Source organism: Mytilus edulis, chromosome 6, assembly GCF_963676685.1.
Source record: "Mytilus edulis chromosome 6, xbMytEdul2.2, whole genome shotgun sequence".
NCBI classification, from domain to species: Eukaryota; Metazoa; Mollusca; class Bivalvia; order Mytilida; family Mytilidae; genus Mytilus; species Mytilus edulis.
In genome coordinates this window covers 42,848,778-42,992,956 of record NC_092349.1, presented here as the reverse complement: position 1 = coordinate 42,992,956, position 144,179 = coordinate 42,848,778, and the positions used below count along the sequence as shown (strand labels likewise).

Here is a 144,179-nt window from a genome sequence, read left to right as displayed (position 1 = left end):
AAACAGACTGACGCACAGACCAGAAAACATAATGCCCATAAATGGGGCCTAAAAATCTGTACAAATTAAAACATGAAGACAACATTTAATATATAACATAAATAACGAATGTCTAATAGATCTATTTCTTTCTGAACATGCATGAACAATTTGCAATTGGATGTTCTGTAGCTAATTATCCAATCAGATGGAGATAATTTGAAGATGTTTTTACCTATGCTTTAATTTTCAAATTTTATTTCATGTTCATGGGAGACAGTTTGATCTTTGGACAGAGATTGTGTTAAAACCAATTAATCTGTGTCAAAATCTATCTGTACTTACCTTAAAAGTCTAAATAAAGACATTTCTCCAATCACTTTACAACATCTAACAAAAATATTTCTTGTCTTTTTATCTGTAATTTCTTTCACTGAAAGTTCAACTATTTCATGTCCATTACAACAGTTCTTTGGAGATGATTGGATGCTATTTTTAGAACTAAAATGGGCAGAACCATTTAAAGATCGAGTGGGATCAGAATGGCATGAACCATTCAAAGAATTTGTCCGCTTCACAAAAGAAGAACCTGAATGTCCATTGGTTATCCTACTTTTAAGACCACTGTCTTGTAGCAGTGTGCTGTGTTCTTGGTCTTCAGTAAGTGAATCTGTTTCATTTAAATGTTTTTTGTCTCTGTTCAGAGACTCTTTGGAAAGAGCACTATACTGAGCATGAAAATAAGCAGCTTCATTCTCTAAATGAAGATTTTCAACAGACATAGATATTTTGGGAATTTTCTGACTAGAAAAACTTTGTATTGATTTTTTATCCTCTTCATCATCAACTAAGATTGTAATATCTTCATCTGGATTAATATCAATACTATTCAACTTTCTTTCTTCTATAGTGAGTTCTATTTCTCCTCTTCTGAAAAAATAAGCATACTTGTGGTCAAGTTTGGAGTAAAATCAGCCAATGCTGATAAAGAGGAGAAGATTTCCTCAACAATTTAACAATGCCAATACATGCAAAAGGACAGTAAAAGTTAACATGGCCCACATGGGACAAGTAAGTTAATCTTAACTGTGAGCTATCCACACTACTGGAACAGCTTTTCTGGGGTTTAAATCAGTTCAGGTCTGAAGGCTGTGATCTTTAAATTTGAATAGTGGACTTTTTATTTTAAATTTAAAAGTTTTGGACCTTCCCATTCCCGTCAATAACTTTTAACAACAGACCTTTCTTTTTAGAAGATTGTCTTTTGATTTATAATTACTAACAATCCTGGACTATCCACCTCTGCTATTTCTCTGAAATTTATTTTGAACTGATTATAAGCACTTAAATGCAAAAATAATAGAGCAGTCTCTGAAAGTTTTCAATCCAAACTTTACATAGAAAGTGCATTAAAAGTTTGATGTTATATACAGTATACATACTTGCTATGTAAAGTTTCTTCCAATAAAAAGAATTCCACAATAGTCACTAATGTGCATACTGTAAATACAAGTAACCCTGGCAACAGGTATGGAAATTCCTCCAGGAACTCTGAATCACCAAACACTGATGGATAACTCTTAACTGGATCTGCCAGTAAACCTGAAAACAAATCAAGTGCTTTATTCAATCACATACAGTGATACTAAAGACTTCATAATCAGCTTTATAGCCTTAGGCTTTGTTCATTGTTGAAGGCCGTACAGTGACCAAATAGTTGACAAATAAATGCATTTCATCCCAATGTTCTATCTATAGTGAAATCAACTTATGCTGAGAATGCAGTATGGGCTTTGCTCAATGTTTAAGTCTGTACGGTTACCTATAGTTGTTAATTTCTGTGTTATTTGGTCTCTTGTGAACAGTTGTCTCTTGGCATCATACCAAATCTTTTTTATGTTGGTACCGGGTAGTTTAGTGGTAGCACTCGAGACTCAAATGCAAGATGTTGTTGGTTTCATCACTGACTAGGTCGAAACAAGAGGGTTCACTATGAAATGTCTCGCTATACTGACCATGATTGATTCTATATTGCAAGTATTAAAGATAAAGTTTGATACTACAAGTATCACATCAACCTTTTAAACATTTTTAAAGATCCATGACAATGAGGATACGTTCAGATGATACCTGCCAGACCGACAGGTGTGAGCCAAGGCTCTGTGTTGAAGGCAGTACTTTGACCAATAATCGTTTACTTTAAATACATTATGACTTGGATGGAGAGTTGTCTCATTGGCACTCAAACCATATCTTATTTATTTGTAGTTTATGTACACATTACAAATATTCCATACCAAGGATATGGAAATTTTTCACCTAATTTTCAAAAAAAGATTGTCAAAATCTCATTACTGCATGAGTATGCTCATACTCGTAGCATCAACAAACTTGTTTCACACATGCATCGCATTTACTTCTTGATTTATCTTACAATTTTCCTGTAATCGATCAAGAGCAATTAAGGGATAGCAACAGTTTAAAAATAAAATGATTTTAATGACTCAATTTTCGCAGTCATCGCTTATGTTTCTTCCGTACACCAAATGATTGTTGAAATATTGCTCATAGTACTGTAAATTCAGAAATTATTGTGATGTTTTGGATATCTTCTATTCTTTAAATATAATTTTTGCCAAAAGGCTTTCATTGTGCGTTTTGGAGTAAATACTTACAATTTGTGCAAATTGTTTTACAGAAAATGCTATAAATTAGAAGTGAATGATGCAGCTGGATCACATATTATTGCAAAAGAACATTTTTTTATGCAATACAATTACTGCAAACCAACTTATTTTCGCGAGCGATTTATTTTCGCGAGTAGAAAAATAACGCGAATATAAATCGTCGCGAATATGTCAATCTTTGATCTTTCCTTAATAAACTTCATCAAGTAAATCAGATAATCGCGAAATTAAATAGCCACGAAGTGTTCAAGAAAGGGTAAAACCCGATATAAAGTATCCGCGAAAATAAGTTGGTTTACAGTATAGTGTTCTGTCATTCGCATTTTCATACTAAGCATGGTTCTTGATAAAATAATGACAGAAACGAATACTTACAATAAAAGTATTTGAACATGTGAATAGATTTTAGTAAAAACCTCTAACCATTAAGGATGTTCGCTACTTTGTTAAAAAATAACAAGCTTTTTAAAAGACTATTATGAATTGATAGTATATCAATAAAGAAACTAAAAAAGTAGAAAAAAATGGACCGTGTGCTCGTTTATGAGATATAAGCCATTGAAAATTTGGCGGGAAATAATTCTCTCTAGACTTTTCATATATTTAACATTGGTACCTTATTTGTTTCAAAAACTATGAAAAAATAACAAGAAATTCATAAAATTTTGAAATATGGCTTTTTAAACTTTATGTTATAAAATTATGAAAAAAAAGTAGGAGTTGGTGGGCAAAATTTTTTTAATGACAATACATGGATAAAACCAGAGGAGTCTGAAAATCTGGCAAAATATCAAAAAATAGAGAAGCAAACATCCTTAAACAGACTAACATTAAAATCATGTTTTGATGGCTGCTGTTTATTAGACTCAAATATCTTATATACCGTACTAACCTCCAAAAGTTGGACCTAAAATAAGCCCTGCTCCCCATGCCATGGATAATATTGACATGCCAACAGCTTGGTTAGTGTTGTCAGAAATCTCATATATCACTGTCTTAGCTGTACCCACAGTTCCTGAAAAAGAATTATATGGTGATTAGATGAAGAATTGATTTCTTAATTTTTCTAGATATTTACTTCAGTAGTTTGATTTATGACACTTCAGCACAAAATTTTTATACTGCTGAAATAACAGATACCATATTTTTTTTAAACATTTGTACAACAGAAGAAAGTTTCTTTTACAAAAGAAACACCACTGATGCTAGAATTAAAAAAAATATAAGGCTAAAAATGCATGAAGTTAAAGAGCATTGAGAACCCCTCAATAAAAGTTTTGGCCAAATACAGCTCAGGTAATCTATTCCTGGAGTAGAAAATCCAAAGTATATGTATTACAAAAAATTCTATAGTTTTATAAACAGTTTATTTAAAGATATGACCATATAAAAGATAATTCATGTCAACACAGAGGTTCTGACTACTGGGCGAGTAGTCCTTAGTCAGGAACCTGATTGTTTAAGTGGTTCATACTTGTTTCTCATTTCTTGTTTTTATATAGATTAAACTGTTGGTTTTCCTGTTTAAATGGTTTTACACTAGACATTTTTGGGGCCCTTTATTGCTTGCTATTCTGTGAGAGCCAAGGCTCTGTCCTGAAAGCTGTACATGGACCTAGGTATAATGGCTTACTTTCATAAATTGTGACTTGGATGGAGAGTTGCGTCAATGGCACTCATACCACATATTCTTATATCAAGATATACCTCAGAGAGTAAAGGAGGCAATTGCAATATTTTTTTACCATTAGCTAATCCTGTGAGAAATCTGGTAATCATGGCCATAGGGAAGTTAAATGTAAATCCAAACGCTAACGAAAAGAATCCATTCAGAAAAACTGTAATCAGAATTATTGGTCTTCTTCCAAACTTGTCTGACAGCCATCCCCAAAAATAGCTGAAACAAAATTTTCCATATTTCAATTTTTAGTTTTCAAGAAATATTTATTTACATGTATCTTACATGTTAGGGCTGTTTGAAGATGGTATGTATTTTTCTAATTGTTGATGGCTGTATGGTTGCCTTTTATTGCTATAATTGCTTACATCCACTTCATTTGAACTTTGATGGATATCTGTTTCATTGGTAGAACGGAAAGTCCATACTCATGAATTCACATGGTACATCATGAGCAGTCATAGTCATACAAATTTTAAATCAAGAATCTTAATTTAAATTTTTAACATGACACCGTTCACTGTAACAACAACAAGGAACTTTTTTTTTTTATCATAATTTTACAGTAAAATTAATGATTCTTGAGATGAGCGTGGAATATGGTCATATGTCCTGAAAACAATATTTCCTTATAGATTAAATTAGTTTTACCTTCCAACTGCCCTTCCAAGAAACACAGCTGAGGCTATCAATCCAGCATAATACCCCTTCTCTTCTTCTTCATAACCAAACCACTACAAAAAATTAACTCATTTCTAATGGGAAACTTCTGTAAATGAAAGATTCAATAAAATTTCCACTGATTCTAGTATTCTATCCTTTTTTTCTTCTTATTACTCTTCAATTTTCAATATTAAGTTAACAAAAGAATCAAATTTCTGTAATAAATTGCCAATTTCAGAAAAGTTCTAGAGTAATGAATCTGTTAAAATAAAGTAATCCTACTGCTTAAATTGTCTCCCCTTGATATCTTCGTTCAGAGAAAACTTCACATTTTTTTGAAAAGTATAAAATGTTCAGATTCAAACTGTACTTGACATGAATTCAAAAAGACATGACTTTTTATATGATTACCTGTAAAAAGTATATATCTTACCAAAACCATTTCAGGTAAAAATGGGAACAGGAATGTCAGACTAAATGCACTGCCAAACTGAAATAAAATAAAATCTTATCTTAGATTTATTTTATCTCTTATGCATAAACCAATTTCTTAAATTCTTTTGTATATAATAATGAAAATGCAAAAAGAATTTGAAGCATTTTAACATCTGAACTCTTTACTGTATAAAATTCAGTTGTAATATATATGTCCTTATGATGATAGACATGTCAAAATCAGTAAATAGACTTAAAATTTAATAAAATAAGATTTGGGGTATGTCTCGATGGCCATTTTACACACACATCAAGCACATTAAATTCATTTTGATAACATTTCAACTTGTGAAACAACCATTCTATAATATTCTTTTTTCATGAAAGGGGTAGATGAGTTAGTAATATATATATGTATTTAAAATTTTCTATGAATTTTTATTTCAACAAAAGTCACATATTTTTTATGAAAATATATTTACCGTAATTCCAACTTAAACTTACCAGTGAAACAAATACTAAAATGACCATTTTCCACTGAATGGGCGTTGCCCCTTTCTCTGTCACACTCATCTTTTTCTTCACTAGAACCCATACTGATGACTTTCTTCTTGGAAGTTTCACCTCAGAGGAGTTGTCATGGTTACTAGTTGCTGTTATGACCTCTGTCTTCTTATCAAGGTCACAATCAAAATCATCTGTTTCTTGAGTCTTATTCATGTTTAAGTTTTATTTGAAGCGCATTTAAAAGTGAACCTGCAAAACAAATAAATCAGTTGATTTTATATGTTCTGTGTTATTAACATGCATTATCTAACTTGACAAATGACAAATACAGGTATAAACAAAATAGTTTAAATATTTTTAAACAGTATAAATCAACTACCGGTACATGTATCATTTAATTTAAATAAAAAACATAGAAGATATGATAGGCGCAAAACATTATACATAATGATAAACATGTATAACTTTGTAAATAGTAAGTATGCATTATTACAACACCAACCAATTAACTTATTTGGAAGGACATGGGCTTTTCTTGGTACAAACAATGTTTTTTAAATGACAGTTCAAGAATCTGTCATTTGAGCAAAATTTTAAAAATATCAAAATGCTGAGTATGTGGACACATGATGACATGGAGATATACTAGTAATTAAGACCCTACCATGCCCTACACAACATGAAAGTTTCAGCTACAAAACTGTAAAAAAAAATACAGGGCACCCATGAACCATTATAACCTACATGTAAAATGTATGTGGGATGGACACTTTTTTGGACAGACTGAACTTAATCAAAATATGTCCTACCCCACATATCATTGCTGGACACATTATCATGCTTTTGAATTTTCTACCCTCTCTGCACCCCCACTTACACAAAAGATGAAAACTTCTTTGATACTGGTGATTTTAGCTCTGATCAAGTTTCTGAACTATATTATAAATTTTAATATTGTACATGTTGTAGATATAATTAGATTTATTTTCAAAAATTTAAATTTAAATTCAAAATAAACTAAGTAACATTCATATGTTTAATGTTAATATGACTGATCTATTAATCTTTGTTTTTTGCTTGCTGATAATTCACTCTCTTTATCAAAATATATGGATAGACTTTAATAATCAGATACTTAATCTCTCTATCTAAAAAATATAAATTTTACCATCATTTGAAAACTTTGCTCATCTTAAATTGATCAGACAAGTTTATTTCTTCTCTTTTGTATTTTTTTACTGTTTATTTTAGAATTCAGACACTTTAGATTAACTTATGCAAAGGATTGCTTATATGTTAATCAAGATTAGAGGCATATTGCTATCTCAGTCATGATAAGCACATCATGTACCGTACCTTTTTACTTTCTTGAAAATGATTAAATTTTATGATTTTTTTTCATTTAATACCGCTGTTTCTGTACATATGTATTAAATCTCACACAGACAAAGATGTAGGCATATAAAACTTCTCTCATTTTTTTTAATTAACTATTAAATACTTTGAATTTAAATGTAAATTCAAGGCACTTTACTCATAGTAAGTGAAATATTCACATTACAAAAAAACAGTTAAACACTCATAATTTTGTTTTCAATTAGTTGCTGAACCACAAAAATGAATTAAAGGACAATGGACATATGCCAGACAGAAACTGCATTACTAAACATATGGCATCTGCATACAAGGCAAATAGTTATCCCAATGTCTAGCATTTTGTGAACTTCTTTGCAGGTGAGGCAATACAAGGTCTGAAAGAGATGTGGAGTATATGCCAAACATAACCAAAAGTCATGCCAAACAATAAATGTCAAATTCTAAATTTTGACTGTTAAAAAGTTGTGATTAAATTAAACGGAAAAAAACTATCAACTCAAAATACTTGAGATAAACATGATAAATAACAAAATTTTATATATGACACAGATTTATCAGTCGGAAACCAGGTTGAAATAGAACAAAAGAATCGAAGCTCTTTGTTAGAGAAGGCGATAAATGCTTACTGTATTGTTTACTATAGTGACAAAATTTTTAAAAGTTAATAGAAACAAACAAAATTGCAATTTTCTTCTCAATTATGAGGTGTTTTATTTTAAAAACACCATTTGCATAAGTTTTCAATTTATCTAGTACATAGTTAAGCAGAACAATTAGATATCAAGTCGACGAAATGGGTATCTTTCAAGTTGGATGAAGAAAATGCATAACCTCCGATTTTTATGAAAAAATTACCACGGACGGAAAACATATCAATCTATTAGTTCAGTAATTTTCGTGTCTGCCCTTCCATTATGTGACTGAATTCCAAAAAATGGGTAACAATTGTATCAAAAAGAGAAAATCGAGTGCACCTTTTTATGTCAGGGCGTGTTTGAGTTGAGTATTTTGTCTTGATATCGTACAAAGTAAGAATATTTCATGCATCGTCTCGCTTCAGATTCTATCATTTTTATATATGAAAGCGACAGGTTGACTTTATAACACAAAAAAATCACAGTACTAAAAGATGAAATATATGGGTCAAGTGAAATACCTATCTAATGAGTCACAAAAACAGAGAAGGTGTGTTCGAATAGCTATTTTTTTACTGAAAGTACTTGACGACAGTCTTTCAAGTTGGATGATGAAAATGCATATCTTCGAAAAATTCTATTTTTTTGTGTGTGATTACTACGGTTTATAGTCTTCATACACTAAAAAAATCTAGTCTGCCCTTCCACGAAATATTTAATAAGATTTTTTTTAAATGTTTATGAATTTTCGAAAATTCCACCTGACAACCGATCAGACAATAGTTTTAAGTTGAATCAATGCAGACAAGATTATTAACTGATGCTCATTAGCTAGTTGATACATTTGTCTTTTAAAATACAACTGACATATAAGGATCGTAATGGTGCAATGTGGATAAATTTATCGGTTCCCAAGAGCAATATTGGTAGCGCGTCATCCCTACAATGGCTTCCATTTCTACGAATGTGAAAATGAACTGGCGTAATGGGGAGATAATTTTGACGAAGTAGACTCCTGACTGTTATGACTTGAGATAGACACATCATTAATGTGCAGGCTTAAACTACATGTAGTTCTTTAAGATGTCAACCCTCAACCTTTTGAATCATGATTAGCATGATCAGTGAATTAACACAACCTTGAAAAAAAACATGCATTAGAACTCATTCATAGAAAAGAGATTTATTCTAGTATAGTTGATATTCTTCTGAAAGAAAGACAGCTTTATGTTACTGAAAGCTACAAATGTAGCTACAAATGCTTCACCTGGCAACTACATTAGAAAAATCATAGTAGACAAGACCTTGTACAAATTCAATGCCATAAGATACATGACATACAGATTTAAGGTCAAGGATCAGTAAATAAACTAGTCCATAGATTTTTTTAAAACTTAGAACTCGATTAGATATTGAAAATATACATCAGAAAATGTGAAAAAAAGTATATGTCACCGACTTCGTTTTCAAGAAAAATCTATTTTTAAAATGGTCCGAGAGGGTACTAAATTACATTGAATATATCTATATAGGGTAAATCTATATTTTTCTTCTACAATTTTCGGTTTCTGGTATAAATCACAAGAACCGCTCCATAGAATTTTTTTTTAACTTAATATGTTTTTCCTCTTTGTCTTACGAATTAGATAATATTAAAAAAAAGTATGGTCACCGACTTCGTTTTCCCTGTAGAAGCGACGCAAACCCAACATTTTGACAAAAAAAACCATCAAAATTCGTGACGTCGTAATTTTTATCATATAACGTCAAGTTATCATGCTAATAATTTCCAACGTTCTTCGTGTTGATTAAGCACGATGATTATGTGTTTCGTATTGATAGATTCTTTTTATCATAAGAGTCTGGATATTTATCATAAATTTTTATTTAGTATAACCAATATTCTTTATTCTTTATATTTTAGCACCTCATTATACACTTTTTCTTTTTTTTTCTTTTTTGCATTTTATTCTGCAATTTTTGCCCATTATTCTGTATTCCGTAAACTTCAATCAGACCCTCTTTTATGGAACATTTTAAAAAGAAATTATACGTTGTAAAAAATGTGATGCATGTATGTTCATTATCAATATACATATCAAAAACAATTACTAATTCAGACAAAAATACGTTGTAAGTACATGAACGCAAAAATGGTAAAATCTTAAAAATAGAAATCATCAGGGTTACTGTCTACAAGTTGACGCAATAAAAGATGTAATTGAAGCTATATTTTTTATGCCCCCTCAAATACCCCTGTGCGTCTGTCCGTCCGTCATTCCGTCTGGCCACCCGTCCTTCTGTCCGACTGCCTCCCTTTATAGTTTATAGTTATTCCGCAAAACATCTACAGTTTGAATCCTAGAACGTACTTTGCTGTCTGTTTGCATGTGGTCAGGGTTTTGATCTTTATTAATATTTGCTCTAATGAGAGATAGTTGAACTTTGTCATTTGTGGGTAACAAATTCATAAATCTCTTAGACTATCTTGTAAGTCATCTGTTTACACTTTTTCTCCATTCCGATATATGATTTGGCCACTTTTAAAAAAACCCCGATTTTTTAGCAGTGGAACATGTAAAAGCTTGTGTTTTGGTACTATATTACGACAGAACGTGTTCTATCCATATACTGCTGCTTAACATCGCATATATAAACAAACATTATATCAATGATTCTAAAAATTCTTGAAAGAGTGTCGTGTGGTTATTTATACATCTTCAAGTTAACAAGTAAAACACACAGACAAACTGATATCTTTGTTAATATCTTTTTTGTTCTGTATAAAATTTATTGTATACAAGTCTACAAAAACGTTTTAAAAAGTTTACTAAATGGTTATTGTTCCATAAGTGTACATATGTATGCTCGAAGTATATATAGAATCAGTTCATGATACACAACATGTGACAAATAAAGGGGGGGGGGGGGGGGTAGTAATGACATGAAACTAAATTAAACTTAGGCTTTGATGGATGTAAAATTTAATAAAACTGGAAGTTACATAAGGGGAACAGGAAAATAAGAATATATTGCATCACTTACAACAACCTTTAAATTGACCAGTGATTTTTTATTCATTACTGACCAGCAACACCGAGATAATCCAACGATTTTTACTTGTCCAAGGGTTCATATGAAGTGTGGACCTAAATGTTCTTTATCTTTAGATACAACGCTTATTCTGTAAAATCTTCAATTAACGATTTTGTAAAATTCTGTACATGGTCTACACTATTATATATTAAGTAATTATTTTATTTTCCGTTGTTATTCTTTATAATTTTGCAAACTTTTTTGTTCAATTTTGACATTCGCCAGTATTCCTTATTCTGAAACTCCCTTTGAGATATAATCATGTGTGACAATAAATTATTGTGCTTCTCTCTCTGAATTTCTCTTTCTCTCAAGACATTTGTAGTCTTTGTAGTCCAGTGTATTTCCATCGTTTAAAAACATTTCCGAGGAAACAAAATTAACGGAGGTTGAGACATATGACATAATAACAGATGTACATATTTATGTTTGATATATTTACACCCCCCTCCCCCCAACCGAAAAAAACAAGAAAAAAAACAATCGCACACAGGCTGAGACATGACTGGTAATATTGTGTTTTGTTATTTAGTCAATCTACACAAATGAGGGGGGACCTTAAACAGGACGCCGGGATCGGGTGTTTTTCAGCACGGGATTTCGGGGTATTCGAATTTCGGTATGGCGGGATTGAAATTTCTATAAATTCGTGACCTCGGGATTTCGGGATCAGGACCCCTCGTTCTCAACCTTCAAGTTTTATGAGTGAAATAGAATTCAAAACAGTTCAGAACGAGGGGTCCTGATCCCGAAATCCCGAGGCTATTGCATATTTGAGATGCTACTTTCAGCTAGGGTACATTTTTTTTATTCGGTTAATTTTTACCCATATATATATAACAATTTCCTTTGAGAAGACAACCATACGAATCAATACTATTAGGATATTAAGCCCTGTATAAATCTTCAAACATATACTATTTATACATGTATCTATTTAAAGATTTGTGTTCTATTTTTAACATCAAAATTGCGGACGTGAAAGAAAGCACCATTACAAAGACAAAAAACAACGTTAGATTACAAAATGTAGCGATGGATTAATGATCGTGAAACATCATTTTTGCTTATTTTTAATTTGTTATAGTCTAAAAACTGTGTATGAATATAAAACTATTGTTCCAACCGTGAACAAGATTAATTAATTTAAGTGTATTATAGTTTAATAGTGCCATCTATAATTATATGACTGACTGACAGCAGCGGCGAATTTATGACCAGTATTAGTTTATGTGGTTCATTTCCGTTTTCTCTAATTTGAAAATATTTTTACTTGTTCCGACTGGTGTGATAATTTTAAAAATATGGGAGATATTATAGTCTTACCGACACCGTACAATACTAAGTTTTAACTTTAGTATTAATGTCCCAAACTTACTCTGCTTATTTTCTGCTAGACGATGTCTTTTCCCAGTGAATATCGGGTTTATGAAAGGACAGTTTTGACATACTACATATAGAATACTTCCGATACCACACTGTTTTTTCTCATCACAATTATGTAGAAATAGCAGTGAGCAACAGTTTTCACACTTGTTTTAACTGGTCGGCAGATATACAAACTCTACCACCCTATGTCCTGATTTTCATTTTGAAGATCGTCTTCAGGACTGTTTTCATATTCATTTTCAATTTTTAATTTTAGAAAAACAAGTTCATTCTCCTAGAATTAACATACTTTCCGTCAAATTTACCATTGACGTTGTCCCATCGAAAAGTCGCCGGGTGCAATTTTAACATTGCAACATCTGGTCAAAGGGATGTAATTCGTACAAAACGTCGCAATATTTGCGGAATCCGCTAGAAGGCGTTCATTTACTGTTACTTGACCTTAAGTAAGAGAAACATTTGAATATTGCTTCTGAGTTCAAATCCTCACTTCTCAACCTTATGTGCCCTAAGAAACTGTTGTCGGTTTCTGAGCCACAGAATCAATTTACCTCTCTACAGGTGTAAAATTGAAAGTCCCCATATGTTCAATTCCTAAAAGATGTCTATTATATAACATTTAAATTTACTGGAGGATCAGCTCAAATTCCGAAAGTCCTAGAATCATTGGATACATGGACAACAGACTGGGGAATAAATTTAACCCTTACAAGAGCTATCATGTATATGGTGTGTCAATATATCACAGAAGGTCCCTGCTGACACACAGTAATACAAGGAACTCTGCATGATCATGTTTTATAAAAATTCCAGGAAAATCTGTATTTAGACTTTTAAAAAAAGTACCCTGGTACCTTAGTTTTCTCTAACATGGTGAAAAAAATTAGGCTCAATTATTAGGTGTTTTTTTTTCAATATTTTTTTTTTTAATTTGAACAGGAGAACTAGTCAGACCTTTTAAAATAGTCCTTGTTCAAATGTGACCAAATAATATAGGGGTAGACACTGCAAATAAGAGAAAGTAGACTTTAGATGGTCATCTGTAATAAATAAAATCTGCAGTTCAAAAAACTCTACATTGAAGTTTATTAGAAGGAACCTTAAACACAGCCTTTCTTATACAGAAACTGCCTGCATGTTTACATTGTATCTCTCTTGTTCGTTCAGTACATGTATTGTATTATTCCTGGGTAGAAACAGACCCATATCTACATTTTGTACATGTACCAAGTCAGGAATATGACAGTAGCTTTTCATTGCTCAGTTGGTTGATATAGTCATGATCATGATCATGATGATGAAGAGTTTGATTTTGTCATTGTATATGGACTCTCAACTTTTTAATTAATGTTGGAGTTCAGTATTTTTGTGAATACATGTACTACAACTATAATGGACTGAAATTAATTGTAAAGAAGGACAATAGAAGAGTTTAGAGAAAGTAATTAGAGTAAATATAAAAACCAGCAAAAACTCCATACAATTTGAAAGACCTGATTTCCAAAACATTGGATTTATATCATTTGCTAATTATGGATACTTAAATTGTGTGGCGTTTGGTTTGAAGATTAATTTTATATTCCCCAATCTTCGAAAATAATTTAAAAAAATTAGGCCTTCTTCATCTTTGCTGGCCAAAGAATTGTCCCTTACTTTATCATTACTTTTGCATATTTTTGGAAAAATGTTGTTAACAATTGAATAAGCTCAATAAATATAGAAATTTTTAAACTCATGCAAAAAATTCTGGTCCTCAGTAAAGAATTCCCTGAAAAATTTTTCCTTTCTGTAAAGGTCACGTGCCAGATTTGGCATAAATTGTAAAGATCTAAGAGAAAAAAATAGATCAAAAGGAAAATGCAACCAAATATGCATGAGACTTGACAGCACTGCTAATAGTCTGAGATTACTTCGAGATTACTCTGACGTTCAATGGCTGTTTTGCAACAAGCTGTGGCCGTGGAACGTAAGAGCTCGTCCCATATCATAAAGTGGATATTTGCCTGTCCAAAATGGATGCGCTGCTTCTTTGCTTCTGGGAACAACTGATGACCTTGGATCAATAAAAATCAGGCTTCAATTTGTTCATTTTTTAATTTATCTCTTAATTTGTGTAGGTCATCAGTCAGTCCTGGAAACAACGAAGCAGCCCATCCATTTCGGAAGGGCAAACATCAACTTTTCGATATGGGATGAGCTCTGACGTCCCACGGCCACAGCTTATCTGGCAAAACAGCCGTTGGACGTCAGAGTAATCTCGAACTACACTTCTATAAGGTATTTTGAAATGACTATAAGGTATTTTGAAATGACTATAAGGTATTTTGAAATGTCAAACAATGAATCCGGGTTCGTTCGCGCCCATTCACGTTCGCACCCACTCATGTTCGCCCCCTTTCACTTTCGCACCCTACATGTTCGCACTCAAAGTCCATTCGCACCCTACATGTTCGCGCCCAATTTTAATTGGTTTTGTGTCTAATGATCTTTAATAACTTTGTTATCAAGTTTTGGCAAGTAGAATTCTTATAAGTATAATTGTTTTCATTGTCTCAAAATAAAGTGAGACAGCATTTTTTTTGTGTTGAATAAATCTTAATCATGTTTTGGATAGTGTATTGTTAAAAAAAATAATATTCCTTTCTAAATAAAGTGGGATTCTGTCAACGTTTTATTTTGTGTTGAATAACTCTTAATCATGTTTTGGTTAGTGTATTGCATAACTTTGTTTCATTGACTTGTTTCAAAATGAAGTGAGATTCTGACTACGTTTTTTTTTATTGGTGTGCATACCTGCCAACTTTTGAAAGTGCCCATGGGGGGTTTTAGTGCGCGAAAACAATTTCAAAGGTTACAACACTTAGCGACGACTATTTTGCGCGTGCTGTTTTGTGGTCTAGAAAAAGTGTCATATTTGTAAGATGAGCTTACATGCCTTTTTCTGAAATTTATTTGCATGATTCTAGTTATTATATATCAGTAGAAAAGATGAACATTTGGCTGCAAGACCATGAATTAATTTCATGTGTACATGTAAGGATATTAAATAATTGTTGACTTTTCCAATTTCAAATTATGCACAAAAAAGGTCCTTTATCAGGTTGGGAACAACACCTAGGGGTAATCCCTCAATGTAAGGACATTAAAAAAACACTTTTTAAGTAAAAATGAGCACACATTCATATTATTTGAAGAAACTTTTTTCAAAGAACTATACATCTTATGATCTATCTGGTATTATGTGGTCAACACATGTCCAAGAATTTTGATATGTTCTTGGCCTTATATCTTCTTTATTTTTCAAATTAATTGGACACTTCATTTAGAAAAGTTGTTCTAAATATAATGTTAGAATTTCCCATTTTTAAATTAAAAAATCTACATTTAATGATTTTTCTATTTTATTTTTTACAAGAGTTAAATGACCCCTTGACTAAGGGAAGTCCCTAATTTAAGAGATTCCTCATGTGGGGTTTTTTGTTTTGTCCATGTGAAAAATAAAGAATAGTTCATTGTACTTTAAATAATTTGGTAATTTAATTGAATACATAAATTTATAACATTTTTACAGCAAGTGTAATATCAATAAATTAGTGAATAAACTACTATTTATTATCTTTATGGTAGTACTGCATCATTAAATTTTATCAATCAGTCATGCTTTTATTATTATTCTGTGTAAGAACCCCCTTGCAGGTGAAAAACCATTTGCCATGTTCACGATTTTAACAAACAGAGGAATACAACACAAGTTCAAAATCTAGGATGTTAGAATACTCTTAAGAGAAAACTTTTTTGATTGGCTGATTTATTTGATCATGAGAAACATAGAATTTGATTGGCTGAACACAATTGTACTCCATTGGACACAGTTCAAAATCGGGAACAATCATATTTTTCGTGTAGATTTTCAGAAAATCGTGTTTTAGAGGGTTTTTCACGATCACGATCGTGCAATCGTGACAAAGGGTCAAAATCGTGGAGTACACGCCTAAATCGTGAAAGTTAGCAGGTATGGGTGTGTTGAATAAATTTTATCATTTTTTGGTTATAATAGTGTATTGCTATATTTTATTGTTTCATTGTTTCAGATCAAAGGGACCAAGCTGTTAAAAACAATTATCTTTTGTGTTTTTCATTTAAAATCTTCAATCTTTTACTCATACCAAGCTATAAATACATTCAGTATTTACACGAAAGCAATTAAAACAACAATAATGATTTTCTAATTATTAAACTGAAATTTGAATTAAAATTGGGCGCAAACGTGTAGAGTGCGAACGGACCTTGGGTGCGAACATGCGAGGTGCGAACGTGTAGGGTGCGAAAGTATATTGGGCGCAAACGGACATGATACCTCAAACAATGGAAATGTTCAGAGTAGTTTTCTTGTACAAATATGTGACAGTGGCGCATACATATATGCTGATAAATATTGACTTCAATCCAAGTACCATACAGATACAGATCATAATCCTAAACCATTTTTAAATATTAAACAAATATCATGAAAAGGACACCAGGCAACAGGTACACAAAGTATCATAAAAACTAAACTGTTCAGTAAAAGTCTGCGTCTGAAAAACAAAATAGATATGTCAGCATGTTAGTTTAACATCCTAGTAAAATGTACCATTTCACCGTATCTTCTAAATCTTTGTTCTAATTTTTGTACCGAGATAAACTGAAACCATGTAGACATTTCATCAGCTGATAACCGGTTCCGCTTCCGGTTATTTAATTTGCTGCACTGTCCAAAAACCGAAAAATAAACCAGAAATTAATAGACAGGAACTCTCTTTATAATTCTTGAAAAATCCCAAATAAGCTCAATCAAGTTCTTCTAAACACTGTCACATGTTAATTCAAAGTACAAAGACACATAGTTAGCATGTTTGAAGCGAGCAGCCAGTTCTCCGTTTCTTAATCTTATCAAGGATTTGTATAGTAAGACAACTTCCTTGATCTTAGTTAAAGACAATGGATAATTTCATTGTTCGTACCCGACCAACTTGAAACAACGACACGTTATTGATCGAATTTTCATTGCTTTTGGACGTTTTTAACCAATCTCAACATATTAGTGTTCGCTTTCAAAAGCATCTGCCAGAAAGATTTTGATTCTGGATCGTTGAATTGTCTTGTTTAGTCTTGTATGTATTGTTTTGGATAAACTCATCAAAATATCCCGATGACTTAAAATTGTATACGCTAGACACGCGTAGGGCCTATACTAAAATTATTAGTAACACTTGAAAAAAAGTCAAATAAAGTATGAAGTTGAAGAGCGGACCAAAAATTCCGAAAATGTTGACAAATACTGATATGGTAATCTACGTCACGGTCTGGTTAGATTTCGAAAAATTGTAAGTATTGACTACTCAGTGGGCTGTTGATACACTCGGGAGGACATTTCATCAGCAGTGTGCCATGTCTAAGTGATTCGTAAAGGCTTTCAGTGTCTTAATGAGGATTTATAGAACCAAAATGTAGACGATTTTGTCATAATCTTTATTCTGAAAGCTAAACTGTTGCAAAATGAGTGATCCAGGAAGAAGAAATGGCTATTATGCAGTCATTGATTGTATATATCTTTAAGTGATTGGTCTACTAAGAAACAGTGATATTTTAGTTTAGCTAGATATTTTCAGATTTTATAGCAAAAAGTGTTGGTACTTACCTTACCTTACCTCTGTATCTTTAACCCACTTTGTAGAGGAAACATACGCTAGTATGTATAACTTGTGGTCTTTCTTATATACAGTGATGCCTCCATCAAATATGTTGCAGTGCTGAGACTATTTACACAGTGAAGTCCTACCCACACACAATTATACTAAAAATCCATTATCATATATTTACAATGTTTCTGTGCTGATTAAAAGTCAAGTCATATACTTTAAAATTCCTCTCTTTCTTTATATATACACAGGTATCACATTTGTACCCCTAACCGATAGATGTATTCTTTAAAAGTTAGTATCACTCTTTAAAAATATCAACAGCATTGTTTGCGGTAAAAAGGGTAAAAAGATAAAAGAATGATGAGTGCCTCTTCCTCATGAATTAAAAGTTGTATTATAAAGTATTATCTAAAAGTTATATGTACTGCTTAAACTTAAATTAAACATGATTTTATCGACAAGAATACACAAAAGAGGTGTCATAAAAAAGAAGATTTGACATGATTGTCAATGAGACAACTGTCCACAAGAGACCAAAATGACACAGACATTAACAACTATAGGTCACCGTACGGCCTTCAACAATGAGCAAAGCCCATACCGCATAGTCACTTATAAAAGGCCCCGATATGACAATGTAAAACAATTCAAACGAGAAAAGTTACGGCCTTATTTATATAAAAAAAAAAATGAACGAAAAACAAATATGTAACACATGAACAAACAACAACACTGAATTACAGGCTTCTGACTTGGGACAGGCACATACATAAATAATGTGGCGGGGTTAAACATGTTAGCGGGATCCCAACCCTCCCCTAACATGGGACAGTGTTATAACAGTACAACATAAGAACGAACTATAAAAATCAGTCGAAAAAGGCTTAACTCATCAGATGGACAAAAATACAAGTAGACGTGGCTGGGTACTTGTACATCCCGACAACAAAAAGACACTAGGAACAGATCTGAGAGTACTCGCAGTTATCTAACAGCTAGTTCAAAGCCAAACACAACTAATAAATACAATCATGCATCTTAGACTAAATTATCAATCCGTACACATCCAACTTCCAGTGGATTTAGTGTAAAGACGTCATAAACAGCCAGAGAAAAACATGACCTTGTGCAATGCCAAGTTACAGGTTTCGACAGATTGTAGATACATGAATGTGTATATGTTAATAACATACTAGTAATATTTAGTTTGCTTTTAATTTACTGATAAAAAAAATCAATATTTATACCAATAAAAACAACATTCAATGATCTTATTACAGTGTTGAATTGGTAACATTTTAAAATAAGTTTATTTAAAGGAGCGACAAGTTTACATGGATCATTTCTAAATTTCAGGGCAGGGTTAACAACATTTCCGTAAAAATGAGGATGTGCTATCCCGTTTGAAATAAATTTTCTACAGGTACAACCAAACTTTAAAACCAAATCTTTATATCTATGGTTTTATGTAATTTATGGTAACGATATCCCTAGTTTAATAATTTACCAGTAATACATAGATTGCGTCCATTAAAATAAAAAAAACGTCACAACAAACACGGGCATAGCGAACGAGCTGTGGAATATAACACCGTAAGATGGTGCCTACATTGGCATAATTTACATTACAGATTCAGATACAGTCAGTTGTTATAATACGTATTGAAATGGTGTTTTATCAACTTTTTATTTACATGGTACATGCTTTGTTTTGTTAGATATTGTGCAAGTTTTTATATTCGACGAAAAGCTAATGAGAGCTAATGTTTCAACTTTATGTCAATATCAAGAATTAAAATAAACTTTAACACTTACTTACTTTGTGTCCTAGCTATGTATTCTTTTTTCTTTCATTTTTGGTGTTTTAACGCCACAAATCAATGAATGTGTTTGTAGTCTAGACAGATGTTTTTGTGTTCTGTTAAATGTTCCATTTTTGAGTATTTTATTTATTGTGTCTGTTAAGTTATAAAACCTGGTTTAAACCACCATTTTCTACATTTGAAAATGCCTGTACCAAGTCAGGAATATGACTGTTCTTGTCCATTCGTTTTTGATGCGTTTTGTTATATGATTTTGCTTGTGATTATGGACTTTCCGAATTGACTTTCCTCTAAGTTCAGTATTTTTGTGATTTTACTTTTTAAGCACCGCATTTAGCCTATTTCGTGGCGGTCAGTTTTTATAGGTGGAGGAAGCCGGAGTGCCCGGAGAAAAACACCGACCTTCGATAGGAAAACTGACAATCCTAGTCAATTAAGTTTGGAGTCGAGTGCACCCACACAAGAGGGGTTCGAACTCACAACCTCAGTATTGACTAGTGAATACAGTAGAACTACTTATACCATTCGGCCACCGAGGCCCTCATAGCTATGTATCAAAAACACGTAATTTGTAGGGGGAAACACCCAAAGATTTGTTTACACTAAAAAATCGTTCCACTATTTTTATTTGGTTTATTACTGTGTAGTTCATGTAAACAATTCATAGTGAGCACCTTTAATGGTAAGATGAGCTCTAATAATGAGCTGTGGTAGTGACATGATTTGTTGTATGCCCTACCTACGATAGTAGAGGGGCATTGTGTTTTCTGATCTGTGCGTTCGTTCGTTCGTCCGTCCGTTGCAATACTCTTCCCCTGAAAACAATTAGATATGAAGACAAGCTTTTGTTTTAATTTTTTTTATTTCCAACATTAGGCATTTTCCTCATTTGCCTCCATGTAGTTCCGGCCCTGGATGTAAGCAAAAGAGAACAGTCGGTTCATGCAGGTGGTAATGCACCGATTTTACAAATTGAAGAAAAAGTTCTATCAAGAATTAAAAGAAACTGTGACCTACATGCATACATGAAATACAAATATTACAGATAGCAACCAACTTCAACCCCTGAATAACAGACTTGTAGTTACAGATACACATTGAAATCGGCGGGGCTAAACATGCATGTTTGCATACCACCTAAACATTGGGGGGGGGGGGGGGGGTGTAATAGCCCAACATACCACTTATCAGATCGGCATAAATCAAAAAATAACAAAAAACACAAATTATCGATCTTAGAGTACGCATAGTTATTGAAAAATAGTTCAAAGCCAATACTAACTATAAATCAGGTTTGCCGAGGCTAAAATGCAGATGTACAGAATGTTAATGTGACACCAATCATTCGCGAAAGTTGGAAGAGGACAAGTATAGCATGTAGAAATTAAGTATGAGGCACATGCTGTTTGCTTCAAAATTGAACATGATAATTTTGTCATGCAATATTGATCTTGTATTACGTTGACAGCGTTTCAAACATAAGAGTCCATACTGTTCGTCCGAGTCAGAGAGAGAGAAAAAATGTATCTATTGTGCTTCGCCTTGACGACACTTATAATTGCTTAAGCACGAAAAAAGGCCAAAAAGGGACAGTAACTTTTGCATTGAGTGCGTTTGGAACATGTAATCCCTAGATAAGGTCAAACAGTTCATTTAACACGCATTCGCTAGAATAAATAAGCAGTAAAAAGGGGGGACTACAATAGAAGTAAACCATCTTTGAAGCTTTTTTTTATGCATGGGCATCAAAAACACATCTGTTTCTGTTCCTCGGTAAAAGTTCTAAAAATCTTCCAATGATTTCCATCACAACTTTAACGATGTCGAATATTTTATCGTGACGTAGTTTTTCCTATTTTCCCATGCAATTGATTTCACTATGATTTTAAGTGGTCCAGTGAATAATTCAGATGTCAATACACACACGTACTGGGCATTCCATTTTTTTCGCAATTTTCGATTTTGAAGTTTTATTTACTAAAAAGGGCCAGATGAGACTGGACGATATATATCTATAATACTAAAATTACGAGGTCCAATTTGTCAGCCGTCATCACGTAAAAACGACGAATCACAGAATTCAACTTTATATATAACTAATATAGTACAAAGGTGTAGATTAAAAATTACACCACTCAAGGCCCTTTTGTTTTCCATGTAATTAATATTGCCAATAATTAAGAAGTTCCGGGTCGAGTCCGCTACCGATACCAATAGTATATTCACCTGTTACCTATTACCTTATCTGTACGTTCCGCATCTGACAGGCGCACCACCAAATGGTGTATTTGATTTTACTATATACACGGGTCATAATCACAAAGTCGACACAACTAAATTCAATCATTGTCAAATTGTTCCCTATTGTAGTTTTTTAATTAGTAAAACTTTCTAAGATAACAATACGAATACTAAAAATTTGGACTAAGGCGTATAGGTACAGTTTTCAATTTGTTAGCGGGCATGACGCAAAACAGCGAATCAAAGATTTGAACTTTATTGGACAATGCTGTTGATTAAAAAATACTCAATTCCAGGACCTGAATATTACCAATAATTGAAAAGTTCCAGGTCGACGGGTTCAAACAGAAAGATTTGAAAGCAGAGAAAACTGTGTATCTTATAATCGGCACGACTTTATCAGATGACAATACCAATACTAAAATAAGGCTTACGCATAGTTATATACTTTAATTCAGTCACGGACCCGCGATATCACGGGTGTGTTCTAGTATATAGTTATAACTACGAAATGAAGGAACGGTGCAGTACTTGTTTTCGGTATACTGGCATGAAAATACGGCCATGATTATTTTATGTATAAAATTTTGCAAATTATTTTAAATAAAGGAATTCATCTCCCGCTTGCAAACTCCAATTCCTTGCCCGACTTTGGTTCTTCATTTTTTTAATAAGCTTTGGATTTTCAAATATTTTGACCTCGAACATCACTGAAGAGACATTTATTGTAGAAATGCGAATCGGTGCAGAAATATTGGTATCCGGTTAATGTTCCCAATGTTAATGTAAATGGGTCGATACCTATATATGTGTTTGTGGCCTGTTAGTCTCCGTAGGTGTCACCAGCCCTGGAGCCAGTACCTCTATACTGTCATGAATATATACGAATTTTCTGATATTAAAATTTGCTGTTAAAAATTTGCAAATAACTTTAAATTCTGATTCCTTTCTCAATTTTTGACTTTTTTGTTGGTCCATTGTGGTTTATAATCACATTCTTTGATTTTCGATTTTTGAATAGTTTTGCCTCGAGCACCACTGAAGTAACATTGTCAAAATGTGCCGCATCAGGTGCAAAAAAAACCAACCCGTACCGTTAATGCTGTTTACGGAGTCAATTATACAATGTCTATATATAATGTTGTCATTCATAAGATCTAAAAAAAAAAACCTAAAAAAACGTGCGTTCAACTTTCCTAAATTACACAGAATAGTAATATAAAGTAAGAATGCAGTGCAGCCAACAACATTATGTTCATTTACCTGTTTTCATTCTATTTAGCTGCGTTTTGATCAAGGTTATGGTTGTCTTTCTGAAACTCCCTTTATTTTATTGATTTTGTATTTAGTGTGTTCAAATGTATTCGTTCGATGTATGTTCACTTGTGTTAATATGGCTTTTGATTGAGTTAAGACATTTCAATTGATATTTTATAGCGTGTCATTCTATGTTGTGAAGTTACACTATTGTTTCGCGGGGTAAGGGTGGAGGTTGGTTCCTTTTAAAACGTTTAAACACACGGCATGTGTTTGCTCCTATCCTAAAATAGGAACCTGATGTTCAATGGTTGTGGTTTGTTGGTGTGGTTTATAAGTGTTTCTCGTTTCTCGATTTTTATCAAAACTAGACCGTTGGGTTTCCCGTTTGAATGTGTTTTTTTGTTTACACTATAGTAATTTTGGTGGCCCTTTATAGCTTGTTGTTCGGTGCGAGACAAGGCTCCGTGTTGAAGACCGTACTTTATACCTATAATGGTTTATTTTTACAAATTGTGACTTGGATGGAGAGTTGTCTCGTTGGCTATCACTTCATATCTAGTTTAGTTTAAACATATTTATTTATAGTGGATTGGGAAACAAGTTTTGCAACTTATATTAATCCCTTTCCACTTCGCGGGTGCGAGTGCTGCCTTGTAGCGGCATAAGCATACTCTTTTTCGAAATCTACAAGGGTGTCTTTAACGTGCAAGAGATATGACTCTCTCTTAACACGGGCAAGCCATTTATCGTCCCCTTCCGACGGACTATCATCGTTTCCTTAAGACCATACTCGCAAATGGTGGATACTTCATATCTGCTTATATCTATACAAAAAATCTTTATCATATCTGTATGTATCTTATTTTCAGATGATTTCCGATATCGGATAAACAAGTAAAAGTTCTTGAAAAGAGAGATAATCCCTGTTTTCCTATTATAAGTTTCCTATTCTTGAGAAGTGACATACAGTGGCGTAGCTATGTCATTTTAACGTGTACGCCCGAAACTTGGTAAGGGATCCGAGGACCCCAAACAGGTCCATGTCAAACAATTGCTAGTAGTGGGTTAGAGATAGGGAGCTAAATCGCAGGAAGCCAACGAGTTATCGAGAATGGATACCATTCCTGTTATTAAAAACTCATCACTAGCAACCGTTCGCACTTAGATTCTAAATGGTTTATTAGTTATGTTAGATTATTCATTTTGTTTACTTTATTAGAAATATAATTGTAATTGGATTTCAACAAAATGTCAAAACCAATAACTTTAAAATATGTTTAAAAAGAGCCGTGCGGAAAAGCACGCGACCAAAAAAAAAGTTGTGACCAAATTTCGTAAATGAACATGTAATAAAAAATCTTCAGATATGTTCAGGTGCAATACTAGATATCGTAAAGGCTTCTGTGGAACCCTGTCTCCCGTGTGGGATTTTCCCCGCAAAAAGTGAATCCAATAATCAGGATTAAAAAAAAAAAATAGAACATTTTCCTTAGATAATTTTTCTTGATCTGGAATATTAGTTTCGGCCCAAGTTTCATGACAAACTTAGAAGGTTTATGCATTTTTTTTTTTAAAAAGCCATAAAGTCTGTCAGTATCATATTGAAAAATGAATAAATAAATTCACTTTCAAAACTTTGCTTCAACCAAACTGAATATTAAAAAATGCTTGAATTCTGCTAAATTTTCATTTAATCGATTTGACAAAAAATGTGTTGTGTGAAAAATGTTAACCCTATACTATAACTATTAGGACCTGTTAATTTTGTCCGTAAAACACGGAAAATCTAACTGCATAAACAATATTATGCTCTCAGTCAGTTTACTCATTTTACCACAAACAGTTTTTGTTCAACTTCCGTAAAATTTCACAAAGGTTTGGCAAAGTTATTGTTATTTAAAGAAAAGTTTAACATACTGAACCTAAATATTGACACTGCCGACGGAATTAAGGATTGCATATGTCTTGCTTTGGCGTCATAAATATTTTACAGGCTCGACAAAACTGTAAACCACAAAACGAATCTCCAAAGATGATATAGTGCTTTAAACAAAAGGGGAAAGAGTATATAACTCACAGTATAGATTCAGACTTGACAGAAAATAAACGAATATATAATATCATTGTTTGTTTGTTTCGTATTGCTCAATATGTATTTTTAATGTTTGTCTACCACATAAGTTAGTTATTTTCATTTGGTCCAATTTGTTTCTTTGTATGCCCCACCTACGATAGAAGAGGGGCATTATGTTTTCTGGTCTGTACGGCGTTTGTCACGTAGTTCGTCCGTCCGTTCGTAAAAGGTATACATTCTAACTCTTAATCCGAACTAATATGAATAATTTATGTAAATGTAATAAAAATCGTGAAACATTTTTTTTTAATTAAAACTCCTTAGTTTGGAACTTGTTACTGCATCGATTCCTAAGACAAATTGAAACAAATCTGATTTGCCGGGATGGAAAACAAAAAAGAATAATTGTGTAACAATCTTCGTTTAGAAGACTATACGTGAATACATGTATTTAAAAGTGTATGACCGTCTCAGTCAAGGCATAGCCGATTTTTGACCTCTAAAAGAAAGAAAAAAACAAACCCCCAAATAAAACAAACAAAAGAACAACAAAAAGAACAACAAACAAAAATACAGACAGACAAGGTTTTCATTTACATATAATAGGACTACAAAAAAAATCCATACACACACAAAAAAAACCCAGCTCACTAAGCTCAAACTGGTACAGAAATTTTGTATTGTTTCAAAGATATGAAAATAATAATATTGTGTTCATTTTCAAAGCCACAATAAACTCGATACTAACAGTTACGGATAACATATTGTGTTTGAAAAAATTGTTTCCTGGTATTTCAAAATTATATACTGAAATATTGAATAATTAATAATCCTAAGTGAAAATTTAACCCCCAAAGGTGCAGAAATTACGTAGTATATCAAAGTATAACAAAATTTCCTCACTCGGATCACAAAGGCAACTTGAACCAGTTCTAGAAAATTATTTTCTCATCATATTGTAGTTTTTATTGACAAATCGTTATTATTGACGTAAATCTCAAGATTTAATCATTAACGAAAGTGTTGTATTTGTTTAGATTTTCTAAAGTTTTTAATAATCGATCAACAAAGGAAAATCGAATAGGTCGGTTCCGCATCTGGCCAATAGCACGCCCCGACCTCTTTTCCCAGTCGCCTTTGCAAGCTCCTCATTTACTGATTAATACATTTACATATGTACATATTTGAATTATCTTAAGCAAAGCAATATAGATGAAGGATTATATGGTTAAAATATTATTTAATATTCGAGGGAATATATGTGTTAATAAAATGTAGGCCAAAAAGAATGGAGTACCAGTAAGGAAGGATAAAAATTCATTACACACTTGGTGTAAAATCGATCTTCGGGATAGATCGCACAGTTTTGTGATCTATATTTTTGTAAAAATGGCCGACTTGGAGGCTGTGCTGGCTGATGTCAGCTATCTCATGGCGATGGAGAAGTCTAAATCAACTCCAGCCGCCAGAGCAAGCAAGAAAATCATCCTTCCTGATCCAAGGTACGTAGCGGAGCAAACGGGCACCTGCTCGGGTTCTGTTAAAACCCAGTTTGACACCATGTAATTTATCGTCTGCTTTGTTGATGTTAAAATGATATGATAATATTTATTGTCTTAATATTTTTCAGTGTGAAGAGTGTTATGAATAAACATTTGACGAAAATGGGTGAAATAAAGTTTGACAAAATATTTGGACAAAAATTAGGTGAGTTACAAGTGTGTTTGCGGAAGTGATGCGGCGGCTGCGCGCAACATCAGATACATCTACATAACATAATCTTTCTTCTGATTATCCATCAATACACTGATAATGTGTACACAAGTCCAGATAATTATAATTGTCAGTGTAATAGGATTATAACTGAATGCATCAGTAATTACAACTCAATTATGAATCAACAAATTAATAGTGCAATAAACAATATTCTGATATAACTGTTTCAACAAATATTTATATATATATTTAAATTGTAATTTAGAAATTAAGATTAATATTGATCTGACTAAATATTTCCATCTGAGAGTTATAAACACTTGTTAAAATACAAAATGAAAGTAATATATTTACTTTGAAATAATGGATGTTTTATGCAATTAACAGATATCATCAGAAGATATTTATTCAATTATCATAAGATATTCTTATATTATTTTTATGATCTCATGATATAAATGTAGGCGGCTAAGGCCTATACATGTATTCATGATTTACATGTACAAATATAAACAATAACATTAATGAAATCATAATGAGGAATTAATCGCACAATATTTAAAAAAAAAATCAACTGGATTTAGTTTTCCCAGAATAGACTTTCCTAGACAGATGTGAAAAACTTCTATAGGATGTCAGAACTTGTCCTTTTATATGCTGGAATTCAGGATTTACACTTATCAGGACTTGGGGGGGGGGGGGGGGGGGGGAAGTTTTCCTAGAATAGACTTTTCTAGACAGGTGTGAAAAACTTCTATAGGATGTCAGAACTTGTCCTTTTATATGCTGGAATTCAGGATTTACACTTATCAGGACTTGGGGGAAAGTTTTCCTAGAATAGAATGCTTTATTTCATTTGTATTTTGGGGGTATTCGGTATATCAGTGTTAATTTTTCTGGGAATACGGGTTGTCGCCCCCTTTGACACCCGCCCCATCTTCCTACATATTTTAGGAATATTTTCTGTAAAATTATAAAATATAATTAATACATTGTAATATGGAAGAGTGACTAATACATACAATGTACAGTTGTACCACATGTACATGTACGTACAATCACTTCTTGAAAGGCTTGTAGTCACTACATGTACATGTATACACATAGGTTCTTTCATCTCCCTCTTTTTTTTTTTTATACTGAACAAATGTAAATAGGCATAAAGACTGGAACTTCATGACCAATGCTTTTATCTACATGTAAATATTTTTTTCTAATTAGGAATTTGATAAACTTGTAGTGTTGGCTCAGCTGTACACATATCTTCTATTAGGTCGCACACATATAAAGGAGAGTATTTGTTTCCATGGCTTCATATGATTAAACCAAAATTGCTAATCTTAAGTTTTTACCATAACACTTTTCTTCAACATATATATACATGTAGAATGACCAATAATCTTGATAATATTGAAATCAATATATTCTAGGTTGTGACACATATTTTTTATCCTATGAACTAAGTGTCTGACCATTTATTTCTGTTGCAAAAAAGTTTAAATGCAATTATTTTGTTTTGCCTCATTGATTTATTTTCTTTCTTTAATTTTGGTATTCTAAGAAATAAAAAGAACTAAATTGAGGTTTTAGGTCACACAATAAATTTGAGAGTACTTATAGGACAGCTTAAGTCTTAACATAGTAGCAACTTTTATTTAAACTAAAACACTAGTCACTTAAGTTGCATGTACATGTACAAATGTACTTTTGTCTTTTATCACTTTTGACATACCTTGTACATTTTAAAAGCCAAATTAAATTGAAAATAGATTTTGCCATTTAAAAGAATAAATGGAAGCATCCTAAAAATCTTGTTAATTATTTAAGAAATCAGTTTGAAATTTTTCTCTTTAACAATCAGGGAAAATACTGAAAAAGTTATTGTTTTGATATTTCTTAACAAACTATTTCAATGATTCATAAATATTTGCCATAAGTAGGCTTGCATTGTTGTTTTTTTCTTTTTTTGTCATGTCACTGTCAGTTTGTTTTCAATGGGGTCTCATTGGGGGGTTCAGTTCCCAGATCCTGCTTACTGTTTTGTCAGATTCCCGTATCCCGCTTACACTATGAACGTAAGCAATTCTCATTTTCTTGTCATTTCCCGGGTCCCGCTAGACCTCATTTCCCGGGTGCCGGGACAATAATTTGATTTTCACGTGTCACGCTTACAAAATCAAATAAAAGAAGAACGGAAATGGGGAATATATCATAGAGACAATTACCCTACCATAGAGCAAATGTGTGTATATATATACAACTCATCTAAACATCAACCCAACAATGTTAGATCTGTAAATTTGCTTTCGCAAATTTTTTGTTCTTCCCTCGTCGGGATTCAAACTCATGCTTCTGAGATATCATGACACCAAATCGCTTGCACTGTATCCAACACGCTAGACCACTCAACCACATTGGCTTCACTATATGTGCTTGATATAAAAAAAGAAGATGTAGTATGATTGCCAATGAGACAACTCTCCACAAGAGACTCTAGTTTACTATTAGGCATTTAAAACTCCAACGTAAAATTGATGCATGATGGAATTTAATTATCCAATAATTTCTATATATACGACTTAAGAAAACTATTTATGGACAATATTAAAAGCTGTTCACAGAATTTTATTGTTAGTTGTCATGGAGATAGTTATGTCAAAGATTTATTGGAAATATTTTCAGAACTTTATGGAACTTTTATGTATAGTTAGTTTCCTCATACATTGTATACATAGTAAAATAGTACTAAAATTAAGTGAACCACCATTGCCATTAGCAAACTAAAATAATGTCTGACTGTATATACAATATAAGTAAATACCTGACTATATGTACAATATAAGTAAATACCTGACTATATGTACAATATAAGTAAATACCTGACTGTATATACAATATAAGTAAATACCTGACTGTATATACAATATAAGTAAATACCTGACTGTATGTACAATATAAGTAAATACCTGACTGTATGTACAATATAAGTAAATACCTGACTGTATGTACAATATAAGTAAATACCTATAACTGTATGTACAATATAAGTAAATACCTGGCTGTATGTACAATATAAGTAAATACCTGACTGTGTATACAATATAAGTAAATACCTGACTATATGTACAATATAAGTAAATACCTGACTGTGTATACAATATAAGTAAATACCTGACTATAGGTACAATATAAGTAAATGCCTGACTATAGGTACAATATAAGTAAATGCCTGACTGTATGTACAATATAAGTAAATCCCTGACTATATGTACAATATAAGTAAATCCCTGACTATATGTACAATATAAGTAAATACCTGACTATATGTACAATATAAGTAAATACCTGACTATATGTACAATATAAGTAAATACCTGACAAAATGTACAATAGAAGTAAATACCTGACTGTATATACAATATAAGTAAATACCTGACTGTATATACAATATAAGTAAATACCTGACTGTATGTACAATATAAGTAAATACCTGACTATATGTACAATTTAAGTAAATACCTGACTGTATGTACAATATAAGTAAATACCTGACTGTATGTACAATATAAGTAAATACCTGACTATATGTACAATTTAAGTAAATACCTGACTGTATGTACAATATAAGTAAATACCTGACTGTATGTACAATATAAGTAAATACCTGACTATATACAATATAAGTAAATCCCTGACTATATGTACAATATAAGTAAATACCTGACTATATGTACAATATAAGTAAATACCTGACTATATACAATATAAGTAAATACCTGACTATATGTACAATATAAGTAAATACCTGACTATATGTACAATATAAGTAAATACCTGACTATATGTACAAGTAAATGCCTGACTATAGGTACAATATAAGTAAATGCCTGACTGTATGTACAATATAAGTAAATCCCTGACTATATGTACAATATAAGTAAATCCCTGACTATATGTACAATATAAGTAAATACCTGACTATATGTACAATATAAGTAAATACCTGACTATATGTACAATATAAGTAAATACCTGACAAAATGTACAATAGAAGTAAATACCTGACTATATGTACAATATAAGTAAATGCCTGACTATATGTACAATATAAGTAAGTACCTGACTATGAGGTATCCTTTCATACACACAGTATTTGGTAGAAAAAAGAATAATTTTATTATTTGTACCCAGCTCAGACAAAGAAGCATGACAGTAATAAACTTAAAACAAATAAGGTAACATATTCAATGCAATAAAAAAGTAACATGCTCAGTGCGGACACAACACAAACAAAGTAACATGATCTGTGCACAAAATATAGGTAATATGCTCAATGCACTCATCAGACAATGTAACATGCTCAATGCACATGTCAAAGTAATATGATCAATGTACAACATATCAAAATTAGAATAACATGCACAATGCAAACCAAAACACATACTGTTAACATGGTAAATGCACTAGTCAAACAAAGTAACATGTTCAATGCACACATCAAACAAAGTAACATGCTCAATGCACACATCAAACAAAGTTACATGCTCAATGCACACATCAAACAAAGTAACATGCTCAATACACACATCAAACAAAGTAACATGCTCAATGCACACATCAAACAAAGTAACATGCTCAATACACACATCAAACAAAGTAACATGTTCAATGCACACATCAAACAAAGTAACATGCTCAATGCACACATCAAACAAAGTAACATGCTCAATGCACACATCAAACAAAGTAACATGCTCAATACACACATCAAACAAAGTAACATGTTCAATGCACACATCAAACAAAGTAACATGCTCAATGCACACATCAAACAAAGTAACATGTTCAATGCACACATCAAACAAAGTAACATGCTCAATACACACATCAAACAAAGTAACATGCTCAATACACACATCAAACAAAGTAACATGTTCAATGCACACATCAAACAAAGTAACATGCTCAATGCACACATCAAACAAAGTAACATGCTCAATGCACACATCAAACAAAGTAACATGCTCAATGCACACATCAAACAAAGTTACATGCCCAGTTCACACCACAAACAAAGTACATGTAACATGCTCAATGCACACATCAAACAAAGTAATATGCTCAATGCACACATCAAACAAAGTTACATGCTGCTTGCTCACATCAAACAAAGTTACATGCTTAATGCACACATCAAACAAAGTTACATGTTCAATGCACACATCTAACAAAGTTACAAGCTCAATGCACACATCAAACAAAGTTACATGTTCAATGCACACATCAAAGTTACATGCTCAATGCACACATCAAACAAAGTTACATGTTCAATGCACACATCAAACAAAGTTACATGTTCAATGCACACATCTAACAAAGTTACATGTTCAATGCACACATCAAACAAAGTAACATGTTCAATGCACACATCAAACAAAGTAACATGTTCAATGCACACATCAAACAAAGTTACATGTTCAATGCACACATCTAACAAAGTTACATGTTCAATGCACACATCAAACAAAGTTACATGTTCAATGCACACATCAAACAAAGTTACATGTTCAATGCACACATCTAACAAAGTTACAAGCTCAATGCACACATCAAACAAAGTAACATGCTCAATGCACACATAAAATAAAGTAACATGCTCAATGCACACTTCAAACAAAGTTACATGCTGCTTGCACACATAAAGCAAAGCTACATGCTCAATGCACACATCAAGCAAAGTTACATGCTCAATGCACACATCTAACAAAGTTACATGTTCAATGCACACATCAAATAAAGTTACATGCTCAATGCACATATCAAACAAAGTTACATGTTCAATGCACACATCAAACAAAGTTACATGCTCAATGCACACATCAAACAAAGTAACATGCTCAATGCATACCACAAACAAAGTTACATGCTCAATGCACACATCAAACAAAGTTACATGCCCAGTTCACACCACAAACAAAGTAACATGCTCAATGCACACCTCAAACAAAGTTACATGCTGCTTGCTCACATCAAACAAAGTTACATTCTCAATGCACACATCAAACAAAGTTACATGATTAATGCACACATCTAACAAAGTTACATGTTCAATGCACACATCAAAGTTACATGTTCAATGCACACATCAAAGTTACATCCTCAATGCACACATCAAACAAAGTTACATGCTCAATGCACACATCAAACAAAGTTACATGTTCAATGCACACATCTAACAAAGTTACATGCTCAATGCACACAATAAACAAAGTAACATGCTCAATACACACATCAAACAAAGTAACATGCTCAATACACACATCAAACAAAGTAACATGCTCAATACACACATCTAACAAAGTTACATGTTCAATGCACACATCTAACAAAGTTACATGTTCAATGCACACATCTAACAAAGTTACATGTTCAATACACACATCTAACAAAGTTACATGTTCAATACACACATCTAACAAAGTAACATGCTCAATGCACACATCAAACAAAGTAACATGCTCAATGCACACATCAAACAAAGTAACATGCTCAATACATACCACAAACAAAGTAACCTACTCAATACACACCTCAAACAAAGAAACATGCCCAATGCACACCTCAAACAAAGTACCATATGCATGCTCAATGCACACCTCAAACAAAGTACCATATGCTCAAAATGCTTAATACACAACATAACATAAATACAATAAAATGTGCAATGCTCACCTAAGGCTACACTCAAGACAGAGTAACATACACAGAACGCAACACACCACAAACAAATTTGCTCAATACACGCAAGAAATAACATGCTCAGTGCACAATGAGACAAACAAAGTAATGTGCACAATGGACAATTATAACACAAAGTTACTTGATCAGTGCAGAACACAGCCATAGTAACTTGTGCTATACACACCCTAGACAAACAAAGTTGTGCAATCCACAACATAACAAAGAAAATGACATGATCAATGCACAACACATACAAAGTAATCTGTTCAATGCACACCACAAATAAAGTAATCTGTTCAATGCACACCACAAATAAAGCAGCATGTTCAGAGCACAACAAAGTAACTTGCTGAATGGACAACATACAGAGTAATTTGACCAGTGCACAACATAGCCAAAGTAACACATGCAAAAAACACCATAGTCTTAGCTATAGTAACATGTGCAAGACACACCACAGACAAAGTACAAATGTAACATGTGCAATACACAACACAGGCAAAGTAAAATACAACACAGAGTTGCTTGTTCAGTAATTAACACAGACAAAATAACATGTTTCTTGCACAAAAAAGAAAACATATGCATGCTCAACAAATAACACTGTCAAAGAAACATCAAATGCACACCACAGATGAAGAGCATGTTATTAATGAGTTTTCTCCTAATAAATTTAAAAACCCATTAATTGAATGTATGGATAAAATATATTCTTTCAATGTAGAGTAAAGGAGAAATTCTTAAAAACAGAAACAATTTTTTTTGGTGAAAAACCTTTTACATATATGTCACATCACCAAAATCTGTTAGAATGCATTTTCATTGAAGTTTAAATTTGAACTTTCAAAGTATATTTGTTGAAGTCATAAAATAGTATATCATATAATATTTGTATTTTTTCAGGATTTTTATTATTTAAGGAATATTGTGAACAAATCTGTGATGAATCTGTCCCTCAGTTAAAGTTTTATGAAGAGGTAAGTACTTCTTTGAAGACTATATACATAACTTTGGACAGTTAGTTATGAAGTCTTTATCACTCTGTGTGTCTAAGAATTTGCTTGCACTAGTTTTGAAAATACAAAGTTTTGTTTCAGATAAACTAGAAACATGGTTACTGATTATGAGGATAGTCTTTAAACCATGCTGTTGTAAAATTAGTCTCTAATCTATGGTGTTGAAGAAATAGTTTATAACACATGCTGATGCATATATAGTCTCTTAACCATGATGTTAACCTTCATTCGACCAAACAGTTGTATCTTATTTATGTTATAAAAGATAATTAGGGCCCCGCCGTCGCCCTATAGTGATCAGTCTGTCCGTCCGTCCGTAACACTTTGTGTTCGCTCCATATCTAGAGAATCATTATGATTTCATACTTTATACTTTACATGTTTATTAACCACCACCAGAGGGCGTGTCATAATGTATGTACAACTTCCTAGATCAAAGGTCAAGGTAAAAAAACTTTGGTTTCAGTTGACAACCCTGTGTCCTGTGGTGAAGATCGTGTCCGCTCTATATCTTGAGAACCGTTATGATTTCAAAGTTTATACTTGACATGTATATGAAACAACACTAGAGGGTGTGTCATAATTTATGAACAACTGCCTAGGGCAAAGTTAAAGGTCAAAAACTTTGGTTTCAGTTGACAACCCCATGTCCTATGGTAAAGATTGTGTCCGTTCTATATCTTGAGAACCGTTATCATTTTAAAGTTTATACCTGAAATGTATATAAACCAATATCAGAGGGTATGTCATAATTTATGTACAACTTCCTAGGTCAAAGGTCAAGGTCAAAAACTTTGGTTTCAGTTGACAACCCCATGTCCTATGGTAAAGATCGTGTCCGCTCTATATCTTGAGAACCGTTATCATTTCAAAGTTTATACTTGACATGTATATAAACCAACACCAAAGGGTGTGTCATAATTTATGTGCAACTTCCTAGGTCAAAGGTCAAGGTAAAAAAACTTTGATTTCAGTTGACAAACCCATGTCCTATGGTAAAGATACAATTTTTTAATGCACATTATTCACAGCGGGGCCAACCTCAATGATATCTAGTTGAAACCTAGTTGATATATGAAATAAGAGACAATCTGAATGAAAATATAGAAATAAAACATTTGTTGGTCATAAAAAAAATTTGGTAAAATCAGTAAATCCAAATTTATTTCCATCTCATCAAGTTCTTATCCTATCAGTAAATGTCATCTCAAAAACTTGTTACTTTATATAAGGTACCTATATGTATTTTATTTTGACTTTTGTGATCCATTTCTGTTTTCAATTGTACATTAACTTTTAAAATCGGAGCTGTAATCCAGTTTAGCATTTCTTAGTGCTGATGTCCCACTCAGATGGAACAGAGATAGGGTGATTGAGATGGTTAGATAATACACCCACAACCATTTTAAATACCATGGTAAATGTCATATAACTCTGGGGGAAAGGTAGAAATGGATTTCATATATTTTTTAACCCAGTATATGATATAAATCTCCATTTGCTCTATACTTGTCTCTGTAATACGCTGGAGACCGAATCTTTGGAAAGCTAGATATATAAGATGTTAAAAGACTACAGAGGGATGGGGTGATATTTAACAACCTAAATACTCTCATGGGTAGTTTAGGTTGGTAAACATCGGAGTAGTAAATTTTAGAAAGCTCAATAGTGAAATGACTAAAACAGAACAGTCAAAACATTTTCAGTTCATGTACAAATTTGCCTAAGGGAGTCTAGCATGATTACATAATTTATCAGACTAGAAACTTATAGATGTTGTGTATAGTTCTTTGGGTGCAAAAGAGTGTTGGTACCTTTTTTATGCCCCACCTACGATAGTAGAGGGGCATTATGTTTTCTGGTCTGTGCGTCCGTTCATCCGTCTGTCTGTCTGTTCGTTTGTCTGTCTGTCCGTTCGTTCGTCCGTCTGTTCGTCCGTCTGTCCCACTTCAGGTTAAAGTTTTTGGTCAAGGTAGTTTTTGATGAAGTTGAAGTCCAATCAACTTGAAACTTAGTACACATGTTCCTTATGATATGATCTTTCTAATTTTAAAGCCAAATTAAACTTTTGACCCCAATTTCACGGTCCACTGAACATAGAAAATGATAGTGCATGTTTCAGGTTAAAGTTTTTGGTCAAGGTAGTTTTTGATGAAGTTGAAGTCCAATCAACTTGAAACTTAGTACACATGTTCCCTATGATATTATCTTTTTAATTTTAATGCCTAATTATATTTTTTATCCAATTTCACGGTCCATTGAACATGGAAAATGATAGTGCGAGTGGGGCATTCATGTACTTTGGACACATTCTTGTTTTCCAATATTTTTTTTCTTTTACATTTGATGTGTCTAAATAAAATTCAAGTATTTTTTAGTCAGATTGTATGATTTGTATTCAAGATTAAGGATATTAACCTTGAGACAAGCTTTGGTTATTGGGTTGTTTTCTGCTTTTTATCCCACATCTCATTTGATATACATTTGAGTATGCTGAAGATTTCTTTTAAAATGCCTTTAAAACTTTAAATTTTCTATAGTAAATTTAAATATCCGAATTATTTGTTCATTTTTGTCTTAATGGCACTTTTCTTCATTTGCATGATAACATTTTAATCTGATATTTTAAAGGGAAAAGATAACCGTTTAAATGAATACAATTGACTGCATTCTTTTGGTCAAACTTAAAGAAGGACACAATACAAAAACACATTTTTTTGTCAATTTAAGAATCTTCTTTTTCAAAATAACCACAAACAAAACATATGTGATAAAGGGCTGCTAAGAGTACAAAAACCTATATTGTATTAAAGCCACAATCTGAGGCCGTTATTTGGTTGTTATTGAGCTATTTGCCTAACAATTTGGTTAAAAATTACAAAAAGGAAAGCGTCTGATTTTACTATTTGTTATTTTTGTGAAAACCTCTAGTATAAAACAAGAAAGTAGCTAGAAATTATTTTTGTTTTATCTAAAAAAAAATTCTTTTAAGTTTTTCTAAGACGTTGATTCTTATTTATTGGCATGTAAATCTGAAGTTGACAGGATGTAGCCTTTATTTTACTGGTCACTTTCAGAACATGTTTATGGCACTTATAATTAAGAAATAATTCATGGGGGCTTGAATATATCGTGATTTTACCACGGGTTGGCCCTTTATGACAAATATTTTACCCCTGAGCGATAGCGAGGGGTAAAATATCGTCATAAAGGGACAACCCGTGGTAAAATCTAGATATATTCAAGCCCCCATGAATTATTTCGATTCTGATAGGACACATACGGCAATTCTTTTGGATCGAAGCGCTCTAGGTGTAGGCAAATATTTGCCGTTCCCATAAATAAACGCACTAATAAACTAGCGTAAAAGAACGGAGCAAACTGCATTAGTGACATGCTTAAACTATTTAAAATAATGTATTTAGACAGTTTTGGATGAATTTGAATGATAATTTATTTATATGTCTTATATGATGTACAATAAAGGGCTTTTGCCACATTTTAGCATCATTTGTGTATGTTTCCTTGTGATGATTTTCGGATTCACAAGCGTGTATTTTCCCGTAAAATGCTTACATTCTAACGTCATTGTTCTATGACGTCGGGTATCTCATTCATAAAAAAGCATATGACGTGGAAGTACAATCGGAACAGCACTGGCAATATATTCATATTTTACCACGGGTGTGTACTCAAATAGTTTGAAGGACGTCATGTTAGAATAAAAGTTTTAAATTGCAAGCTTTAGAAAATCTAGTTTAAAGCTTGTATATGCTTGATAATGACTAACACTTTGTAACTTTAGGCTTCATAAATGTACATGTATATAAAGTTGGGTTCAATTTATCTCCTGTTCTCAAAAAAGTATCCCCACCCTCTTTTTGTCTGGATAAAAATAGTATTCAAGTGGCATACAACTTTGAACATATGAAAGCATTGATGGAACTTTGTTATAATGACCCAGGAGCCTGCAACTTATTAATCATCAAATGGCTCATGAAATAGTAGGTTTGATACCACTCAACCTGAACAATCTCTTCTTATTGTGATGTTGGGCAGGTGAAAATAATTCTACTTTCATCTTGATAATCCCTCTAATCACTGGAATTCTGTTACATTCTTTGTGTTGTTTTGTAGGAGTATTGAATTTTATATTGTTAGTAGAGCAAATTAACATGATTAAGCATGTTAAATAGGAAAACAGGAAAAAATCATAAAAAGTGCATGGAGGTTTAAATGCAGAATTTTGTAATTGAGCATTAATAATTGGGTTTGTCCATTGATAGAGTAAAACAAAAACAATAGGTTCTGTCTTGTTTATGTATTCTTGTACTTTTCTTGTAAAATTTCAGTGGGTCTTTAAGGTCTGTTTTGATTACATCTACTTCTTTTCCCATATTCTTCTACAAATGTATTAAAAGGGGTCAAAATTGCATTATGTACAAGTTTCATTCAGTTTCAATTTGTACTGCTAACTGCTCACCCAAAACCCCTTTCAGAAATTTCTTGGAGGGATATACATATAACATGTATAAGCTGTTCAATAATTATATATAGATCCACTATTTAGGACTTTGTAGGTACTGACTTGATTATATCAACTTCCCTTTGAAACTGAAAGATAAGTAACAATGAAATAATTAACATATGATTGAGATGAAGAATGTTATCAGCAGGTTAAAGATTATAATAAGGTACATATATATATATATATATATTTAAATCCTTTACTGAGGCCTCAGAGCTCTACCTCAGAATTATGTGTAGGAGGAATACTAATAATACATTATCACATTTTTAAATGTCAAATTGATAATAGGTTTCAACAGATGGTGTATTATATGTATTACATTGTAACCCTTGTTGATATGTTAAATCACAAAGTCTATACAATTTTATTAAGTTTCATTTAAAGAAATTTACATTATGAGCTACTTAATGATTTATTTTTACATTGTGTTTGATATTATTTTATATTTACAAGATGTTTTTGCAAATTCATAACAAATACGTTTTTGTACATTTCCTGTTTTTGTTTTTGTGACGTTTTTTTTCTTCGAATTGTTACTTGTACATATGTATACATACATGTACATTGTGTTTGTTTTTAAAATGTACATGTACTAAGAGTGGTAATCGACTACCTCTTGTATGCTGCCTCAAAATTCTCCAATCTTTTTTCCATGGTTGTCTTTGAAAAAAATCTGCTGGTCCTCACTGTTATTTTTATTGCAAAATTTCAAAATTATATCAGGCCTTTGCAATTTATTGGAAGTCAAAATTAAACCATACGTAGTCTTGAAGTTTTGAGATTTTTTTTTTATAGAAATGGCTAACATATTTTGCTGCTTAAAAAAAGCTCATTGACTGAAATTGGAATGGACATGTTTTAGGTCCATTTTACCAAATTTTAGCTCATAAAGGTTTTTACGTATTTAGATATCCCCTGCTGTCATTCATTTTGTGTGCATGTCAAGCAGCTTTTAAAAAATGTAATAGGAGTTGGTAAATATCTCTGTGTTCATTCAAGGACAACTGTAACCAAAGAGCAAGTTCATGACGAGATCTCAGTAAAATAATACAGACCAATTACCATCGTCCTTAATACTAATAGCTGTTGTAGGCGTTATATTGTTTTCTCATTTAGTTTCTGTATAACAGGTACATGTATTTGCATATTGTCAAAGTGGCATACTGTTTAGAAACCATTCTGAGTCAGTAGTCTATATCCGTGATATTCAGTTCTATTCATTAATAGTAGATTTTGTGTGGGATTGATAAAATTGTAGTTTGCTCTACTAAATGGATAGATTGGTTGCTGTTTGCTTCCAACATATGATAGATTATGTACATTGGTCTTCATTGACCGAATTTAAATGTATATACACAGTTATTTAAAGGAAAAGAACAATTTAAGAAAAAAAGAGTTTGTTAGTCAAAAAAGGATGGATCATAACTATTTTAATTTAGTACAGTCAGATATGTTTGCCTGATATTGGACCTTGTTGAAGGAGTTGAACGTTACGATTTCTGCACATGCCAAGTGTCAAAAGAGCTTATAATGGCGTTTAACACCAAACACCAATACATGTAGTAGACAGCAACCTTTGAACCTGTATCTGTTGAGATATTGGGTATTAGTCAATAAAACAGCAACCCCATGACTAAAAGACTTCAGATTGAAACAAATAGTCTTCAACGTTAGACAACTGCATATTATCCATGTAATATGCCAATCTCAATATAGTCCTGTGCTGTAAAAGTGGAAAAATAAATCCATCAGTATCTATCAACGATCTCTGATGAGTAAGTTGCTGCAAAGGTTGAGCTGTCTGCCGTCTGATCAGATAATTTAAAATAAAAACATCTAGCCATCTACATTGTATAGATACAGATGGCAGTGATTTTGCTAGCGCTCGTCACTTTCGTAATTTACAAAATGGTTTTTCGAAATGACGAAAGTATTTCAAATCAATTTTGTCACTTATAAATTTTAAAAGTGTAAAAATATTTTCAGATGCTCTCTATAGAAGGTTCTACTTCAGGACAGAAAAAATCCATGAAGCTTAATAATTATTTACATTTTTGTAAAAGCAACTTTAAATCTTCATACATCAGCTAAATTAAGGTTTCTAAGCAACACAAATCAAAGACCTAAGCCATACACGATACTGACTACAACATGTGTTGTATTTCTACCAATACTTAGATGCCCATCTATTTTACATCACCACGAACACATCTGAACTTTTACCAAGATAAATATTTATTCATAGCCAAGTCCGATAAGGAAATGGCTGTATAATTGACACACGAGTACAAACTAAAGCTCTCTTTTTATGCAAATAGAAACTAATCTCAAAATGATGCTGTATTTGGTCATTAAATAGACATTCTATAGGCAGGCACTTGCTTTTCTTTTCCCCACAGAAGATCCATATTTACATAAAAGATATGGCAGTAACGCAATCACTGGCAGCCTCTCTGAATCACTGCACTCTGCTGCAACGGAAAAATCAATTCCCGATGCATAAAATTGTCAGAGAATAATTCTGTTTTTATCCAAATTTGTACAGACAGTGAAGAAAATGGATTTTACAAACAATGCTAGTGATTGCTATCTTAATAATCGATTCAATACGTATCTTATTACCGTAATAAAACACTAGATTTTTTTGTCTGGTTTTGCAGTTAGTGGATTTGACTTTTATGACTATTTTGTGTTTTCAGAACATCCATTCCTTGCCAAAACCTCACTTACACCTGTAATGTTGCAGTTTAATGCAGTGTTATTTTTCACATATTTGAAATATTTGTTACAGAAAGAATGAAACAATTAATATCAATCAAACACAATTATTTGTATCTGCTAGTTTAAAATGTTTGTTCGATTGTAATTTGAATAGAGGCATGTGTTTAGATCTGGGTACATGTATTTGCAGTATTTTCTACTTGTACAATGTACATATCTTTCATAACTACAAGCCTTGTGCAGTCTGTTAAAAAAATATTTACTACCTACTTTAAAACTAAGACTGGGCTATTTAGAGCTTGCCTTCTGGATAGATACTCAGCTTCTATTGAAGATCATATGTTAGATGTTTTTCTTGGGGGCCTTTAATAATGCTATTTTCTTTATAAGATTGTTTTACAATTTTCTTTGGTATCTTACAATTCAATGCAAAAAAAAAAAAAAAAAAAAAAAAAAAAAGCACATGGTCACGAGTTTTTCAGGCTACTTATGAGGCTTTCTGTGGATGTGTTACTGATTGATACTTTAGTTTGGGAGAATATGATTTATTTGATAACAATCAGGGGCGGATCCAGCCATTTTAAAAAGGGGGGGTTCCTAACCCAGGACAAAGGGGGGTTCCAATTACATGTCCCCATTCAAATGCATTGATCGTCCAAAAAAAAGGGGGTGTTCCAACCCCCGGAACCCCCCTTCTGGATCCGCGCCTGACAAGTATTAGTTTTAATTTGCTTTAAAAACTTCTCCCTGTAAATTGATGCTACAATGTATGTGTCTTAATTGTTTTAATTTTGGATTTTTGTGTGTGCTAATGGCCCCATGTTGAAATTGTTGTACACATTCTTGACAGCAAAAATGCCATTTATTGACTAGGTTGATGAAAATATTTATACAAAGTTGTAAATGTGTTAATTGAAATTATCAAAAATAAATAATATTTGTGTTTACAAATATTTAGGCAAAGCTCCAAGAAAAAGTGCTTGACTGTTTGTATGTAGCATGTAGACTCTTGAAGGCCACATGGTTGGTTACCTGTAGTTGTTTACATCTTGTCCTTTAGAATTTGATTGATAGTCTATCTCATTAGCTTGATACCACATCTCTTGCCTTTTAAAGTCCTGAAAGAGAACATTTTAAATTGAGCACTGGAGTTAAATCTAATATGTACAGTACATGTACAAGATAGGATTTGCCTTTGTTATAAAAGAGTAAAAGAGGATTTGGGGGACAGCATTCTGACAACCCGAAATATTAAAAAAAACAGAGACATATAAATACATCTCTTTAGTATACATGTCTCTGAAAAAACCCACCTTAAATATAAAAAAAGATATAAAACTGACACTCATAGTGATACCATGACAAAAAATAAAAGACCGTTTTATTAAAACAATAGAATTAAGAAAAATATAGACTGATTCCGTCAGTTCTCATGTGGTCTGACAAAGATAACGCAAGTTAAAGAACATTTTGAGTTGAGATTTCCAAGATTTGACATCATATATGCTAGATTAATTGACAAAAATAGCGCTGTAAGCAACCACTGATGAAGTTCATAAATTGTAATTTTGTGAAGGCTCATTGATGTTTGACTGGATTATGCAGCAATTTTGTGAAACTTATCAGTCAACCTTTGATCAGACTACTACTTATATAAAAAAACAAATTTTCCTAAACTTGAGATTAACTTTAAGTGCAGTGTATTACCCGCAGTATCTAAATGCACATATTTTGGTATTATGCTACTTAAATAGATTTTCAGCCTTGTTTTTATAAACTCTAGTATCAAAATCTGTCTTTTTGGTGTTCATGAGTGGGATTTTCCTCCTTTGATGATAAATTATGGTTTGTCTAACAAAATTTATAATTGAAATTTTTATCAGGTTTTACTGGGCCAAATTAAAAAATGATACTTTTTTTACTACATGTAGGTTGATGTGTTTTCTTCCTTCATGCCAGTATTTATCATAGCCTTGATGTACATGTATATGTGTTAACTCTCATTATTGAAGAAACATGCATTTAACACAAGTTAATTGCTTTTGGAACTTTGGCTTCTTAGTGACCTTATACCTTTTATTGTTAGCCAACCAATATTCATGACTTTTGCGAGTAGATGCTTAATATATGTTTGTATATAGTCAGAAATAAGTTAAACTTTGATCTTTTATACATCAGGAAATAAGAAAGTCAGGGAAAATAAAAGTGGCCAAGTTGGTAAGAAAGGGATAAATGTTAAATAAAATATCTGCGTAAATAATTTGTTTTATAGTATTTTATATTTTATGTTTATATCAGAGCTTACATAATACTGTAACACTTCCACTTCTTGGACAGCTAGTCTGTAATTACTCTTACTTGTCTGGACTTGGGTGAAATTACATTAACGAAGACAATTGTATATTTTGTTATCTTCCGATTATTGATTTTAGTCTGCAATTGTTTAAAGTTAAAAGAAATTGTGCACTTGGTTAAAAGCACTTTTATTCATTTACTGTTATTAATGAAAGAAAATAGTAAAACATTGTTAATGCTAGAATCTGGTACCTTAATTCCAATTGGCTGCATTTGGCTATACTATATATATGAAAAGATCCTTTTTGGTTTGTCTGCTTTCAAAATTATATAAGATTTTTGTTTTTACATATATATATATATATTTTACCTTTGAGCTTGACTGCAGAGAAGACGTTAATTATCAAACTGTGTTTCTGGTGCAGTAAAATGGTACTGTTAATGTTATATTTGAAACATTATGAAAAATTGATCACAACTGTACAGTCCACCTGTTTGTTATAATTTTGGTCTACATGGTTAAAAGTTGGTCAATTTACATGAAGTGTACTTAAAAAAAATTGCCGCTCTCAAGGATTCTGACACCTAACATGACGAAAAATTTGTAAAATTTCAGCCTCAAACGTTTCCATTAGATGAAATTGTCTTATTCAGCATGTCCTTTAGGAATATTGCAGGCATTGGGTCTATAACCTGATATCTCAATTTTGCTGATGTTTCAATTTTCCCAGTCTTCATCATCGTTTTAGATTTGTTTTTGTCTGTCATGACTATAATTATACATTGTACCTTATCGTGTTCCTACATGTATAGAAATAATGAGGGGATAATCATTAAAGAAAATCATTTTGTAATAAGATCATTCTTTTATTTGACCTTCCAACTCCGATAAAACCTTGGATAGATACAGTTTCTAGATGTTGAGATCTTTGTAAGTGATAGCTAATCGATCTTCTTATATACATCAAGTGATGGGAAGACTGGAGAAATATTACAAAAGCATAGGAAAAAAATCCATTATGGATCGTAGTCTTATGTAGACTGTTGTCGTAACGAGTGAGTAAATGTCAAAGTTGACGAATTCTGTCAAGTTGATAATCTAGGGCTATTTGGATATTATATTTTCCCAAGAGCACCAGTTGATGAATTCTGTCAAGTTGGTAATCTGGGTCTATTTGGGTATTATATTTCCCCAGGAGTACCAGTAATATTGGTAAAAACAAAATGATGAAAATGTAGTTGGCTTTCAAATAGCATTAAGTTTAAAGTGTGGTTGAACTAATGGCTTTATTGTAAATGTTCAGAGAATAATTTACATTTTTACCATTCTGTAAGAAATTCATATTATTAAAGACGATAATTACTTTAAAAACTCATTACTCTTTCTCAAACTCATACAAGTGTTCATTATTTTTTGTAAACATTGAAAAACAAATCTTTATAAATTTCATGCATCCTTTATAAGGATGTTTTAGATTAACCTCCATTTGGAACTATTTGAAAGCCAAAGATGAATATATAAGAACAGAAACAGTTGAAGAACTAAATGACCAAAAATAACCTTAAATTCACTGGTCCGTTTAATTTGAAAATTATGGAAATTTTTTGTAAAGTACAATTGAATTGAAATCAATAATGCTTTACATGAAACAATGACTTTTTCTTAGTTCCACCTAGGCAATATTGGCTTCAACACTTGTATGTTTTAAATCAGTTATTCATGACATCAAAGTCTGTTTGATCGCCAGTAAGGAAATTGGTTAAATCTTATATGATTTCAATTGGAAAATTAATTTCAAAATGGATTTTTAGTGTGTCTGAACTAAAGATTTGGTGCTCAAAGGTAAAAAAAAAATGGGGGGGGGGGGGATTTATGAAAAAGAATTTTTTTCCTTGGGCCTCTTGGGTTTTAACCTGAATTTGCTTATCTTACTCAAAGTAAGCTTTTGGTGTCGTGCAACAGTCACTTTTTGAGTCGGACCTCAACTGATGGCATAAATATGTATAAGAAATTTCAAATGAGAGTTTTTAGTGTGTCTAAACTAAAAGGTTTGGTGCTAGAAGGTGAAAAAGGGATTCAATTTGATATTGATATATATTGTACATACATGTATAAGTGATCAATTTCTGTGAGTACTATTTACTCATATTAGCAATGCATAGTCCTATGTGGTGGTAATGGTCAAAGATGTTAGAAAAAAAGGGACCTAAATGCCAAAAAAAATAATGCAGGTAGTTATAATCAAACCTCAAAAGTATGTTAGTTTAGAATAGATGAGAGCAAATCATCAATCTGATTGAAGGGTAGGAAATTTGAAAAAACCTTTATAGGATTATCCCATAAAGGGACATAAACACCATCAATGTTATAGCTATAAATTCCATCACTGCATTTAGTATGATCAAGGATTTGTATAGTAAGATTTACTATACAAATCCTTGGTATGATGCAATTGTTTCTCCCCTTTAGATGGTCAATTGTTAATTAGATTTTATTGCTGGCTGTGTACTCTTAGTGAAATATTTTCTCTCATCTGACCATTAAACAAGTTGTGGTAATTGTGTAACAATTGAAATAAGGTTCAGAAAGACAGATGGATCAGAAAAAGGGAGCAAGTAAATTGAAATAATTGGACTACTCCAGGAAAAATATGCCTGTCATACGCTTCTGCTGGCTACTTAGAGAACTTAGCTTGATGCTCTGGACTTCATCATCCAAAAAGGTCATTTCAAAAACCCACATTTTAATAACTCACATTTTAATAACTCACATTTTTATAACTCACATTTTTATAACTCACATTTCTATAACTCACATTTTGATAACTTGCAATTTAAATAACTCACAATTCAATATCTCACATTTCAATAACTCACATGATTCAAAAACTTAATTCAACCTATATTAAACTACAGATGGTTAATTCTAAGCAGAGTATATTTAAAGAGGAGTACGTGCCACAACACTCAGATTTATTGAATTTTGAGTTGAGAACAATCATCTAAGATTTATAGTCACTTCTGTTCCATAAATATTCTTATAGGCTTATTATACAGATGATTTTGTAAGACATAACATTTAGTTGATTGCTGTGGAGAACTTGTATACAGTTTTACAAGTGTTATAATGAACAAATAATTACTCCACCTGTTTTTGTTTTGAAAGGATCAAAGGTGCAGAACTCATACATACAGATAATTTAAATCTTATATATAATTTATTATTTTTCCATAATTTTTTTTTTAACAGTGATGAAATTTGATGTATTTTCTACAATTTTCAAGTAAAGTTTTAAATGAAAATTGAAGGTTATGTAGCTTCTTACATCCTCATCTTTTGATCTATGGTGGTGTTTTGTTTAGCTTCCTTATAAAACCTCCTTAATTTATATATAGACACTAATTTGTTTCTCTCTTGACTTTGATAGATAAGGTTATTTGATGTTCCCAATGGTCCTTTTGCTGAAGATAGAGTATATAATTTCAAACCCAAGCACTCCAAAATTAATATTAAATATGATATGTTCACAAATTTTCTCAATTACATTTGTTAAGGTATAAAATATCAAACAAATTGTATCTATTTAATAAATGTATAAATCTAATAAGATAAACTGGCTTGCTTTCTTGGTTATGTGCATCTGAATAAGAGTTAATTGTGTCAAAATCTCTTAAAATCTTGATCAGTAAAAGTGATGAAAATTCTTTAAGAATTTAGGCACTTCATATCAGCAGGTGAAGGGAGGGCGCTACTTAGTTTCAAAATAATTAACTTTTCAAAAGACTAGTTTATATTGATAGGGGATTAAAGAGCAAAAAAAAATATATAGGTCAATGCGCTTGTTTTCAAGATATTAGCCATTGAAATTTTGGCGGGAAAATATTCTCTCTTGACTTTTCACAGCTTTATCATTGACAAGTTTAATTAGTTCTCAAAAACTATTAAAAAATAATTAAAATTTTATAAGACTTTTACAGATGGCTTATCATTATATATGTAAAAGATTTATAAAAAGAAAAATGGGGGTCAATGGGCAAATTTTTTTAAGGCATTCAAATGGATAAAATCAGAGGATTCCGAAAATCTGACAAAAATCCCAAAACATCACAAGCGAACTTCCTTAAGTGCTTTGAGCTTAATTGTTTCAGTAACTGAGAGTTCTTTGATATAGTATTGTTTAGTTATGTTTTGTTGAACTTATATTTTTGTTATCAATTATTTACCCTTTTATTATAAAGTTAAGAGTTTGGCATTTTGTATAGATTGATTGACCTTTGGCAGAAAACTGGCAATACAGCCACAACTGAAACTACTATAACAGTTATAGTAAGAAAGGTTTTGTAGTACTTTGTGCCCTCACAACCTCAGAGTCTACCAGGTAGTGTCAGATCACTGTACTGTAAATGAGCTTTGCTCATTGTTGAAGGCCATACTTTGACCTACAGCTGTTAATTTCTGTGTTATTTGGTCTTTTGTGGAGAGTTGTCTCATTGGCATCCATACTACATCTTCTTATACCTATATGCTCATTGTTGAAGGCCATACTGTGACCTATAGCTGTTCATTTCTGTGTCTCTTGTGGAGTGTTGTCTCATTGATACCTCATCTTTGTTTTTATGTAACATATTGTATAGGCATCTTTCTTGTGTTGTTTTGACTATGTGTAATGATGTATGATGACCTTCTCTGAAACCAATGAAAACAAAGTTCAGACTTAATAATAACAATGATGTAGGAAATAATAGCCTCTTTATTTGTTTTCAAGGATTTGTATATGATGTTTCAAAGTTTGTAGAGTTCAACCTATATGTATCCTGAATCCCAGAGTAAATATTGTTTTTTGTGATTTCAAGATGATCATGAGCCTGCAGGGAATCTGAAAATGCACCCTTCAGTATTGTTTATTTGATGAGGCATTGAGGGTCACCACCAATATCTACTCATAATCATTCATTAAATTGGGATTGAATGAAATATTTAATAAAATTATCCAGTGAGAAAACTGTTGAAAGCATGTCTTAATGGGATCTGACAGTACTAGATGCATGTCTCTATCTACTTAAAGGTATAAGTGCTTGTCAGAAATAGAACATATGAGACACAGTGGTATACTTTCACATGGCGTAAGAATGTAGGAAGGGGGTCAATGGTTTCTCAAGTAGTCAACATAAACATCTTCATCTCTCATATTGATTACATCAAACACCATTCTGCTTCATCTTACATTTAGAGAGGCTCACAAAAGGAGTTTTTTTCACCTACATCTACTGCTCTACTTTTGAGAGGTTTAATGTGTAAGAATATGGGACACATAAGAAAATAGGAGAATTCCAATTTCCCTTCATTCCCTTAATTTCTCGTAATGGGTTTCATTCCTCTAACTTGATATAAATATTCTAAAATTTTAAGTCCCTAGTCCCTTGAGGAATCATCCCAAATACATAAGGAGAGTTCATTTAAATTTTATTCTCTAGAAATCATATTATAATACTTTGTACAATAAGAATTTTGTGGACCAAAATGATGTTTTTCAATCAATGATTACAAATACCTGGCAGGCCCTTTGAAGCAAAGCCCTTGCGGAAATTTTGGCCAATTATGAAGTCTAAAATAATCTGGAACATAATGAAAGCCAAAAACGTTTTCTTTTCTTTCTTTGTTATTGACATCAAACATTGCATTTTGTTACTACAAGCCCCTTTGTGAAACCTTCACCATGATGTAGTATGATGGCACCTGTAAAGAAGAGAATCAAATGGTATAGTAATCACATTCCAATTTACCCTAATAGATTGTTAATATGTCCAGATTACTTAATGTTGAAATATATATCAGCTTTAATAATCATATACAATATATAACTTCTCATTGCTTGACATTTATATACAACCAAGTTTAAAACACCTGAATGGTAATGGAATATATTGATATTTAAACATAATTTGCTGGAAGGTAAAAGGGGAAAAAACGTTTTGATATTTTTATGGGAGTTAGAGGTGAACTGATAATTAGTTTGAAAGAATTTCCTACTTAAAAACCTGTTAAACTGATGAGGGACAAAAAAATAATGATAAGACAAGAAATTATCTGCTGACTTTTTACTTTAAGTTATTTTATGGTTGTTCAGAGAAAATAAATCAGTGTCTGATTTTTGCTTTTACTTATAAATTAGTCTTGACATTTTATCAAGCTTGATATAGGAACCTGAGGTTGATGTTCTTTTTCTGTGTTTTTGCCACAGGCACTTGTCTCTGAAAAAATTTCATCTCTACCTTAATGTGAAGGTACTTGTATTTTTTGCTAGTCTTATCAAGGCATAAGACAATAAGCTAGAACTAAGAAGTGTAACAAATTGATAAGTATAAAGATTACTTTACATTGGCGGATGATCCGATCCAGGGGGGGGCGTCCGGGGGTTGGAACCCCCCCTATTTTTTGGACGATCATACATTTGAATTGGAGCATATAGTTGGAACCCCCCCCCCCCTTTACTCTGGGTTGGGAACCCCCCTTTTTAAAATGGCTGGATCCACCCCTACTTTACAACCCTCTGGTTATTGACAGAGTTCCATACTTGACGACTTACCTGATTTACTTATAAAAAGTTAAAAATAAGTAAATATAGGGCAATATTGAACAAAATTATTTGCTTTAACATAAAAAAAACTAAAACCATTATTGAAACTATCTACTTTATTTCATGAAAGAAAATGTAACAGGTTTCATGTAGATTTAACCTTGAAAAAAATGTTAACCCCTGATATTATTAAATTTGTAAAGTGCGTAAAACTGAGTTTTCTCATTTCATCCTGTAAGATGATTGAACTGAGTTGGTACTTAAAAGAAATAGAAATTTGATAGACAGATAAATTGATCTTTGGATGATTTGGGCAGCTGTAGAAACAGTGTTATAGTTTGATGCTTTAAGACAGATTGGTGTTGTTAGATTCAAACAGAGTAAATAGTATATTTTTATTGAAGTCAGTTGATAAGAAAAGACAGGAGGCCTTTGACAGAATTGATTTCATGAATGGGTGATTGAACATAGGAAAAGTGAAAACCTCCAACTTATCTTTTTCTTTGAGATTTTTGTGTTTATGAAAGATCTTTGATGGTCTGTTTAATTGACACACAAAGCTCTTAGACCAAGGGATCTATGGGAAGTGCTATACATGTATGCTGATACAGTGAAACCTGATTAAACCGAACCCTGAATAAACCGGAAACCTGTCTTATTCAAACTTGTTCTGAAGACCAATCATATCACATTTTATGCATTGTGAACCTGATGAAACCGAATACCTGCCAAAACCGAACAAGTCCAGAAAGGGTTCGGTTTATTCAGTTTTCACTGTATATTGTTTATATATAGACACCTTTCTAAGTTGCAATTTTTGAGTACATTTTGACCTGGAGATGTCTCTTGGAGTTTTGTGTCGTTGGGTTGCTTTCACATTTAGATATGCCTACACTTCCTTTAATTAAGTACTGACTGTTCAACTAGGTATTGTTTCTACCACAACAATCATTTTTTCATAAAAACGCAATTTATTCTCAATCCATGAAAAAAAGGTATTCACAAAACAAACAAATCTGCAGTTATAAATGTCAATTATTTTTTATACGACCACAAAAATTTTAATTATATTGCTATCACGTTGGCGTCTTCGTCTGCGTCGTCGTCCGAATACTTTTAGTTTTCGCACTCTAACTTTAGTAAAAGTGAATAGAAATCAATGAAATTTTAACACAAGGTTTATGACCACAAAAGGAAGGTTGGGATTGATTTTGGGAGTTTTGGTCCCAACATTTTAGGAATAAGGGGCCAAAAAGGGCCCAAATAAGCATTTTCTTGGTTTTCGCACTATAACTTTAAGTGAATAGAAATCTATGAAATTTTGACACAAGGTTTATGACCACAAAAGGAAGGTTGGGATTGATTTTGGGAGTTTTGGTTCTAACAGTTTAGGAATTAAGGGCCAAAAAAGGGCCCAATTAAGCATTATTCTTGGTTTTCGCACAATAACTTTAGTATAAGTAAATAGAAATCAATGAAATTTCAACACAAGGTTTATGACCACAAAAGGAAGGTTGGGATTGATTTTTGGAGTTGAGGTCACAACAGTTTATGAATTAGGGGCCAAAAAGGGGCCAAAATAAGCATTATTTTTGGTTTTTGCACCATAACTTTAGTATAAGTAAATAGAAATCTATGAAATTTAAACACAAGGTTTATGACCATAAAAGGAAGGTTGGGTTTGATTTTAGGAGTTTTGGTCCTAACAGTTTAGGAATAAGGGGCCCAAAGGGTCCAAAATTGAACTTTGTGTGATTTCATCAAAAATTGAATAATTGCATGGGGTTCTTTGATATGCCGAATCTAACTATGTATGTAGATTCTTAATTTTTGGTCCCGATTTCAAATTGGTCTACATTAAGGTCTTTGGGTCCAAAATTAAACTTAGTTTGATTTTAACAAAAATTGAATCCTTGGGGTTCTTTGATATGCTGAATTAAAAAATGTACTTCAATTTTTAATTATTGGCCTAGTTTTCAAGTTGGTCCAAATCAGGATTCCATATCAAGTATTGTGCAATAGCAAGAAATTTTCAATTGCACAGTATTGCACAATAGCAAGAAATATCTAATTGCACAATATTGTGCAATAGCAATTAATTTTCAATTGGAGTTATCTTTCTTTGTATAGAATAGTAGTTGATAGTATATGTTGGAAATTTGCCAGACATGACTATGATGTCATTTTCTATTTTTATTTGCCAATAATTTTATGTAAATAACTTCATTGGAAATTTGCCAATATAAAATGTTGCTGATGAAGCTTTTTTTCCTTATCTTATCTAAAATGTTTTTAGATAATGTATGTTGGACATTTGCCAGACATGACTATGATGTCATTTTCTATTTTTATTTGCCAATAACTTTATGTAAATAACTTCATTGGAAATTTGCCAATATAAAATGTTGCTGATGAAGTTTTTTTTATTGTTTTATACAATAAACAATGTATATTCACTTTTACTACCAACCAATCTTTACCATTCAGTGATAACAAGCACTTTATTTTACATTTTAATATTTTATGATGTATTTAAAAGAGTAGTTATTGTTGCAAACTCCATTAGAAATTTGAATTGATATCAGTTTTGGAAAAAGGGAAACGGGGATGTGAAAAAAGGGGGGGGGTTAAATTTTTCTCATTTCAGATTTCATAAATAAAAAGAAAATTTTTTCAAACATATTTTTGAGAGGATAAATATTCAACAGCATAGTGAATTGCTCAAAGGCAAAAAAAACTTTTTAAGTACATTAGACCACATTCATTCTGTGTCAGAAACCTATGCTGTGTCAACTATTTAATTTTAGATTTTAAAAGTTTGAAGAAGAAATCTTTAATTGATTTGTAAAATCTTGACATTTGTTTTGTGTAAAAAAAAACCATGTAATGTCAAAAATTTGATCACAATCCAAATTCAGAGCTGTATCACGCTTGAATGTTTTGTCCATACTTGCCCCAACTGTTCAGGGTTCAACCTCTGCGGTCGTATAAAGCTGCGCCCTGCGGAGCACCTGGTTTCTCTTGGTTTTGCCATTTTGACATATAGGATTGAAAGATAACATGTCTGCATGATAAGTCATCTCACAGAAAAACTCGTATATTATTGAGAATGTTTGTCATATAATATATTCTGAAATTATTTAAAATCATATTCCATTTGTCAATCTCTTGGGATACGATATCTCTGCTCTGTTGATTGTTAAATTTTAGATATTTAAAATATTTAGCAAGCGTTGCGTTCATAATAAAAATAAAAATTGAACTATTATTTTACAGTCCATGCAAAGATAGAATCTATATAAGATTGAATGACTTTCATTCACGTCATTTGGTCTCTGGTGGGATGTTGTAGATTGGCAATCGTATCACACCTTATTTTTATAAAGTACAGGTTTGAGGCCTGTACTTGGAACATGAAAGTCAGCTAGTGGAATTTTACTCTATGAAGGTCCTGGTTTACCCAAGATCCAAAACCATGTCATAACTACAGTATGCTGTTTTCATTCATCAATTGAATCGTGAAATTGTATGAATGAACGAAATATAACTTTAAATAAGCAAAAAAGAAAAAAAAATATAGATTTCCACAATTGTAAAAAAAGCAAAAAATTACAATGATTTTTTTGAAGTATGAAAAAACTCTCACTAAAACATTGCAGTGTTTGTCTATTGTTTATTGTTTTTTCCAGGATAAGAATTTCAACTCTTTTACAAGTTAAAATTTTTCTTTCATTCTAACTGTTATGATTTTTAATGCAGAAAACTACATACAAATTAACTGTTTAAAAAAATTGTAGCACTATTTTGACAAGTGTACTTCATGCAAAAGGTTATATATATATTTAAAAAAAAAATGCAAATTTTATTTATTTGAAAAATGAATTAGCTATTACATACATTGTAAATATGAATAATTGACAGAAATATGTTACAGTTAATTATTATCCAATGATTTACATGTATAATAATTATCGTTTGATGAATATTTAACGACTTACATAATTTGAAATCGACATATTCATTATGCAATTTTCAACAATGTGATATACAAATTGTATAATTGATTTGACTTGGAATGATACAGGGACAATTTCTGCTAAAATTTTGTCTTCAAAATTTTACTCTCAGTAATTTAATGCCCCTTATTATTTCAATGATTTGTTAAAATCAATGTTTTTTGAAAATTTATGTGAAATAAAAGTCTGTGACAATTGCATTTTTTTAAAGCATTCATCTGTCATGTAATGGTTTTTTTACGCCCCTGCTGGTGGTTATACTTAAGGACCTGCAGCTGCCCTCTAAAAGATATTCCCAATTACAATTATCAAGCAACTAGTTCTGAATTTTGATGTTGAGAAATGTAAAAACTTTAAAAGTTGTTACTGTTATACAAATATCAAATAGTCCAATTTAAGTTACATCCAGCTGTTTGAAAATTTTCCTGTCTTGTGTTAGTTCAAATGATTGTGTTATAGAATAGAATGATTTTGTTGTTAAGGGTTATCGGTACAGTTTGTATTTGAAAGGAAGGAGTCAATGGTTGACAGATGTGACACAATAAATCAATATTGACATGATGACTGTGTTAACTAAATAATCTCAATTATCATTTTGATATGTAAGGCAAGTCGTCTTTCATATGTAGGTCAATATATGCTGCTCCATATAAGTGCGTCTTTCCTTGAGTGATTGGTGAAACCTACTGGACTATCTGCTAGTGTCGGCTGGGTTTTCTTATATTGTTTTTGTACTATGTAGGAGGTGATCAAAACAAGTAAATGCCATGGCGGTCGAGTTACATCAAACTTTCTGGTCAGGCCGGGTATTATGAAATCACAGAAAATTCAAGAACAAAATAATCCAATAATCTGTAGTATTTTTGTCAAGAAATACACAAGTAAATTCACTAATCTATTTATTAAAATTCCATTCCGGACACTATTTACATAACATACAGTTTACAAAAATGTATAATTCAAATATCTATTGGCACATTACTTTCACACATCACAAATGGATTTCATTACAACTCCGCATCAAAATCGGCAACAGTGTCCAATACTGTGCACCCCAAAGAAAAACGCCACAGGCATAGTGTTCTAAACCACGCAACAGTCTGAGCGGACAAAATATCAAAAATGCATACAGTTGAATAGTAATGACACAACTTTCTAAGAATCTATAAATTCTCCCAAAAATCGGCTAAAAACTGACCACAATAATAAAATCTTTTTAACGTTTCATAATGTATAGTTCCTTTCTCAACTTCAATTTCCTAAACACTAAAACTTCTAAGGGCTCTTATATACCTATGATCTCCAAATATTCTCCAAATATTCTCCAACTGACCTAAATATTCTCCAAATATTCTCCAACTGACCTAAATAATCTCCAAATATTCTCCAACACTTTGTTTACAAAAATAAAACATATAAATCAAATAAAAGTATTTACTGCGTGACCTTGGAGAACATGCTATGTCAATCTCTTATAGCAGGATAGCCATTCCACTTAATGACTTTAACAGACGATAACCAAAACGTTAATATGACAAAATTAATTACAGTGGACATAAAATAACACTTGTACATTATATTCATATTTTTATTATAATAGAAGGGCTTTTGAAAAAAAAACCACTATATTAAGTATATATTAAAACATGTTAAGGAAGGACTGTCTGTTACAAAATGATATAATTAGCTTCACATGAAAATGTGTATAGCTTACATGTACATGAAATTTCCAATCAGACTTTTGTTTAGATTTTTTTTCAATGTCAAAATTGTTTCCTTAATGTGCAAGAGTTTGTTCATATGGCTACATGTAATTTAGTGTACTTCAAAATTGAAGTTAATAGGTATAATCTTTAGAGGTCTGTGGTAGTAATATTCTGGCAACACTTCATTCCTAGTGTCGCACTTGTATGTATGTCGCACTAGTATGTATGTCGCACAAGTATGTATGTCAAGGATATTAAATTAAATTTAGTTTGTTTATATAAAACAGGAAAGGATTTTTGTTCTAATGTACTTTAATTTTAACTTGTGGAAAGTTTGATTGCTAAAGAAGTTTTTTTTTCAAGAACTTGAATTAAACAAGGTTAGTGATTGTGGTTTATGGAAAAAATCTGTGTTCATGATTGAGATTTGAATTTGTGGATTTAGATGTTTAAAAAGGAAAACAGTGGTAAACTGTAATCCTCCCTACTAAAATGAATAGTAGAACTGGCATATATCTTATTTTATTTCATGCAGTTATATAAAGCCAATACCATTGCAATGATGAACAATAAAGCTTGGACCACGTTTGGTGAAATTTTTATTTAAAACTATGTTAAACTCAGAGTATTGCAAATACCTTAAAAGCTGAAGCGCTTGAAAATTTGTACGTTACTGATCATGACTAACGTCAAGATAAGGACTTTGAAATTTACCTTAGACAACTATACTTTTATAAATTTGCTTGTATTTGAGATCTATAGTATAACCGTAGGTATTCAAAGTGAAAGACATGAATTATAGTTCTGTCATTATTTTATACACATACAGGTAATATTGTTATTGTATTGATATTGACGAGGAAATGGACAAATTGCTTTAAATCTGTTTTTGGCTAATGGAAGTATAATCAATAGAGGAAGTATATCTTAGGCAGTGTTCAAGATAGAACTTGCTTTTGGCTCGAAAAATTGGAAAATTTTTAGTTCTAGTAGAACAGAGGAAGTTGTTACTTTGAAATTTGGTAAAATGTCATTTCAATAGTTCCTGACTTTAAGTACCAGAACCATTATATTTTCCGCCAAAGTAATACGGTTAGGAAAACATTGCAATGTCAATTAAGAAAGCTTCTTTTGGTTGATAAGTAAGCTTTGTTTAATGGCTACAATATTTCGTGCTTTATTACGGACAGTAGCCTGCCTTTCGAGAATCCCTCTCCACATATATATCTATTCTGTATTTGAGTGTCCAAGTTAAAATGGATTTATAGTTTTCAATTCAGACCATTATATGGGATAACATTTTATTGAAGAAAAAAAATTAAACATCATGCATCCACAGTGCTTTTCTGGATTTGCCTCATCCAGACCAATCAAAGCTGTATATTTGAAAGCAAGCGGTAATTTTCATTTGAGGTTTTGGAGATTCTGTTGTTGAAGACTGAGTGTTGACCTGTGTAACTTTATTGTGTTAGCAAACCTGACTTTTGGGTTTGACATCATTGACAGATGACCATAAGAATTATTTAAGATTTAGAGGTTACTTAAGTCTCAACAAGTTTTATAGACATTTGTCTAGTGTTGTAAGATGATATGATGGCCTCTTAATGTCTGGGGTTGTTGTGTCATTGTGTGTTGCTGTTTTGTCTTATGTAAACCCCCACATGTCTTTTCATATTCACAATTTGGAAATAGTAAATTGAACTGAGTGAAGCAAGATTGTGTGTATCACTGCATACAATAAATGAATCTATTCTTCAAATTACACTGTAAATAAATATGATTTAAACGTGCAAACTCAGTTGCAATTTCCTGCAATCTGTTGTTTTAATGGTAAAAAAAAAAGACATATCATTGCAAATGCAGGTTAGTTACAAAATGTAATTTTAAAATAAAATGTAGGGAAGTTGAAACATGACCATACTTTAAACATTACAGGTTGTTGTATAAAGTCATGGTTAAGTATGGTACATCTTCCTTAATATGTCATTTATGACATGTTTTATGCACTATTATATCCAGGAAGATTAATTATTGAATTTTTTCACTGTAAAATGTGTTTCTTCCTTTCAAATGCAATTGATTTAAAGATCGTTTATGTCCTCCTCTAAGTTATTCAGGTATAAATCCTGGAATTTAAAAGTATGAGAAATATGTACTTTTAAGTTTGCATAACTATCTATAAATTAATAATTGATAAAACAGTGTTCCATAAATGTGTTTTTATGATATTGTATTATCATAAGTCCTCGATCTGTAGTTGACAATTGGTTAGAGAATTAAGGGTTCTGCCATTGACTGTCATGGAAAAAATGTTATTATATATGTATTAAAATTCAAAATAGGAATCACAATCTTTTGAATTAAATAAGTTGTATTATTTCTTATCTTTAGGTTTATTTAATAGCTTCTTAGATGTAATTATTAGGTCTTTTATTTCTAGTAATGATGAAAAAGACCCATGCTTCAGTTTTAAATGAAGAATTAAAAAGATATGGTTACACATTTAACTGCAGGCTTTAAAGTTTTATCAGTTTCAATGTTTCAGTATACTCATAATAATATATATACATGTATATCTTAATATTGAAGATATCGTTGATGTGTACATTTCTGAAGCTTGCTGAAACTTTAATTCTAGCCCTCATTTTGGTGAAGGTAGGGAATTGTTGGTTTTCACCGAGCTTTCAGGGTAATTAAGGCTACCACTGGCATAAGAGAAAAATTGTTCAATAGAATTATATAAGTGCAAAAATATATCTTAAACTTTTACAGGCAGACTTTTAAGTTGTTGGCAAAAGATAAACTAGTTAGCAGAATAAAATTACAAAATGTGTTTTGACTAGCCTAGCAATATTTACCTTTGTGTTTAATCATTGCCACTGAAATAAATTGGAAAGACCTCATTTATTTTACATTTTTACCTCATTTAATTGTACTTGTTATAAATCGTTGCGAAAGTAATAAGGATTTTAGTGTATAAGTGGTTGTCAGCAATTGATATTGTCTCCGTACTTGTCAACATTAGTATTTTATGATGTATCACTAGGAAACGGCGCCCTGAGGAATAACGTTTGTTAGATGCCATCTCATTGACTTCCCATTCTTGACAATGTCCGAGAGTTAAACCCTCCGATTATTGCTATTGATTATTGTGTTGACATACTGACGAGAAGCTTTTGTGCACAATTGTCATCAGAAAGCGATTGACTATTAAAAACTATTACGATAATGAACAGTCTTAGTAATAATATTTCATATCATGAATCGATTTTGTCACTTCAGTTTACGACTCAAGTGTGCAAACTCTGCTGACTTAGACTGAATTGGTATGTAAATATTATTATCTATGTCAAGTTATAGGAGCAGGATGCTGATTAAGGAATCCCCTAACCAGAGCACCTGATAATCATATAATTCTTTGATTTGTCGCAGAAGGTTATATTGTCATTAAAAGTATTTATCTTAAATTTATGAACCAATAGAATGAGATATCGGTCAAAAGGGATCTAGATATATGCTTAGATCTCTTTATTCATATAAAACATCTTGCAATTTCAACTATCTGGAGACCAAAAATCCAGGCTTTAATTTATTGACTGTCATATATTAAACTTTTAAAGTACAAAAAACTTAAATATTATTAGAAATATTAGTGCAATATCCTCTTTTTAATACTGATGTAAACAATCTAGGTTGGTCTTGACCTCTGGTTTTGACATCTGAAAAATGGATGCCTTTTAAACCAGTGCAATTTGTACTATAAGGCCACACCAATTTAATTTCTTGTTCTACAGATTTTTGGACACCAAAAATTGGGGCGAGCGAGCGATTTGAAAATTTTAATAAAATTATATTTAATTTGAAAATTTTTGAGGCGAAGCTTGAAAAGTAAAGGCGAGCGATTATATTTTTTTTTCGTAAAGATAAAATAGTAGGTTTTGACAATATTAAAACTCAATTTATCACTTGTACTTTGACATTTCTTTAATTTATGAAGTATGTTTTCCCTGTTCACCATGTTCACCAAGAAATAATTGTATAATTAAATCTGGTTTATGCATGTGTGACTGACAATGAGACTAATCTCCATCTAAATTAAGTCATAATCAGGTTGGGAACAACCCCTTAATTTTATAATGTAAATATCCCTTTTATGAGGGGTCAATAAAGTCATAGTATATTTCTTTGTAAAAAACAAATTTTTGTACAAAAGGGCTCATATGTTCCCAAAGAATTATATATCTATCTTGTATTAAATGGTCAAAACATGTCCAAAAATTTTGTAATATTCCTGGACTTAAGCCATGTTAACACATTTACTTTATAAACAGTTTATTTAATATTATTCAAAATAAAAGGACCCCTCTTTTAGAAAAGTAATTTAAGATATGATGTATTTCTCCTCTTTTTGGGTAAAAAAATCTAAATTTTCAAAGGTTTTGTATAGTAGCACTATACAAATCCTTGATATTTCTTTTTTCTTTTCTACAACAGTAAAAATTACCCCCTTGTCTGAGGGAGGGTTGTTCCCAACCTGATAATAACAAACACAGGTCAAAGTACGGCCTTTTACACAGGGCTTTGATCCAGACCAAACAGCAAGCTTTAAGGGACCCCAAAATTATTAGTGTACACAATTCGAACAGGAAAACCAACTATCTAATTTATATATCCAAACGGGAAAATACCAATGAACCACATCTACAAACGATAACTACTGAACGACAAGCCCCTGAATCAATCAGGACAGGTGCATTAAAATGCAGCGGCTATGTATAGTTTTGTTTCGCCAGCATACAATATTATTGCAGTTGAGGGAAAATCCTTCAGAAGGTCTTTGTACTTTATTCTAACAACGAACATTTTTTGATAGGGAATACAAGTAAGAGGGAAAGAAACCAATGTTTTGTTCTGTACAGGTATTTCCGCTGTTATATATATTTATATCGAAGCACTCCCACGTGGGATAAATTGGTTTCATGCTGAAACAAATATTCTCACAGATATTTACATAGTGTTATGGGGTGCTTATAGGTTTAAAATCGTTATACACAGGTTAGAATGTGATTTTAAAGAACAAATGTTTGATATCTTTTTATAATATTTACCAAAAAAAAACAAAAAATGGTGCGGGAAATGGACATAGTTACATTTCCGGATGCGGGAAGCGGGAATATAAAAAAAATTTAAAAAATCTGTTTTGAAAAAAATAGGTGCGGGCGGGTCCGTCGAACAAGGAATTGAATTGGTGTGGCCTAAGAGTGCAAAGTCAAGAATTAACAAAAAAAATAGTTATTTAACATTGACATAGGCAGATCTATTCAGCTGAGTGGCTGATACTGTAAAAAGACTTTTTGGTCTTGTTGTGGTTATTTAGAGAAATAAAAGGAGTTCGTAGGTTGAAGGTTTTGGATAGATTCAAGCTATGTTGCCATATTCTGTGTGCACATGTTTAAGTCTGGAGTTACATACCCAGTAATAATTAATTTCAGTGGAAGTGGTTGGTTGCTGTCATTATTGTTTTGTCGTAAAAAAAAAAAAAAATTCTTCTACATTTGAATTGGTTCACATTTTGTCATATCAGAGGCAGAATGTAACATGTACCAGTAAGTAATTATAGAACCATTCATACTAGGAATTAATGTCATTATGACCTGGCTTATAATAGAGGTATAATTTAATAGGTACCAGAAAATAGTGATAGAATCATCAGACTGTTTACCTTCCCATGTTACCCATGTATCATACTGGGAATTAATGTAAGTTGATTCAAACAGCATTGAAGCAGTGGTTTATGATCATGAATATTAATATAGTCTTAAGCATAAGTTATAGATGATTCTGAGTGTTACATAACCTATCATAGAAATTGGCATGTCTTTCATGAAAATTGTCTTAAAGTACAGCCTTGTAAAGATACATTGAGTATCAAAAGAAATGCAACAATTATAGTTGGTGTTGATATTGTTAAGTAACAATTCTATTGATATAACCTTTCTGGATTGTTTGTTAACCAATAATGGAAAGAAGGATATCATATATCCCTTTACACACAAATCCCTGCTGCATTAATGACACAAAACTCCAAAGTAAAGGATTCTGAAGAGGTCTTTTATTGCTGCTCTTCATGTAAAAGTCACATTTCAGCATAAACAACATTTAAGTTAATCTCTAACCTAAATGCAAGTGCAAGATGACACCTTAGTTATATTGGAGTGTCCAATTTCATCCGTTAGGTCAGTAAAAGTTGTCAAACAAATCAAATTTCTGATTACAAATTTCAGAATGGAGAATTCTAGATTTCCTTTCTATAATTTAATCACCGAAAATGGTGTAATTAAAAGTTATAGGTAAAATTACAACTAATCCAAAATTTGACATGAACTTACATTATTTGTATAAAATTGTTTGATCAGGGTTCATTTGTATGCATTTGTGAGTGTTTTTTACCCAGAAGCAGAGAAAATAGCTCCAATGGGAATCATGCCGTAAATGTCAAATAATGTTCAACAAATCTTTAAACAACAATAAATATATTTAAGGTGGTACCTAACACTACAGGGAGATAACTCTGTAAAGTCAGCATAACGTTTTAATTACGTTGTGTTGTAAAAGGAATATTAAGCTTCTTAATGATCAAAATTAGTGTTTGTCAAAATGCTATATAACCAGTGTAATTTTTCTGACAAAACGGTTGGTTCAAAGTTTTTGAAATGTTTGTATTTTTGTTAAAGGGTCAAAGTAAATACTTTGACAAAATTTTATGAAAATTAAACGAGCCAAATTAATTTTAGTGAAAGTGTTAGGTACCACCTTAATGTCACATAGCAAAAAAAATTCTGAAGGCCAAATTCAGTTGTGCTGCTTTTTTACTGACCTTTAGTATATATTCTAATTAATTCCATACTTCTCTACTCGTTAATAGTTTAAAGTAGGTGAAAATAAATAGTTCAAAGGGAAGTGCAGTGCATTCAATTAGTGCATTAAGGGAAATGTTTCAAACGTAATACAGTTTGTCAGAAGATTGATAGAAAAAACAGAATGTGTGGTGTAAATGTCAATGAGACAGAGACTCAACAACACAAGTTAACATTTAGAAGTTACCACAACCTTTCCCAGATGATGGACAAGTGCCCAGTCTTTTGGAAGTTAATAGACAATTTTCAGATTTCGATTTTATGACTGAACTTGCCCGGTTGTCCTGCAGTCATATGGGGGAAGCACATCAATGGACATTGGGAATCTAAGATGCGTTGTTTCATCAATTTTTTCCCTGAAAAAGGCATAACTGGAAGGTCATGTAATGCCCAGAGTCTAAGTTATGATTGATTCAACAGAGGAAATCTTAGTTATCTGACAACACTTGAATTTCTTGGAAACCTTCTGAAGAAAGAAAAAAAGAGGAAACTTAATTCTCTCCTCTGACATTAGGTGTTAAGGAATTATATTTTGTATCATTTGGTATTGCTGTTAAACCTACTAAACAAAATATTGTGTAAAACTTATAGCCATCCAGCATTGATTTCTAGAAGTGTTTATTAAACCTCTTGAAAATAACAGTTCTTGGAGAAGGAATACTTTCTACCCTAGCATCATAGAGCATTTGTTTTTAGAGCAGACTTTCTACGTAAAAAAAACTGAAAAGCATATATGTTTGTTGACAATTTCTTATACCCATCTATAGTGTTTACAACCTGTCTAGTTAGACACCTGAGTATTCCAACGATTCCTGCTTTAACAGACACATTTTCATGATCCCAAAATATGCCCAATCTTGCAGAAAAAACCTGAGTATCATGACACCCTGCTTAATCTGAAATATTTTTCTGATCCCCCAATGTATCGGATAACAGTCAGGTTACACTGTAATGTTATATTATACTTGCATAAATGTGTGAAAGCTGTTGTTAACAATACTATGAGTTTATTTGTACTGTACTTCTCTGTTACTTGTACTATGGTCGGTTTTAATTCATGCTTAAATAAGTTTTTGACATGTACTACAAAACATGAATGGGAGGAAACGTTGGGGAATAAAAGAACAACCATGATTGACAACATACATAATATTGAATTGAATGAAAAGAGTTGTTTGGGTGTAATACAGTCATTGAGTCTGAGCAAAGCAATACATATGCATTAAAAGACATCTAGAGGGAAAAAGTCTGCTAAAATTTACAAGAAGTGACCTTCATGATTTGGTGCAATAGTTTTGTTTGAATTGTTTTTGTCTTTTACAAAACCTCTCTAACTGTATCCCAATTGGAACCTGTTGATTTTAGAAAAATACCATCTGAATTTCACCAAGATGAAATGATTACACATTCATTTATAAGATTGTTATTCCAAGCAAATTTTGGATGTTTCAGTATCATTATTCAGCAGTCAGTGTATGTAACCTATAATTGCACAACTATGTACTTCATTTTTGTCTCTGTTGGATAGTGACTTCTCATCGGCATTCATACCACTTCTCCTTATTTTATACTTAATGAAGTATATATATGAAAGAATGAGATTTATGAAATATGACTATCAACAATTGTTAGATTAAGACCTTTTTATTTAGGATATGCTAAGCCACTTGCAAGAGTGAATATAAGTTTTCACAGTCTGTATTACACAACTGAGTTCTGTTTGTTTTCTCTTCGATATACTTTGTATACAAGGACAAAGTTAAGAGTTAAAATTCTGAGGGCATACAAATAAACAGTTATATATTTGTTTACTTTTTATTTCTTTTGAATTGTCTAACATATGGTAACAATATATGTGCTGGTGTAGTTTTTCATGCTGATTCTTTTACATGAATTTTAGTAGCCATAAAACTGAAGAAGAAAATGTAAGCTTCCAGTGGGTTAGCTGTATACGCTTTTGAAAATGTATTCAAGGATGAATTAGATTAGAAAATAGTAAACACTGAAGAAATTTATGCAGCATATGAATATACAGAAGATGTAATTTCACTAGTTGCTTCCTATCGATATCATTATATCAATAATACAAGGAAAAATAATAGATCACACATCTGAGGCTAACACCCTCGCGGATATATTCAATACAAATGAACAGGTTGTTGACCATGGTTACCATTGCTAACCATTGATAACCATGGTCAAACCATGGTTGACTGTGCTGAAAACCATGGTTAACCATGGTTAACCATGATTGTGACCATTGTCAACATCTGACCATGGTTGACCATGCTCTATTTAACCATGGTTAACCATGGTTTTCCACGTTTGTGACCATGTGACCATGGTAAACATCTGACCATGGTTGACCATGGTCTAATCAACCATGGTCAATTTGACAACCATGGTCTTGCACCTGACCATGGTCAACTTGACAACCTGGACCATGGTGAATAAATATTGATCTGGATTATACCCATGGGAATTTATAACAAATTGTAAATTACTTTGAGACTTTCAATATTAAAAAATCGTGCTCGTTTTTTCAGTGGTACAATGTTATTGACAATTTTTAATTTCTTTCTTTCCAAGAGGTAAATTGTGACCTTTCATGATTATTTCAATAACAATATATTCTCTATACATTTTAAAACACACATAAACTGAGCAGTAAAGCTATAGTGGCAGAGAATGCTAGTTACAGTCGGGTCAAATTTGGGACTTGCAAACTTTTACAAACTGGAAGTTGGAACTTACTTTCGATCAGTATTCCTTGTTTTTTAACAGTTGTACGCTGTCATTTAACGATGTATTTCTTTCTTCCAAAGACGTAATTTCTGACTTTCTCTCCAAGTTCATAAATCTGCCTTTCTTTATCATTATACGGCATATTTTAAGAACTTGAAAACATTTCAGAGTGATATCTTTAGTCTTTATTGTTTATGTTTATACCCCAACCGGAAACACATGCGACGTCATGATCAATTATTATCACCAACCGTTAACAATGATTCACTCAGTGCGAAACATTTAAATGACTTGGAACAAACGTCACGTGATCTCAGTAAAGTTATTTCGCGCTTTAAAAATCAAGTGAAGGATTTTGATGTCCAGTGTTGTCACGTAAAGAAGATTTATCAGATAAGTACATTCACAGGAAATCTGTTTGATATTTTGTTTAAAAGATGTAAAAATTGTTACAGTATTTGATTTGGCTTTCATTAATTGAACACATGCCACCTGAAATGGGTCTTTAAATTTTTTTGTCAGTGTCAGTTATCCATATCAACATAAATTTTATATTTAATTGTTTTTAATTCCAGGTGTAACTGATAAAACTGTACAATATGAAAATTTTGTCAATGGTAAAATAATTTACACAATCATTCTTTTGTTTGAAAGGTAAACCAAAAAAAAAGGGGGGGGGGGGGGGTTACAATTATTTGTTTAAACAAAAACATGTTCATAATGTTTATTTTGTTGGGTGTTTTTATTATTGAAAATTTGCAAAAGAAGATAAAACATTTTTGATCCTTAAAATCTGTTATTGTATACAAATTATCAAGAACAATTGATTCTTTGTGGAAAATTTTATGTTCTTGCAGGTGGAAACTGCTTTGCATTTTATGGATGAACATTTCTGCAAGGGTAGTTTTAAAGAGTTTCATGCAATTTAGCATTTGTTGGTAGTCCTGACAAAAAAAGGAAGAGAAGTATACAGGCTCCATAACAAGTAGACTAACTGTTTCAAGATAATTGAAGATTGATTTGACAAGAATGTAAAATGGTCAACCATGGTTTAATGGAGATGGTTGACCATGGTTGACTCATTAATAACCATGGTTGACCATGGTTGGGACCACGGTTGACCATGGTTCGAACCACGGTTGACCATGGTTGTAACCACGGTTGACCTTGGTTCCTACCATGGTTGACCATGGTTCTAACAATGGTCAACCATGGTCATTAAAACCATGGTTAACCATGGTCGGCCAATTAACAATTTTGTCAAACCATGGTCAACCATGGTCATACAACCATGGTTGACCATGGTTAACCATGGTTCTAACCATGGTTCAAACTGCACACTGACAGGGGTCTTTGACACATTCCCAGTTTCCATTCTCTATTCTATTACTTCCTTTACTTCAAATACTATGTACAGTTTTTAAATTTCTAATGATCAATGGTGAAGTATGTTATTTGTTTTTTTTTATTTATGATAAAAAATGTGTCAAGCAATTATACAAAAATTCATCTTCTTTCTTTTCTTAATTGTTTCACCATTCATTTTTTATCTGACAGGACAGATAAACAATTCATCATCATTTGATAATGAGGCATTACTATTTATTTCTTGCAAACATTCTCCTGTTTTAACTCCTCTGTTTGTAATAAGGTTTTGCAGAAGGAGGCTCTTGGGATTTTATGGTTGAGCACACTTACTTTTGAGATACTACTTTTCTACAGAAGAAGCAGAAAACTCAACACCATTCTGAGCACTGCAAAATTAATAGTTAGGTTCTTTCTGATAATCCAGCTCAAATATAGAGTTTCTGTGCTCTTGGCCCAATGACCCTTATTGTTTGAAAAACTTGTTATACAAGACAATGTTATTCAAGTCAATTTCTTTCTATGGTTATCATTAACAAGTTCTAAGACTTTTTATGCATAGGTCTGCACCTTTATACTTTACGTGTTCAGACTTCAAAATCATTCCAGCCAATTTGTCTTTAATGAACAAAAGAAACAGAAAAATAAAACCAGACTTTTAGACAGAATTGCAACAATTTCCTAGTGTCTGTTATCCTGTCTCTAAAAGTAATCCATCAGCTGGCTTATTGAGATATAGACATTTGAATAGATGGTTAACAAATGTCCTTTCAGGCATGTCATGATGTCTGAAGTCCATTGTTGGCGCATACAGTTCAGAACATTGTTCAACAGCTTGATACAATTCCTGCTTGAATTGCAACAAAACACATGAATTGATATTTATGATTGAAGGCCCTTTTACATACAGCAAACTGGTTCTCTATTAAGGAGCGCTATCAGATTAAACAAACATTCCAGAACATAAGCCAGAATGTTATTTGCAATGTTGTGTTTATAAACATTGTAAGAACTGAAGGTGGGTTTCTTACTTGTATTATTTTACGTGTATATCTATTGTCTGTAGGCCTTACTGAGAAAACTATTTGTGTGGTGTTACATAAACATTACATAATGGATGATGACAGTTTATGTCGTTAATTGTAAAAGTTATCAACACTGTTTATATTCTCTTAGTTGTAAACCAGGAAATTGCTTCAGTTTAAATAGTTTACTTAGCCTAATCCCTTTTATACTATGTGCACTATTTGCAAAAATATAAGGCCTCGGCTGCATTGTGTACAGAAGTTATTGAGAAACTTTGAATGTTGACATGGAGAGGGGGAAATAAGAAAAGGATGCAGTAACCATGAGATGCATAGGGAGGGGGAATAAGTAGAGGGATGCAATTAATCAATAGATGTATTGTGAGGGAGTAATGAGTAATAAGACAATGGGGTGGAGAAAATAAGTAGAGGGATGCAATTAATCAATAGATGTATTGTGAGGGAGTAATAAGTAATAAGACAATGGGGTGGAGAAAATAAGTAGAGGAGTGCAGTTAATCATTAGATACATAGGAAGGTGGTTGAAATAATTAGAGAGATGCAAGAATAATAAGATAAGGAGGGATAAACAAAGAATTACAAAAGCCATTAGATAAGAAGGAATAAGGAAGGGATTTTACAAGAGCCATAAGATTTAAAGGAATTAAAATAGCCATAAGATTTAAAGGGATTAACAAAGAATAACAAGAACCTTAAGACAAGATGGGATTGTTAAGGGATTACAAAAAACAACTTGCCACCAGCTCTTATTTCCAGGCCAATAAGAATTTAGTTGTGCCAATAAAATTTATCTGAAAAGTGAAGTCATTTTATGAAAGACTGATTTCAGACTTGTAAGTGGAACAATTATTCATGATGGCTGCTATATTTTCAGATTTAACATGTAAACATGTATAGCTGAAAAAAATAAGAGGTCATTCAAAAGTTCTGCAGTATATAGCTAACTTAAAGGTTTTCTATTGATCAATTCACTTAGGATGAGAAGTCATGTTGAATATTGTCATGTTATTCAGACAGATTACTATCTACAGGAATGTTATGGCATTTTAAATGCCAATACTAGTGCAAATATGTAGAAAGAGAAGCGCAACTTTGTTTGATTGGTCTAGGATTACTGTTGAATTGTTAAGGAAATCGTGATGTATTTGTCATAACTTTTGAGTCAAATTGGAGTATATATGTACTTGGGATAATATGTTATGTCAAACTATAATGACGTGGCACATCATAAGAAGTGTAACTGTTGATTACAATACTTATGGGGGAGATTAACTCGTGCTATAATTGTCTTAGTGTTTCTGGTATAAAAGTGAATACAAATATCCCCTGAAATTAAATTTCAATAAAATGTATGATATTATTGTGTAATTCAATAAAAATTTATCGAAAACAACTAACTAACATTCATTTGTTAGTTTTCGAAATTGTAATGGTTTTACGATAGTAATTTTTTTGGGGCCCTTTATAGCTTGCTTTTCGGTGTGTGCCAAGGCTTCATGTTGAACACTCAGTACTTTGACCTATAATGGTTTACTTTTATAAATTGTGACTTGGATGGAGAGTTGTCTCATTGGCACTCATACCACATCTTCCTATATCTAATCAGTACTACAATTTGGATTGACTCATGGATGGAGGGCAGTGTATTTTGGACTGCCTCTAGAGAAAGAGAGAATGGCGACAGAAATTTAGCCTGTTGCATCAAACTTCCTTATGATTGACCATCTCTAAGGTTTCTTTAATGTGCATAGTCAATAGTCATCGACAGACAGTTGACTGACAAGATTATACATATAAACAACTTACATTACAAACCACAAAACCTTAATTTCCTGTAGCTATAACATCGTAAATAAACAAGATTACCTGTATTGCTTTCATTTGCTATTATAGTGCAAATAAACGATGTAACTAGTATTGCATTTTTAGCACATAATCAGAACGATTACAATAATTAATTGTTATTACTGATTAATGTATTAGTTTCTGAATTGTTTAGGAAATCGTGATGTGTTGTTATGAGGCCACTTGACATATTGCATCATCAGTTAAAAGCAGAATTTGTATTCAACTGTTGCAGCATCTGCGATGGCAAAAATAAAAAGTGTAAAAGTATAATCATGATGACTTTGGTAATAAATGTTCCTGATTTAGCAGACAGCATGTAGGAATTGGAATATATTAGTGTTTTTATACATCTGTCCCACAAATTAGCTTGATGCTATGCATATTAATAGTAAATTGATGTTTTCTGCTAGAATACATGGAATTAATTGCCATTAGCAGATCCAAGCAGGTGATTGTTTTGCAATTTCGCTTTAAAAAAAACTCCTTAAGTTATTTGAATTTAGACACAATTGATGAGAAAATATTCTTTTGTAAACATCTGTATTTTAGAGCTATTTCTCAAACACAATTGACTGTTGACTTAGCTTCATTTTTCCTTCAGAGGTAATAAGGTCGCCATTTATTTCTTCAAATTGGTATGAAATTTCCCACATCTGGTAATTATGTATGAGCTAATTACCTAAAAAAACAATTATCATAATATATTTCATGGACCTGTAGATTTTAGTGTAAGTTTTAGCATAATCAGTAATTTTAATTGTACCTTGTCTTTTTTTGCAGATTAGAAAATTTGAAAAACTAGAGACAGATGAAGAAAGAATAAAATTAGGAAAAGAAATTTACGACCAATTTATAATGAAAGAACTTTTATCACAATCACATGCAAGTATTCAATATATCACTGTTATGACAACAAAAATGCACATAATCTGGATTCATTTATTTTCGTGGATACCAATTTTTGTTGATTCAGGGCATAAGTTACTTTTTCCCAAGTATTTGTTTTCTTGGATTTCCGAGGTCTGTATACAAATGTGTACTTTGTTAAATATTAAAATTCATAGTTGAAGTATACCATGAAATTGACGAAAAATTGGAATCTCAAAAATAATAATGAATCTACATTTCCTTGACTTATGGTACCATTCTCAGCGATTTGTTGTTCTCATGAAAACTCATATATGTGCCCCTGAAACAGTAAATTTGGACTTTACTATTGCATGGAATTCTGCATCAGCAATTGGCATTTCAATTACAGTAGATGAGTTCTATCAGGAAAGTGGAAAGGAAGTGGGCACCCGTCCACCCCATCAAAATAGTGGTATAAAATGGTATTCAGATGTACTTTGAACAAGTTGCGTGGTTAAGACTGAGTAATAGTATCTATTTAAGAGCATGTGTATTCATTTGAGTATTCATCGTAACCTAAATCTACTATTTTCTTTGCATTTTCCACTGGCACCTTTCACATAAATTGATTTAATTTATAAAGAATTAATGTAGGTTTATATTTCACTCAATACACTTGAAGAAACCAAAAGCAAAGAACAGCCTATTGCTGTGATTCGTCTTAAGATTTATACATGTAGCTAGACTTTCAAATCTCACTTCACTGCCAGTTCACAGTCCAATTAGCACCAGTTTGAGCAAACAGGGGAACTCATTGTGTATGCATGGAAAATAATGAAATTATAAATGAATTTATTGAATATAAAAACAAAGGATATATGGAAAATCATTGATGCCATGACACAAAAAATCAGTACATATATATACATAGCAAACACACACACAATCAAAGGAACAGTGCTTTTATTGCTGCTTTTCATCTCAAAGTCACAATGAGGACTTCAACAAAAAGCAAAATAGCAATCACTTCACTGCAAGTTTAAGACTGCCATTGGCACCAGCTTTAGTGGAATTCTTTGCAATAATAATTTGGATAGACTCCTGGTCAAAAAGAGCATACTACAAAGTAATTCATATTTAAAACAAAATTGTTCTTGTGCCTAGGCTTGTCCATTTAAATAAATGTTTTCAATAAATGATCCATATAGACATGAAAGATATATGTTTTAAGAAGACCAGATATATATGTCTTAAAAAATAATCACTAAGTCCAGATAAAAAAAATTACCACAGATAACATTGAAAGAAATAATGCAAAAATGTTGTGCATCATCATAAAAGCTTAGAGCTATGTAAAATATTTGGTGAAAACAGTGCTATCAATTGTTGTAATTCTAGACTCCTGATGAGCTAGACCTTTAAGATCCCTGCATACTTCTATTACAAGATTTAGACATTTATGTAACATGATAATCCCCCTGCAGGAGGTTGGAATTTTTACTTAATGTTTATTGCTATATGTTGGTTTCTCAGTTAATTATGCAGACAACGTTGTGCAACATACATCCATTAGTAGTTCTGAAAGGAAATTTGTTGCATAAATAAAAGCAAATTTCAAAGACAAAAGGAGAAAAAGGTCGATCATTTATAAATCAATGGGATGTCTTGTTCAAGTAACAAGACATCCCATTATCAGTAGCAAGCATCATATCCTCCCAGATCCTGGATTTGGTTAATATATTTCAGTATAATGTGGGATGCATATATATATGGGTGTAGGGAATGTACAGATGGCTGTTAATACAGTGGCATGCATATCCATTCTCAGAATGCGATTTCTTTTAATTGTAATACTCACTCAGGCACTTTATTCACATAAATATCAAAATTGTACGCACTGAAATGTCCGTTTAAATTATCATTGAACATTAAAATATGTTTGTAATATGAAGGTTTTTCATTACAAGTATCACATAAACTTATTAACATTATTAATGTCCCATGAAAATGAGGTCACGGTCAGATGAACCATACCAGACAGAAATACAGACCTTACAATCATTCCATACACCAAATTTAGTGGTCCTAATATTGTGAATAGTACTTGAGAAATAGATCAAACCACTGTAAGAACTAAACATTGCTAAATGAACCATGAAATTGAGGTCAAGGTCAGAAGCAACATGTACACCTTACAATTGTTCCATACACCAAATATAGTGGACCTTATGCTTTTAGTATCTGAGATACAGAATTGACTATGTTCATTGACTTTTAATCATTATCACTTATCCATTTAAAAATGCTGCCAGGTTGTAATCCCTATGTCACACATTCTGCGAAATTTGTAGCTAGCGTGACAAAAAACTCACAATAATTTCTGTAAAGTATCTTAAAATTTGATAGAATAGATTATTAAAAATCAAACATTTTTGTATTCTCTCAATGAATTTGAAATTAAAATTTAGAAGTTATTCCAGAGATCAATTGCATAAATGTAAAAGTCATTTGTAAATTAAAAGCAAAATGTAAAGAAGAATTTGTAACTTGTTTCTTAGGTTTAATTGCTTTTATGCATGAGAAATGTAATCTTAAATCTCTATTTTCAGACATATACAAAAGAAGCTGTAGATTCTGTAAAAGAAGCCTTAACATTAGCACAAAGAAATAAAACACTAAATCCACACATTTTTGAAGTAAGTATATAATGTGATTATGTTATTGATCCGTAGTAAAACAAAACGTGTAAATGTCCTTTGTGACAAAGTTCCGGTAAGTCTTTTAATCTTAAATGTGCCGACAGCAAGAATATGCTTTATTTTGGTTTTTTTTGTCAACTCTGTAGTAAAAAGTTTCAGCACAATGAGCACATATATACTTAAACATAAAAACAAGAAGATTTGGTATGATTGCCAAGAGACAACTCTTAACGAGAGACCAAATGACACAGAAATTAACAACTACAGGTCACTGTACGGCCTTCAACAATGAACAAAACCCATACCAAAATAGTCTGCTATAAAAAAAATACAGTTTAACAGTTCATTCACATCTACAGTATGTAGTCATTGTCTCTGTGGAGAAAAACAGCTGATTTATTTACCTAAAAAAACCCTTACGTGACCTTAGATCCAGGGTAACAAGGTTAACAATTTTGTTTTATGTCCATGGATTTATTAGTTTTGAACAGCGGTATACTACTGTTGCCTTTATTTAGTTTCCAAATGTCAAGGAAAAGACATTTGAATAAATTGCTGTAGAAATCCAGTCCAATTGTGATTGTGCAAGTCAATGTAAATACATTTTGATTTTAAAGGTCATTGGATGTCGTATTAATCTCAGACTAACAAAAATAATCAGATGCAATAAGATTGCTAATGATCAGTTAGAACTTATAAAAGGTACATGGAAATGTTATTTTTTTATAATTTTATGTCTGATGTTTCTGAGTACAGTCAATTTGAAAAATATATATTGCAACATGAATAAGGGACATGCAGGCTGCCAAATAAACTTTACATTTAGAAATGGATCACGATTTAAAATTGAAATTAATGTTAAAGAGTCGGATAATTTATCAGAAATTTACCTAGATTAGTAATACTAACTGATCTTATATTTTAATTCAGTTTTGGCAACATTACATAAGTGAACATTCCTTTAAAAATAAATCTCAACCTTGAAAAATCGAAAAATTTAAACGAATGTGATTTGAAAATAATAAGTAATGCTAAAAAGTAAGAACACCCAAAAGTAAAAAATTATAATAAAAGGTGTAAGAATGAAATATTTTAGTTTGATTTTAATGGTAAAATTTACCTCCATTTGTTATGGGGTATTGTTTATATGCAACATGATACAAATGTATAACACAGTTTGTAAATTTGACCCTTCTATTTGAGGTATAAAGGAGTAAGTTCAGTAAGGGCCATATTTGGCCCCAATTATAAAGTTCATAGTTACAAGACAATGAATGGTTTTAATTGCCTTAAAGACATGTGAGAAAGTTAAACAAAACTATTTTTGTTGAAGTTTAATTCTAACACGTTGGTTTTTACTTCCCAAAAATATAAAGATAAAGGATTTTGGTGAAATTTGTCAAAATCAGCTTGATTTCAACCACATTAAGGACCAGGAAACACAGAGCGCAGGCGTCGACAAACTTAATATTCAAATAAGACGTGAAATGTCTTCACAAACATTATTTTAAAAGATCTTTGTTGTCGACGTATGCGCTCTATGTTTCCTGTCCAATAATCTATGGAAATTTACCCATTTTTAGTGATTTTTTCGTGAAAAATGAATATGAGTACAACTTGTGACGTCATAATGAAACGCAAAAATGTAAAATTTTCAACAAAATGGCTTAATTCCTATCTAGTCACTTTATAAGCTATAATTTATTGTGATATTGGTCAATAAATCCGAATTTGAAATTTACGCTAAAAAAGGGGGCCATTTTAGGACCTTACCGAACATACTCCTTTACTATATGTCTCTTATAATAATTAATTCTGCCATTACAAGAAAATTACACCAGCACAACATAATATGTTCAACTTTAAAAAGAAAATCTTATATCATTGAAATTTGATTAATTCAGTATATTCAGGTTAGCTGAGAGATTAGCTGTCACTAGCTCTTCGTATTACTGCATTAGTGATATACAACTGTTACTGGCTATAAAGCCCTCTCATGGTCAGCTCTTTTCTGTATTGCTGGGATGCAGTTTTGCCTTTGTAGATAAATTGGGTTACTTTCAACAACATATATTCTATGCATGTAAAATTGATATAGGTCACATTCAATCTTTATATTCATTATTGAGAGCTTTGTAGTTTGTACTAATTCTGGAGTATTAATCAACTGTGAATGGCTATAAAGCTCTGGCACAGAAGTCACTTTGTCTTTATCACTGTGAAGGAGTTTTGCTTTTGACAATAAATATTAGGTTAGAGTTTCAGGTCCCTAAGTAATATAGACTACTATACTTTTAAACATTGTGTTAAAATATCACTATGGGAATTCCATACAAAATATGATATTTTTATTGATTTTTATTTGAGTAAAACATTGCAGCCCGTTCAATTTCGAGTGATACATTAATTTCCCAAGTTGCAAGAATGATAATTAGTTTTAGTTCATTGTTAGAATTAAATTCTGCGCGAATATAGCACCTCGTTTAAGTATTTAGAGAATAATCATTAGAACTATCCAGTTGAATCCTGTTATATAAGTATTGTCATACTGGTGGAAATTACAGGTAATTAAATTGTCAATATAACAGGTAATTAAGCGTTGATTACTTGTTACCAGCCTACTATCAGCATGGAATTATTATGATGAGCCGCTGAATTATTTTAATATTCGCTTCCGTCATTATGCTGCAAAAGAACATTAGTCCTTGAGCAAATTATATCTTGCATGTAAAATGATTGATTATGAAATTTCATTACGGAACAAAGTCATGCAACCGATTTGAAAATCTAATTTTCCAGTTTTAAGTAAGTGAGTGAGTGATTTAAGTTTCTGCATGCAATGTTGATGAGGCGATAATAACAACCAAGAAAAAGGTTATCAAGCAACTCCCTCATCCAAGAAAAAGGTTATCAAGCAACTCCCTCATCCAAGAAAAGGTCATCAAGCAACTCCCTCATCCAAGAAAAGGTTATCAAGCAACTCCCTCATCCAAGAAAAAGGTCTTCAAGCGACTCCCTCATCCAAGAAAAAGGTCTTCAGGGCAACTCCCTCATCCAAGAAAAAGGTCTTCAGGGCAACTCCCCCATCCAAGAAATGGGTCATCAAGCTGAACTCCGTAATAAAAAAAAGGGGACATCAAGCAACTCCCTTATCCAAGAAAAAGGTTATCAAGCAACTTCCTCATCAAGTGACTTTTATCCCAAAAAAGGATCATCAAGTGACTCTTTAATATCCCAAAAAAGGATCATCAAGTGACTCCTTCATCCAAGAAAGGGTCAAAAAGTGACTCTCTCTTCCAAAAAAAGGGTCATCACGCGATTCTCTCTGCCAAGACTGAAGAAATATTTCATCAAGCTACTCTCTAATCCAAAAAAAAAAGGGTCATCAAGTGACTCCATCATCTGAGAAAAAGGGTCATCAAGCTTGAAAAAGGATCAACCCAATGAATTTCATAAAAAATATAGTTGCATCTATACTTTGATAACATGTTTTGTGTGCAGCCTTTCAGTTTAAAAAAATCCCAATAATCTCAATGAAATGTATAAAATTTCTGGATTTTTAGTAAAAAGTTTATGTCATTGATGACGTCATATAGAATAGAAAAATCATTGTCATGATCACAGCCTTCTGAGTTCCTGAATTGTGTAACACCCTTCTTTTACAATATGCATCACCTCTGTCCATTGGTCAGCCCATCCACCCACACTTTTAATTAGATATATATATAAGACGATGTTGAATGAGTTCCTATCCAATTTATTTAGTTTTAAATATTAATAAAAGGACATTTTGGGTAGATGTCACTCTGAAAGTGCAACTCAACTACGTTACAATAATCATTTTGACCGTACCTAAAACAAAATAATTCAATTTTCTAAAATAAATCCTTGAAACTATCTTGTGATCTATTTATGCATTTGAGTACCCTGATGAGCTGTTAAGCTCAAAGTCAATAAAGAATTTGAATGTTCTAGTACCCTTTTCTGTTATGCACAATTACCTTAAAGCTATATCAAGTAATGCTAAATATATAATTGTAATTTGGTCTATGTCTAGACGGGAAAATTTATGGCTAGGAAGAAAATAGATTAGCTGTTCTGGTAACTATTGAGAAAAAGTTAGGAATCTCTTGGGTACTATACATTCTTCTGTTAAGATATTCTTCCCCATGATTAGTATTTTGATTTGTTCTCACTTTCGGAAAGATTTATTACTACGTTTCTTGTAATCGGATAGTTTGAATTTGTCTCAAATTTTTATGATGAATGATTTCTTATTCCTTATAGGTTGTAGTTAGTAGCCTGAGAGGTTGCTATAATGAAAGTGTAGTGTTCTAGAAAGAAGTGATCTTGTTATAGTATTTTTTGTGTATTTGTATCATAAAAAAAAGTTTAGTAAATAATAAGAGTAGTAAATATTTTAAGACTTTTATAGTTTTAGTCTCTTTTTTATTTCATTTTGAAAAGTGTTATATAACTCCAGGGGTTTCATTATCTTTCATGTTGACTGGTACTTTCCACGTTTCTAGGTGGTACTTTTTAATTTATGAATATCTTATTTTAAAATTCCTACATTTAGGCGGTACTTGTCAATAGCATAGGAGGGTAAAAGTACCGGGTACCGCCTCCTAATGAATGGCCTGTAACTCCAGGTAGATAGTTCAAAGATCAAAGTCACATTGCCTATGAATACAAAGTAAAATTTCTTCTACTAGCTATCTTTTGAGCCTTAAATCTTTGTCAGCTATTACAATTATTTGACAGAACCTTTCAGCATATTGAATTAGAGTTGTCTTCTCAGTAGCTGATCCAGGGGGGGGCCCTTTTTGAAATGGGTGGATCCGCACCTGCTTCTGCATCAAATCTATTAAGATCCCAGTTTGACTTGATAACAAATGGTGCTTATGTTTAATGTTTATGTTGTTACTGATCCCATGAACTGTATGTTGTGTCATGTTTTCATACAGCCTTAAGCTTTGAAACTCCTTTATTGTTGTGTAGTTTGAGGGACACTAAGTTATTATAGTTTGTGGTATTCCTGGTTATTATAAAAGTTCCTATTTATGCCCAACAAAAGGTGTTTTTGATCATTTAACAAAAGTAGATGTGCTATTTAGAAAACCTTGGTATTCTAATTTGTATTTTTGAAGAAATATAATACATGTACAGCTTAAGCTGTCTAAAATGCAGGGCACATCACTATTTAGAAAAAAAACATGTATTCCAAAGTAATTATTAACATAACGTTTAAGAAATAATTACAGAAGTTGGAAAACTGTCTGCATGATTTTCTCTAGATCTGGTAGTTAATACAATAATACAATAATGATGGAAGCAGGAAGTAAACAGCAACAAACGTTCTATATGTAAAATATAGGACATCTATGTAATTGTAAACAAGCTGTGATATTGGTGATTATTTCTATAACACATAATAAGTCTTTCATGACATACTAATGAAAATACAGATATATATGTGATGTCTGTAATCAGAAACCCTTTCCTCCATAGTGACGCCTTTTGACGCAACCCCCTTTACTCCATAATGACGCCTTTTGACGCCTGTAGTACAGTGTATGCCTGTGTAGTACCTCAGTTGAAATACTTTGACTACAAAGTGTCTGCTTCAGACTTAATAAAATATGTATCCAATATGAAAAGGATATTCATAAGAATATCTGACTTGAATTTATTTGATGAAATATTTGTTTTTCGCAATTTGTTTATACTTTAAAGCATATTTATAGCATTTTATTGAAAAATCCTATGTGAATCAAGTATGCAAAAAAAAAAAAATGTCAATGGAGGAAAGGGTTAAGATACAACTATTTAGTGTGTACGTGTTTTTAAATTTTGTTTTTCCCATAACTCCATTTGGTTGGAGATTTAAGATTAAATGACCAGACGCATGGGATAGTTGGGAAAACTCCATGCAAGCTTTTAATTGCAGCAATGCTGCATTAAGATGGTTGTATTTTATAACGTATGAGTATCTACAGTAGCATACTCAGAAAATAAAATATTCTGTATGTCCTTGTTAATAATAAAAACTTCATTAGACATGTTAGATGTGTACAGCACAAACAGCCTTTAAATTGTGCAGTGATGAAGAAAAAGCTTGAATGTATTTAAAAGACCTTTTAAGGTTTCACTGGTGTTTTTTTTCAGGTTGCTGCTCATTAGTTATACACCGATTCTTCTTTTAATTAACTTTTTCTTCTTTTCTTTTCAGCCATATATAGAAGAAATTTGCAATTCATTGAGAGGCCATATATTTGATAAATTTCTATTAAGGTAAGTTTAATAGAAGGTATATAGAAATTTAATCGTGTAGAGCCAAACCTGTCTGAGTGGAATCTTTTCTTAATTGGAGACCTGTCTAATAGGAACCTTCCCTAAACAGAAAACCTGTCTAAATGGATGCTTTTCTAAGGAAACCTGTCTAAATTGACCTTTTTCTAGATAAACCTGTCTAAATGAAACCATATATAAAGAGGCAACCTGTCTAAGTGGGCCCTTTTTTTTTTTTTTAAAGAAAACAGGTCTACATTGAACCTTTTCTAAACAGGAAACCTGTGTAAACCTGGTAACCTGAATTTAGAAGAAAAGCTTAAAAAAGTCACTCAATTTTACCTTCATTCTTGTTATGCAAGTGATTTTGATGATGATTAATCGGAGACATACTCCAATAAATGTCTATACATTTGTATTTGCAAAATTATTTTGTTAGGCTGCTGCCCTGTAGACATTTAAATCACATTTGTTGATTCATTTTCCCAGCTTAGTAAAGTTCTAAAGTAGATTTTATACCTAACTACAGATACAAGAAATGTATTTCCGTAGAAACAGATAAACAATCACTGAACTCGATTTAATGACCTTATTTCCCTAGAGTCTGAAATACTATGATAATGTCAGACAATTACAGAAAACTACTCAAATAATTGTTTTTCAGTATGTCAAATTTTGATCGATATCAATGTGAAATAAATATTAAATAATTGTTATCAGTAAGATTGTGCCTGTCCTTCTCAATATAGAATAATCGTAGGTTGTCTACGAATATATAAGATATTGGTAGGAGGCTTAGAAACCGATCAAAATGTGGGGCATAGTAATGTTAAGATATAATCGTACCAAATAAATCTAATGAATAAAAGTGATATCAAATAAATTAAGGGAAGACTTTCAATAAGTATAATTCTTTGAAGTGTTTTTTTGCCAGTTTGTTCCTCTAGTTCATCTACAACCTTTAACAAAAGTTTTTATATCAATGATTGTTATGTAACCAACTGCATGAGTTCCTCTCCTCAGAAGTCTATGTAAAATGGTAATCATGTAATGATGACTATGTAAAAACTTAAATATTATAAATAAGGTTTTAAATTGTAGCAAGTATAAATTGAAGATTTTTTTCCTTTTACTACAAATAAAACTACATGTATTTAGAAGTAAATACATGTATTGCAGATGTAAATGTGAATTTTGGACTCAAACTGGTAATTTTTTTATCTTTGTTTACCTTACTGTCCTTAGTACCTTATTAATTTTGCAGAAACACTGTATATATAACAGAAAAGGTTTCATATGGTCATTAACTGTATATATCTTATGTATATATAGAAAAGAAGCACATAATATTCTCAGCAGAAAAAAAGTCCATGCTAGTGAATTTTTAAAGTAAATATTTTAGCAGTCTAGACCTGCCAACTTTTCTGATTTATGGAGGAATTCTTCTGAGATTTGATTTGATAATAAAGGCTGAAACATGAATAAAATTGTCCCCCATGACTATATATTCTTTGAGTTTTCATTTTCAGAATACATCAACTCCTCTGTATCTAGATAAGTAAACTGCATCGCAAGACTTGATAAGAAATATAAATTATTCCAGATGGTTAATTTTTCTACTCAAAATAATTAAATATTGATCAACTCTCTGATTTAATTCATCTACCAGAAATTCTAAAGTGAATTATAGTCATGTGATTTGACAATAGTTGACGGTTATGTAATATGTTCGAGGGTCATATTGTAAGTTATAATTTGATTTGTAAACAGAATCATTTTATGGATTTTGTAACAGAAATTTAAATATAAAACTGTTTTGGTCCCACGCATTTCCACATTTCACTATTGTTTGTAGAAATTGAAACCAGTAATTTTGCATGAAGGAAGTGTAGAAACTCACTACGCAATTTGGTGATCTCTTTCAGAATTAAATTTTGAACTTTTAGATTTGATTCATGGTATATTTGCATTGACTTAGCTAATCTCTACAAAATCTCTTTTCTCTGCTCCTGATCAATGTATTCAAATTATTCTTTAGTGTCGTTCTTGTAAATATTTCTGTCATGAGCTCTTAAATGTTATAGGTTAGAATAGATAATGGTTACAATATGATTCAAAGAGACAACAACCTAAACCAAATAGTAGAAACTACCGGTAGTCTAAAACCACCAATGGATCTTTGAGATAATCCTGCATCAAAAGACAGTCTTTATTTTATGACGCATAATTTATAAAAATCAAACATTTTATATTTGCACATTTATGAGAAAGTTTGCTCAGCTACATCAAATCCCTAGAAACACAGACAAAAAAAGGGGTCGATTCCTTACATTAGACAGTAAAAGATTGTTGGACCTCTTTATTCTGAACAAAGTTAAATGGCTGTTACTTTATGGAAATATTTATATAATTTATTATATGTTGACACAATTTCTGGATAAATGTCCTCATCAGAAAGAAAAACTAGAACAAGAACAATCAATCATTCCTTGTTAAGTAACATATTGTCGCTGGATCAAGTTTCATTGAATGTTGAAGAAATTGTCAATGGTCTATGATAGATGGGACATCTGCTGGGTAAAACGCAATTAATAGGTGACCTTGTACTCCCTTTCTTCAACAGATCTTAATAAAACTTGGAAAGTAATTTCCTTTAAAAAAAAAAAAGGATAGAAATATTTAAGAAAAAATTGATCGAATTTTGTTAACTGCTGGATCATTTTAAGGTTTTGCAATTTTAATGCCTCCTCATAATTAAAGCATTTTCCTATATCTATTTAATTCTTCCATAAATATTCCATAAAATGACATATTAGTTTTACGCAATCATGAATCTTATGTAAAATCAAGGAAGATACTTTTGAAAAGATGACAATTTGAAAAAAAGTTGTTTTTCCAATCAAACAGAAGGTCAGCTGTCTTGAAAAGGTTTGTCAGACTTTTCTGTCAGTTAATTATGTGACAAAGATCATGATTTGTTAATTAAATTCAAATACAATTGAGTGCTCTCAACTTTGAAATACTTATTTATAAATGACTTGTTGTTACTCTTATGGCTTTTGTATTTCTTCTGTAATGTAGTGCTTTGGATTCATTATTATTTGTTGGATACCAATTTTCGTGGGTTTGGTGGGTACAGGTGAACCACAATTTCAAATGTTCAATAAATTACAAATTTTCTATATGCTTTGTATACAGAGATAGACAAATCCACGAAAACACAAGTTGTCCTCAATCTACGAAAATTGATACCCACGAAAATAAATGAATACACAGTATTCTGAGTTCTTTTACTATTTTGTATGGTGCTTGTTGAGTAGCAGTATAAAGCTCCAGTTTTGATTATTTTTCAATGTTTAATATCATGGGATAATTTTTAACCGGATTTTTGTGACAAAAATGTCGGTTATTGATTTGGGGATGTACGGCGGGCGGGTGGGCGGGCGGCAATCAAATGTTGTCCGTGCATTAACTCATGAACCGTTCAACCAAAGCTTTTAAAATTTTAATATGTTGTTACTGACAACTAAATGAAGGTCAAGTTCAATAATGGCGATTTTGACTTTTACCGTTCAGGAGTTGTTGTTCTTGAAAGATTGAAAAATGGAGTTTCCAGTCGTGTCTGTGCATTTACGCATGAACTGTTCTACCAAAGCTTCCCAAATTTTTATATGTTGTTACTGACAACTAAATTGACTTTTACCGTTCAGGAGTTATGGTTCTTGAAAGATTGAAAAATGGAGTTTCCAGTCGTGTCCGTGCATTTTCTCATGAACCATTCAACCAAAGCTTTTGAAATTTTTATATGTTGTTACTGATGACAAAATAGAGGTCTGAAGTTCAATAATGATGATTTTGACTTTTACTGTTCATGAGTTATGGTTCTTGAAAGATCGTAAAACGGCGTTTCCATTCACGTTGTTGCATTTACTCATGAACCATTCAATCTAAGCTTTTCAAATTTTAATATGTTGATACTGATGACAAAATGGAGGTCAAGTTTGATATTGACGATTTTCACTTTCACCATTCATCAGTAATGGTTCTTGTGATATTGCCAGGACACAAATAAATATTAATAAATCCGGTTTGCTGTCCTTGTGACAGCCTCTTGTTGAAAGTTTGAGAAAGTTTTTGGAAAGTTTGCTATAGCTTGCTATAGCTACTTTCCATAGGCGTCGGCCTCAACTTCCAGTGAGACAGACTATCGCAATGTTCTGCTCCAAGATAATGTAGTACTAGTGTTCGAATTCTGGTTCTTGGATATTTTGAGTTGCTACTCTTTTGAAAAGATTACAGCTTGAATAAAAAAGGAATAAATGTTTACCGACAATTCAGATGAATTTAACTTCATTTTGTAAATAACTATCACAAAACTACTTTGCGGATCGGCCATTGGCTGAAGAAAATCAAAAGAAATCTACGCGAGACAGCGTTTCATTCATGAATATTTCATGAATGAACATTTTCCCGCACTATTTTTTACTATGTACGATATTTACAACTGTTTATTATTGAATAAGTAAAAGCCCGAGAATATCGAAAGAGTCCGGTATGCGAGAACAAGTTGATATTTGACCAAGTTGTCGGATAATTGACAAGTGATAATGGTTTGATTTATTTAACAATACACAGGTGATAGAATATAAAATAATCGATAATTATATGGCTTATGTCTCACGCCAAGAACATGTAAATAAGGTAAATACCGGCTTTAATAGAAAAGTGCATTGTTTTTGTCAAAACTGACATCGATCTGAAAGTTTTGATGCCAAACATCAGGAACATATATATTAGGCAGCAACCATTTGATTTTCTGGGGGGGGGTTTTTTGGTTTTTTTTTTTGGAAAAAAAAGTTTGTTTCCAGTTTTTGGAGAAAAAAATAATTTGTTTTTGATTCTGAGAAAAAAATAATTTGTTTTTGATTCTGAGAAAAAAAATTGTTTGTTTCACCCTCAGCTGCCACTATATGTAATGCTAAAATTGAAAGAAAAAAATTGTTTTCGACTTGTCGCGAAAATAATAGATTGTTTTTCGCCGCAGGCGAAAAAAAAAATTTGTCCACAAAAAAAAAACCATAGCCCCCCACCCCCCCCCCCCCCCCCCCCCCCCCCCCAGAAAATCAAATGGTTGCTGCCTTATTATGTTAGATATACTGTTCCCAGCAAACATTATTTGAAAACTTCTGTTATTTGAATACTAACTGTTTCACCTTCACTTGTTCAGCAAACTGACAACAGACATCAGAAAAAAACGTTTTAATGACAATAAGTATCATAGCATCAGTATAATTTAAAAGCAACCGAGTCATCATCTACTTCTTAGAATATTATAGTTCATGTGTATCAAGACCAAGATCAAGCTAAAGACAAGTGCTGTAAAAATTGATTTAATAACATTCGTCACGGGCCATGTACATTGTACTAGCAAACTGACTTTCTTAGTGCTTAACAATGCAGTATCGGATCCAGAACTTTTTATCCTCACACTTTATTCCTGGGGCAGTAAAATTCTTTAAGATTGACCTACATGTATAATTAACAATGTGTTGTCCTAAGACTGATGCAATGATTACTAGTATATCAAATAAATGGCTCAAAACAAAAAAATCAAATAACATTACCTCAATGGTGATTACACAGCAGAAACTAAAACGTGTTGTAGGGTTATTAGCACCTCAGATCAACATTGTATGAATCTAGTGTATATAAACTTTTTATTCCTGAAGTCATACTACTATTGTTATGCCCCACCATAATGAGTTGTATCCTTGTTTTTTTCTATAAGTATGTATGTCCCTTACTTGTACGTGCATCCATACATCCCAAACTTGATTTCTGTTTTCTTTCTTTAGTTTGCCTGAACCAAATTTTATGAAACTAATGCGCAATGCTTATAACCACAAAACACAAGTCAAGCTTGAATTTTGTTGGCGTCACTTTTACCATTCTAGGTGTAAAGGGGTGAAATTTTCAGTATACCGTATCAAGTATATATACCCTTATATAAGTTTGACTTGTAGCTTTCTTCGGTTATACATTTATCAGGTGAAATTAAAACTGTCTTAAGATTTAGAAGTATAAACAAGAATGTGTCCATAGTACACGCATGCCCCATCTGCACTATCATTTTCTATGTTCAGTGGACCGTGAAAATGGAGGTCCAATTTGTCAGCAGTAATTAATATTACCAATAATTGATCAGATCCAGGTTGACGGATTCAAACAGAAAGATTTTAAAAGCAGAGAAAAACTGTGCATCTTATATACTGCATGACTTTATCAGATGACAATCCCAATACTAAAATAAGGCTTACGGATAGTTATATACTTTAATTCAGTCACAGACCCAAGATATCACGGGTGTGTTCTAGTGTGTACTAAGTTCCAAATTGATTGGACTTCAACTTCATCAAAAACTACCTCGACCAAAAACTTTAACCTGAATGGGACAGACAGATGAATGGACGGACGGACGAACGGACGCACAGACCAGAAAACATAATGCCCATAAATGGGGCCTAAAAAGTGAAATTTGGAAATTGCTGGCAAGACTATAGTTTAGTTTGAAAAATCAAAACTGTGATTAAATACATATTTGAAATAATACACGTCTATAACCTACATGACCTATTTGAAATAATACACATATATAGTTGCAAACTTTCCAGAGGTGCTATCCAGCACTTTGATTTTTTTTAATCTTGATTAGTTTAGTTTAGACACTTTTTGCAGTACACACATATATTGTATTATGCAATCCTAGTTGATATAGATCCAACTTTTTATGCCCCTGCCATAGGTGACAGGGGCAATAAGTCGTTACCCATGACTGTCTGTGCTTCCATCTTTCCATCTTTTTGCCTTTCTTTTCATCCCCATATTGTTTCCACACTCTCACTTAAGTTTGCCAGTACCATAACACACAGACAAAGTTTGAATTTGGGCAGTGAGTTGCATATCATTCTAGTGTTATAACTCTTTACAACTTGTACTTCAGGGAATAATTTCTGTATAAAAATTGTCCTGATGAAGCCTGCCTTGCAGGCGAAACATGTAGACCATAGCAAATAAAATTGCAGACCATTTGAAGTGTTGTTGTCAATTTGGAGTATTATTTTAATGTTGCATTCATTTGCATAATTTGACAACCCTGCATACCAAAGTATCCACTTCAGGGACTTTATCGAAATGATTCACACAGGCGTTGGTTCACCTCATGGAGTTTAATCTTTACAACTTGGCGGTAAATTGAAAAACTTGAGCAAGGTTTTTGTGTACTCAGACTCACTCTTCTTTTATTAGTCAAATGACTCAGGTTATATCTTGAAAGTTAATTATGTATAAATTATTTTAAGCAGTATATTTTAAGATGCACTTGGTTCTGTAGAACACACTTAGTCTCGGAGTGCTAGGTACTGTATGATAAAAGAACTATAGGGTTAAATAAGTCCAATTAAAAAATAATTGTAATAACACATGCTGAATTTCTCTGTGAATTTCCTATACATGATACCCCCCTCCCCTGAAAAAACAAAAAACAAACATAAAAACCAATTAAACAAAAATGAGGAATTTAAAAACAGTTTGGACATTAATTTTTCTATCCGATTTTTCTTGGCAATGAGTAATTTTATATCACTATTAAAGTATACGATTTCCTACAAATTAGCTTATTGGAAATATTGATCACTCATTTGATGAGATCATATAGTTTTCACATTTTTTTTCCCCGTGATTGATTTTAGTTTGACTGGTTTGTTTAGAAAACAGCAGATAAAACCCAGAATATATCTTTAGTATTGATTCTCTAACGTGATTTATACTTTTCACATTGTTTTATCAAATTAATCAACTTGAACAGACTATCAGTATTGAATACTTTTTGTGTGTCTGCCTTCCGTAATGAAATATCTTCTCCGTTTTCCAAGTAGTATAAACTTTTATTCTGCTGAACAATTGTTTATGTTTCAAGCGTGTTGCATGAAAATGTTCATAGTTCAGCATCAAAGAAACTGGTGCTTATAATGTTTTCATTTATTATCCTTGTTAATACCTGAACTAATAATGCATAATTAAGGTTATGGAATGGATTTGTTTTAATCGTGACTAACCGTCATCATATTTATGGCGTGAAGTTTGAAAATTCATCTGAGAATTGGTTCCTTGGACTTGTTTTAAGTTGCCTTAAAGACATGTGAAAAAGTTAAACAGAGCTGTTTTTGTCAAAGTTTAATTCTAACACAACGATTTTTACATTCCAAAACGGTCAAAATAAGGGATTTTGGTGAAAGGAGTATAGGAGAACAATTATAAATCAAATATAAAAAATAGGAGATATGGTATGACTGCCAATGAGCTAACTATCCATAGACCATTGGATAAAGATGAAAACAATTACAGGTCAACAACAGGCCTTCAACTATGATAAAACCCAATACCATATAATAGGCTATAAAAAGCTCCAGTATTACAAAATGTAAATTAAATAAAAAATGAAAACTATAAAGACATGTTATTTAATACAACAATGAACTGAAACACAAATATGGCAGAGAGCAACCTATAACAATAAACAGAAAACAGTTTACCAATATACCACAGAATAACTTGTTCCTGGCTTGTAACAAGCACCTACAGAATGTGGTAGGGTTTCAAAGGGTTGCCAGCTTTTGACCCTCCCCTCAAGTAGGCCAGTTTTGTAACAATGGAACAGCAGAACAAACTGTAAAATTTAGTTTATAAAGTCTTGACTCATTACTCAGTACTCAGCACAAATAAGTAAAATAAAAGAAGGCAAAGACACAAATAGAAACTACCAATCTAAAAACCCTGGCAGCTAATAAAATCTAGTTCAAAGCCCAATTTCAACTAATGAATAAAACATGTTTTTCCAGACAAATATGTTATTTGTCCATAAGCTGTTATTTGTAATTTAAACAGCTGTCAATTTTTCTATCAAGACACAATTTCTTTAAAACTGAAGAGACTGATTGGTTGCAATTTATTCAGGTCTTTTTCTTTCTTGTTTTTTTTTCTCTAATAATCTGAGAAAAAATGGCTTTCTAACTTATTTATGTTATTGCTTGCATTGATCTTATTTTTAACAAAATTTGATGATCAATTGTCATGGTAGTGAATCAACGTGTCAGAAAGTACAAAAACCAAGCCTTCTTGGTTCATCTTAATGCATGAGCAGTGCTGCTTAAAAATAGATGATTTAAACTCATTTATGACCCTGATTAAGTAATTGTATTTTCCATAAGATGAACACCTAGATCATGTTAAGACACAGAATAATGGGATATTTCCATGCTTTTATCTAAATAAAATTTTATATTGTCTTTGATGTAAGCTGACTGTGGTACCATTAGCCAAGTGGTTTATGGTCAGAACGAACAAACATGATCATGTAAACTAAAAATTCCTGAGATAAAATTGATGAATTTTAATCTTTAATGGGCTCGATCTATAGATATTTCAGTACTCTGTGGATTATGATAATGGTTTTGAGAGAAAAATTATTATGTACTGGATATGAGTTAATACTGAAGATTACTCAAGTGATAAATTGAGACAGAAATCCACAAATCATGGATGATTAACACATTAAGTAGACTATAGCCCCAGCAGCATAAATCGTTCATTAGTTATTTGATTCGTATGCAACATACCAGAGCACTAGTTTAGATTTTGAAAAGTGATTTTGAAAACTGAAATTTTCTGTATAAAAGATACCTTGGTTCAGGTGACATACCATTTGATTTTTACAAAGCAATTGATCTCATTTTAACTCTTGAAGCTGCTTGTGATAACTTTGAAGTTAAACTTAGAATTCACCATGAACTTCAGAAATTGCTTCAATTAATTTTGCCAATACAAATGTTGCATGAAACCCTCCACCGAAAAAATTATAAAAATGAAAAAAAAAATGGCTTTAAAAGCTAAGTATGTAACTTTGATTCTTTGTCAAGCTATTGGTCCTGAGATCAATAAAAGTAAGATCCCAGAAAAGACATAAAATATGGTAAGACCAATCACAACTGGTTAAAATCAATGCTGACATGAAAACCTTGTTAACAAATTATTTACTTCACTTACAGAAATGTGTTTGAAGTCTAAGTAAAAAATACTGAAATAACAGTTGCAATAAGGTAGTCGTCAATTTGTTAACAAGAAAACAACCCAAGCGTTGACTATTTAATATAAGGATGGAATTCGATAAAGATGATGTATAAGGAATGCTGTGATTAAGGTATAGCTATAATGACCTTATCAGGAAGTTCTTCTATTGAATCACACTCTGCGAATTTATTTCCATCCGTGATATATAATATGCTATATTTTTGTCTTGCATGAAATTTTGTGCATTCTCTTGGAAAAAATGATTGAAAAGATTACATAAGGTGCTGTAAACTGGGGATAGGAAATATAACTTAAATTAGTGGTTGATTATTGCTTGGAAAAAGTGTGGATGCTGTAGTATAGAGCTTATAAGTACTAGGCCCATAAACAATTTTGTTAAGGGATTTTTGCCGGAAACTGCTGGGGTCAGTGTTAAAGTGTAATGACTGCCAAAAAAAAAAAAAAAATATGTTCAGGAGTCTTGGGTGCTAGTATATCTTAATTATGCCAAACAAATCTTAGTTCTATAAAATGTTAGGAAGATTTGACTTTTAGTTATTCTTTATGTCAGTGTAACGTACGTACCACAAAATAGTCCCACTGTGACAAAATAGTCCCACGGCCACAAAAAGAGAAATGAAATACTAACAGAAATACAAAGTTCAATTTGTGTGATTTACTGTAGAGACATGTTAGACAAAGGACAGGAAGTGGGAGATTTTTGTTTACTTTTCTTTCCTTTTCAATTTCTCTTTCACTTTTGCTTTCCTTTTTTTTCCTTTTATTGTTTTATTTGATTTTTAAATGATATTATTTATTTTAACATCATTTCCAATCTTCAAGTCATTGTTGAACTTGAATAAAGATGGAATTAGAAATTCAAGTGTACACATAATATAGTGTTTCAGTTCATTCCTGTGGCTATTTTCTTATTGATACTTCAGTTATCAGAAATGTTTATTTTTAGCCAGCCTTCTGATGAAAAAACATGAGTATTTTTATATAAAAATAAACTTTAAATGATAAACATGATAGTCTGGGAAGATTTTCTAAAATAACAATGTAATGATCACGAATAATCTTAATGTATAGACTATATTTTTATTTTTCACATTTCAACAGGGAAATTTGCCAGCGTTTTTGAGATAAAGCCTCATTTGAACTTTAAAAAAAACACCACAATAATTTAAATTGATTGATAAGACAGTAAATAAACATGGATATTTAAATTTGATAGGAATATTCCATCTTTTCATTTTAATACCAGCTGGAGATAACAAGAAGTTATATTAAATTTAATCAATGGAGAAATTGAAATAAAATAAACATAAATTAAACATCACAAAATTTAATTTAATATTCACTTCTTTTATCAATGAGACATTCACCTGAATTCAACCCTAAAAACTGATACATAGAGAATATCATGTCTTTTTGCATATCGAACTGGCATCAACCTGAGGAGACAAGATTATAATCCCAATACCTCTGCTAGAGGGATTGTATTGTTTGAGGAGTTCAGGCCCATAGCCAGGAATTTCCAATGGGGGGTTCGTTCGACTCACAAACTTGATTTAACAGTCACAATTCGAACAGAACATTGACTTTAACAGTGCTTATTTGTTTTCAAGGGGGGGTTTGTCCGAACCCCCCTGGCTACAGGTATGGAGTTATACAGCATGTGATATGGAAAAATCTGTATCATATAAACTTTACTTTAAACTACTTCAAGTAGATTTTTTTCATGAGACAAGATGTGCCATAATGCAGATCTGGAGTTTGATGAAACCTCTGATTTAAACATGATTTATATCAATGACATACCACGTCATACAGAATAGGGATTTAATAAACCATTAAAAAATGAGACTGATATCGATATCATCACAGATCGCTGATACAGCACACTTCCCATTGATTTTAATATTAAGAAACTACAATTTACTTGTATTTACTACTAATTATATGTTAAAAAGTATACTATACATTTGAGGGGTCCACTAAGGGGAACTGTACATGTGAGGGATCCACACTTTATATTTAATTGGCTTTTGTTTTGTTTCAAGAGATCATAGGCGGATCCAGCCCCCCACCCCCTCCCCCCACCCCCCTTTCGTGGGAAAAATTTGGTTGCTTATATAGGGAATCACTGAAGCGTGACTGGAGCCCCCCCCCCCTTTTCTAAAAGTTCTGGATCCGCCACTGGAGATCATGTTCTTGCAGTAAGAAAACATTATGTGTGTCAAACAACAGGGAGGCTTTGGGTACATGAAACTTGGTTTAACCTTTAAGTTTAAACAGGTTTCCAGTTTAGCCAAGGTTCAGTATAGACAGAATTTACTGTTTCTGTTGGGTCTGCAAAAAAAATAATAGTTTGATCATGTATTTTAGTATAAATTTATTATTTTTGCTTTTGAATTAGTTTCTCTCAATGGAGTATACCCTAATTCTGAAATTGATTTATATGTCAGTTTGAAATATTTTCTGTTCCTAATACAATTAATAGTATAAATTTACATCTACTGTCATCATGGTCAGTGACAATGTGAATATGAAAGTTATATATACCGGTATATCCCAAGGAGAGTTATTTGACAACCTGATGGTCATCACAAGTCAATAGTCTCTTAGAAGCAGTATTAAATCAGAAAATGGGTAGACAAAAGATACCAAAGGGACATTCAAACTCATTAGACGAAACAATCTGACAATGCCATGGCAGAAAAGAAAATTGACAGACACAGAAATCAGATTATTTGATACAGACAGCAATTCTATTTATAAGGCTTCACATTCCAAATAATGTATTTTATACATAGATATAACAGATAGATAGTCGTCTCTGGCAATCATATCACATTTCTCTTGTGTATATACATTTTAAACAAAAAAATAGATAAGAACAAACCAAAAATCCCAACAGACTAAATGAAAACAAAATTAAGTACTGATTCCAACAAGATACATGTATGTCTCATTTGATTCAAGTGTTTTAGAACTAATGTCCTGAGTACCCCTGACTGTGTAGGGAAAATACTAATGATTTAAAAGACTGTATTTGTATTTCTGATTGTCTATCTTGGAAAAAAACAAAATTGGTAGGCAAGATAAAGTGTCCAAATTGATTGACATATCTTCATGCAGACTTTTTTACCTTGTGGGTGATAAAATAAAGATCAATGTTGAAATTCATTCTATTTTAAAATTTAAATGTTATCTTCAAAGACATGCATGCAATATTTGCTGCTGAAATGTTAGCAGTCATCAGACAATCAATCTGAAAGCACTCGTCTCTTCATTAAACATTTTTATGCATTAAGTTTTACCGTTTTCCATGTGTGTGTATGTCCCAAAATTGGTTTCCATTCTCTAACTTTGCCTCAAACAAATTTAATGAAACTTGTACACAATACTTATTGCCATAAAACACAGATCAAGTTTGTATTTAGATAGCGTCCCTTTTATCATTCTAGAGTTATAACCTTTTACAAATGTAAATTTTTTTATGCCCCACCTACGATAGTAGAGGGGCATTATGTTTTCTGGTCTTTGCCTCCGTTCATTCGTTCGTTCATTCGTTCGTCCGTCTGTGCGTCCGTTCGCCTCAGGTTAAAGTTTTTGGTCAAGGTAATTTTTGAAGAAGTTGAAGTTCAATCAATTTGATACTTAGTACACATGTTTCCCATGATATGATCTTTCTAATTTTAATGCCAAAATATAGTTTTGACCCCAATTTCATGGTCCACTGAACAAAGAAAATGATAGTGCGAAGTTCAGGTTAAAGTTTTTGGTCAAGGTAGTTTTTGATGAAGTTAAAGTTACATCAACTTGAAACTTAGTACACATGTTCCCTATGATATGATCTTTCTAATTTTAATTCCAAGTTTAAGTTTTGACCCCAATTTCACGGTCCAATGAACATAGAAAATGATTGTGCGAGTGGGGCATCCGTGTACTATGGACACATTCTTGTTTGTTTTCCTTTAACTTAAGTTTGCCTCAAGATATGTTATGAAACCTTATCAATCTTGAATTATGTCCCTTTATAACGTTATGTTCTAGAGGGGACAGTATCTGTGTCCTATGGACAAGATCCCCATTTATTTTCGCATTAATGTATTGTATTTATTCTTCTTCTACTTTCAGTGACAAATATACAAGGTTTTGTCAATGGAAAAATTTAGAATTAAACATTCAGGTATGTACAGCTAAATTTAAAGAAGTTTTTTTTTTAAAGTTTAGAAATTGTTAACCTGTTACAGCCACTATATGAAGTTTGTATGTATGGAGTATTTCATGTGAGGAAGGAGATGTATGGTAAAGCAGTCTTGTTTGTCCATGTCAACCTTTTTTATGTTGTTAATCAATTCTTGTGAAACTTCCACATTCTGAAACTTACAAAATAAGATCATCTCAGTTTTGCTATTAATGTGAATAATTTTTTTGATTAGTGCTTTTTATTGTTTTTTCATTTTTTGTTCTTTTTTTCTGCTCATCCTTTTTTCTGCTCAATTTTAATGTGTTATTTTTATTCGCATTCCAACACGTATCACCATGAACATGATCTTGGTACTAAAAGATGTTGTTTTTTTTTTAACATTATAAAAAAACTTATTGTAAAAATTAGAAGAGGAAACCAATCTGAAATTAATTGGCATCGATTTTTGAAGATTAGTTTTTCTCAGACATTAATGGTTTTATAATGAATCAAAGATAGAAAATAACTGAAAAAAAGTGGGGAAACCATACATAGTTTACCCTTGAGCAAGGCAGAAAGTTATGTCTAGAATATCAATTATTTTTTGACAAAAAAGGTGATGATTAAATTTTTGAAAGTCAAGTGTCTAGAAATTAATTGTTGTTTGCTCTAATGTCCTGTGGCAATATTTTTTTGCAAATGACGGGTCGATCGAGATATTTACATTGAGTAAGTCACATGGCATGTCAAAGTCACTGACTTTTACATGGTTTATTCCCAAGAATAGAATAGATGACATATAGAATAAAGATGTATTTAGACTTTCAAGGTTGTCATGCTGGATTGGATTGGATTAGAATTCTAAATGTATTTGATAAATGCCTTAGTAAAATAGTACCTTTCTAATTTAATCCTCTTTGAGTATGCTTATGGTTGAAAGTTTGATAAATGATTGATTGATGCTCAATCAGGCTCACATGGGCTACATTTAAAAGATAGATAATTTACCCTCTAAATTTAAGCGAAAGACTTATCACATACTATTTATTCGTTATAATTATTCCATAGGTAAAGTTTTATATAGCCTTTAGGTGGTACCTAACACTACAGGGAGATAACTCTGTAAAGTCAGCTAAATGTTTTAATTATGTTGTGTTGTAAAAGGAATATTAAGGGCATACGATACAGTTTTGATCCTGTATTTACAGTACAATGAAAATTTCCATATGGGCTAGTTTTTGCTTGATCAAATCAAATATTTAATAAAAAATATACCTTCATGTGCTAGTTTTTGAGTTAAATGAGGTCGAAATTTTGTATATTTGCTCAAAATTCAGATTTGTGGCCGTATTTTCCCTTTCGAAAGAAAGCCATAACTTTTTTGTTTTAAATGATAAACACAAACTGTTTTTTGTTAGATAATTTGTAGTTTTTGTATTTTATAAGTATCCTAAAAAAATATGCATTTTTTATTCAGAAATAACTCATATTTATCAAATGGTCATTAATTAAGAAAAAATTGTATTTTTTTGCTGTATATATTTATCAAAATTTAAAAAAAATCCTCTATTTTCAGTTTTATAAAATTTGGTCTACATAATCTCCCTGCAAAATGAAACAAAATGTCGTTTTAAAAAATAGGGGTCCATGCACTCGTTTTCAAATTAAATCAGTTTGAATGATAAAAAATAGTCGAAAAATGCATCTTTTCCCGATATGTCATAGTTTGACGTCGCGAAATTTACATTTTACGTTAGCAACGTCATTACCTCCCCTGTAACTGTATCGTATGCCCTTAAGCTGTTCAATGATCAAAATTGGTGTTTGTCAAACTGCTATATAACCAGTGTAATTTTTCTGACAAAACGGTTGGTTCAAAATTTTTGAATTTTTTTATATTTTTGTTAAAGGGTCAAAGTACTTTGACAAAATTTTATGAAAATTAAATGAGCCAAATTAATTTTAGTGCTATTGTTGGGTACCACCTTAAGATATCCAGATAATAAAAATGAGTCAGAGCCACAAAAACAAATATCCTTAAAGATACATTTTTTCTCCCAAATCAAGGAAAATTGATACATGTATATATAGATCTCTGCAAATAAATGAATCCACAGCTAGTCAACTCATGGTTTGAAGCAATATAACTAGATTCAAACAGAACACAATTTTTTTATACATTCTCCCCCCACCCCCACCCCCCAATCAATATGCTAAGCAAACATCGTGGAGACATCAGTTTATAAAAAAAATAAAGGATCTAAACAGCATTTATATAGGATATTTTGGATTAAAAAATTGACAGTTTATTTTCCTAAGGGAAAGTATCAGAGAATTTTTAATAAGTGCAAAAACACTTTCTTCATGAAAAACAATATATTAGTTTCCTGTGAAAAAAGAAGTGTTCTAATAATTGTGTCACGATTTCTTATTAAGATTTAGCTTTCTCATTCACATCAATATTTTATTTGTTGGTATACAAAGGTGGGAAACTAACACTAACTGAGACAATAGTTAATAGACAATGCAGTCATACTTAACATCGACAGAAAGTTGTGTCTAGAACAGCAAAATCTTTCAGACTTTGCCATGAAGTGCAGATTGATTTTTCTCAAGATATTGAATTAAAGTAGAGTCAAGACAAACACGTGGATGGTAAAAGATTTAAGATCAATTCTTCGTCTTGTGTAATCCAATTCTTTTTCACATAAACAATAAAAAGAGGATTCTTAAGAGACAAAAAAGTTTTTAGTCATGAATCAACAGAATTTTAAGTGGATCACTACATAATTTTTGTTTGCATGCAAGAGATTAGTTTGAACTTTGATTTATTATTTTTGTTTGATGTTTATTTTATTATTTTAGCCAAAAGTAAGTATAAGGACTACACTGGATGAGTTTATACGTACTGGAATCAGACGCATAATCTTAACCATGGGAAAATCTACACACGAATCCTTTTGCAATATCTGTTGTTGCCATATATTGAATTTGAAATGCCTTCTTTATTTTCCCGTCTTTGGCATTATCATATATAATCAATAGTTGAAACTTATATCATAAGCTTGTGAATTTTACAAGTCTGTAAATACTTTTTATCAAACTGTAGCAATATATAGCAATAACAGATATCTATTTACAACCACTTTTTCTTGGAAATTTTTGCATTTAATTCTGCTAAATGCTTAGCTGATTTTCAGTGGACAGCCAACCTGAATCATTTAAGAATACGAGTAAAAAGAGTTGCATATAGCATTGATTGATTTTTGCTTATTTAATGTCCAGTGGCAAATATCTAATTAGTATGGATGTGTATTCATCAATGAGATGGTACCACATGCAATGCCACAAAAAGTACAGCCTGGTATTATCAACTGCCTTATTAGGCAATTGGTTACTTTAAATATGACAGACTCAAAATATACATTTCACCTTACTTTTTATAGAAAAAATATAACATGAAAGAACACTCCAATGGCAGGGGATACATTTTACTTCAAAGGATAACAAAGATCCTTGACCATTTGAATCTTAAAGTTAAGGTGGTACCTAACACTACAGGGAGATAACTCTGTAAAGTCAGCTAAACGTTTTAATTACATTGTATTGTAAAAGGAATATTAAGCTTCTCAATGATCAAAATTGGTGTTTGTCAAACTGCTATATAACCAGTGTAATTTTTCTGACAAAACGGTTGGTTAAAAATTTAAGTAAGTACTTTGACAAAATTTTATGAAAATTAAACGAGCCAAATTAATTTAAGTGCAAGTGTTGGGTACCACCTTAAAGTTAAAAGATACTTTAGAAATTGGCAGGTCCTATGTAAATTAGCCTCAGTTTGAAGAACAGTAGGTCCTTGATATTTGTAATTCAAAAGTGAAAATTCCCCTTCCAAAACAGCAGGTCTTAGTCCACAGACCTGCTATAATTTTAATCTCTGTTTGTGATTGAAAAGTCTGATATGATTGACGTGCAACATTCTTGGTAAAACAATGATATTTATAAGTTTAGGCTTAAATAATTCAGGTTGGTTGCGAGGTGTTTGGTTTAAGCACTGACATTTTCTGCATATTTAATTTCCTAATGTTATATTAATTATTAAACAGATGAGGTATGAACAGGATTTCTCTAATGTAAGTGATTTTTTTGTGGTAGTTACACCAAAATTATAAATTATAGGAATAGAAGATTTTTAAGATTCACTACTCGTACCATTATTAGTGCACAACATCTATTGAGACAGAGTTGTCTCCCATATACTTGGAGATAACAGAACCCCTAAGGACATCAGACAATATATTAAAATGCAGTTTGTTAGTTGTGAATATACTTAGATTGAAATGAAACATGGCAACTTGACATCAAGTTATTGTCGAAAGAAATATTGAAAATAAAAATTAGAAGACACTGAGACAACATTCCACCAAAACATAGAATTAGGAAAGCATGGCAAAGAAAAATGAATTTCACAACACTGTTGTAATGAATTTGCACTCCTTGATAAATGATCAAATTGATAACTTTTTTAAACACGTCTATATTCACTTAGACATCGATCATGTTCAGACTTGGAAACTTAATAAGAAATCTTCAAAATAATTATTAGCAATTCACTGTAGGCTATCACAACAAATGTAAATAGTGTTATTTTCTATAGATCAAAAATGTTTCCTTTAGTATTTATTAAAATCTTGTATTGGTTATAAATAGGTTTTTTTTCTTCCTTGTGCTTTCTCTTTGAACAGTAATAACTGAACTGCATGTGCAAATTGTAAAGGGTTGCACCCTCCGAAGCAATGAAACAAAAATCAATTGCTTTTAGACTTGCTGAAAACTGTTTCTGATATTTTGATACTTTTAAGAGATCAATGAGATATTCCTTGAAAATAAGGTCTTACTATAATACTGTAGCTATATTGGTTTGTTTCTTTGAAGAAAAAAAACAACATAATTTTGCGAGCATAAATTGCAAGTACAAAGCTTCTTTTGTTCTAAATGAATGTAATAGTTATATTGATGTATCATTATTTCTCTCAAATTAGATATTATTAATGAATCCATTACTGTTAGGTCATCAAATATTAACCATCATACTAATGATGGCCTAATCTCAGATCTCTTGTCTCCATGTGTCATTAATCCATGTATGTCATATGTATACTGACACTCTTTCAAACTGCAACAATCATATCTAACTAGTTTGAAAATACAATTTTTTTTCTGATTGTTAAAGTCATGGAGCTGTGTTTTTTACAGCTTTTACATTAATGCTAGCAAGACAATTCTTTGTTTGGCTTGCTTGCTTGCTTTGTTTGTATCAATGTTTGCTCAAGCATGGCAATTAAGATAGGCGGGGCTTCAGCTTGTATACATCATACTTAAATTTTATTGGACGTTACGTTTGAGGTTATTTAGGACACTTAATTTTAAAACATCCCATGACAAATATTTCACATGTTTCCTCACCTGTAAAAATACAATAATTGGTCAATGAAAGAAAAATACAAACTGTTTTCTTGAATGATGATGAGAAACTAGACTTCCACAGTTTTGCGCCGAGTGAAAAAAAAAGTTATATATTTTTATGACATTGACCTTATTATAATATTGTTTTTCTTATAACATATCAATCTATTAGTTCAGTTATTTCCGTATCTGCCCTTCCATTATGTAACTCCAGAAAAAAATGCAATAAATGGGTAACAATTGAATCGGAAAGAGAAAATCGAGTCCACCTTTTTTATGTTAGGGTGTGTTTGAGATGAATATTTTGTCTTGAAAACGTACAAAGAAAGAGTATTTGATACATCATCTCGCTTCAGATTCTATCATTTTTATATAGCAAAGCTACAGGTTGACTTTATTATATAAAAAAATCACAGTACTAAAAGATGAGATATGGGGGTCAAGAGAAATACCTATCCAATGAATCACAAAATCAGAGTAGGTATGTTCGAATAGCTATTTTACTAAAAGTACTTGACGACAGTCTTCAAGTTGGATGATGAAAATGAAAAAAAAATAATATTGGCTTCCATTTCTACAATTGTGAAAATGAACTGCCGTAATGGGGAGATAATTTTGAGAATATTTTGAGAATATTTGTCATGTGATGTTTAAAATTCAGTGTCCTTAACCTTAAACATAACGTCCACTAAAATTTAAGTATGATATATACAAGCTGAAACCCTGCCTATCTTAATTGCCATGCTTGAGCAAACATTGATACAAACAAAGCAAGCAAGCCAAACAAAGATTTGTCTTGCTAGCATTAATGTAAAAGCTGTAAATCCTAATACAGATTCACTTTAGACCATTGATAATATGTATACTTTTGCCTTAAGAGTCCATGTATTTCAGTTTAAATTAGTATTTGAAGAATAGGTCTACTAGATATTCTTTTGTAGATATGCTTTTACAACTTGAAATTTTTCAACTTGTTAATCTTCTGTTTATGTAAAAGTAATAAAGATAGATCATTTATAGTTAGTATATATATGCAGTCACACATATCAGTTTCATAAGATGTACAGTATATAACACAGTCCATCAAATATAAAGTACTTTTAATTTAGCTTTTTAAAAAGCAGGCTACATATCTATGGTTATATTCACACAATAAGTTGATTCTGGTTGTTTTCTTATGTTCTATTCTATAACCCTGCCATTGCAGGTACTCCAGTAATTAAATAGTGCAAGTTCAATGTATCCGTCTATGTCAAAGACATGTAGATAATTGTCACAGACATTCAGATCAGCCTAGGCTAAAGCCTCAATTTATCCATTAGTTTCTTCAGAAAAATTAATTTGTAAGGGGAGACAATTTAATTATTTTGAACATATCAGTTACTCTCATCTAATACGTTGTGTCTGCAAGATGAAACTGATGGTCATTTAGACGAATATCTATTCAAATGATTGATTGATTTTTGGTGCTATAGCACTCTAAACTAATTTTTATTCAAACCCAGAGATGGTTATTTTGCAGATTTTCTAAATTAAACCATGTTTAATTAAAACTTTAATTTGCTCTATAGAGAATGAATATTTATACTTTTTTATTTTCACAAGTGGTTTCCAATTAATGCAGGTACCCAGGAACTGGTTGAACTAATTGTGTGTGTTCCTACTGACATAATTAGATTTTCTTAACTGAAAATTTTTCATTTTATAATTATACAGTGAAATCAATAAAGTTACATTATAGAATAGAATGTGTGTTCCTGAAGGCTGGCTAATTTAAATGTTAGAAATACATCCTGTTGCTTCTGCCATATATAGAGTTAAGCAATAATCGTAAAATGTCATGAACCTTTGGGAAAAGAAGCATACTTTATGGATCGGCAATTTATATCGATTAATTTCTGTTTTGTTTTATAACAATTCTTTGATAGGATTTATGCCAATTAAGTAAAAGAAAATATTTGTATTTTATGCCAATAGTTTCTTTGACATACACTTTCCAAGTCATGCCAGAGCATGTTTTTTTTCTATAACCTTGATATTTATATCTTTTCTTGTTTATTTTTCTTTTCCATAAAAGTACAATTTTTAGTAGGGATAAATACCCTAAAGAGACATTACTCTGATGACATTAAGTTTAAGAAAATAGAAAACCTGAAGATGCTATGCACCAAAGTTTGCTTGGTTCTACAATTTTAAAGAAGAATAAATGATAAATATGCCACAGAATTGTTTACTAACTGTTTATTAATACACACTCCCTATATTCATTTAGGTGTTTTCATGGTAAAAAAAAAATCATTTTTGCAGTTAAAAACCTTACAAAATGTCCTGTATTTTTTTTTAGACATGCACTTTTCTTGTGAATTTAACACGTATCATACCTATATATGATTATATATATATATATAACAGGGTATTTTTAAGATATATTTGACATGGTGCATGATGTGGAATCTGAAATTCAGAAAATGCTTATTACAATAAAGAATGCATTCCAATGGACATTTATTAATGTTTTGACAGCTTAACAGTTAAAATAATATCTTTATTGCTATAATGGGGAGTAAGGGGCAAAGGGGCTGGAGTAGACACTTAAAAGGGTTGCTGTAAAAGGGGCGCAGAGAGCATGGTGTTAGTATAATAAATTTTTAGAGCAGGAACATCTGATAAGTGGAGTATTGGGGAGAGGATCCAGCTATCCACACCTCTAAACAAAGGTGGCAGTCTTATAACTTTGTTTTGTACACATTGTTAGTACATGTAGTAGCAAATGTTTAAAACAAGTTAAATTCTTCTTTTATAGTTAACCATGAACGACTTTAGTGTACATAGAATTATAGGAAGAGGAGGTTTTGGCGAGGTATATGGATGTCGGAAAGCAGATACAGGGAAAATGTGAGTACAAAACAAGTCAATAAAGGGCAATGTATTTAATTCATATACCGGTACTTTTTTTTTTATATGTAAATACATTGAGAAGCCTCTTTCCCACCCTGTAATACCCACAACATAGCTTCTACTCTGTAAACACTTGATCTATATAGGTACTTAGTGGCAAATGTTTCATAGATGTAAGACGATATGGTATGATCGCCAATGAGACGTGACTCTCCATCCAAGTCACAACTTGTAAAAGTTACCCATTATAGGTCAAAGTACGGTCTTCAACACGGAACCTTGTCTCACACCAAACAGCAAGCTATAAAGGGTCTCAAAAATGACTAATGTAAAACCATTCAAACCAACGGTCTATTCTATATCTATATAAATCATGCATGTTCAAGACAAGAGTGTAATTGAACATGGGCACAATACCATTACTTCTTTGCCTCCCTGCCATCGTTTGATGGATCTGAAACTATGCATTAATGTTTGATATACAAGAGAAATACCAGATACAGTAATTAAATTAGAATACATATATAAAGCAGGGTGGAATGTAAACAACAAAACAAAAAACAAACAAACAAAAAGCTGGTTGACAATGCCAATTGAAATATTGTGAAGGAAAATGAGAAAAATAAATTGGACTGTACAGTATTTTCTTTACAGAATTGTAAATGTGTCATTATTTAAATATTTTTTGCTTGAAATGCAGTCACAAATATTTCATGCATTTTGAGAACAAACATTTTCATTGTAATTATGGTTTCTTTTGATAGGTATGCAATGAAATGCTTGGATAAGAAGCGTATTAAAATGAAGCAAGGAGAAACATTAGCATTAAATGAAAGAATAATGTTATCTCTAGTCAGTACAGGGGTATGTATCAAATCTTCAAACTAGTTGTCTCCCTTGAACATGAGAAAATGTTATTCTCTTATTCTTTTGGCTTGTTATCTATTTCCTTCATGAATAGATATTTTCGGTATCACACTGGTGCATGGAGTGTGTTATGAAATCTCAGTTAATTTGATTGGCTTAGCCAGCACAATAAGAAGATATTACAGCTTTTCCATTGGCTATTCTTTGGGTCATTGGTGACTTCCAAAGGTTAAGACGATGCACATTTGTTCTTGGCAACAGAAATATGTGATTACTGCAATAATATAAACCCAAACTTTTCACCTGACAAATTTCTTTTTGTAAACTTTCATTACATTCTATAGTGTACAAAAAGTATGAATATGTCTGATGTTAAAGTTTGTCACTAAAAAAGGACATATGAACCTGATGAAGTCAAACTGGAATGTGCAAAAGACTAGATCAAGAATTCGTGGAATTTTTAATTTAACACAATGAGAGTGTTATTTTTATTGCTAATAACTCTAGTTGATATCAAGTGATATCCCATTCTCACTCGTAATGAAACCTTTAATTATCAAGTGTTGTTGCAACAGATTTCTACTACAACTAAAGTACCATGTTTGATTGCAGTAAGATGAATTATGAAATGATATGATTGACTTTTAGAAGCTCTTCAAAGGCAGTACTTGTATTCCTATGTGCAAATGTAATTCTTTTGGTAAACATGTTTTACATGTGGATTTCTTCATGTACCCAGTATTTGAAAATTTGTGATAAACAGACAAACCTGAATATGAAGGTCACCCTATATATTGTAAAGACTTTTTGTTTAAGGCCTGGGTCCAATAAAACAGGGTTTATCATACTCATGCAACTTTTATCTATTTCGTTGTGGTTTTTTTTAACAAATAGAACTTTATCCGGTGGACTGAAGTGAAGTGGTTTACTCCGAAGTGCGATGGTTTATATAGAAATAGAACTTGAATGTGCATATATATTAATCCAGGGGTGTGGGTTTTGTTTTTTGTGGAAGGAAATATATGTGTTAAAAGTATTAAAACAGCATATCTATCGAAAAACAAGAAAAATATCATACTTCTTGAACTTTGACCATTGTCTAAAGTAAAAGATGAACTAAAAATGTTGGTAATATCCAGATTGTCATAGTATAGACATCTATCCTTGGTTGGTAATATTCAGATTGTCATAGTATAGACATCTATCCTTGGTTGGTAATATTCAGATTGTCATAGTATAGACATCTATCCTTGGTTGGTAATATTCAGATTGTCATAGTATAGACATCTATCCTTGGTTGGTAATATTCAGATTGTCATAGTATAGACATCTATCCTTGGTTGGTAATATTCAGATTGTCATAGTATAGACATCTATCCTTGGTTGGTAATATTCAGATTGTCATAGTATAGACATCTATCTTTGGTTGGTAATATTCAGATTGTCATAGTATAGACATCTATCTTTGGTTGGTAATATTCAGATTGTCATAGTATAGACATCTATCCTTGGTTGGTAATATTCAGATTGTCATAGTATAGACATCTATCTTTGGTTGGTAATATTCAGATTGTCATAGTATAGACATCTATCCTTGGTTGGTAATATTCAGATTGTCATAGTATAGACATCTATCTTTGGTTGGTAATATTCAGATTGTCATAGTATAGACATCTATCTTTGGTTGGTAATATTCAGATTGTCATAGTATAGACATCTATCCTTGGTTGGTAATATTCAGATTGTCATAGTATAGACATCTATCTTTGGTTGGTAATATTCAGATTGTCATAGTATAGACATCTATCTTTGGTTGGTAATATTCAGATTGTCATAGTATAGACATCTATCTTTGGTTGGTAATATTCAGATTGTCATAGTATAGACATCTATCTTTGGTTGGTAATATTCAGATTGTCATAGTATAGACATCTATCCTTGGTTGGTTATATTCAGATTGTCATAGTATAGACACCTATCCTTGATTTATTAGTTTTCTTCTTGCCCTACATAACACTGTAAAGGTGATTTAACATCTAACTGACTTTATACAGACATTCATAAGTATGCAACTTCCCTTGAAATGTTACCATATATGTGAAGTACTTTTATTATGAAATATTATGTTTTCGAACATTAATGACATTTTGATGCATTGCAATTAACCAAGTTTGTCTGTATAACTATTGAAATGGATTCTCCGTCTATCATGATATTTGAGTCTCTTGGGAAACTTGTTCAAAAACTATTATATGCAATCATATCAACATCAATATGAGTTTTCAATCTATGTAAGTGGTGTTTATATCGTGGGTAGATATTATACTTATATATTATTCATCAAATCAAAACAAACTACACTTTGATGCAGTAGCAAAGCAAAATATTTGATATATTGGTACCAGGGAGTTTTGAACTTTTGACATTTCAACACGTCGTCTGACCAATTAACTTAATTTCTTTCAGCATGAATATAAATGCTTTTAGTAATTTCATTTTTTTATGCACTGCATCAGTGTGGGCAGGTTATACAGGTTTATTTTAAACTTTGACATTTGAGCTCAGTACCAGCATGTGTACTTTTCTTTTGATTGAGGTCTTTTATTTCATTTGGGATTTCAACATTTTTGTTCCGTTTTCAATGCAGTTTCTTTACACTGCAGTCCATCTACCTGTTGTTTGGCAGCCCAATTTAAGCTAGTATTCTGATCACAAAGGATGTTTTCCTGGCAGTTGTGATGTTCCTTCTATTTGGCTATCCATGTTACACATATACAAGATATAGTAAGACAATAACTTCACGAAAAGAATTAACAAAAGCATCACTGTGTCCTACAATCTTGAACAAGTCAGATCACTTGATAGCAGAGCACCTGAGTCCACCCTTTGTTTTTGGTTTGATTGTTCTTTATTTTTCTGGGTTACTTTTATGGATTCTGTTTCTTTTTGAAGTTTTTACTTTAGGTCTTAAATATTATCTGTTTTTCTTTTAATTGCTGTTTTTACTTGGCCCCCATCTTACTATATACCTGTTTGACCTATAAATGTCAGCTTATTTTACTTGTTGTCAGTTTGCTTTCTCAATTTTGATGCTTTTATTTTTATGTTAAAAACAGTTTTTTTACGCCAGATAAATAATAAGTCTGTCATCCTATTATCACTACAGTTTTTCTTCTAAGAAGATTATTATTATTGATCATGATTTAACCATTCATGAAGTATGTTTTCCTGAGAATAAAGATAAGATAGTTTGGGGAACCAGAGTCTTGATAAAGCAGGGAAAATGATCCAGCCAGTGATATCACACTAGCTGTTTTTTGGGTACATGAAATAACAAGACCAGTTATAAATAAGAAAGTTTCATTTGACCTTGCAGATGAAAATCACACATTGAAGGAAAAACAAATGCAAAAGACAAACAAAAAGTTCAAACAAAGAAGTTTAATAAATCTTTTAAAAAACACTTCAAAATTATATTCAGAAATCTGTTTTTCAGTTTTCATATTTTGATGGAACACCTAAGATCACCCCAGGGCCTTGAACACTACTCACTCTTTATAAATTAAGGTAGAAAAAAATGGATGATAATTATGATTATGATAAATATAACTGTTGCATTGGACCTTGTGGAATCATGTTTTATTGCAGAATGATATCTTTTAATTTTGGCCATTTTTTTAATGGAGCACAAATTGGTCATGAGGGAGACATTTACCACATGCTTGTCCTTAAAGATCAGTTATTTTTTACTAGTCATTGATTATTTGCAGTAAATCAAATTCCCATATCTGATTGGCTGTTTTATAGCCTAATCAAATAAGACTATTTTCTTGAAGTGTCTTAGTGCAGTAGTTTATCCTTTAAAATGTTCTCCCTAATTGGTCTGGGCTTATTCTTGTAACAATAAATTCTTTCTCTAGTTTTGATTAATCATTTGACATATGACTGAAACAAAACTGAATAGAATTGTAGAAAATAAATATATCGTGTTCTATTATTAATATCCTTGATCTTTCAAGGTTGGCAGCTTTTTTGTTGACCTTTTATTTATATAAAGAAGCTCAGTTGGGAACATAACTGAAGGACAGCAATACAACGTCACAATAAAACCAGAACAGGTGTTTTGGAATAACCATATGGTTTTTAACAAAAGAAAAGTTTCAACACAGACTCATACATGTCAACTTCTACCAATGGGAAATCATGTCATGACATGACATGGTATGTCAAAAAGCGTGTGAAAACGTGTGACGTAGATGCGGACTTGTTAATATGAATGTGGTAATTTCATACAATTGTTATGTTGCTTTTAAAGCACCACCACTAGGCACATATTCAAAACAACTGCCAGTTTCAAGTTAAGTTACATTTATTTGATAACAGCACACAATACAAATGTAACATAGTCAAGTTTTGATCAAAATTCAGTGTCAATTTCTTTATAATTGAAAAGGCTCTCCCACATTAGGAATTGATATTTGACTGAATTAGCTTCATCAAGATTTGAAAGAATGTCATAATGTTGGGTTTTTTTTGGCAATGTAAAATGTCATCTATTATCTCTGCCATTGCTCCCATTGCTATTGCCTGGTTAAAACTTGGTAGTTCATCAGAAGAAAGCTGGTACTATGAGAGCTGATCCAACAGTTCTGTGATATTTTTATCCCCAAGGCCTGTAGAAATCTGTTGCCGTGTTGGCTAGATTTGAAACTGAAATTGAAAAAGAAAAATGTTAAATGCTTATTCAAATAGCTACGTTGTATTTCTCCTCTCACATGTATTGTTTTTTTATCATTGCAACATAGAATGCACAAATTATGCGTTACTTGTCACTCGATCATTTAAACTCAAACTCCAAAATATAATTTATAAATCTTGAATCTTGCTGTACACATCGTTTTGGCTTAACAATCGGCACTTTAGACGACGGTACAGGCCCTGAAAGTGGCCTCTTTCTGTGCACATTTCCCCTTTAAAGTGAATTTGAAAGAGAGTCTACTTACTTTTTACTGTTTGTCCATATAGGAAAATAAACAATATGGAATTACTTCGAATTTTCGGTATTTATTGCCAAATAAGGAAAAAACCCGAGAATAGCGATATCACTAACGACCAAAAAATGAAAAGAAAGAAAAAGCGTGTAATTGCGTGTAAAGTGGTGAAAAGCGTGTACACGCCATGTGACAAAATCCTCGCGTGTAAACCGTTGAAAAAGCGTGTATTACACGCAAATATCATGTCACTTGACATGTATGCACAGACTGGACAATTTAGTGTTTACCCTTTCCAATAACACATATCTGTTGTTAAAAACTACATCGTGACAACTATGTATTGTTGTTTTTTTGTATTTTTCATTTAGCAGCTGTCTTATAATCTTATATCCCACTTCTCCTTTTAATCAAAGAGAATCATAGTACATGTATCACATAACCCATATTTTTGCAGCATTTTTGCGCCTGTCCCAAATCAGGAGCCTCTGGCCTTTGTTAGTCTTGTAGGTATTTTTTATTTTAGTTAATTTATATGTTTTGGAAGTTTGGTGTGATGTCTATTTTCATGGAACTAGTACACATTTTGTTTAAGGACCATGTGCAGGTTTTTCTTGCTGTTTTGAAACCCATTGGTGGCCTTGGTCTGTTTTCTGCTTTTTGGTTGGGTTGTTGTCACTTTGACACATTCCCAATTTCCATTTACAATTTTATTTATTTAAGTTTTAAAACTTCATCACTAAAAGAAAACTGTAACTCCTAGAAAGCTCTACGATGCTTTTCCGTTAATCCTTGACCACAGATTTACTTTTGGACTGTGAAAATAGAAACTTTGAAAAAAGGGATTATGGACCTATTAGTCTTCAGTGTATAATTATTTCTGATCTGCCCTTTCAACAAAATATGTTGACAAATTTTTTATGCCCCACCTACGATAGTAAAGGGACATTATGTTTTCTGGTCTGTGGGTCTGTTCGCCTGTCTGTCCTGCTTATATTAAAGTTTTTGGTCAAGATAGTTTTTGATGAAGTTGAGGTCCAATCCACTTGAAACTTAGTACACATGTTCCTAATGATATTATCCTTATAATTTTAATGCCATATTCGATTTTTGACCCCTATTTCACTGTCCACTGAGCATAGAAAATGATGGTGTGAGTGGGCATCTATGTACTTGGGGAAACATCTTTGTTTTTAGTGTAACTTTACAAAAAAATTGCCCTGTCAACAACCAATAAGACTATAATTAAGTATGAAGGCATGATAGTATATTAAATGTTGCTTATTATTTAGAAAAAGCAAGTGAATAAATTTATCAGTTTTCAAGAGCTGTCATCACTGTTAAGGCTACCTTTTATACAGTTGAAAAAATCAATAGGTTTAATGGGGAGACAAATCTGACAAAGTGGAAATCTGCCTGGAAGGATATTTACTTCAATCATATGAATAATACATTAAAATATTTGTGAGAACCAATTTAAGAATTTTTATTTTGTAAGATTTGAAAGTCTTAGAATTAGAATTGATTGTTCAGTTAGACATTCTATTAGTTCCCAGCTTTCCATTCATCACAGCTTACATCTGATTAAATAGAATATATTAAATGCTGAGCTAAATAGAAAATGCACCAAAAGTACCTAATGTAATGAAATTTTAAAAAAAATGATTAAGTAATCAATACAAAAAGAAAGATTTGAGTTATCCTAGAAACTGCCCTTGAATTGAGCTGGATGTTTTTCATGTTTTTATATAAGGATAAACTAACAAAGTCATTGATTTATATCCAAATATGTAGCATTTCAACAGTTTCAGAATCTTTCTACAGTGATTTCAGAGAGAAATAATTGAAAACATTCATCAATTGAGAAAAGTAATCTCCATTGGGACCTCGTTGATTTCTCAACGGTGAAATGTTTCAAGCTTCTGTCAGAAGGAAATTAATGATAATTCTTTTTGTCATTTACTTTTGAAAATTGATAAAATTGCTAACTTGTTGCTTACTGTTAAGTGGCAGATATTTCATGCATTCTCAGGATGATCTAAAGATTGGATGAACAGGGAGGGATGCAGGAGAATATTACTGATGTAGCTAGAGGTGTAGCCTTTAAAAGGTCACTTTTGAATGTCATATAATAGTTGTTGCTTATTATAGAAATAAAGAAATGTGGTTAATTACCAATGAGAAAACCTTCAGGACACCATACATCCTTCAATGATGAGAAAAACCCATGCAGTATAATGCTTCAAAAGGCCTGGAAATGACAAATGTAAAAGCAATTTAAATGAGAAATCTAATGGAATGATTCATATAAAAAACTGTAAACGAAAAACAAATATGATTAATTGCAACAAACGATTGCATTTGATTTCAATCTCCATTATTTGTGTGTTGATTTAAACTACACTGGCATACTCCCTCTAGGCATGTGTATTGTTTTCAGGGGCGGATCCAGCCATTTTAAAAGGGGGGGGGGGGGGTTCCTAACCAAGGACAAAGAGGGTGTTCCAACTATATGTCCCCATTCAAATGCATTGATCGGCAAAAAAAAAAAGGGGGTTCCAACCCCAGGATCCACCAATGCTTTTATGAACCTTTAGAAGAACACATGATAGAACAGGATGAAAAGTTTTAATAGTTTGGATCCACAAAGAGAAGACAACTATCCATATTATGTACACCTTATTTCTAGCTGTCACTGACAAAATCTGTGGTAAACGATTGCAAAATGTTAACATTATATTGTTTTTGCATTATATATAAATCCATCAGTTTAATGACCTTTGTCTTGAAGCTTCGTCATCCGTTTATAGTTTTCCATTAAAATAGTTATTTATGGAAACCTTTTAGATTTTAGTGCCATAAAAAGGTTGAATTTATAGTATGTATTTCTATTTTTAATATAAAGATTTATATGTATAATTCCTGATAATGGTGATTACAAGAATTTCGCAGTATACATTTTTTTTTTTAAATGGCGTTTCTGGAATTAGTATTATTTATAATGATAATGTCTGATAGTATTGACTCATGATGGAGACTATCATATCATTTCTCAGAACAAATGGGAGTTTTGGCAAGAATGGGGAAATACATCAAATATTTCTTTGTTGACATTTGGAGTTTCCTCTGACATGCAATAATTGATTTAGTAAAACTAGTATCAGTTATATTGCAAATATTTCATGTCAAAAAGATGCTTTTGTTTGTTTTCTCATCGTCTTATTTACAAAAACACTTAGGTGATTTAGATTTTATGACTGTAGATGTAAACGAAATATTCCAGTAATTGATCATAATCCATTATTTTCTATAAAATTATTATGTGGTGGCTATCAGGGAAAGATTTATTCTAGTGTGATAAATATAGATCAATATTTCTATTTACACAAAGGAAAAACTTATACATTTGCCCATTTAGATATAATCAGCATTTCCAAGATATGATTACTTCCTTTAGTCATTTCATGAATTCATTTATTGGAATGAAGTGAAAATGGATAATGGTAGGACAAAGATCCTATAGTATATCTAAATTTACTTAAAGCAAAATGGTTTTGTAAATCTGGCATGTTTAGTCTGAACACAGTCATTGCTTACATAGTTTCGAGCAGAGGTGGTGGCATAAACTATTTATATATATAAAGATTCATTATTTTGCAAGTTTGCAAGTCCTCATGCCTCATGTTACTAAGTTCCTTTCATTCATAATATGTTTATTGTCCATGCCCTTATTTTCATGGTTGAGCAACTGCGAAACAATGGGACTAGTTTTTTTTGTCTTACTAATTTCTAAGTTATTATTGGTTAGGATAAATATATTTAGTACCAGATCTTGATCTCTAATCATGGATCAGAGCCCATTCAGAGGTTAAGGTTAAATGTTATGCTATGCCTACTGTCAGTCTGCAACCAATTGTAGCCCCTCTGCTACAAAATGTATATTTGGAAAAAGAAAGTTTGTAAATTGTCAAATGATGTTTTTATTTGGTAAGGTTTTTTGTTGATTTTTTTTTTGCGTTCATAAAATGATAGCAGTACTGTGCATTTCAAACACATTGCAAAAGTTAATTTATTTGTATAAACTTAAGGTAATGCAAGAGTTTGTTGTTGGTTATCAAAATAGAAAATGTTAGATTGATACGCATAAGTAATTGATTCACAGATTATTACGTATAAATAATTGATCCACAAAAACAATCATGTCGTATTTGTATTCTACGATTTCATCAATTTTTTTTGTTTACACATCACAAACTTAATTCCCCTTAATTCGATTTTTATTGCCAATTGAATGTACAATGCATTATTTGTACATGCTGACCAAATATATTTATCAATCATTTCTTATCATGACTTATTTGAGCTTTGTTCTGCTTTAATTGGTCAGTTTGTTGTCTCTTTGACATATTCCCCTTTTCAATTCTAAGTTTTATATATGTACACCAGTATTTTGTTAACTTCTAATTTTGCATAGGTTATGTTGAAATTAGCCTCCACTCTTGAAAATTTTAGATTTCAAATGGAACTGATAATTGAGGCCCCTCAGGGGGGGGGGGGGGGGGGGGGGGGTCCTAGTAATCACATAATCACCATTTTTTTGCCAATATAATCACATAATCATTAAATTTTGCTTATCTTTAGTAATCAAATAATCATAAACTAAAAATACAGTCCTAGGTAATCAAATAATCATGAAATATCTGGCTTAATAATCAAATAATCATTAAAAAAAACGGCCAAGTAATCACATAATCAAAAACCCCATGAGGGCCCTCATAATTTCTAAGCAATCTTGATGCTGGAAAAGTCTCTTTATAAATATGATTAAAAGCAAAGTTTGCTGCAAAAAATGAAACATAATAATAATTTGATTTTAAAAAAGAAAGATAATTTCACATTTTAACTTTATTAGAAAATTCCCATGGCATAATATTTTCAATCAGTACATGTATATATGGCACAGCAATTGATATTATTGCGTACTGGTACCAACTGTTTCTATCTTTGTTGTAAGCAGTCTAAACTGAAACTTTTGTCAACATTATGCTTTTAAATAATTAAACACATCAGCGTAAGAGAATGAAATGAAAATGTTCTAAGCAATGATTAAAACAGTTGATGCAGCAGTAATCAAATGTAAACAAAACAAAAAGCAGGAAATAATCCTCCGAATAAGGATTTTCAGTATAAATAAAGATAATTAAATCTGAAGCTATTTTCCCAATGGAGATAAAGAGTTGGACTAAATTTAGTAGTTTGACGTCAAAGTAACACATGTACCAGCGTTATAAATCCTAAATTGAGCTTAACATATCATGTTTGTGATATAAAATGTTGTAATTGTCATTTTTTTCAAGGACCTATTCTGACCTTATGATCAATAAAGATATATAAGAGTTGTAAGCTAATTAGTGGACCATATTGGCTATGTAAAGCAACAGCCTATCAATATTCATTGAATCCTTTAGTATGAACTGTTTTGGAGCTTTATGCAACATAAGTTTGAAGTTTATGCAACTGGTGTTTAAATTGGGTATTAAAGTGCTTATAGGATCTTTCCATCATTTCAATAGAAAAGGTGGATAGCTTATTTTAAGGATGCTTTTTAAAGACTGGTTGACAAGAAATAAGACCATGGTTTTGTTTTTTTGTCATTTTATTGTCAGTTCCTTTTTGACTGCATTTATAAAAATTGTATCTTTGGTATCTTTTACGTTCAGAAGCTTTATATTAAGCTATTTCACCCTTAAAATTCAATATTTAGGAGATAACTGTATTGTATTTTAAGGTCCGAAGGCATCAATTGGGGATTTGATGGTCGCAAATTAAGTTTACTGGCGACACGTTAGCGGAGACAGTAAACGGGTATTTGCGACCACCAAATCCTCAATTGATGCCGTCGGAGCTTAAAATACAATATTGTTATCTCCATTCTAATGAAACTAACTGAAAACAACGTTAAAACATGTATTTAAAGTTTGCCATATGCCGTCTGCGCTTGTGTGTACGTCCCATAGCATCAATTGTCAATTGATGCCATGTAAATATGTGACGTTATCAAATCAAAACGAATGTTACAAATTTGTTGCATTAGAATCCTCTGTAGTACTGAACTATAGATTTAGCTATTTTTTGTAAACACAAGTATCTTTTGTGTTGATAGCAGATCTGGTGGTCTCTGTTTAATTTATTGTCTACAAAACTTTTGTTTCATATGACTGTGTGTTGTCCATATATAACCTCTGTCCTCAGTTCAATTCCACTCATATACCGGTATGCACGTATGGGCTTTGCTCATTGTTGAAGGCCGTACGGTGACCTATAGCTGTTAATGTCTGTGTCATTTTGGTCTTTTTGTGAATAGTTGTCTCATTGGCAATCAATCCTACCACATCTTCTTTTTTATATATCAATTTGTGAAATGTTCCGTTATGCTTCAATTTGTCTTAAAATGTCTACCTTTAAAAGTAGAGACGCACAAAATTTCAAATATATAGCAAATATACCATCCTAGTTGTGTAATATTATATAAAACCAGAAAAAAAAGTTTAAGAGATATTGTAACAATAAAATCATTCAAAATTGGTGCCTTGAACATTTCCATTGCTTGGCCTTCATTCTCAGAAAATTAATCTCTAAACAAATTAGATTCTATCACCATAAATAGCAGCTTAGTCATTTTTTTTTTTATAGAATAAAGTTTTATTAATATGTATACCTTTGAACAATATCTGGTAACTGGCAAATCTGACAAAATGATAAATTGTATTGTCACCAGTAAAATCCATCTTAACAATGATTGATTTTATCATGCCACGGAGGAAAACATTCCTTTGGCATAGTATCGATAATGGCAATTTAGAAAAAAAGTAGATTGAGGAAACCTTTCAAGACAGAAAAGCACCTCCACAGGGACCTTTAAAAGAGAATCTTGCCTTTTATATCGCTCATCTTATAAGTAGTCTTTGTTAGTAGAATGAGGTTGAACAGTGCTCCAGTCACCTAGAAAAAAAAGAACAAATATTTGTAGAAGAAATGTTTGTATTCAGTCTTTTCAATGATTTTTTTAACTGTGGATGATCCCTCTTAAAATTTAAAAAAAAATGATGAACAAATAAAATAAACAAAACCAAAATGAAATATTAATATTTCTGTTACTTTATTTAACATAGGACTCAGATTTCTTTGAAATTTGAGTTTTACTGTGGGTATGGATTATGTGCATTTGTATTCTACATTGACTAGAGGTATAGAGGGAGGGTTGAGATATCACTAAACATGTTTAACCCTGCCACATTTTTGTGGTTGTCCCCAATGAGGAGCCTCTGGCCTTATTAAGTCTTGTAGGATTTTTAAATTTTAGTTTAGTTATGTTTTTGGAGTTTTACAAATTTTTGTTTAAGGGCCAGCTGAAGCCTGCTGGCATATGGTATTTGAACCCCCTGAAAAGTGAATCCAAAGTCATAATACTGTATGAGAGGGTGCACAATTTTCTCAATGTGTTGATAACCCATTCTAATGCAACAACGTTTGCAACATTTTGATTGGATAACGTCACTTTTTACAGTGGGACATATGCGCAAGCACAGACGACATATTGCAGATTTTAATTACATGTTTTAACCTTGTTTTCTGTCAGTTTCATTAGAATGGAGATAACAATATTGTATTTTAAGCTCCGACGGCATCAATTGGGGATTTGATGGTCGCAAATACCTGTTTACTGTCTCCGCTAACACGTCGCCAGTAAACGTAATTTGCGACCATCAAATCCCCAATTGATGCCGTCTGACCTTAAAATACAATACAGTTATCTCCTTATTGTTGGCCTTGGGCTGTTTTCTAATCTTTTGTTGGTTTGTTGTCTCTGACATATTCCCAATTTTATGCATTTCTGTTCTATTGTAGTAAAACCGATGAACTCTGAACCTTAATTTAAAGATAACATCTCTTGCATCATCAGTTTTTCCTTAGTCCTGAAAGTGATCATTATATACAGGTTTGACTGTTCAGGACCATTATATACAGGTTTGACTGTATGTGCCTAGGTCAAAATGGACAGGGAGTTGACATGGGTCAAAAATCAAGTTGAATGTGATTTCTTTGCATACTTGGACAACAATAGCCAAAAACATCTTTTAAGTAAAAAACAATGCTGCTGTCATTTATACTGTAATTGACTGATTTTAGAACATAGTGTCCTTATCATGTGTTACCATAGCAACTAATTATTGTCAAGATCATATCCTGAGGAAATACTTACTTTGTGTTTTTTTGTCATATTTATTAGACTTGATGCTTGAAAATTATCCCTGAAAGCAGCTTGTAAATTCATTTTAGTCAAGCATTAGAATGTAAACATGTTCCTGAAAATGGATGAAAATAAAAGTGAAATAACCTTATTTGGTATTTCTAGGATTTTATAAATTAAAATTGTTACATCATGGGAAATTTCATTAGATTGTCTTAATTATCTAGAAAATTGCTGAGGCAATGTCAATGTCATCTTGACAAGTTTTAAACACATAATTAAAGAAATTTTAAATGCAAAATACAGATTGCATGCACATTGTTTATTCTGAAGTTGAGTGAAATGAAAGGATTAATGAAAACAAGATTTATCTTCTATTTAAAAAAATTCAACTCACTTTTTAGTTGCTGGTATGACTTACAAATACATTTTATAAGATATTTGATATTTTGGTTTGAACTGGCCTTTAATAATCTCTAACTGTAGTTAATAGCAATAGTAGTATACCTCTGTTCAATAGTCATAACAATTAAACTGAAAAATATCTTGGTAACAATCGAAAACTGAGGGAAACACATCAACTATAAGAGGAAACCGAATGGAAGACCAGAAACATCACCATTGTGCAAGGGCTGTATAGCCAGTCAAGGTCATTAAAAACTTCAATATATATATATATATATATATATATATTTATACTAAAAACACTGAACTGCTAAAAAAACGAATGCCAACATACATAGAAATGGACTATGTGATAACTGCCATATTCCTGACTTGGTTCAGGACATTTTAAGAAAAATTGTGGGTTGAACCTAGTTTTATGGCTAGCAAAACCTCCCATTTATATGTCAATGTTAAAAATACTGCTAAAATTACAAAATTACGAAACAGGAATCAATACAAATTAATGTAGGAAATATTGAATTATTTCCCAAACTATCAGAAGATTGAGATTGTTCTCTGTGAAAGAAAGAAGCTCTTAATGAATAAGTTTGATTAATAATAAATAATATTTGTTTACTGTAAGTTAAATTTCACATGTTTTATGTACTTATACTAATTGATTTCTTTTTCTTTTTTTCTTTTATTTCTCAGCAAGAAGGCAGCCCATTCATAGTGTGTATGACTTACGCTTTTCAAACTCCAGAAAAATTATGTTTCATCTTGGACTTAATGAATGGAGGGGATCTACACTATCATCTGTCTCAGCATGGAGTGTTCTCAGAGAGGGAAGTCAGGTTTTATGCAGCAGAAGTTATTCTGGGATTAGAACACATGCATAATAGATATGTTGTCTATAGAGATTTAAAGGTAATTTATAGCTGAAAAAAATTCTTGAAGGGTTTATTTTACACTAGGGTCTCAGTGGACGAGTGAGTTTAATCCTGCAGGAGGCAGATATACACTTGACTCCAATCTAAATTGACTGGGATTGTCAATTTTTCTCTATGCACTCAGGCTCCCTCCACCATTATCAACTGGCCGCCACGAAAAAGTACAGTATAATAGTGTCGCATTAAAAACCAAATAAATCAATCAATCATTATTAGGGCCCCGCAAAAGGCGGGTCCCCTATAGTGATCAGTCTGTCCGTCCATCCGTAACACTTTGTGTCCGCTCCATATCTAGAGAACCATTATGATTTCATACTTTATACTTGACATGTTTATTAACCACCACCAGAGGGCGTGTCATGATGTATGTACAACTTCCTAGGTCAAAGGTCACGGTAAAAAAACTTTGGTTTCAGTTGACAACCCTGTGTCCTGTGGTGAAGATCGTGTCCGCTCTATATCTTGAGAACCGTTATGATTTCAAAGTTTATACTTGACATGTATATGAACCAACACCAGAGGGTGTGTCATAATTTATGAACGACTGCCTAGGGCAAAGTTCAAGGTCAAAAACTTTGGTTTTAGTTGACAACCCCATGTCCTATGGTAAAGATTGTGTCCGCTCTATATCTTAACCGTTATCATTTTAAAGTTTATACTTGACATGTATATAAACCAACACCAAAGGGTGTGTCATAATTTATGTTCAACTTCCTAGGTCAAAGGTCAAGGTCAAAAACTTTGGTTTCAGTTGACAACCCCATGTCCTATGGTAAAGATACAATTTTTTAATGCACATTATTCACAGCGGGGCCCACAGAGATGGCTCCCATCTCAATTATATCTAGTTTTCACCAATTTTGCAAGTAGCGTAAAAAGGCAAACATTTGCAGTTGCTTAACCTTGATTTTTTAAGGAGTATCACAGTCAGGAAAGAGAAAATCTTGAAACTGTTTGGCATTTGAAGTTGCAGAATATATACCCAATGCAAATTAAATAGGTAAACAGATTTTGGCTTCTGGAAGATTTTTATATACTGTGTTATCTTAAATCTTTAACCAGATCTAATTTTAGTTAAAAATCAGCACATCTTGTCATTTTGAAACAATCCAGCTGATTTACTGGTGATTTTCCCAATGAGAGGTGCTACACCACTCGTGAATTTCTTTACTACAGAAACTAAATATCCCTTAAAAGATTTTCAGCCATCATGTGCTTAAAATCTCCCAAAATAAGGATACAGAAAACACACTTTTTTTGTTTGTTTAAAGAAATGGCAGTGTGCAAAAGCACTTTCTTTGATAAGATCTATATGACTGACCCTGTAAAATTGTCCAAACAAAATTTGGTCTTGCATTGTTCTGTAAGGAATATGTACAAATTGACCACAAATGGCTAAAATGAATAACAAAATTTTATTAATAATTAAATTTCCAATAAAATGTAAGTACTGTATTGAGTACCAGCTTTTATGGATTTCATGGTAAATAATTTCAATACTTATTTGTTTTATAGCTAGGCTTCCATTATTTTGATTGTCAGACAACAGTGATGTGGTCTTTTGAAGGGTTGTTTTATTTCCCAATTGAAAGGTGATAGATACCAAAGGGCTATTCAAACTCTCATACCATGTCAAAAAAGTAAAAACGTAAAAAAAACGAACAACAGTACACAAAGCACAACATGAAAACCAAACCAAGTAAAAGAGGGGTGTTTTTTCCCATTCAGAGAAATTGTTTTCTTGACAATCCAACTACTAACTGACCTTTATTTTTCATTTTTGTTGGACTTTATTTATGCCCCACCTAGGGATAGAAATTGATAGTGTGAGTGGGGCATCCGTGTACTACTGGAAGAGTTTGTCATGTTAGATCAATACATGTGTGTTTAAATAGCCTGGATAGTCAATAGTTGAACGTTTTGTATGTGATTACTCAAGCTTAGCTCCATCCTTTCATATCAATAAATTCATTGCTGTATCCCATTTCTTAAGGTCATTTCTGTTTAGAAACCGAAACCTCCCATTCATTTAATATTATATTATGAGTCATTACTACTAGATATGACGAAAATATAATAACACGTTGATTGATACTTTTATTTCATGTGGCTATATCTCCGAGAGAAATAAAAATTGCATGATTATAGACAATTATATCTTGTTACTTTGAATAAATCTTTGGATTAAACGTAATTACCACACAGGTAAAATAGATAAGGTCATTTCCAGGTGAAAAACAGTTTTCCCAAGATTCCAAAGTGAGGCTGTCAACTCTTCAGCACTTCAGCATAGACTATTTTTTCTCCTAGCCAACTTGGTCTTTTAACTACTAAAATGGTTTATCTTGGAGTTTTATTTATGTAAACTTTTTTCCAACCATGTGAAACTTTAAAACTACATAATGGAAATTGATTAAATAAATGAATCAAAGAGAAAAGTAGCTACTTTTTTTCCCTTGGCTGATCAATGGCATGATAAAAAGTAAAGTTTCACCTACAAAAAGCATGTTTGACCAAAACATCTGGAACAATTGTGTATATAGATATAGGAAGATGTGGTATGAGTGCCAATGAAACAACTCTCCATCCAAGTAACAATTTATAAAAGTAAACCATTATAGGTCAAGGTACAGTCTTCAACACAGAGCCATGGCTCACAGCAAACAGCAAGCTATAATGGGCCCCAAAAAATTACTATTGTATAACCATTTTAATGAAAAAACAACAGTCTAAAGTCACTCTAAACTATATAAAAACGAGAAACGAGAAACACTTATGAACCACATAAATAGACGACAAACACTGAAAATCAAATATGCATATTTCTATACTATTTGGAAGTGTAGTATCTGAATCTTTCCCCTGGCAACAAAATTAAAAAGCTACAAATACATATGTTTAAGAAATTACTGTTAAAATAGTTTGCCAATGATGCAAAAGTGTGAATCTTTTGGAATATACCAGATAAAAAACGTGAAGCGAATGACATGTGCTTTTGACCAATATGAAAAGAAAAAGATGTGAAATGATTGCCAATGAGACATTTATAACTCTCCAAAAGATACCAAATGACACAGAAGTTTACAACTATAGCTCACTGTTTGACCTTCTACAATAAGCAAAGCCTGGTTGGTGGACAGGGTAGGCTTATGCTGCCATGCATGCATCACCAACTCTGTAAGTCCTGATTCACAATTGTTTTTGTCAGGAAAAGTAAAATAAGCAGACATACAAAAGTAAACTTCTTGTGATATTTGTGGTAACTAAAATTTTCTGATCTAAGGATGTACTAAATATTAAATTAGAAGCTGTAATAGTATTACCAAAGAAAAAACTTTCCACAATAGAATTACCAAATGACTTCATATTTACCAACTATAGGTCAATGTATGGCCTTCAATAAGCTTAACCCAAGCAAGCTATAAAAGGCAGGACAGAAAAAATGTATAACAATTAAACTAGAAATTTTATGTTCTGAATTATGTGCAAAACAAGTTTATGAATTTTATTATCAATGTGGATTAATTGGATTGTATTTTATTTTTCAGCCTGCTAATATATTACTAGATGAAAATGGTCATGTACGAATATCGGATTTAGGTCTGGCTTGTGATTTTTCCAAGAAAAAACCTCATGCAAGTGTGTAAGTAAAGTTAATTCCACTGTGAAGAAGTTGTAATTTGTACTTTTATTACTCTGTTTATGCCCCATTTGCCCCATTTATGGGCATTATGTTTTCTGGTTTGTGCGTCCATTCGTTCAACCGTCCGTTCCTCATCCTTCTGTTCGTTCGTCCCTCCATCTGTCCCGCTTCATGTTAAAGTTTTTGGTCAAGGTAGTTTTTGATGAAGTTGTAGTCCAATCAACTTGAATCTTAGTACACATGTTCTTTATGATATGATCTTTCTTATTTAAATGCCAAGTTAGAGATTTTACCCCCATTTTCACGGTCCACTGAACATTGAAATTGATAGTGCGGATGGGGTATCTTTGTACTGGGGACACATTCTTGTTATGAGATGGTTTAGTATTAATATACAATTTTTAAAAGGTCTATTACATTATTTGGTGTGATGTCCAAATTCAGTAGCTTATTACATTCCCACTCCAAAAGAGTCAAGATATACAGTTTCACCTGTATCTGGTCATATTTCGGTCTGTTCCTGAGATTCTCTCACATTCTTATGCAGACTAAAATTAGAGCTTCCTAAAATTTGTAAACAGTCTTTATGTAAACATGCTTTACCATGTGACGTGATATCACACTCATCCCATGTATACAATATGTGTTGTGGTAATGTGATAATATGAGTAGTTTGTCTAGCTCAGAATTAAATAACACCTTTGAAAATGACATTTGATAAATATAACAACGTTGACTATTTAAGTATTTGTGACGACTATGTAAGTATTTGTGACGTTAGTTTGTTTACAAACAATATTAACACAATATTTCTATTTCCATTCATGTTATATTAATGTTAGCTGAGAAACCTGTGAGCATTATATATTTATGTATGATGGTTATATAAAATTTGTCGCTACAGTGTTAATTATTCACGTGTCCATCAATTTTCTTCCTCGTTGCAATTGTCTGTTCTATACAAATTTTTGTCTTGAGCTATTTTAAACATCAATTTTGTGAAATGAAAACATAAATTCATGAAGAAATAATTCCTTCATGTCATGATCTATGCTCACTTTAACATGGGTAGGCATTATATTTGTCCATATTTTACACTGAGCATTAGCATTTCATGATATTGTTAATATAATCACACAACAAAACGAACCAAAAACTTTATATTCAAAAATTTCATCCTTTTCAATATGAAGGGTATTTAGGGGTAAGAGAAAATGTATTGTTTCTAACTAAATAAATTGCTTTAAGGTGGTACCCAACACCTTGACTAAAATTAATTTGGCTCGTTTAATTTTCATAAAATTTTGACAAAGTATTTACTTTAACCCTTTGACAAAAATATTAAAAAATTTAAAAAATTTGAACCAAGCATTCTATCAGAAAAATTACACTGGCAGGCGCGTAGCTGCCTTTACGCAAAAAAAAAAAAAAAAAAAATCCTGAAATTGAATTTCGGATAGTCTTTAGTCTTTCCGGATTATCGTGTCTGGCGGTGTCTGTACTTGCAACTACAATCACGACACAAAGTTTAACCCCGGTAGAAATAAAAATAAAAATGAAGAAGCTAGATTTTTATTTTAGCAAGAAGGCAGCGGAGAAATGGATATTGACACCGAGAGAGTTCTGAGATCATTTGCCTTGGCAAAAAATAGATATATGGACTTTGGATATTAACTAGTCTATACTTTAGTTTAATTCTTACATGCAGTATTAACATTTAATTATACAGGCTCAATAAAATTACCTTGAAAACATCTTAGATTTATTTCCCTTACTTATAAGTCAAGACTTAAAAGTAGCCGTTCAATTTCGTATTCCCATTGTCATTTCGTCCAAAAGACTATTGATTCACCTAGGGTATCTGTGTTACAAATGACCTTCTACCGTTGTCGTAGAAACCTCTCATTTGATTTTAAAATGACCCTCGTGAGAAACACCACAGGTGTCTTGCAAGAAGCAGGACCTGGCTTACCTTCGGAGCACCGGAGGTCCCCACATTTTTTCGGGGTCCGTGTTTTTCATCTGTAGTTAGTTTTCAATGTTGAAAGTTTTTGCTTGTCATTTTGTGTCTTATCTGTTCCCAGGTTTCCAAATTACGAAACCCACTAGGATGTTACTATCGTTTCTTGAAATATGGTATAGTAAGAAACAGATAGGGTATTTATCATTTTCATCATAAAATGGTCCAAAAAAATTTTCACCTCGCTTCGCTCAGCTCAAAAAATCGGCGATATATGCTTGCACTTTATTTCAACTCAGCTACGCCCCCTGACTGGTTGTATAGCAGTTTGATAAACACTAATTTTGATCATTGAGAAGCTTAATATTCCATTAGAGGCGCAACATTATTAAAACGTTCAGCTGATTTTACAGAGTTATCTCCCTGTAGTGTTAGGTACCACCTTAAGTGCAAGAAACGTTAACACATTAGTTGTTTCTACTGTAAATTTCTATGAATACTTTAATAATCTGAAGAATGTTTGATTACATTACAGAGGTACACATGGGTACATGGCTCCAGAAGTTTTATCCAAAGGTACACCATACGATTCCAGTGCTGATTGGTTCTCCTTTGGATGTATGCTGTATAAATTATTAAAAGGGTAGGTGAAGCTCAACTGTTATGCTTCAAAGAATTGACATTACATGAACACAAAATGTATGTTTTAATTATAAAACGTTGTTTTGATTGGCTAACAGCAATCTCTTGTCATTCTGAAATTAACCTTTATTTCAAATTGACACGTAACATTTATGCTGACACAAGCTTCCACAATAAATTGCACAGGTAAAAAGAAGGAATATTTGATAGACAATCTCTTGTCATTCTGAAATTAACCTTTATTTCAAATTGACACGTAACATTTATGCTGACACAAGCTTCCACAATAAATTGCATAGGTAAAAAGAAGGAATATTTGATAGACAATCTCTTGTCATTCTGAAATTAACCTTTATTTCAAAATGACACGTAACATTTATGCTGACACAAGCTTCCACAATAAATTGCACAGGTAAAAAGAAGGAATATTTGATAGAAATCGTGTTAGGGAGTTCTTTGATAGTATAATAACTTACAATCTCAAAACACATATAAGGTTGCATTTAGTGGCTAGTTAAGCAGTCTCATACAAAAAATAGGCAACTCTGACCAGCACTTTCCTCCTAGCTTCCTAAAATTAGAATAAATATTGATGTTTGATTATTGCCTTGACTGCAACCTCTCCCAGAAATGAGATTAAAGGGTGCTGTTCACTGTTGAAAAAACAGTTGACAAGACATACCTCTGTGTCAAATACGTTTTTCTAGGTTACCTAATAGCCTACTGTTTACAACCTTAGATATAAGGAGATGTGGTATGAGTGCCAATGAGACAACTCTCCTTAGCTGGTTTGTTTATTAATATAATATTAGGCATTTTTAGGATTTTCGGGTAATGGAATCAAGGCAACATTAGGAATCATTAAGATCAACAGTGTTCTACATAATTCCATTAAATTTGCAGACTTGACTGCAAAATAAGGAAGTTAACAAATAAATAGTCCCAGTTGTAAAAACATTGACACAGATACATGATTTATGGAAAGATTTGGAAATTTTATAGAACTTCATCAATATTGAGATTATGTTCTGTAAATTTAATAGCTAGATTCTCTTTTGACATCCAAACCTTGACTTCCGAGATGGTGAATTAATCGGCTTAAAATTATGTAACAAAAGCATTCAATTGTATTGGAACCATTGTTTTGATTGGGTTTTTATCTTTCTGATATTTTAATTGGATTTTCTGGCAACATGAGTTTAATAGAATACTTTATACACCATTAGTAAACTTAATGTGATCTATTGTGAAGATTTTGATATTATCATTCTAGATTATGTTTCCAAGTTTGCAATCAATACAAATTGTTATAAAAAATTTAAAAGTCTCATTCCAGTTATCTATGAGGATTTTCTTATGGTTATTTGGTGCATTACATTCGTTTCAAAAGCATCCTTTACCAGATTTGAAATTAAAGCAAAGTAAGAGAATATCTAGAGCATAACCACACTCTTATATTATAAGCTAGTCATCCTAAACATGCATGAAACATTTGCCACTGGACATTAAGCAATCAATTATAAGTGAGATATAAAAAGGAAGTTGTGGTATGATTGCCAATTAGACAACTTCTACAAGAGACCAAATAACACAGAAATTAACAACTATAGGTCACTGTACGGCCTTCAAAACTGAGCAAAGCCCACACTGAATAGTCGGCTATATATAAAAGGAGATGCAGACTTTATTCAAAATAAGATAATAATATGCAAAACAGACATCACCAGTTATCTTGTTAGGGTGCTTACATCTGGTTTTAAGTTTCTATGAAAAATGGTTGGTATTTTTCATTGTGATCAAGAATTTTGTTTCGTTTGGCATACTCTGATTTACTTATTTTCACTGAACTAGTATATATTTTTATTTAGAGGCCCAACTCATGGTGCATTTAGAACCCCATTGGCGGCCTTAGGCTGTTTTCTGCACTTTGGTCGGGTTGTCTCTTTGACATATTTCCAATTTCCATTCTCAATTTTATGTTTAAATATATATTGTTTGAAGGATCACAGCGCTTGTCAATTCCTTTAAAAATAAAAAGGAGTGGGTTGTTTATCCTAATCTTTCAATGTGATTTATACTTTTGGTATTAAGGTTTTTGTTTGTATCTACTTTAAAATTTAAGTACCGGTAATATAAAACTAAAAAACAAATAGATTAGGAATTTTGATTTCACGAAAAACAATAGTTATTACATCATAGAAAAGACACTTTAAGTTGTTTCTTAAAAAGTACATGTATAAACATTTTGATATTAACAGAAATTTCATGCGAACAGCTTATATTTTACATGTGGGTAAAGTTTCCTACCCACACTAGGTTAAAACACATGATTTTGAAATCAGGTATAATTTTCGACCAAAAAGGCCTTTAATACCTCTACTTTCCTTTTTTAGCTCACCTGGCCCAAAGGACCAAGTGAGCTTTTTTCATCACTTTCATCGTTAACTTTTACAAATATCTTCTCCTTTGAAACTAATGGGCCAAATTTCACCAAACTTGGCCACAATCATCATTGGGGTATCTAGAGCAAATCTGGCTGGGGTAAAATTGTTTATCAGGTCAAGATCTATCTGCCCTGAAATTTTCAGATGAATCAGACAACCAGTTGTTTGGTTGCTGCCCCTGAATTGGTAATTTTAAGGAGATTTTGCTGTTTTTGGCTATTTTCTTGAATATTATTATAGACAGATTTAAACTGTAAACAGCAATAATGTTCAGCAAAGTAAGACCTACAAATAAGTCAACATGACCAGAATGGTCAGTTGGTTGACCCCTCAAGAAGTTATTGCCCTTTATAGTCATTTTTCACCAAATTTTTCGTAAATTTTTGTAATCTTTTACAAAAATCTTCTCTGAAACTACTGGGCCAAATTTAACTATACTTGGCCACAGTCATTATTGAGGTATATAGTTTAAAAAATGTGTGGCCTGACCCAGCCAACCAACCAAGATGGCTGCCATGGCTAAAAATAGAACATAGGGGTAAAATGTAGATTTTGGCTTATAACTCTAAAACCAAAGCATTAAGAGCAATTCAGACATGGGGGTTAAACTGTTTTGCAAGTCAAGATCTATCTGCCCTGAAATTTTCAGATGAATCAGACAACCAGTTGTTGGGTTGCTGCCCCTGAATTGGTAATTTTTAAGGAAACTTGCTGTTTTTGGTCATTATCTTGAATGTTATTATAGATAGAGATAAACTGTAAACAGCAATAATGTTCAGCAAAGTAAGATCCACAAATAAGTCAACATGACCAAAATGTTCAGTTGATCCCTTAAGGAGTTATTGCCCTTCATAGTCAATTTTTAATAATTTTCATAAATTTTGTAAATTTTTGTTAATTTTAACAAAAATATTTTCCTCTATAACTAATGGGCCAAGTTCATTTTGAATAGAGATAATTGTAAGAAGCAAGAATGTTCAGTTAAGTAAGATCTACAAACACATCACCATCATCAAAACACAAGTTTGTCATTAATCCATCTGTGTCCTTTGTTTAATATGCACATAGACCAAGGTGAGCGACACAGGTTCTTTAAAAGAGCCTCTAGTTTCATGTTTAACATTTCAAAGAATATCTTCTTAAATGGGAGATAACTCTTACAAACAGTTTATGTAAAGAGACTCCAAGTACACCAACATATACATATATTAATTATAAACCAAGTACTCAATGCTTAACCTACACTTTCACTTACTTAAACATGATGAAAGAATAATAGGTTAAACAAAAACTGCTGATATTAATGGACAATAATCATCACAAATATCATATTTGATCTTTTTTTTTCAGAAATCTTTATCATGATTTTCTATAATTACATATAAAAAGATATGAGGAACATTTTCTTTTGTCTCCGTCATAGAATAATTAGTATTTGAATTAAGAATTGTTTGTCTTCTACTACTAATCCATACAGATAAATAAATAGCTGCTGAACCAACGCCTCTTATGTTTTGTGCTGGTAGAGTTCCCTTAAGTGGATACCAGATGGTATGCAGGGTTGTCAGATACAGAGTAAAATTTGGCTTATCATGGTGTTTCTAGCTGTTGCTTTGAAATCATTAACCATTGTAAAAGTACAAACTTAGCCATGTATATGTTTTAAGCATCATGTGTGAATTAGATATTTTTTCTTTTATAGACACAGTCCCTTTAGGCAACATCGGACCAAAGACAAACATGAAATAGACAGAATGACCATGACAATGGTAAGATTATTAATAGAAAAAAACAAAGGATATGGGCCTGGGGTAACTATCCATAACACAAAATCAATACTTGGCACAGCAAAAACACCCAAAAGGCAAAGGAACAACGCTTTTATTGTTGTTCTTCATCTCAAAGTCACAGTGACAAAGGCAAAGGAACATTGCTTTTATTGTTGTTCTTCATCTCAAAGTCACAGTGACAAAGGCAAAGGAACATTGCTTTTATTGTTGTTCTTCATCTCAAAGTCACAGTGACAAAGGCAAAGGAACAACGCTTTTATTGTTGTTCTTCATCTCAAAGTCACAGTGACAAAGGCAAAGGAACATTGCTTTTATTGCCTTTCTTCATCTCAAAATCACAATGAGGCCTTAAAGTCTTAGCAAAAAAACTTTTACCTCACTACAAGTTTAAGGCTACTAGCACTGGCTTGAGGCGAATTCTTTGCAAAAATAATTTGGAAAGACTTTGTAAGAGTCATTTTGTTGAGCACCACTGACCAGAGAAGTTCTTACCATGAACTGGGACAAAATAGTTTTCTTTCAGTACCATAAATTGAAGTTTTAAGTTCAGCGTATTGTGTATTATGAACTGAACTGAATTTTATTTTCTATTATTTTCAGAACGTTGAGTTACCAGATTCCATGTCTTCAGAAATGAAAACATTATTAGAAGCTTTATTATGTAGAAATGTGGAAGATCGAGTTGGCTGCATGGGCAGAGGGTATGTATAGCAATATGAAGAATTTTGATGAATTATAGAGGAAGAAGCAAGGGATTTGATACATTTTAGAAAAAAGTTACAGGACTGACAGTTTTTCAGATGAAGTAATGAGTCGGAATTCAACAACTGAATTTTACTATTACATTGTTTGAAAAAATTTAACTTTCACAGTCAACATTGGTTAAGAAAAAAGTATTTTCATGTTAACCATTTACCAGAAAATTTGTGGGATTAGAAGATAAGAGAAAAAAAAGTTTTCCAAAAGACACTTTATTGTAAACTACAAATTTTGAATGATAAATTGGCTCATATTCAGTAGATGTAACAATTGATGCCAAATTCAACAAATGTCAAATATTTTCATTTCTCAACAAACTATTGGAAGATATGGACTTTAAAAATTATGTTGAGGACTTTAACTAAACGAGACCAAATGCAGGCTCTTATCAGATGTGATAATTAGTTTGAACAAGCTTTTTGCAATGAATTTTCATTTTTTAGAGAGAAAAAAAGCAAACCAAAAACCAAACTTCTCATGTATACTTATCATTCAGCATGCATTAAGATACTAAAAAAAATTATCATGAATTTTTTTCTCTCAATTTTTTAGAGCAATTGAAGTTAAAGAACATCCATTTTTCCGTGGCATAGATTGGACTCAGGTTTATTTACAAAAATATCAGCCCCCATTGATACCTCCCAGGGGAGAAGTTAATGCAGCCGATGCTTTTGATATTGGTTCATTTGACGAAGAAGATACCAAGGGCATAAAGGTAAACCCATGTGTGATTAATGATATGATGTTAAAACCCCATATTCTAATTTTCTTAACTATGTTGGTTGGTTCCATCTATAGTTGACGTTGCTGTCAATTAAAAGTGTACCCAGGTTTTTGATAAACATCTTTCAACTATTTAAATTACATTCATTGATATGATTTTTTGTCATGTAATAGAAGTAGGTTTTAAGAATGTATCAAAGTCTTATATATTGGGCCGTAAATTAAGCTTTCCAATTCAGATCCTAAATTACTGGGTATTTATACACACAAGTACCACAAGTTCAATATTATCCAAACTGCAGTCAACTCTTTGAATAAGTTTGTATAATGCATTTATACCAGACCTTTAACTATCATCTGACATACAATATGCATCCCTTGAAAGTAGTAAGGGTTAATAGAAACCCTTCTTTGTCAGTAAACAATTTAGTTATAATTTATATTTTCCAGTTAACTGAGGCAGATCAGGATTTGTACCGAAATTTTCCATTGTTGGTATCAGAACGATGGCAACAGGAAGTAGCTGAGACTGTATTTGATGCAATTAACGCTGATACCGATAAACTAGAATTAAAACGTAAACAAAAACCAGGGTCAGACTCTTCTTACTACCAGCAAGATGGTAAGATAGTTTCCTAGTAATCCATTAAATCTTGTTTGTTTGTTGGTGTTAAATGTAATTTTCAACCAAAGTACCTAGACAGAACCAACTATCTACAGTAGGAAAACTGGTAACCCTATACAACTAAGATAAGAGTAGGACACACCTCATCACAGACAGAGTTGGAATTTACAACCTTAGAGTTGATAGGCTAGTTTCCACTGTATATGAACTACTTTGACATCTACATAGGACAGTGCTTCATATACCACAAACATAAAAAAACCAAACACATAATAGTCTCAAGTGGAGTGTCAACATGATTTATCAACATGGTATCACAAAAAAAAAACAATCAGTTTTAATCATAATTTCACCACTTATCTATGATGCTTAAAATTGGATGTTTGAAAATAAAAGTATCCAAAAAAAGAAATCTTAAATCTTAAAACCTAAAAAGTAATTTTAAAAAATGAGTTTGAAACTATTTATTATGAGAATCACTATGTATTTGGAGTAAAAACTTAACTGATAACAAAATAATTGATAAAATTTAGAATGGATATGGGCATTATGGGGAATGTGTCAAAGAGCAGAAAACAGCCAAAGGCCTCCTTGAGTCTTTAACACAGCAAGAAAATCCTAAAATTTATGGAACATAAAGAATTTTTTATAGGATATTGTTATAAAAGATGATAATTTATATATTTCAGGACCAACAGATTGTATAGTGGAAGGTGAAGTATTGAAATTAGGTGGACCATTTCTTCAAGCCTGGCAGAAGAAACATTTAAAGCTATATCCAAACCGTTTAGAATTTTATCATAAAAATAGAGATGGACAGATAGTCTATGGTAAAGGTGTAGAGGTAATGATAATATAAGATTGTTACACCCCTTACTTTCTTAAGGGGGAGAGTATATAGTGATGGGGGAGTCCATTAGTTGTCTGTTCTTTAATCCTTCTTTCAAGCTTTTGTCTCTGCAACTGCTCCAGAATCACTGCACACGTATGAAACCTTTAATTATCTTACAAGCATGATATATAATTGCACCTTTCATTTCTTCCTGTAGATATTTTTGGGGTTTCCCTTTCCAAAGCATGGACTTTGCCATTATTGAAGTGTTCTCACAATCATATAATGCTATTTTGTTTCTCCTATTTTGATTTTTGATCAGAATCAAGTTTGGGGTTTATCTAACCAAAGCATGGATTTTGCAAAGACTTCACTAGGTTAGCTTTGCTTATATAACTTCTAGTTAATATATGAATTAAAATACACTAATGAGACAGCAACGATAGGAAAAAAGAAAACAATAATAAAAGACATCTACAGGTGAACAAGAAATTTGTATCTATACGTTGTATTAAGCCCTGAAACACATAGATTCAACCGGGACTATCAAAGATTAGTCATCGACACTTCATTCCCAAAAGGACCCAAAACAATATGACTAAAAGACTACCACCGATGATGATATGCATATAAATATACAATATTGGGTCAATGTCAGGAAAAATATAAACTTCTTTTGTGGGGGTCTCATTGGGGGGTTCCGATCCCGGATCCCGCTTACTGTTTTGTCAGATTCCCATATCCCGCTTATACTATGTACGTAAGCAATTCTATTTTTTTTGTCATTTCCCATGTCCCGCTAGACCTCATTTCCCATTTTCACGACACAATAATTTGACTTTCACGTTTCACGCTTACAAAAAATCGGCAGTCCCGCGTCACGCTTAGACCCCAGTGAGACCCACTTTTGTATGAGGTTGTGAAACTGGTTTTATAAAAAAGTTTATATTTTTATGACTGACTTAATATTGTTTTTATACTACAACTAAATTAATATTACCTTAATACATCCTGCTGGAAAGATGCCTGGTTCCGTCTTCAGGTGAATCCTCCTTCCTCTGCTGTTTCGGCGATGTCCACTACAACCTCCAGAGGTGCGTCAACTGAGGTGATAGCTTTTTACACAAATGTTTAACTGATTTTCATCACCCTTAATGGACCTCTGATTGTGGAGAAAGTGTTCCATGATGAAATTGACATTATACAAAATATAACTATGCTACTATATTTAGGAAATAAATACAGTTAGTTGCAGTATAAATAAGCCAGAAATGGGTATCTGAACACTAACAGGTATGTGTTCTTGTAGTAATCTACAACACCATTTTTTCAATGTGGTGTGTGTTAGTTTTTAACCAAATACTATTTTATATATTTTCAGCTTGTATCGATGTTAGATATCAAAGACATATATCAAGATTTCCAAAAGTTTAACAAGACTGAAAATTGTATTGTGATAGTCCTGAAAACTGACACCAAACTAATTATAACATCACCAGTAAGTATAAATAGTTACTCCCTAAGGTTCTAGTAAGTTGCAGGGGGTCATGGTAAACTGACACCAAACTAATTATAACATCACCAGTAAGTATATAGTAACTCCCTAAGGTTCTAGTAAGTAGCAGGGGGTCATGGTAAACTGACACCAAACTAATTATAACATCACCAGTAAGTAAATAGTAACTCCCTAAGGTTCTAGTAAGTAGCAGGGGGTCATGGTAAACTGACACCAAACTAATTATAACATCACCAGTAAGTATATAGTAACTCCCTAAGGTTCTAGTAAGTAGCAGGGGGTCATGGTAAACTGACACCAAACTAATTATAACATCACCAGTAAGTAAATAGTAACTCCCTAAGGTTCTAGTAAGTAGCAGGGGGTCATGGTAAACTGACACCAAACTAATTATAACATCACCAGTAAGTATATAGTAACTCCCTAAGGTTCTAGTAAGTAGCAGGGGGTCATGGTAAACTGACACCAAACTAATTATAACATCACCAGTAAGTATATAGTAACTCCCTAAGGTTCTAGTAAGTAGCAGGGGGTCATGGTAAACTGACACCAAACTAATTATAACATCACCAGTAAGTAAATAGTAACTCCCTAAGGTTCTAGTAAGTAGCAGGGGTCATGGTAAACTGACACCAAACTAATTATAACATCACCAGTAAGTATATAGTAACTCCCTAAGGTTCTAGTAAGTGTCAGGGGGAGCATGGTAAACTGACACCAAACTAATTATAACATCACCAGTAAGTATATAGTAACTCCCTAAGGTTCTAGTAAGTAGCAGGGGGTCATGGTAAACTGACACCAAACTAATTATAACATCACCAGTAAGTATAAATAGTAACTCCCTAAGGTTCTAGTAAGTTGCAAGGGGAGTATGGTTTCAAAATGTGATCTTCATTGCCAAGTTGCTGACAAAAATATATACTGTAGCTTTTGAATTTCATTATAAATATTCTTGAGCATGTTTTTCTTCTGGGGAAAAATAATGGGAGTTTATTATTGATTTATAATTTATCTGTTTGAATATTATGTGTAATACGTAAAAATCAGGTTTTGTCATTGTTTTGACAACAACAACAAAATATTTATTACTAAAAAAAAACATGAGTTCTAAGTTTTAAGTTGATGTGACTACAACATCATGATAACCTACCTTGACCAAAAAACTTAAAAACTTCAAGCTGATAAGGGACAGCTGAAAGGAGGGGCAAGCTGATGGACAAAACAGATCTGTAACATAATTGAAAAAGTTGAAGATATGCAAAATGTTATCATGTTAATAAGATCTTAAGGGATAAATCCAACTAATGGCCAAAGGAATAATATGTGGTGATTATACATGAAACAACAATGGGTTTAAAATCGATTAATATAAATGGAAAGAAGTTTTATTGTCCATCTTCATCTCAACAGTGTGTTGAATGTCATCACCAATAAGTTGAAGAGTTCACACTACCCAGCAACGTCAAGAATCCCTCTTTAGGCTCTTGCATGTTATTTCTAAAATTTGTTTGCTAAATAGGGTTCAAATAAAATTGAGAATGGAAATGGGGAACGTGTCAACAACCTGACTAAAGAGCAGAAAAAGCCCTGGGCCACCAATAGGTCTTCAACACAAGAAGAAAATTTCACACCGGGAGGTGGGCTTCAGCTGGCCCTTAAACAAAAAAGTGCATACAAATTTTATTGCTGTCTGTAAAATGGATCAAAGGTTAAAGATTAAAGTAATCAACTGACCTTTGACAGGTTGCTGGCTAAATCTATTATCATATACCTATTGAATGTTTCTCATGGTCAAAATGTTAACAGAATCTTCTTGTGTATATTTTCACAAACATATTTATCTTTTAACAGGATAAGGTGCTAATCACTCAGTGGAAGGATGAAATCATTAATGGACATAAAACTTCTCTACAAATTATGTCAAATATGACCAGCAAAGGTTTCAAGATTTACGGTGCTTTAACAAACAGTCCAAGCACCGAAAATTTTAAACCTCCTTTGGAACATCGTAACAGTAATGGAAGCTAGACCACTGTTCTCTTTAGTAGTGTTATCTAGAAAGAATATTTGGATACGAGTTTACATTGAGCGAGTTCTAGAAACATTCTCCATATCTCACATGCAACTTAATACTACGTGAGACATGGCGTACACACAGCGCCATTTATCATGTAATGTTTCTTCAAGTAGATCTCATGGTGCCAAGGATTCTTATTTTAACCTTTAATTAAACAGCCTGTGAGCTAGCATTGAAGTGATCCAGATGGATTACAAACTGTGGATTTATAGATGGCGCCACAGGTTGTGTGTAATACACCAAAGTTGTTGTCTCAATGTGGATGTGGATTTGTAGTGATAGCGTGTCAGAGATTTTATACGAACAGGTGGATTTTATTTTAGTTTATGACTGTGATCTGTTTGTTTTGTTTTCTATTAGCAAAATAACCGTAGCTCTTTTTCAAAGTAAAAAGTTACGACTAAAATTTGATTGTAAGTTCAACTGATATGGTTACGACTTACTAGCATTTTTTTGTAAGATTTATGTGACAAGAGCCGCTGACTTTTTATTTCATATAGCTGTAAGTGTTTGCTACCTCGATGTATATCACATGATATGGGATGACACAAAGTCTGCTCGTTATAATTATAACATTGTTACATCATCATTTATTCCTTTTCAACAGTTCTCTGTATAAATGTGGTTTTTTTGTAATGGAATCTCCAGTTCAAATATATTGCATTGGCTAACAAGTGTCAATGAATTATTGTTATAACAATGGGTACAAACAGAGCTAGTTGAATATTAATGCTAAAGCAATTGATGTAATAAATATATTTATTTCTATAATATATAGATAAAAAATCTCAGAATGTGAAAATATTTGACCTGAGTCTTGTTACCTGATGTGCAAAATTTGGTAATATGATAATAATATTTTCAATTTGCTGAATGTGATACCAACCAGATTTATGACATGTTTTTTTTATTATTAAAAAAAACACGATATTTCATATTAAGGACATGACCATAAACTGAAGGAAAAAAAAAACGTGACCATTTTTGCAATTAATTTATGAATATCTTTTTTGTTACTATTTTGAATCTCAATGAAAAGATAAAATATTTTTATTTACATGTAATAATGCTTCATAATGACTGTTTGGCATAAATTATAAATATAGCTTAGACCTATCGATTTTGAAGCCCTTCAAACATTCTGTTCAAAGGGTAGACATCAATGATATTTTGATTAAGTTCATATCTTAGGGGCTGTAGGATTATTGAGCTTTCTACAAATTCCAATGATAAATAGAGCACAGGTTGCATTATATCATAAATGAAAATTATTCATAATCTGTTAGATTTAAAAATTAATTCTAAGAATGGTTCACCTACCATGAAAAGGTCTGTGACAAATATTTTGTAAAACTTTTGTTTGTTAGACCTAAAATTAGTCCTCAATGTTTATTAAGATCTGTTTTTATGCTAATTTATACTTTTGGATTTTGGGTTATTTTTTTAAGGGGTGGGGAGGGGTATAATAGAGATAACTATCTTAACATTGAGGGGAAAAAATGATTTTACTTAAATTATTGACATTTCTTTATACCCTTTTGTTTAATATTTATCATCCAACGACTCTTTTTCATGATTTTCACTTTTAAAAAATTTAAATTAATTTTTCCTGTGGTCTAAAGGTTTCTCTCGGGAGAATATTTTATTTTTCTGTGCAAGGGCATTATAAAATGACATTTACAAAAGAATTGGATATCAGAAATTAAAAAATAAATAAGAGTTTCCAGCTAAGATTTCAGTAATATTAGGAAAAAATTATTTACCCATAGTCATTTCCTAATTTTTCATGTATTCACTTTTTTCCAACTCTTAGAACAGACAAAATAGGATTAATTATAAATGAAAATTATATATAAAACTTATCATCTTAGGAATACTAGTTGATTGCTCAGTATTTTCATAACATCTAATATTATGGTCGCATAATGATGGGCAAAGTGCAATAAATAACAAGATCCTCACTTATATAGTGCTTTATATTAGCTCGTGGCATGATGTCTTGTCTGTGCTGGCAATATAGATTATAGTTGGCTTGTGGCAAAATGTCTTCTTACACTCTCTGTTCTATGTATGTGTGCAAAATATCATCTATAGGTTATATAATGTAGTGGTCAAAAGTTCTGTGAAAATCAAATAATTAGCTCTGACTCACAACAGTTCAAAAGAAATGTATTGTGGATTTATTTTTCTTGGATATCAATTTTCAAGGATATTTTATATTATGGTTTTGTCAATCTCAGCATAGCAAACTATATTGTCATTTTGGTCTTTTGTGGATAGTTGTCTCATTGGCAATCATACCACATCTTCTTTTTTATACTATAGAAATTTTGTTATTAGTTAAATTTCTGAATTCTTAATTCACCTGTTCCCACGAAACCCATAAAAATTGGTATCTCACATTTTGAAAATTTATCCACAGTAGAATTTATCTATTTGGTTCAACTATATTGTAATCTTGTTAACATTCATAATTCAAAACTCAACTATTTTCATCTAGATTGCCAACTCTTAAATCTGTGCAGATGATATCATAATCATTGTTATGTAGAATAAATTAAGACATAGTCTTTGAAAAATGCTTAGTTTGTATTGTCATTATAAATATTAAAGATAGATTTAAATTATAGATACTCTGAATTTATTGTAGCAATTATCAATGTGTATGGTTAATAAGTTGACACTTGTGTGGAAGTTATGAATGTAAAACTTAGAAATCTTTATATTGAGATATGTGTAATTTAAACATTTGAGTTTGGAAAAGAGAGGCAATCTAAACTCAGTCACATTTTTTCACATCATTCAAACTTCCCATTAATTTTTTAATCTACTAAAATGATTTTTTTTTTTATAAAATAATAATGGGAAGCAGGGGTGATATTCTAGTCCCGGATGAAATTTTAATTACTATGTAGAAATGTGAATCTAGGATTTCTTGTGATAGAATGTTTATATTACTTTCTGATGGTGTTTTAATATCTCTTTTTATGCTGGCCTAGTACTAGATCTGTATGACATTCTAAATTATTCATATAATTGTGACAATGTTTTGCTTGTAACGAAAGATCTATAACATATCACTGTTGCTATTATTCATTTTATTTATCAAGAGAATTTAAGATAGTTTATGATTTCTCTAAGTATTTGTAAAACTATTAACATCTGTACCATCATGTTGTACTCTTAAAATTCTTGAGGGAAAAAACTGTACTAGAAAATTTAATGAGGTAACAGTTATGTCCATTGATTAAAAAAATCCAGTTGCAGTCCACCTTTAAATATTTTTGAAAAATGCTCGTTTTAAGTTATTTCCTAATACTTAAGGAATTTTGTGCTTAATTTATGCATATTACTACACTTAGCTTTTCTTTTTATGAGTGAAACCACATATATCAAGAGCTGGCTAAGGGAGATAACAATGTATACGTTTTTTCATAGTTTGTAGATTCTGTAGCGTCAGTAGATTGCTAGGTTCTTAGTGATGGATTGAGACTTTTTTCAGCTATATTACTACATTTACAATTGTCTTTTAAAGATGTGTATTTAGGAAAGTTGCTTTATAAAAGATTCCCTCAGGTTAAACTCAGTTTGTAGCATTCATAGAAAATACTTTCTTTGGATAAAGCTTCAGGTATTTTTATCTTCTTTTTTTAAATCACTGAGGACTATCTTTTGTTACAAAATTCATGACTGAAAATAAGGAAGAGTGGTTCATTTAGATCGATTAACTTGGGAAAGAAATAATAATACATTCTTACACTCATAAATAAAGATCCAATTGAAAAAGAAGATTACAAAATTTATCTTTGTTCTATATATATCAAAAGATTCCTTTTTCCTGAAATATATTCTTGAACTCATTGTTTACAAAACTTGCAGTAGAACAACAATTGATGCTGCGAAGTTTTCAAATATAATTATGTTTCCCTATTTAAAATTGACCTAGTTAGAGTCTTGCAAACATACATGTATCTAAAAACTTTTGACAATCTTATCGTAAGAAATTTTCTAACCTTTACAATCTTATAAAAGGTTTAAAAAAATATTACTTGAATAAGGATTATACTGTCAAAAGACAATCTTAAAATCTGGATCAAAATGTCAAAAGCCTATCAAACATTTGTCAATTTTGTATCTGAGTTTTTTGTCAGAAAACAAAAAGACTATCTTACAATGGGTCATTGTGTCAAAAGACTATCTTATATTTTGGATGTATAATGACAAAAGACTTATATTTTGTTCATAATTTCAAAAGACCATACATATTATGTTTTGTTTATATTTTTGAATGACTTGTCTTATTTTTGCCTCATAATTTCAAAAATATATCTTACATTGGATCATGTTGTCAAAAGACATTAGAATCGTTGTCAAAATTAACATAATGTTGAAAAACATCGATAAAATCTCAGTTGAAGAATGATCTCTTTTACTAACAATTGTTTAAGATATAATGTTACCACAGATGAAGACCATGCTTTCATAACTCTCATCTTTTCAAATGTAGATTGTTGCTGCTCACGTTTGTTGAAAGATAAATCACAGAACTCTCAGTCACATTTAACTTAATGAATCTTCATATTTGGAAATTTTAAATACTGTTATTTATATCTTATAAACTTATATGGTGATGACGATTGGCCACATTATAGTGTATTATAAAAGTGAACATGAAAATTGTGCTGTCATAATTTTGGCAATTGTCCCACATTTTGTTGAATATTACGTTATTGAACTCAAAATAACGGATGACTGTTGACGAGGTTTTTTCGGATGTATTTATGTTATTAAGTTATTAATGCTTTTTTCTACATTCATTTAATTTATAGGGTAATGATGCTTGTTTCACATTCGAATGTATCATAAAAAATACATATAAACATGAACTGTACATGTATATGTTTTTTTACACATAACTCTTCAATGGTGTAGATTTTTTTAACTTATCATATTGTGTATCATATAAAGCATAATAGATAATGTCTGAAATTATGTTGTTGAAATCTGTGGTTGTACTTATATATTAAATGAGATAAAATATCTTATTTAAGGGGGTACATTACTTTAAAGGGAAATAACTCTTGATAAGTCGGCAAAATGTTTTAAAACGTTTTGATTTTCAAATAATTTGTTAACAATGACTAACATTTTAAATGCAGATCTCAAAATAGGTTTTGGCTATTTATTATTTTATGAAATGCTGTAGCTCAATTTTAATCAAGTTTTGTATAATAATTAAGAAATTTTGATATTTGAAAATTCGAAACATTTGATAGTATGAACATTATTTAACACATCTATGTGCTGAGTGTACCCCCTTAAAGTAATATAGATTTCTTAACAGCAGGTCAGATATTTCATTGTGTGAAATTGTATGTTTCATATCTCACATTGTTTAGAATTCACTGATCTCTTTTAGTGAAGGTATGTTGGTAAGGAGTTTGAATGAAAGGGCACATTTCAAAACATATTAAATTGAAATGGTATGAATTATAGCGTCATCTCAAAACAATTTCAGTAATTTACATCAATGAATATTGCAATTTGTACAGTTTAAGAATGACCCTGACTATTATCTGATGTTAATTCAAATTTTATCACATGACTTCATTTAACTTATGATCTCCTTGGCTGACTTATGATTAGTATATACCGGTAATCAGATATGGTCTATACTATATATTATCCTCATTTGTCAGCCATTACTAGACATCATAGATGTTCCCAGCCATTACCGTAAATATATTGGTCAGACATAAATATATGGGTCAAACATAAATATATGGGTCAGACATAAATATATGTGTCAGACAATATATTACATTATCATAGTGATTTCTAATATTTAATATTTTTTCTTGTATTGCCATAACTTTTACTTTAAAATGGCATTATGGATAATTTGAAAATATTCTGTGAGATGTTGCCAATTGCTGTGACTTTGAGATGAAGAACAACAATAATAGTACAACAGCATGTACTCACTTGCTTTGGGTTTTCTCGAAGTGTGTGTAGGATATGTGTTTCATGAACCAGTACACAATATCCCACATAAAATATTATAGATATTTCCAAGATATCTTGTGTAAGCCGACAACATTGAAAATGTTATGTTTGTAGAATGTTAGAATTTTATTTATTATCTGAATTTGTGACAGTTCTTAGTAATGTTAAGGATGTTATTGTGTTGGCAACTGTAATCATGGTTGGTTCACAGCAAATTAGTTTCACATTGATTTTTGTCACATTCAACGTCAAAATTGTCAATTTCCTAACAGCTATGAATTTGATCGCCATTTATACTTTCAGATTTGCTGAATTGCTTTAATTAAACCATATCATTATCAGTGATTAGAATTTGGCTGGTCCAAGTTTTTTTACTTAAAATGTGAATTTTTATGTAAATGTATATATTTATTTACAGATGAATCATTCATGCTCCTGTATTTTTGTGGTTATCTCCCCTTGAATACTGGAGCATTGAATCATTTATGCTCCAGTAATTTACGGTGGTTATCTCCCTTTTGATACTGGAGCATTGAGAAACAGTTCAACGTTTTTTGAAATCCATATGTTATAAATTTCTTGTCAGTTTTTGAATAGATTTTAATATACATCCAGATCTATTGTTCAATAGCATTCGATTTTCATTGTAGTTCAGTGTATAATTTTCATGCATTGTTTAAACTATTTAGATGTCATTAGATAACATGTATTTTCTTGAGGTTCAATAGAAGAATTACAGTTTTACTTTGAGACATACCAGTGTATGTGAGACCATAGCTCACCATATCTCATGAGATCTCACACAACGAGATTGAGGCTCATACTTGACTTCACTCTTTGTCTTTTGTCTCAATCGTTAATTAAACCAGTTTATATGTATGAAAAAGAACATGCCACTGTAATGAATAAAAACACATAAAAACTTGATTTTCTTCTTGTTCTTTTTTAATGCAAAATGAATGAAAAAAGATTGAAAAAAAAGAGTTTGAAAGAACTTTTAAAATGGATCGCTGAAAGAAAAAAAAAGAAGAACGAACCAAGACAGTCAGAGACCTATTTTGATAGTATTCAAAATTGGACAAATACAAAAAACAAGTTACTAAAAACAAGTGTACAAACAACCAAAATAAAACTAGACAATAAGAAATTAACTGATTTGAAACAAGACAGTCTTTGATAAATGTGAACTGTTTCATTATAAAAGAATAACCAAATAAGGTGAAGACATGTCTTATCTATATTTCATTCTACATATTGAAGAAATTCACATGAAATGATGCTTATCTGAATGAATGAACTTAGTTTTTAAAAGGAACAGTAGAAGTAAATTGGTCAATCCTACTTATCACATACGAACTATTGTTTCAAATTCCTCAAGCAAAGTTCACCTTAGATGCATTTTACCATTCTCTTTAGTTCTTTTACTTCTTACTTTTTCATGTATTTATTTCCCCTGGCTTTCAAATGTTTAGATAGGTCAAGCTAGAAAAGTACTTTGGGAATAGGAAATTCATAAAGTGTTATTTTAATTTTTTTTGTACCTAGTCAATACTACTGCTAGTCCCAGAAGGTAGCATCAGCTCAGTAGCCAGTATTTAGGTACTGACATGATTAACTTCTTTAGTTAATTTTGAAATTATAAAGAAACTAAGACTCCAGCTCCATCAGGCAGAGTTGAGTTTAGATGGATTTACAGGCGCAGATCCAGAGGGGGGGGGGGGGTTCCGGGGGTTGGAACCCCCCTTTTTTTGGACGATCAATGCATTTGAATGGGGACATGTAATTGGAACCCCCCCTTTGTCCTGGGTTAGGAACCCCCCCTTTTTAAAATGGCTGGATCCGCCCCTGATTTAGGCTATTCTACTTGTATCCTATTTGTTCATATCAATGTTCCAGTTCTTATACATAATTTGATTTCAAATTTCAGGGTTAAAGTTTTTCTGATGAAGGAAGATGTCAAAAATTTGCTTTGGGTGCACCAAATTATTTAAGTGTGTATCATTTCGGATCATGTGTGTTAATTTTTATGCCCCTGCAGTGGCAGAGGGGGCATTAAGTTTTACCCTTGTGCGACAGATGGTATGTCCCAAAATTTGTTTCCGTTCTCTTACTTGACACAATACTTAATACCACACAAACTCAGATCAAGTACAAATTTGGGTAGCATCACTTTCACTGTTCTTGACTTATCTCCCTTTATAATGTTGTATGCAAGCAGGGGCATCATCTGTCCATCTATTTTTATTAATTTCTGCATTGGTGTGTCAAGGAATAGAAGTTCTTTCACAATATAAGTTCCAAATGGAAACAATATTCTGGAATAAATATTACAGTAAATGTTCCTAACGGAATAAATAGTATAGAATATTTGTTCCAACAGGAACAGGTATTATGACATTGTTTATAACAAAGTTTCCA

At 31.8% G+C, this 144,179-nt stretch overlaps 2 protein-coding genes across 3 annotated transcripts in view; one reads left to right on the top strand and one right to left on the bottom strand.

Annotated features, from left to right (window-relative positions):
* The window catches only part of LOC139527693 (uncharacterized), a 22,265-nt gene extending 5,080 nt beyond the window's left edge, over nt 1–17,185 (bottom strand). The window contains exons 1-8 of one of the 2 annotated variants that reach the window (XM_071323310.1): nt 17,080–17,185; nt 5,947–6,198; nt 5,441–5,497; nt 4,996–5,078; nt 4,412–4,563; nt 3,559–3,681; nt 1,422–1,581; nt 325–909 (exon numbers count right to left, since the gene is read on the bottom strand). In XM_071323310.1, the coding sequence (XP_071179411.1) occupies nt 325–909; nt 1,422–1,581; nt 3,559–3,681; nt 4,412–4,563; nt 4,996–5,078; nt 5,441–5,497; nt 5,947–6,162 (1,376 nt within the window). In that variant the 5' untranslated portion in view covers nt 6,163–6,198; nt 17,080–17,185. The remainder of the gene's footprint in view (nt 1–324; nt 910–1,421; nt 1,582–3,558; nt 3,682–4,411; nt 4,564–4,995; nt 5,079–5,440; nt 5,498–5,946; nt 6,199–17,079) is intronic. The other variant, XM_071323311.1, reaches the window with a different exon arrangement.
* A 9,440-nt stretch (nt 17,186–26,625) lies between these two features.
* Nucleotides 26,626–142,688, top strand: LOC139527689 (G protein-coupled receptor kinase 3-like). The gene is made up of 19 exons (XM_071323291.1): nt 26,626–27,030; nt 27,159–27,235; nt 34,889–34,962; nt 71,550–71,651; nt 74,228–74,314; nt 80,550–80,611; nt 94,880–94,931; nt 103,201–103,292; nt 104,060–104,159; nt 118,503–118,718; nt 122,290–122,384; nt 124,880–124,987; nt 129,133–129,199; nt 129,821–129,921; nt 130,532–130,694; nt 131,153–131,324; nt 132,017–132,171; nt 133,541–133,657; nt 135,530–142,688. Exons 1-19 carry the CDS (start codon nt 26,918–26,920, stop codon nt 135,704–135,706), a joined length of 2,130 nt encoding a protein of 709 aa, XP_071179392.1. The 5' UTR covers nt 26,626–26,917; the 3' UTR covers nt 135,707–142,688.
* Nucleotides 142,689–144,179: the final 1,491 nt, after the last annotated feature.

Bases quoted from the DNA above. Each gene is read 5' to 3' on its own strand.
- LOC139527689 (XM_071323291.1), top strand. From the start codon at position 26,918: ATGGCCGACTTGGAGGCTGTGCTGGCTGATGTCAGCTATCTCATGGCG. The intron at 27,031-27,158 runs GTACGTAGCGGA...AATATTTTTCAG, and splicing joins ATCATCCTTCCTGATCCAAG to TGTGAAGAGTGTTATGAATA. The intron at 130,695-131,152 runs GTAAACCCATGT...TATATTTTCCAG, and splicing joins AAGATACCAAGGGCATAAAG to TTAACTGAGGCAGATCAGGA.